This window comes from Centruroides vittatus, unplaced genomic scaffold (assembly GCF_030686945.1).
Source record: "Centruroides vittatus isolate TY-2023 unplaced genomic scaffold, ASM3068694v2 contig_221, whole genome shotgun sequence".
Lineage (NCBI taxonomy): Eukaryota > Metazoa > Arthropoda > Arachnida > Scorpiones > Buthidae > Centruroides > Centruroides vittatus.
Genome location: NW_027121377.1, coordinates 1,701,115 through 1,838,267, shown reverse-complemented (window position 1 = coordinate 1,838,267; position 137,153 = coordinate 1,701,115). Strand labels below are relative to the sequence as shown.

The 137,153-nt window shown below is 32.1% G+C and overlaps 2 protein-coding genes and 1 long non-coding RNA gene across 3 annotated transcripts; 1 reads left to right on the top strand and 2 right to left on the bottom strand.

Moving 5' to 3' along the window:
- Nucleotides 1–23,432: 23,432 nt before the first annotated feature.
- LOC136970877 (glutamate receptor ionotropic, kainate glr-3-like) lies at nucleotides 23,433–26,036 on the top strand. Its single transcript, XM_067265383.1, has 4 exons — nucleotides 23,433–23,475; nucleotides 23,548–23,645; nucleotides 23,941–24,031; nucleotides 25,751–26,036. Exons 1-4 carry the CDS (start codon nucleotides 23,434–23,436, stop codon nucleotides 25,946–25,948), a joined length of 429 nt encoding a protein of 142 aa, XP_067121484.1. The 5' UTR covers nucleotide 23,433; the 3' UTR covers nucleotides 25,949–26,036.
- A 28,233-nt stretch (nucleotides 26,037–54,269) lies between these two features.
- On the bottom strand, nucleotides 54,270–115,002 carry LOC136970908 (glutamate receptor ionotropic, delta-2-like). Its single transcript, XM_067265413.1, has 8 exons — nucleotides 114,988–115,002; nucleotides 112,756–112,845; nucleotides 112,576–112,673; nucleotides 56,878–56,968; nucleotides 54,884–55,042; nucleotides 54,667–54,814; nucleotides 54,362–54,591; nucleotides 54,270–54,284 (listed from the first exon to the last, which is right to left on the bottom strand). The coding sequence occupies exons 1-8, from the start codon at nucleotides 115,000–115,002 to the stop codon at nucleotides 54,270–54,272; spliced, it is 846 nt and encodes a 281-aa protein (XP_067121514.1).
- A 16,367-nt stretch (nucleotides 115,003–131,369) lies between these two features.
- On the bottom strand, nucleotides 131,370–133,003 carry LOC136970915 (uncharacterized). The gene is made up of 3 exons (XR_010880058.1): nucleotides 132,693–133,003; nucleotides 132,545–132,617; nucleotides 131,370–131,414 (listed from the first exon to the last, which is right to left on the bottom strand). It is a non-coding gene; the product is annotated as an uncharacterized lncRNA (long non-coding RNA).
- Nucleotides 133,004–137,153: the final 4,150 nt, after the last annotated feature.

The window sequence follows — 137,153 nt, the reverse complement described above, 5'->3', positions numbered from 1 at the left end:
TATGGTAGATAATAGTGTGCAATACGTAGTCATATCTTTACGTATTTTCGTGAAATAATATGAGTTGATTTACTTTCCTGGCTGTCGTACATGCATCATCTGTAAACACTTTTAATTAGTTCTTCAATTAAAAAGCTCTTTACTTTGATCACACGATAACATCCGATTTATTTATTAAATCAATTATTTTTAAAGACTGTATATAAATTTATCATTAAAATGATTTAAGTTTTGAGTTATAAAATACAATGAAACAATAGAAAAAATAGTTAATTTAGCTTGGGTTTATAGCTAAGTAGAAACGTATTATTTAGAGATATTCTCAACTATATTATCTTGGTTTGACTGATGATGTATTATCAAGTGGTAGTCTCTTTAATCCGATTAACGGTAGACTGTCTCACAGCTAAATTAGCTGTGAGACAGTCTACCGTTAATCGGATTAAAAAGACTACCACTTGATAACATAAAATACAGCTACTAAAGAAAATTTAATGATGATGTATTGTTTTATGTAAACAATGGTACATCATTGAGACATTTCGTATATAATTGAACAGAGAATTTTTATATTTGAACAAGGGTCACACTTAAAATATTGCAAAATTTATGCGTAAAATTTGTTTAATATTAATTATTGTTGTTTATATCGAAATAAATAAAACTTTATAATTATTGAATTTAAATATTTCCGCTAAATATGATAATTGTATAAAAATTATACATTACAATTATGTTGTGAATATCTTATATACACATTACGTGAAAAGTAATAAAAATAAATTCAGAACAGATTGTTATATACGTTTGAGTTATTTACTCTGCTTACGAATTTTAAGCCTTTATTTGTTATTGTTTACACTTTGCATTTCTTTTGCATTATTGTCACCATTTGCCTCGTTGCTAGGGCATATTATGACGGGTCGTACACTTGGGAGAAAATAATAAATTACTCGGAATTGTTTAAACCATGGCTAAAGGTTTTATGCTTATATAATGAGGGAAAAAATGAAATATACAATGCAAATAATTTTGTTTTAGAAGTGCTGCTAGTATATACATTACATAGGAAATAGTAAAAACTGTTATAACCATCCCCGCTCTCCTTTACTGTTTTATTCATAAATTTAAATTGAAATTTAATAAACAATTTATAATATTTTAGAAGAATCGGCCGGGAATAGAACTTCGAAACTGCAACTCCCTGATTACCACTGTGCAGAAGCGTTGCCAGTTTTGCTACTCGACCATTCCATTCCAGACATATTTAAAAATGATATAACCATCCTCAGTTACGCACTGTGCTGACTGGGAATGTCTTCAGAGCCCTCGTCCTATAAACTAGAATATATTACAGATCACGGGGGACAGATAAACATATTTTTGTGCAGTAAATCACTATCTTCCACTTTTTTAAGACATTTTATTCAATTAATAATGTTTTTTCTTAAGTAAAATGATTTAATTTAAGAAGCTAACTCTGAGCTCTTGTAAGCTTAAAAAATTTAATTTTAAAGATCAGTAGTTGCTTCAATGTTATTGAGAAGGCCGTTACGTAAAGTAATAAGTCATGAAGGAAGTATCTGGTGATTAAAATACGAATATTTGGTATAATATTCAATTTTTTGGTATAATTCAAATTCAATTTAACTGTTCTACTAATACATGCCACGTAACACATTTAATATATTTACAACACAATTACAGTATTTAAGAATGAAAGAACATCAAGACAATAAGAAGCACCTACATACTTTTACTTGTGAAAGTGACGTAGATATTTTATTCAATAGATTACGCGTTGAGAAGTAAAGTGTTGATATCTTTCTATATATTATCAACTATTTTTTATAAAAAAATTGTTAAAGTTTACATGTTACATTTTTTCTTAAGTGGGGTTGTAGAATTATTTGAGTTGTGTGATCTTGCTTCTGATAGAAAAATGATGACTGGAATTTTATACTTTTTATCAGTGTTCTTGAGCAAGGCATCATTCTCTGTAATTGGCTATTCACATGAACAATTTTCTACGTTTAGTCTCAAAACATTTATGTATATTATGATAAAAATTAAAAAAAGCCAAAATGAAAGATTTTATGTAAACAGTGTAGATGTACGATGTTTATTATTGGAAATGATCGAAAATATCAAAATAGTTTAACACTTGTATTTTGAGCAGTACAGTCAAACCTGTTTTTGTGCGGTCTTTTTCTGTGCGATTTTTATTTGTGCGATTTTTTTGTGCGGTATATGAAAATTTCAATCAAATTGGAACATAATTGACTCCTGTAAAATTTTTAAAAACTCTATTGGTTGTTTTCTATGACATCAGCAGGTTTTTTCATTTTTTATTCAGTAAAATTTTTTTCTCATACGTTTATTTCGGTCCCCTCTTATTTTAATAGCATAAAAACCATAAATATTATGTTATATTTGAACAAATGCGGTAAGTTAGCTCCCCTCCAGCTTTAGACTGCAGGTGTGAAATTTCACGCCTTGTTAAATGAAATAACACTTTCTACAGCTATATTTATCAAATGAAATCATTATTTAACGATTATTTTTAACTTTTTAATGTTAGATTCGTATTTAAGTGGAAATAATTAATTAATATAAAAATTAAAATTCTTAGAGGATTTTTTCCCCATTAGGTGTTGCAGAAAAAGGCCCAAGGAGTTAAAAAAGCAATTCCTAGTTATTTCGTACGGTTTCGAGTTATTTTCTACGTGAGACTTTTCTATGCGGTCCCTATTCACCGCATAAAAAATATTTTTTTAATTGTGTTGCGAAAACTATTTTTTATAGCCACTCGTGAAGTTTCGCGCGATATTTTTATGCATTTTCTTTTATGCGGTCCCTATCCCCCGCATAAAAACAGGTTTGACTGTATTATAAGCACCGGATAAAGTATATTTTAAAAAAGCTTTCAGACATAAAGTTATTTATTAATGCAAAAAACGTAGGCAAATGATTAATTATAAGCATACGTAATTCGGTTATAATTATTGACAAATTACTTTATATTTTAGATTTATGGTAACTTTGTTTCCATACAAAGATTTTCTTTAAACAATTTATCAGTTGAATTTAAATTTAATGTGAATTATAAATGAAATATAGTTATGTAATTATAACCTTAACTGACTAATTATAATTTTATAATTCAAGATCAATTATTTCATGAAAAGATTCGGAAAACCCGAAATAGGAATTTCTATTGGCGACTTCGTTCACGTTCGAAAAAATTTTCTGATTCGGGTAAGTCAATGTATGAGTGCTTATCCACTATTCAATAAACAATTGTCTTTGTTTACAGATAGCGAGTGCTTTATACCCAATATTTTCTTCTATGGTGCAAGTAACTTTAGTGATGAGCAAATCGTGTACTTTAACTTCAATGTCCAATAATTTAACATCCAATCTGAGAAAAATCTGTGTTTTAATAGTTTTCAATTTTACACTTTTGTCAGAATATTTGAAGAAAGTAAGTGAATTAAAAAAATTATAAATATATATCAAATTCTGCGACTATTTATTAGTTAACATTAAATTTGCTTGTAGTAAAAGCTTAGCTAATTTACAAGAATTTTTACGATTATACTGACATTATTTAAATTATTAATAACACTATTAAAGTAAATATTTCAAATTGTGTAAAAATATTCCATAATGACTTAGAAGTAAATTAATGTTTATAATAGTTTCATATATATAAAGCAATTAACTGTTTGAATCGAATTTTTATTATAATTTACGTCGCAAATGCATGCTCAGTAGATGCTGGTGTTAAGTGTTAGGCCAGATTAAAGTGAAGGCATAGCTACTAAAACAAGTGGTATATTAAGCTTCTGTGTTCTTCATATATGTGTCAACATCTGGAAACTACCTAATAATTTGACATGTTCAATATTACGGCCTTCTGTAGTGCTATATATTACGATTTGATTTTTCTACACTTTTCTGTAGTGTATGTGGTATATCACTAGTAGAAGAGTGGACAACATGTACTTTAACCATCCTTCACAGCGGCCGTATTTCTTCAGCGAGTGGAAAGGCTACTTGTTGATTTTTTCAGTTTGAACAATTTTTGTTGTTGTTGTTGTTGTTGTTATTATTATTATTATTATTATTAAATAACTGAAATCAATAATTGGTTATAACATAAAAACATCTTTGTTTTGTCATGTATTAAATGTCACAATTGCCTATTTAACTGTAATAATTTAGTAATTTTTAAAAATACACAAGTAATACTTATGCATTATATGAGATTGTCTGTTCGGGATGCATTAAAGTGAACACTCTTAAAAAATACGGTATACATTAAAAATACATTATACCATAATGGTTATTAATTGGTTCAAAGACGGTTCTAAATTTCTCAATAAATTATTAAAGTTATAATTATTAATTTAGATAAGAGATGGCTTCTAACGTCTACGTCTAGTACCAAATTACTCATTAATAATTACACATTTATCGTTTAATTGAGTTAATGATTTTATTAATAAAATATGCTGTAAACTGCACGTTCCTTCTAGTTCGAGCCAGAGAATTTCTTTTGTAATTTCAAATAGAGTTTAATTAATTTTCTGAAGACAAAGTCCTTCCCGGAACATGGGACCACCATTTTTAACAAATATAATTTTAAAATATCGTCGCCAGGGGGTAGCTTTCCTCATCTACATTTTACCAGCGCCTATTTCGTTGTAGATAAAAGCCGAACCAACCCCAAGAAGGCTTGATGGAGAATAGAAGACGTCCGTACTTTACCAGTTCCTGCTTCTTTACAAATGTTAATATTTTTAATTAGATATATGTTTGTGTTTTTAAAGGACTGTTTGGCGGCCAGTAGCCTAAAAGGAAAGGTCAGTTGCCAAAAGTGTAATGTTTGGAACTTAAAAATGGTGGTCCCATGTTCCGGGAAGGACTTTGTCTTCAGAAAATTAATTAAACATAATTATCGCCATCGGACGAAAATTAACAAATTCAAATAGAGTATTTTTTTCATTTATAAGTTACTCTTGCCACATAATAAAAGGCTTTCACTAAGTAAGTTTCAAAATAAAAAGCTATGTCGATGATACGTATAATAAAGTACGAAGATAAATTTATATAGTTTTGAAACGCAAAATTAGAGAAGATATTTGGAGATATTTATTAAAATAAGAATATATCAAGTTTTCTATATTCACATGCACTTTTACGTTATCCAAACTGCAAAGAAAAGCTCGGATTAAACATTTTTATAAATTAATATTAGATGAAGAGAAAAGTAAACCATTGTTACAAACTCTACGAGTTATGTAAAGTAAACCTAAAGTGATAGCAAGAGATAACTAGCTTTATTTAGGAACTTTCTTACGCATATAAACTAAATTATTTTATCTATCTTTATAGAGAATTAAATAAGTATATTTATAAAAAGTTTATTAAACAGTAGACTATTTATTTATTGTTTATTTTATAATAAAATGATTATAAAGCTACAACTATTCATTAGAGTATGCAATTTCAACTGTTACATTACTCTCAATTATAAATAAATAAACAAATAATTTTATTTGCAAAGGAAAAATTTCCCTATAAGGGGGTAGTACAAGTACAAGTGTTACTTAAAGAATTAGTTTACATATTAAAAATACGCATTACATATTTTTGTAACGATTATTAACCAGCATGATTTATTACAAGACACTGTTAATACCTTTAAGATATAATATTATAAAGGATTTGCCTAAACGACCAACAACAAATCATTAGGTGTTACCAAGAATTTTTTCAGTGGTTTTAACAAAGTAGTTATAAATTTTGTAGGCATCCTTTCTGCTGATGGAATTTAGATTTAATTTTAAAGTCGAGAAGTGATCCATCGTTGCATATTCTTATAATGTCATATCGTTCACGCAGTTTGGTTAGTGCTTGGCAATTTTGGAGTAGATGGAGCATAGAAAAGTCATCAGATTGGCATAATTGGCAGTAAGTGTTCGAAAAATTTATATATGTATTATTAACAAAGAGAGAATATTTGTTGAGACGTAGCTGCATTATCAGACGTTTTACGTTTAGATCGGTTGGTTGCCACATATAGGGTTGAAAAGAGGGAATATTGAATATATTAATATACCAAGGATGGTAGTTGCTTTGATTTAGAGAGAGTTGGTCTTTAATAATAGATTGGGATATAGCCGAATTTAGTAGGAGATTATAGGCGAATTTCCAATCTTAGATCGTGTCGGTGAACAGTAGTTCCGATATACCAAAATAGTTGAAAATTCTTCGAAATTTATAATACCAGAGCTGCTTGTTTTTCTCGTTATTGCACTGCTTTACCATTTCTTGATATAAAAATTCTGTATTATCATCACTTTTGTATTTAAGTCTGTAGTAAAATTTTATAATACGTTTTAATAAATGGGGAAAGGTCCAAGTGCGACTTGTCTCGTGACGGATAGCGTATCCAGGTATTGTATTTTCAAGATGGAATAACTTTCGGAGGAAGTAAATATGCAGAATTTCGAGGTTGTATAAATAATCCAGTCCCCATATTGGACTTGAATAGTAAATAATAGGATTTACAATGGTGTTGTAGAGTTTAAAATGGATGTTCAAATTTGATGTTTTCATTGTTGCACATAGAAATAATAGATTATCAATTGCTTGTTTAACTTTAATACTTAATTTTGATATTTGGGTTTTAAAGGTCAAATTCCAATCAAACACGACTCCTAGATATGTGACTTCGTTGACTATTTGCAGTGGAGTATTTTCGTGATAAATTTTTGTGTCTTTATTAGATAGTTTGTTGTTCTTACGAAAAATTACTATATTAGTTTTAGTCGGGTTTATTTCCAAGTAGATTGAATTAAGATAAAGGTTGAGTTGATTAATCTTGCGTTGAAGTGATATTTTATTTGGGGCTAGTATAACTAGATCGTCGGCAAAGAGGATGTAATGAAATGTTCGATTTTTTATTTCAATGCCTTCGGAAGGATTGTTAAAAAGATGGTCGATGCCCAATAAATAGAAATTAAATAGGTAAGGTGACAAGGGGTCACCCTGGAGCACTCCACGAGAAAGAATTAATGAAGGAGAAATCGTATTGCCTTGTTTAATTTTAACGGAATAATTTGAGTAAAGCTTATTTATGGCAGATGTAAATTTAGCACTAGCACCACAGGCTTTTAAGTTATTTATCAGTAATGGAGTATAGACTGAATCGAAGGCTTTTTTTATGTCGATGAATGCAGCATAAACTTTCCTATGTTTTTTTGTAAGATAAAGCTGAATTATCATTAGTAGAATAAGGATGGCTGATTCAGTTCCTTTATTTTTTGAAAAGGCATATTGGAATTTAGCTTCTAAATCGTTGACTTTAGTCCATTGTTGGAATTTGGTTGTTAACATTGAAGTAAAACATTTTCTTATTGTAGACAGCAGTGCTATAGGTCTATAGTTGTTAGGTGAAGACTTGTCACCCCTTTTATATAGCATAGTAAGAATAACTGTATTCCAAGAGTCAGGAAAGGAAGTTGCTTTATACATAATATTAAAAATATTAAGTAGTTTTAATCTGGAACTATTAGGTAGCATTTTTAGAAATTTATTAGGAATGTTATCATGACCTGGGGTTGAATTGATTTTTATTTTTTGAATTGCTTCGTTTAGATCATCAATTGAAAAGTCAGCATCCAGGTGTTCGTTGTATGCCTGTATGTTTAATATTGTTGGTGGATCTAAGTGAATTATTGAAAATCGTTGGTAGAAATTTTTCCAAGTGTCGAAGTCAATAATTGGTGAATTTTCGCTTATGCTAGGTTTAAATCGATATCTTCTTACTGTAGTCCAAAATAATTTGTTGTCTTTGTTATATTTAATTAAGTTTAATTCAAGCTTCTTGAAGTAATTTTTCTTTTTTGTCTTAATTAGGTTGTTATAAGCTCGTTTAGCATCTTTATAGTTGTTAAATTGATGTCGTTAGAGTTTAATCTGAATATTTTTAGTGACATAAACTTAAACACTGGGCGAATTTTTCATCCTTTTTATTCGGTTGGTCCAACCGAATAAAAAGGATGAAAAATTCGCCCAGTGTTTAAGTTTATGTCACTACATTGTGTCTTCGAAAGAAAAGAAAAGAAAATACAAAACACGGTTTCCTCAAGATAGAACTATCTTTATAGTTGTTAAAATTGATGTCGTTAGAGTTTAATCTGAATATTTTTAGTTTAGTCTTTTTTCCATTCTCTTTTTATAACAGTCAGAGTCAAACCAGCCCTTTCTAAATCCATGATTAAGTTTTCTTTTACCATTATTCAAAACAATATAGTCATTCATTATATTAATCATTAACCTGTATAAATCTTCGCTATTGTTTTCTATTACAGTCGGGATGTCGCCAAATCGGTTTTCAATTTCTTTAGAGTACCTGCAAGTTTTGTATTGTACACGTTGTTTTTTGGATGGTAATTTGTCAGAGTTTTTTGTCGAGAATAATAGAAGTTTTACCATTGTGGGGAAATGATCGGAGATATCAAAGTTAATAACATTGAAGTCCATGCAGCAATCTAGTAATAATTCCGAACAAATCATGAAGTCAATCGTTGATTTTCCTGTATGTGTTAAACAAGTAAATTCTGCTGGTATATCAGTTTCAATTCGACCATTGATTATATACATTTTAAGATTCGTTATTATTTCTATTAATTTTTGCCCCAGTCTGTTTAGGTGTTTATCTTTCGAGAAGCGAATATTTTGTATTAATGGATTAGTACCTTTATATTTGGAGTCCATTCTGTTGGCTATTCTTGCATTGAAATCACCCAATATTATGGAGTAAGGAGTCATGTATTGCCAAGTCTCGACGTGTTTAGATATTTCATTCAAAGTTGTTATATCGTCTGGTGGAATATAAGCAAGTATTAAATTTATTAGATTATTTTTGATATTTGCAAGCATAGGTTTATTGATTTGAATAAGAAGCAAAATAAAGTTCTTAGATTTTTTTGTTTGTAGTATTTTACAGACACCTTTTTTTAATAGTAAACAGAGGCCTCCACTTGGACGGCCTGGGCCAATAGGTTTATTTGCCGTTACTGATTCGATTATAAATTTCTCGAAAAATTTTGACTTGTAGACCAATTCTGAGGTTAACCAGGTTTCAGTAATAGCCAAGATGTCTGGTTCATATTTAGATGTAAAAGCATCAATTTGAGGTATTTTATGTTTGAGGCCCTGACTATTCCAATTAATAACAATAAGGCATTGGTTGTTAGAATGTGACTTGCGAACTCGAGACTTGTCTTGTTTGTTAATTTGTCATTTAGTTGTATCTGTTCTTGACGATGGAAGAAAAGTGTCTGCCTGTACCAGTTTTCCAGTGGTTAAATTATAGGTCAGCTTTTCATGGTTGATTAGTAAAACATCATTCCGCAGTTTAACCTGAGGATATTGTTTACGTAGTTCGTAAAAAGTTGGTAGTAAGAATTTCCGTCTAGCTCTTGAATTATTAGTTAAGTCCGGTGATATTTGTAAATTATTCCATTCTTCTAACAAATTTTGTTGTTTTTTCCGTATAATAGTAGTAAAAATACGGTCTCTAATTTGATTATTGCTGAGAGTGATTCTTAATGTTATGTTGGGCGTTTTAGACAATTGAATTACCTCTAGTATATCTTCTTGAGCTATATTTTGTAGATTTAAGAGAGAAGTAATAAAATTATGTATTTCTGCTCTTGAAGTGGTTTTATGGTTTGGATAATTATACATGATAATATTATTATAGCGATGTTCGTTAATTAACGAGTCCATTTTGAATGAATGCAATCATTGTTAGTTTGTAACTTATCTACCTGTTGTTTTAAGTTTGTTATTTGTTTCTCCATTTTCATCTGATGATCCTTCGTTTCACGGATATTTTCATGAATAATTTCTAGATCTTGTTTTATCTTAACCATTTATCTAAAGAGTTTGTAGTTAGCAGAATTAATCAGTTCCGATATTTTGTTCCATAACACTGAAGTAGAGGTGTCTGGAAGGTTGTCCGGTTGGTTAATGTTACCTTAGGATCCAAAATGGCGGAGGTGGGATTTTTTCCCTACTTCGGAGACTACTACGGGGAAAAAAACTTTCCCTGGAGTCGTGACGTCGACGCCGTTGAGAATTTTTCCCCGTTCGGTTTCGACCCTGCGTTCGACGTGGCCGAGTTTCCTCTAACCTCGAAACGGACGGTAGTGTGTATTTGCGACGGTAGAGGGAGCTTTTTCGTAGCGTCGTGCGAGAGTAAAATCGGCGGGAAATACGTAGGGGTGTTACGAACGAATATGCAAATGCATGATCTACGACGTGATTCTGTTCCTTTCCGGGCAATTTTATGCAAATCGACTAGTTTCCAGTTGGAATCGTTTGCTGTAGTGTTGCGACGAATTGCGTATTGGAATAATTGCTGTTTTATTTCGTTACGATATTTCATTCTCGCACAATTTATTATCGGTAAACGTATAGTTTATTTGCAATTGTTCGATAATGAGTAGTTTTGCAGATTTGAGTTGTAACGACGAATTTTGGTCGAAATGCACCACCCGTGATTTCTCCATGTTAATTGAAGACGACTTTTTGGAACCAGGTTTGCCTCCCAGTATCGATAACGCATTGAAATTTACTGTAAAATTAGGCATACAGCCGACCGAGTCCGTTTGCATTCATTGCGATTCTTTATGCAAATTATACTGTCGGAGTAATAGAGAAAGCTGTTTCTTGCGATGTAGTAAGTGCGGAACGAAGACCTCTGCCTTTGATGGAACATTTAAAAGTAAATTTGGCCACATTTCTTGGAGTTGCATTCTGTCGTTTATATGGCACTAACTATGTCTGGAATGTACGGCGACGACCTCGGCGATTGCGGCAGACAAATCCAGAAAAACGGGAGTCGATTGGTCCAATCACATACGGTTGGTATTGCTTATAGCTTTGAGTAATTTGACATCGTTTAAAAAAGGAGTGCCGAATAAAACGGTGGAAATCGACGAAACCGTAATTTGTAAAAGAAAGTACGAAAAAGGGCGTATATTTAAAAATACGTTCGGAAAGGAAAAAAAAAAGATAGGAAGAAGCAGGCAACCACCATCGAAAAGTGAGTAAAAAAATTCTTTATTTTTTTATTGTTTATTTCGGTTAATATCCGCGGAGTGTGCAGAGAATTTCAAGATGGCGGCCGGAAACGCAGCCATCTTGAATCGAGGGAAAATTTTTTTCCCCGTCGCAGTCTCCAACGTAGGAAAAAATTTCCCCCGCCGCCATTTTGGATCCTAGGGTAACATTAACCGTCCGGTTTAGTAGAAGGATAATAGTCAGACTTGGTAGACTCACCTGAAATGTTATTTACACTTATTTGCGATGAATTTAAGTTGGAATTCATTTCGTCGCTAGGCTCTTCATGAAGGTTTTTTTCAGAGTTGAAGATAAAGTCCATTATCGTCCTAGAGTTTGACGGAAGAGGTTGGTTCTTCTTGGTATCCGGTTTGGCACGATTTATTGGAGGTCTTCCCCGCTTAGGTGGAGAGCGTTGCATATTTGTTAATGATGTAATTATTGAAGTATTAATCTTCGTAAGTTACAAATTTACACTTATAACGTTAATAGAAAGTCAAAAACGTTTGTATCTTAGGCTTAGTGTGGATGACCAGGAGAACAAGAAAAAACGCCAGCAGCCTCAATGGATGAACACGCCCCCCATTACTCTCAATTATTATGAAATATAATTTAAATGACTGAAAGTTTTAATTTCAGTTACTATATTTTATTTTAAATTTTAATGTGTGTTTTCAGTCCACAAACAATATTATAACATTTATTCTATTTAATAAATCTGTTATAGTAATGTTTCTGTTATGTTTAATAAGTTACATAATGTTGTCATACAATCTCTCAGACTATTACTTATCTGAGAACCGTGTTTTAATGTAATTTAAACAGAGTTAATCAAAACCACTTTAATGATGCATACTGTAAACATTTTATAATAATTGCTAAATATTAAAGCAATTTATATACTGGATTTTTGCTTTCATCTAACAATATATAGCATTTAAAAGAAATCTCTATTGGTCACCTGATACTGTATTTTGTAATTTCATTAAAACTCTTACTTCAGAAATTTCAACATATTTACACTGAAACACAGTATATGCATCAGTTAGCATTATTTGTATCAAAATATGAATTTATAAATACAATTATAATTATAAAATATGCATTAATTTTATTTGAAGTTTTCTTATTCAATATGTTCAAGAAACCTTGTCTGGCTGTTTTTCCTGGTAAAAGAAAACATCAACTATGAGAGAAAAATAATGTTCTGCAGTTTTTTAAGCAAGTAATGATTTATTATTAAATTAGAAATCTTATACAGCAGAAATTTTATCAATAATTAATAAATATTAATATTTCTTATCACAAATATGTGTTTTTTAAATCTAAAGAAACAATGTTCAGCTATCTGTGCTAATTAAATAGTGGAAAATGCTTAAAGAAATTTTAGAAACTGAGAGAAGAAATTTGGAGTTTTATGAATGAAAATGACCAGAATATTCCTGAATTACGGTATATGATGGACATTGGCTTTCGGATTTATGTTTCCTTACAAATCTCAATGAAATTAAATAAACTTAATTAGCAGCATTAAATAAAAACAACTTGATAACAGACTGTTATCAAAATATAGAAGCATTTATAGCAAAACTCAAACTTTATGATAGTCAGTTAAGTAAAAACTACAGTTCAGCGTTCAAAATTACATAAAACATTTTTCTAAATATTCACAAGAAATTACTAATTTACTAAGAGAATTTTAAGAAATATATTCATATTTAAAAATTTATGAGAATATATTCAATATTTTCTTTTGCCCATTTGGCAATATTGTGGAACAAAGTTCAACAAATTTTCAGATAGATTTGATAGATCTTTAGTTATCTTCTGAATTGAAAACATGTTGAGGCCAATAACAAAGTTCAGTTTTATACAAAATACATCCGTAACGATAAAATTCCATAACCTAAAAAAATGCAATCAGCACTGCAGCTACTATAGGAATCATTTATCTTTGAAAAACTTTTTATCAAAATTAGATTGTTAAATGTAAAGTTGTAACAGATTGACCGATAAAAATTTAAAAATCCAACTATGTTCTACAACATAAAAGTACCTGTTGATATTAAAAATTATTGTAGTGTTTATGAAACCGTGCCGGTGCTTTTTCTGCAACTTAAACACAAACTATATGGTGTATTTTCTCGGACACATTGCCATGTGTCCGAGAAAATACACCATATAGTTTGTGTTCAAGTTGCAAATTAAAAATTATGTAAAAGTATTGAAAAGCAATTTTCACATTACAATACAAAATACTGTAAAACTGTATGTGTTTTGTTGTAAATAAATATGTGTGGCCGCCAGTGTATTTTTACTTTTGGTTTTGGCCCAGTAAACAATTTCAGTTGAACAACACTGCTCTAGATTTTAGGTATAATAAACTCTTGTTATATTTGTTTAAAAACCTGGTTACCTGTCATTACTCGGATTACTCCCCGACCTCTCCACTTGACAACTAGTCCTCCTGTTTTATAGCCATCCAGTGACAGTGAGCGGTTTTCGTCAAACCGTAGCTAGTCAAAGTGGCAAGACGCAAGCATTGCCCACAGTGACTCACATCGTTATGATAATAAAATTAAATTTTTAATTACATCTTTTAAATTACAATAAATTTTACACATCATTTAAATGATGTTTCAAAACGCATTAGATGTATATACTTTTGAGTAAAAACTTTTATAGTTTTGTATCTAATCTTCTCCAATGCCACAAAAACGCCAAAATTTAATACAATAGTAATTTGCCGACAGTCTTTCTAATAACAATAACAGAAAGTATTATTTTTCATTTACATCTGCTTTTGGTAACTACTGTTCACGTGGAATCTATCGATAGAAATACATTTTTAATACATGAATTTTTTTGGGTGTACGTTTTCACCGCTTAGTTGCTGTTTATAGCGAGTTGTATCGATTTTTCGAAACACATTTGCTTTAGAAATGTTAGTAACAATAATGAGAGATTCTTATTTGTATAATATTCGGTATAATTTATGTATTTATTGCAACAAAAGTTTACTAAAACTTTATAAATTTTAACAAAGTGAAATTGTAATAAAAAACATGCATATATTCTAACGACATAAATTAAACACTAATTTGTTAAATTTACATAACTTTTACATTGTCAAAGTTTATAGTTAAGTTCTCTAAGAAAGTTATTCGCATCAACAAATAACACAAATCACTCCGAAAAACGCTTCAATTGTGTTTATATAAATTCATTCATAATTTTTTCCTGTGATTTTCGCTTATTTATTCAAAATTTCTCGTTTCATCGATTGTCAATGAAACAATTTTAATTTCTTTTTTCGTGACAGAAAAGTGTCGTAACGATTTTAAGCTTACTATTTCATATACGAATATAGATAGTAAATTTTAACAAAATTCTTTAGTTATACTGTACCATAATACTCTGATTAACGTTTTTCTTTATACATAATAAAAATTTCTCGATAATAATTTTATACGATTGAAAATTACAATCAATGTAACTGTTGCAATTTTTATCAGAATAGCTGACAACTGTTTACGAAAAAGTATAAAATTCGATGTTTTCTGCTGTTTAATTAGTAAATATCTATAAATGATAAACAATTGAAATTAGAATTAAAAATTTTTACTGCTATTTTGGGAATAATACATCTCATCAGTAATTTCCAAATGTATAATTGATAAGTAATTAACAGCAATACAAACTTATAATTAACTTTACTTTTAGCAATAAATTTATTTTGAACTAAATTAGACGTTTAATGTATGACGTTTAAAATTGTAATATTTAATTTTATTTACTTTATATTCAATTGTTTATGCAACATAATAAAATAATTAAATTGATTAATTGCGAAAATATTTCTCGCAATGTTTCGTTATAGCGTATTTTTTTCATACAAATGACAATTTAAATATTTAATTCGTGAAAAATATATTTGGATTGTACATGAGTAGAGAAATGTAGGTCAAGTACACTTTAGTTTATAGAAACAATACATATCGAAAATATATATATTTTTTAATCTCCTGGGAGTACTCACTTTAGTTTTTCAATAGAACCCATCTCTATTCTCAAAATTATATCTTTTGCTATATTATAATAAATAAAAATGTAGGTAATTTTTAAAACAAAATCTTATAAAAAAATGCCATATCACACATTTTTGGTTATTTATTTTGATTAGTAATGTCAAATATTTTTTAAAACAAAATTTCATAAATGCTGAAATAGTTACATAACACGTTGCTAGATTTTTATTCAAGCGAATAAAAGTATAATATCCTTTTACAATAGTAATATACTGTAATATTGTACTATAATCAATAATAATAATAATAATAATATATAACAGTGAATAGAATGAAAAAACAAATCTTCGAAAGTTTACAATGAGCTTCACTGTTTACACTTGTTACAAATAAAATGCTAAATATTTTCTTGATCGGCATATTTAATATGAGCTCAATCCTTACACGCAGTACACAGTACCAAGACTTCGTAAATGAATTTTTAATCTTGATCTTTCATATAAACAATTAATTGTTTATCCATATCATCATCGAATGTCTTTTCCAATCTAAATGCCCATACTCATAATCTTGTCTACATCGATTGGTCTCATTCGATCTATAGTTTTTTGAAATTTAAATGTCGAAATTCCCTGTTATTAAGTTATACTGTTGACGAGAACTTTATCTATTGCCATTTTTATTCTAGTTTTGGTTCATTCTCTTCATTACATGTTGCATATTCTTCCGTTTTTCTCTAAATTGAGAAGAAATAAACTGAAGCCTTTTCCTTAAAAAATATTTTTTGTCGGTACTAGATAACAGCCAAGTGCTAACATTTTGGAGATTGTCCTTTGTATACAGTTTTATACTGTAAAACTAATACAATTTATCTTAACCTGATATTATATAAACAAAAACACCTTAAAATAAAATTAAATAATTATTCTGAAAGTAGAATTAAATCCGTAAATATAACTTTTGATTCACCAAGTACCAACAAGAACCTTATGTGGCTCGTGATTTCCTCAACCCTAATCAACAAATTAATCCCTTAACTATACGATCGATGTCGATAATATTTTTCTGCTTATTTTGTAAAATGCTGCTACTTAGTGTTTCTGTAAGAGAGTCCAGACTATATGACTTTTCCCTAATACTTTAATCCAAACTTATAATTAAAGACAATGCTACCTTTCTGTCAGAACATATCTATCGCAAAATTTTTACGAAGAATTTCCAATGTAATTTATAAAAAAAGCCAATACACAAAAAACGTTAGAAAATATTCGAAAATACAGTTAAATCAATAAGTCAGATTCGGACTAAGGTTACCATAGATACATCTACTGTACCCGTAAACAACTACATCCTCTTTATACCATTTTTCCAATTGACAAGTTGGTAAGTTAGTTTGAGGTAAGTAGTCGTTTGTCTGTGTATATATCATGAATTTTGAGTTTTTTCCATGGCACTTGAAAACAATAAATATAAAACCGAACTCTTCTCCATTTTTAAAGTAAAAATTTACGAAATGTATTGTTGGAAAATTTTTTTGTGAAGAAAAAAGTACTTTGAAAATACGTACTGTTTCCATAACGACGACGGGTGTATACAACGTATGGAATGTGTAACACTTACACACCAAACGAGAAAATTAGTAGCCGTAAACACTGTGGAAAATGAAATTCCTTTTGTTGTTTTTCTCACTTTTTGAGAGTTTCAACCGCATTTGGTCGAATAAAAGTAAGTACTGTAAATTCTAGTAAATCTGATATACTCGTAAGTTGATAATGTATTCATTTCATATGAGAAGGTAAAAACAAGAATCCCATTTAATTGTTTTTTGAGTGTTGTTTCAATTGCGGCACCTTTATTTTTTTAGTTTCAGATTCTGGCATATTCGATTTTGATGTATAATATTTATTAAATATTCTCTTGATCGGATTTTTTAAATATCGAAAACTAAAAATTCTTATAATTAAAATTGTCTGTGGCATTAGAATTCTTATATTTAGCGTGCAATGTTTTACAAAATATATTTTATCTTGAATTCTTAGAAATTTCACAAAATCCGGTGTCAGAAAAGTATTCAATCAATTTACGTATTTGTAGAGAAATGAACATTAAAAATTTACAGATTCATATGCAGGGAAAGCTTTAAAACAATGGTTAACTGTACGTATGTTAATTTTTCCACATTATCATATAATATTGGGAATTCTATTAGTCAAATGGGTTACTCACATATATCTACTTAACGCATTAATGAAAAAAATGAGGTATCCTTATTGTATTTCTCCCGAGTTATCAAGTTTATAAATTCTTTGAATCTATTGATTCTATTCTTATTTAAAAACTTTCACGTCATAAACTTGTTTCAAGGATTGTGTACACAAATCATTACGTAAATCTTTCGAATTTAGAGAAGCATTTCGAATCCATTAATAATGATTAATGGATTCGAGATGAATATTATATTTTACAAAAGGTATGTGGACTATGTGTGAACTATTTAGAATAACGGCAAGAAAATACACGAGTTCGTACAGGTAATTAACAATAGCAACAACGATAAATTAAAACTTAAACTGGAACAGAAAACTCACGAACAGATATATTTTTTAGATATACACATTTATATGAAAGGATATTGTTTACTATGGGTATCTAAAAAAAATCAACACGTAGTCCACTATACATTCCGGCTAACTCAAACAACCCCTACGGATACAAACACTGCTTTTCTTGCACTCATTAGAAGAGCGTATTCATATTGCTCTTGATTTAGAATCAAGTGAGTTAGTAGAACCAAAGGTTAAATTTTTTAAAAAACATCCGAATTCAGTTACACCTGAAGATAGCCTATTTTTTGGGTTGGTAACGTTAGTGTTTTGTTTAATAAACATTTCTCTGTTACAGCAGATGAATTGGTAGTTTATAAAGTATTTAAAAACTGAATTTGATATTTGGTTGGTGTAGAATATGATGTTATGTGAGCTTTTTTCGATTTGAATTTTAGAAATGATTCACAAGTCTAAAAAGCTGTGTATAAAATTACATCGTTTTTTGCAAGACTTACAGATTTCCAACGGATAGAGGACATAAGTGCACTTACTGTGGAGAAAATTAGAAAAAAAATATATGTATATGATTTTAAATTTCTTCTAATGAGACGACATTCTCAGGAATTCATAGAGAACTTGTTCTGTATTGTTCGCGTTAGAAATGGTAACAATTTCCCCCAAATGTTTTTCTTTTTACGTAGAAGATACGTTCTTGAAAAAGTCGTGCAAAAAGTACAGTACGTTTCTTATAGTAAAATAAGAGATACGTCTCAAGTTATTAGAAAACCTTGTAAAATGAAATTTTCTATGTTCCATGTCAGGTCCCCTAATATTGGCAATTATCTCGGCGCAGGTTGCTCTCGTTTCGGATTTACGTAATGGTTCCTCTGCAGTTTGTGTACTAGTCAACTCTGGGACGTCTTTGAGCTAATATTTTCGTCTTCTGTCGACTCCACGTTTGCCTTCGATTTTACCTTTTAGTGTTGCCAGCAGAATTTGGTATTTTTCCTCTTTAAAATATGCTGAAGGTAGTCAATCTTATGGCATTTAGTTGTCACTTATGAGTAGTGATGGCTATCTGTAGTACTGAATTGTCGATTTTTTTCTGTCCAAGAGATATGTAACATTTCAAATGCTTTAAGTCGGTTTGTAGTATTAAATTTAAGGGTTTAAGTTTCTACACCAGATAATAATACACACCAAATGTAACATTTCACCATCCTTACACGTTGCTTAAGGTTTAGATTATCTTTTCAGAAATAGGATTTCATGTAGAACAATGTGGCACCTGTAGTTCTATTCTAGATTTTCCTTCTTTATCGGGATCTACCTCCTTAGTATTGAGGCTTTCAACGTACTTGAACAGCAAGACTGTCCTTTATTTACTGGCCATTCAGGTAAAGAGTTGTGTTTATATGTTTTTGATGGATAAAAATCATATATTTGGTTTTTGCTTTGTTAAAATTTAAGCTTGCTCTGTTTCCAGATTTACTGATGTTGTATAATAGTAGTAGTAGTGGTTTGGGAAGCTTTGATCACAGAATTAATTTTCTAATTACAAATTTAAATTAAATTAATTTTTAAAAATTAATTTAATTTATATTTATAAAAACATTTAATAATTAATACAGAAACTTTGTTTTAAAGTTAAAATAAAATTAATTTAATTCAAATTTGTAATTAGAAAATTAATTTTGTGATCAAAGCTTCCCAAACCACTACTACTAATAGGTACTTAAGTTTTCTAATGTTATTCGCAGTCGACCGCATACCTAATGGTGTTGATGAAAATGCTATTAATCTTGACATTTATTTTTATCCTGTCCAAAGCCATTTTCAAAATGCGAACAGAGTAAAGATCTAATAGGAGAGGTGAGAAGATGCAACACTAGAGTACTCCTCTCTGTATTTCTAATTCTGGTTATACCATTCCTCCAATTTTAACCTGCGCTTTTTGTTGCCAGTACAGATGTTTTTTATCACACTGATATTGTGAGGAACCAGTGGTAATGTTTGACCGGTGAAAACTGCTCACGGGGGCCAGTATATCATGTTCTTCCTTGCGAGATTCCCGCATTTCAGGATTGGCTTGTTAGGGTGAGTAAGAAGGTGAGAGAGGTCGTCAAGAAAGCGTGGGCGATATCAGAGTAATAGACACCATTAACCAACGGAAAAGAGTGAACTTGTAATGCATATCTAAAACAAACGAAAGGCTTACGAATACGGGTACAAAAGGATATTCTAAGTCGCGTATAACGGAAAGAGTTGGATTTGGGTTCGAACTACCCAAATCCTCTGATAACAAACTGCAAATCAAGAGAGGTTTGCGAAACATCCTACCACTTTTTCCTGTTTCGAGATTATGTAGATGCACTGGAGGTCTTCTGTTAATAGTTAATCTGAAGAAGTTACTCCTAAGAAACGATCGCCTTGAAGTGAGAGTGCATCATCCTTATATTCGTTTTTGGCATGGGAAAATGTTCAAGTGATCGAGTGTTGTTGAAGACGAAGGTTGCAGGTGCTGGGTCATGGGTGATCCGAGGAAACAATGAGAAGTTGTCGAAATGGGACGTAGTAGAATATAAGCTTTCGTCTGTGAAATGTAAGTCATCCTGTTTATACGGCAGAATGTTGACATTTTCATCCCTTTAACAATAAATTGTTATACTTTGTTAGGGTTTGTTGATGAGAAGGATGACATTCAATCCTTTTTCTGCCTGGTGTTATCTTAACGATCGCAGTACAGAATTAGGCTTAGGAATTCCCGTAAAACCGAGTGAAGTCAGGTTCTCGATCTCACAATATCTTTACCGTCCATACCAGCCTGTTTGATTGTATATATTAGTTTTCCCTGGTTAACCTTATCAAAGCTTTTTTTATAGTTAATAAAGCATGAAAACGATTAATAGAAGCTACTAATATATATTTTTTAAGCATTCAGCAAAAGACGTGCCGGTATTTCCTACATGCAACCAAAACGGAGGGAACATTTAAATGCAAAATGGTCCCTCTCCAAGATATAAAAAAGTTTCATTAAAACGTTTATACGAGAAATGATTAAATGTATCAAGACAACTACATTTTAAAATTTAGCACATCTGTATCAGTAAAAAGGAGGAGATCAACCAGTGGGCACGACAGTACACATTCTACGATGACAAGTATTTTATAGAAACGAAAAACAACGGCACGGTTCCAGTTTGGCTGAACATGTTCAAGCGTGTGCTCAGTATTTCAAGATTTAGAATTAACGGCATTTTGTAACGTTTCCGGAAAACAGGACAGCATTGCAAAAAAAGTAAACGTGGTGATAGAGTTTCCGTTAAAAATGTTATGCATTTTATAAATACAGTAGAGAGTCTTTTATCCGAACACCGGTTATCCGAACGCTTTCCAGTCAGACTGTGTCGTCCTGAATCGAACTTTTTCGATACTAGATTTATTTCTAAAGTATATTTTTTATGTTTTTATATTTTTCAATATATTTATTTTGTTTGTACAAAATAAAGAAATAATTTTTAAGGATACAATAGCCTCGATTATTATTATTAAAATGTTCGTTAGGCTTAAAATCGACGAAAATCCAACACGAAGCGACACGCAACAAAGAAAAATTTCAACATCGGACAGGTTAATATATTTTTTCGTACATAATCGGTTATACGAAAAATCAGTTAGCCGAACAATCCCAGTCCCCAATTGACTCGGATAAACGACTCTCTACTGTAGTTTTAAATGTTCAGAACCTCACTAATGTACCAAATACACAGGCAGAAAGTACCTTCCTGTAGAATGAAGTGTAAAAAACTGTAAAAAATGTACAATAGTCAATCACAGACAGTACTATTAATTTAAATGTTTCATATTTGTTCTTTAGATGTATTTTCAACACAATGTACAACGTAAGCTTCGGATTTCCAAGGGTCGGTCGACATTTGTTCTACTTGTCTTCACAAGATGAAAAGATAAACCATGTGGGTTCAGAACAAGAAAAGGAAAAGCTTATGTCAGAAAAACGCATCTATAAATTGCGAGAAAAGGCTTATTACATGACACTGACCGTAAAATTCTAACTTTAACTTATGACTGTCGAATGAATTTGCAATTGCCAAAACTACCGGACCAAGACACCTACTATAATAGGCGAATTTATCTGAACAATTTCACTGTGGTAAGTGGAAATTCAAAAGGCAATTGACCCCTGACAATGTAACAGTATATTTGGAATGAAAATGAGTTTTCGACAGGCTTAAACAACATTGCTTCTTGCGTTTTCAACGCGTTAATGACATCAATAATGGAAGGGCCCATGGAGACAGTTCGCTTACTATGTGATGGATGTGGTGGCCAGAACAAAACTTCAATTGTTCTACCCATAGCTTGTTTCTGGCTATCAAGACATGCACCTAGAAACACAAAAAACATGGAGGTTTTCCCCATTTCACAAGGACACAGCTTTTTCTCACCAGACAGAGTGTTTGGAATAACAGAAAAAGCAATAAGAAAGAAAGAAGTCAATTTACCATCCACAGACATTATAAGATACTGTAACATGAAGAAAGTGGATGAAGATGGTCAGATTTTCGATTGGAAAGGACAAAAGGATGCCTTTATGAAGAAACCATCTTAATTTCATTTTCAGCTTGCAGCATGAACAAGAATAATCGTAAAAAACTCAAACCAATAAACTGCTTGTTAAAGGAAAATACATTTACAGATTCTTGCTTTGTTAGGGACTTGTGTCCAAGGAGGACACAAGTCCTAACAAAGCAAAAATGCTAATGTTTAATATGAATCCACTGTTATTCCTAAATCAAACACAATAAAACAAGCAAATAATAATGATCTAAATCATTTATTAAACAAACATTATAGCGATCATTGTGTAGAAAATGAAGATTTGCTTTTCTACACAAATATCATTGATGGGGCTTCTGATGACTATGAAAAAGATAAACCAACTTGTGAACGTATTGATTAAGTAAGTTACGTCAATGTTTGAAATATTCTCTAGGTTTTTCACTATCTGCAATTAATAAAGATTGTATGCAGTTTAATTTTTGGTGTTTATTTCCCTCCATAAATTAATGTTAAAATTCATTTTCGTTGGTTTTTGTTGTTTTCGATTATGTTAACTGTTTTGGTTCATAACTAAAATTCTCCATATAAGTTTGTCGCAAAACTCACATTTAACCGTAATTCGCTGCAAAAGTCACAATGTCAATTTTTTAAAGTTAAATCATAGTTTTCCCTCTTTTACAATGAATTTGAGGCTGTGTGCAAATAGTTTCTATGCCAACAAAGATATCATAAAAAAAATTGATATAATATATGTGTCAACAATAAATAGTTTTTCGAGTTTTTCCGAAAGTCTTAAAAAGTAAAGGGTGTAACTTTTGCATCTATACCCTATAAATTAGTACCTTTGCACTTACAGATATCATAACATGAATATTAATCATATATATTTTAACATCTCTTACAAACGATAATCCAATTACAGTGTTAAAATTTCTTTCTGCTTAAGAACACACAATGAAACGGCTACCCAATGTTGTTATTACCGCTTATTAGACATCTAAATAATTATATAACGATTTATGTAACGCTTCTTAATTGTGTTAGTTGTAACATATGAGAATAAAGCGACAAACTTTAATGCGATTTAACGATTGAATTCTTTTATACTTTAATAACAAACACCTTTAATAGGTATGTCCAGCAAATCCGACGTTTGGAGAGTAGCTGGAATCCAGGTAAAAAAATTTCACTGTAAAAATATATGATAAAACATTATTATATAGTTATTTATTTATCTTTTTTCTCAGCATCCATTATTTATGACTTATGATAAAACAAAAACACAAGTAACAGGTGGAATGCTTTTTCCTCTATTTAAAGTTTTCCAGGATAAACTAAAATTTAGGTAAGTTGCTTTCTAATTACGTTCACAAATAAAGAATATTTCATATGTTCGCAATACTTTAACTATCTATTGGAACGTGTTTTCCACATTTTGTTTTATTTTGTGAAACCGTTTCTAATGTGCAATGTTGCACTTCACTATTAAATCCAAATAAAATTATGTTTTTTTTTTTAAATTATTGCCATATGCTATTACATAGTGTTGTAAGGAATGATCTACATTTTATTTTATATTAAATATATATAAAACGTCTAAAAGCATTTCATATTTTTTTCTATTTATCGAATTCTATTAGATATTTTATAGTGCACCCATTAGATAGTGATACAGGATTTATAAACGAAAACGGAACCTGGATTGGAACAGCAGGAAAACTTGCTTACAATGTGAGTAAACATAATATACGTGTAACTGAAATAAGTTACATCTAACATCTAAAATAGACATTAGACAAACAAGTTGTTGTTTTCTTTACCGAAAAAATAGTAAAATTCATACTTCATATACATGATACAATTCATCAAATTTCAAATGTTCTTAATATTCAAAAGTATAAAGTACTGTAATAGACAATGATATAGTAATAATAAAACCAAACATTTATTGTTAAAGTATTAATTTGATTTACATATTTCGACATACAGACTGCATATAAAACACGAAATTGTACAAAACATTTTTTGGTTAATGTTACCTATCGTTCCAAAATGGCGGATCGTCTCTGATTCCACTGTTTTCTTTCTTCTGTTACCTTGAATCAGAGACGAGCCGCCATTTTGGAACCATAGGTAACATTAACCCATTTTTTTATTACAATCTTATTAATTCAATGAATTCAGCAATATTTGTCGGATAAATAGGTTATTTATCTAACCATCTAAAAGGGGTTTATGGACTAATAAACGAAAATTGTTATGTCCTTCTAATTCAACTGTCACCAGAGTTCAAGAAATTACTCAGTAGCAATTTTAATTTCCAAATGTTTTATTTAAATGCATTTCGGTTCTAACATTTTTGTCAATCCCTCCTCATTCTACAAAGTATAAAGTTTTGTTGTAAATTTTCAATTAAAACATTTTTAAAAATCTTGAATCTTGAAGTTTTAAAGAAGAACTTTATTTCAGCATTGAAGAAAATTTACACACGCACAACATATGAGAATGATAAAACCAATGAAGAAGCAAAGTTAAAGAAGATGTGTTTACTAAATGACTACCTAAAAAGAATAATATAAAAACGAATACAGAGACAACACATATGTATTTTCCTTATATTAAAAATAATTTAGAAAAATTCAAAAACATCTTTTAAAAACAATCCATAGAATTAGCAGCTAGTCTAAACAATTCAAAGAATGCATAATTAATAAACAAAATAAATTGGAAATATCTGGCCTAGTATATAAATTGCCATGCACAGGTTAAAATTGTGTCCATTATATTGGAGAAACAAAAAAATAATAAAAAATAAAAAAACATTACGCATCAATCTCATTGAAAAATATCCAATTATCTTGGTTCCTTCACTGCAACGAAAATAACTGTAAAATTAAAAAAAAACAAATTTAAAATCATATTTAGAGAAACGATATATATTTTAAAAAATTTAAAGAACACATAGCAATTTAAAATAATGACAATTTAATTAATTTAAATAGCGGGGTGATTATTCACAATGAATGGAATTACGTCGGACAAGAAGATAAAAAAATGTTACGCGATGCGGGAGGATTGTTTTGTGTAGAAATTTAGTTATTTTTAGACGGTTGTGAATACTCGTAGTCTTTGTGGTAGACAGTACCTACTGTAAAATATTTATTATGAACATTGTAAGTCATTTATTTATATTTTATTTTTTAAAAATGTTTTAATTGTAAATTTACAACGAAAACATTTTTATTGCTCCAAAAACCCCCTTTAGATGGATAGTAAATAACTTATTAATTTATATTACAATTCCTACAATAATATGAAAATTCAACAGAATACCGATCATAAACTTGCAGAGCACAACTTTGTTACAAGAAACACTACCGTTTGATATATTAAAATTAAAATATAGATTTAAAAAGATTTTCTCTTTGATAATCGAGTTTATAATTATAGAAAGCAGATGTGTTTCTTTCTGGTATGGAAGTTAACTATGAACGCTTCTGTGCGATAGATTTTTCGTCTGTTTATGCATCCATTCCAGAAGTTTTTTTCATCAAAGCCCCAGATAAGGTTTCTGATTGGAATTCTCTAACTAAGCCATTTTCCTTCGAAGTAAGTAACTATAATATATCTCAAATCCTACTTAACTAAAAGTATAACTATATTTTTTATGAAATAGATATGGATCGCTGTATTTCTGACTGTATTAATATTCGGTTTGGCCCTACATACCGTTCTTCAGAAAGAGTTGGTTGGAGCGCAAACTCGAAAATGTTGGACACGTTATCGAATTATTTGGGATTTATTTTGCACTTTTTTCGGGCAAGGTAAAATATACTAATTACAATGAAATGTGAAGTTTAATAATTAAATATATATTTAATGTCATTTAGGATTAAATGTAGACAAGATGAAAATGTTTGCCTCCAGATTTATGATAGGAATATGGTGCTTATCGATTGTTGTTTTGGCATGCGGTTACAGCGGAGCATTAATGTCATTCATGACGTGTCCTTTAACTGAATCCTATCCAAGAGATTTTCAGGAACTTGCCGTTTTTGTCCGTAATGGCAAATACTCATGTGGAACACACGGAGGACATGTTATTTGGAAAGAAATCTTGGTAAGTGTTTTGAATTTCAAGATTCATACTTCATAATTGCTTTGGATATGCTGATGTAATTATTAATTCTAGATGTCGAAGTCTGAAATTATCGAAATTTTAAGACAAAATATCCTAGAAAATAACAATTTAATGTATATGGCGAAAGCCATTCTGAAAATGAATGAAGAGCGATTTGCTTACCTAATCTCTACATTTTTGATTAACCACTTTATCAGTAAAGAAGAAATGCATAAATATGTCATTTCAAAAGACTATTTTCGTACCATAAACGTTGCTATCCCAATTAGAAAAAATTTTCCGTTTAAGAAGGATATATTCAACATGTAAGACGAATTTTTATATTTATTTATATTAATAATATAATTTATATTTCCCTTTACTTAAAAAAAATAAATTTTAATAGAGTGACTCGCTTGTTTGAAGCTGGAATTATGGAAAAATTATTTCCTTCAAGACCTGCGGAATCGTTACCGCCGCCATCGGAAATCCAACCTTTATCAATCGGAGATATTAAAAGTCCATTGTTATACATGGGTGTTGGATATTTATTGTCTTTAATCTGCTTAACGTTTGAAATGATATTTGCAAAAATAATTAACTATATGAATGGAAAAAACTTTATTAATTGTGAAATTTGCTAAATTTGACACGAATAGTTTTAGTTATGATACTCAAAAAATTCGAATGATTTTTTATCATATAATGTATTACATAAACATTTATTTTGCACAATGAGTATTTATTACAAACATTTATCAAAATAAACTTGAATTCGGATATTCAAGTTTATTACGATAGTTTTCTATAGCTTCAAAATATTCAAATGAACTATGAATATAACATAATTAAATATGAATAATTTAATGTAAATAAATATGTTAGCTAATATGATATTAAATTATTAGGAAAATGCTACTTTTCTCTTAATGCAAACAAATTAATATTTACTCAAGAAATATATTACGACTTTCAAAAATTATATAATATCAATATATAATAAGCTATTTATCTCTGTAAAATAAAATATAAAAATTATGAATAATTTATACAAAGTATATAATATATAGTAAATAGTAATACAGTATACTTCATTGGGCTGCAATTTGAAGAAAATGTAGACTTATACATTCTCACTGTCGTCTGTCTGGCATCTGTCGTTTCTTAAGTTCGAGAGAGAAAACAAGTGCATGAAACTCGAAACAAGATGTGGCCATCATTAGGTCCGTAGAGCCGGAATAATTATATAGGAACTTTAGGTTTTCAACGAAAGCCACGTTATATGAATTGAAAATGTTCTTCTGAACGCAGTTAGATAACTGAAAGGCACTACTGCTAGCAAGAAAAGTATTATGCACGGGGGCAACATACTAGTAATTTTAGGTAGAGGGCATATAATATAATGTAAGTAATTAAAATTACAATTAGAAATTGCAGCATGGCATTTATTTAATGTGACATCGTCACATTAAATAAATGTTCGTTCTTCATATTTAATTAGAATGTAATTATTTGCCTAGATGCCGTTGAATTCCTTTGTATTTTTGATGAAGTATAAAGTTTCGGGCCATCTTACATAAAATAGTTAAAGGCTATTGACCGCTGTTCTTGAAAAATTTCAGGCAAATATTCTGTAAATTCCACATTAGTATTTTTATCTGCATTATGTGTTGCCTTAAAAATTGTATAAAATATATACGTTTATGGTAAATATTTTAAAAAATATTTGATAGCAGCAAAATCACTGTATTTTGAATTATCTTCTGTTTCAGACAGTAAAAATTCCTCTATTGGAATGTTACTTTTTTTCTTATTGAAGAAAAATCAATATTTACCTATTCAATGTAATATAAATTAATATATCTTAAGTAATTAAAATATTTACAATATACAAATATGTATTCGGTATTAAATGTAGTAATACAAGTATGTATACCTCATAGAATGTAGATAATAAATAAAATTTCATATTACAGCTTATAACATTTATGATCTCATACTAGAAAATTATTTATTTAATAGAACAACGTATCTGATAATCTGTGAAAATATTATTTAGGATGTTAAGTTTTTAAACTCGTGGAGACTTTGGTTTATTAATTTATATTCTCTTTTAATAGAAAGTGATTAAAAGTTTGTTAAATAATACTTTAACTAAAATCGATTATTCACTGTCGTCTGATATGTTTTAATGAATTAAAATATAAAAGTTGAAAATAGATAATTATTTTTGTATTAATCATGTAAAACAATAGCTATGATTTAAAAATATAAATTACTACCAGATGTGCCCGGCGTTGCTTGAGCAAAAATAACAACAAACATTAAGATTATTAGATTCTTTCCTACTTGTAACCCATCTGCTATATTATTGTATTTGGTTTATTTAACTACGAAAGTTACCCCTAAGAAACTATTCCATTCATAGCCGAATATCAAACGGTCATATCAGAACGAATCAAATTTCGCAAAAAGCAAACCAAATCTTTAAACTCAGCACCCTCGAAAACCACTTAAATATATATTTTGTGCATATTGGTAACCTCGTATTTTAGATTCAACAATTTCAACGCCACCTTACCGTTGGTCTTTTAATATGAAATATAGCAACCATGCATGATATTTTGGTATAAACTTTTATTGTATTAGCTGTATATTATTAGCGATTGTAATATATTTTCTGACAAATAAAAAGTATTGTGACGTCAATATTTTTATTTGTAGAAAATATATTTTTCATCAATAATATAATAACAATAATTGTATTATATTATATTATTATATAAATATACATATATCCTTTATATAGGCCTATGTATATCTACAATTTACATATATATATATATATATATTCCCGACCAAACCCGATTTCAGGCCAAACTAGTTTGTTCTAGGCCGATTTATGTACTATAAATAGGTGCTAGTGTAAAAAAGAAATGATTTTGTGTAATTCGAAATTCCACCACAGTCCACCCTGTAAAAATAAATAAAAGATAAAATATTTTATATGTTACGCTAAGAAGCACAACTAAGTTCATTTTTAATTTTTATTTGACTCTAAAAGTTGTTTTTATTATTTCGTTTGAATTTTTGAAAATATTTTCGAAAGTTAATTACCTTTAATATACTTGAATAATAATTCTAAATCAGTTCGGCCTAGGATAAACTAGTTTGGCCTGACACGCGTAGGATAAATTAGTTTGGCCTGAAATCGGGTTTGCCGGTAACATATATATATATATATACATAAACACACATATATATATATATATATATTATATATATATGTACAGGGTGGATCACCGAAAACGAAACGGCAGAGTGTTCGTGTTCGTCCAAGCAAATCACTCGGACAGGTCAATTTTATTCTCGAGGGAACATCTTTTGCAATAAAGTTTTTGAGATTCTGAATACAACACACAACAAAAAATTTTAAAAACTCATCTATTTTGTATTAACTAGACAAACATTTATTTCGAAAAAAAATGTTTGTTTAGTTAATATTCAGAGTTTTTAAAATTTTTTGTTGTCTGTTGTATTCAGAATCGCAAAAACTTTATTGCATAAATGTCCCCTCGAGAATAAAATCGACCTGTCCGAGCGATTTTCTTGGACCAACACGAACACTGCCGTTTCGTTTTTGTTGGCCCACCCTTATATATATATATACAGTGGCGCCTCATATAACGTACTTAATCCGTTCCAGGTGCACGTCCGTTAAGTGAAACGCATTTTGCCATAGAAATACATGTTAAAACATCTAATTCGTTCCGCAGCATAAAATAACCGTACTGTATCATAAAAAATGAACATGGGGTGTGTTCTTTTATTCCTCCGCGTAACTCTGCGCGAGCGACATCTGTTTAAAAATTTCTGCGGAACGCGTTCCTAAAGTCCAGTGGGAGTGAGCGCGCCATCGAACGGCAAAAACGGCCGCTTGTAGCAGTAGTTTACGGTGGAAAGCAACATGGCGTCCTCCATGGCTCAGATAGTTTCGTTTCCGGGTCCATTATGTGGTTTTATGAGTGAAAATTTAGAAATTGTGAAAGCGCGAGTTAGTGCACGTGATGATGTGTCTTTACGAATTTTTTTTCGAATGGTTGCCGGCATTCTATTTTTTTCGTGGCTATTTTGAATGCTCTTTCAACAAATAATCCATTTTTTGGTTAAATTTTACAATTGGGACCCTTCTTTTGCCTTTAAAAGCTCATATTTTAGAATTATAGATTCCTCAATCACGATACTATCGATAGTGCCAGCGCTGCCATCTTTCTTTCTTTCACCGTCGTTCCTAAATGCCTACAAACAGCAGCGCACTCCTGTAGTAGCGGAGCCGCAGAGCGACCGCTATTAAAGAACGCACCCCATGGAGCAGTCACAATTATGCCGGAAAGTCCGTTGTTCGCAGCCAGTCCATTGCTCGAGTCACGTAACGGCCAAACCGAAAGTCCGTTGTTCGCAGCGTCCGTTATTCGAGGCGTACGTTATACGAGGCACCACTGTATATATATAAAGTATATATTTCAAATATAAAATATAAAATTTAAATATATTTTATATCTGAAATATATCTTATATTTGAGAAAATACAAAATAAAACCATTTTTATTTTTACAAATTTTAAATATTGTATATTTGAAATACACTGGATAGTATCGATATTAATTATTTTATAATATTTTGAAATAAATTATTTATTCTTCCCAATAAATACATTTATAAAAGTATATGTGAGAAGACGGGGTTGAGGTACGAAGCTTCTCCCTTTCGATCGGCGTGAGATCGGTGAGATCTCTCAATCCGCTCACGGGGTCGACGGATTGTTGTCTTCTACATAGAGCGAGTGCAGGGTTAATTGCTAAGTTCACTGAGAGAGAGAGTTTACAATAACAGCATAATACATGTAAACCAATGGTTCCATAACCCGTTTACAAAACGCACCATGATCGGCAATCAGTAGGGGTGGCAAATAGTCCTTTTTCCTTTCGTGTCAGAGTATGTACAGTACGTCTGTAGAACGTCTGTAGTCAGGCTCTCTTGCGAATTCTGCGAAACGCTCGGGGATCATCTTGGCAGAGAGAAGGGAAACGGAAGCGGGCAAGGCGAGGGGAATGACGGACAAGCCATAATCTATGGCTTGTAGGAGAGTGTCCGCTCCGAGGCTCGAGTTTCATCTGCTTTTATCTTACCTTGAGCGTCGGAAAAAAGTCAGGTGACTTTTATTTTATGTTGTGTAAGTTCGAGTTCTGGTTCGGCAGATATCAGCTGTCAGCAAACGGACGATTTGGCCGAATTATGAATACTTTCTAGCCATTATTGTGACTTGTCTTACCTTATATTTTCATCCGTTTGACAGTTTCGTAAAATAAATCCAGACATCGAAAAGATTGTTGATTTGGAGTGATATATGATCTGTTTTCTCTATCAGAGTATTGCAAGTAGGTAAGAGAAAAAAAGGAAAGTGGCGTTTTTTCACTTCGCCATCTTCCCACCACTCGACTTTTCCTATGTCCTCTGCTCTGATAAACGATTATAAATGTTTTATTAATTTAAATAATTAATTTAAAATCCTCGAGAATGCAAATCAATACGAAAATGGAAATGAAAAAAGAAATGGTGTGAACTCTCACATATAAAGTCAGTTTATAATAGTAATTTGGTTCGAATAATATGAATTGTTTTTAAAAGCTTATTTTAAGTATCTAATGCTCTTCATTTCTTGAAATATGCTCATTTCAAAAGAAATAACTTATTCATAAATTTACAGTGATAATTTTTAAATTGAAGTATTGTGAAAGATTTATAAACTTTACAAATGGATATAACAGAATACTAAATTTTAAAAGATTTATTATATATTTATATTATTGCAATTATTAGAATAAGCCTAAACCCAAAAAGACAACAACGCGAAATTTAGAAAAATCCAGCAAAGAATTTCACGGTTTTCTTGACTGTTATTAAATGTTGTTTCAAACAATAACTTTTATGTTAGTAATTAATGATAATAAATAAAAATGTGTGGGGTGCCATCTGTTACGAGAATTTGTATAAAAACGTTTGTATATTACTAAAAAATAGCAAAAAGCGTAATTTTCAGGATAAGGAGAGGTTTTATAAAAGAAAATCTAAATGCCAAAAATAAATAAAATCTTCATTAAGTCCAATCTCTCTCGAGATACAGCAAGTGATACCCCTACTCTGTCGATTTTTATCCACCAAAAGTTAACAGCATCAGTGTCCTTCGTATACAGTAGACCCCCCTATAACACAGTAGATACGTTCCGTGTGATATGAATCCGTGTTGTACGAGTCCCTTAAATACATAAGCCAATCACAGCCCGGCACGCGTGCGGGTTACGGCTGTTTGAAAGGCTTTCTTCCATAAAATTAATCGATTCTACACTAATTTGACTCAACATTTCCAAATCACGTATAATTTTTTGGGAATAATCCATATAAACTATGCTATAAACAAAAAATTATAGGATTACTTACCGAGTGTGCACCATTCGACGACGCCATTGCTTAAGGTTGTTTTCGTCGCGGAGCAGCTCATCGAACGGCGGACGCGTGTTTCCTGATCAGCGAATTCTTCGCAGAAAAATAACTTAACTTTGGAGACATCATTAATAAAAATATAACTTTTATGGCCGTTGAATAATAAATGTTTTTTAGTAGGTCCAGTGCTTGTTTAAACTCGACGGTTTTTACAATATCCGCTATTGGTCCAGTTTCGACCAATCCTGTCGTAACACGATTCGGCTATTACGTTGTACCGTGTTATACCAGTCTTTTTTTGAGTGTTATACGAACTCGATCGCAATTTTTTAGCCGTGTTATCCGAATCCGTGTTATATGAACCCGTGTTATAGGCGGTCTACTGTACTAGCTATTATGCCAAATTTCGTTTTTAAATCTTTAACTTATCCTGAAATATTAAACGAAATAGAAGAGAGCACACACACGTAGGCAATACATATCCATGAATTTTACATTCCCGGATGTTACATAATAATACATAACGAAGCAATGAATTAGAATCGTGTAAAATTTTACCCTTGAAGTTTTTTGAACCTCCCTTTTTATCCTTGTTCTTGAATTGGGCTAACTTACATAAACTTTGTATTAGCTTAGGTACATGTAAATACCAATGTATAATCTGCAGGAAGCCAAAATTCCAAAATTGTTACACCGGCAGCGAATTTTGTAATTTTTTAATTTGTAACAGACTAACAAAACGTAAAACCAAAAAGCACCATATTTAATGTCGTCTTTCATGTCAAATGCTGTAGTAAAAATTGTGTGTTACTCTCGATATATTTCAGTATAAATTAAGTAAAACATCGTAATTTGCATATCTATTAGGAAAATATAAGTAGGAATTTTTACCGAAAATTCAATTGAGGAAAAGCAGCAACGTACAAACTTAAGATACTATGTATGAACAGCATACTTGAATGGACGAGAGAGTACGTGTTTAAAGAGGAATAGTTGATGAGGCAAGGAAGAGAATCCCCTAACAGTGACAATGCGGTGTTCAGGAAATTGGACATGCTATTACATTTCAGTTTCTTCGTCTCACTAGAAAAAAAGAAACGGAGATATGAAAGCAGACATCAGAATGAACGTTCTAAATGTTTATTATTAGCGAGGTTGAGCATGATTCCACAGACATTCCAAACAACATTGTCAAATTTCTAAGCTTACAGGAAAGCGGCGCTGAACGTCAAACGTACACGTTTTCGCGTTTAAATCTTCGGCCCAACCACGCTATTAATACAATTATACAAGGTACCCAATACTTGGCTAACTTGCATCGAAACATACCGGATCGACGTAAATCAACCGAAATTGTTGGAAATCCATTAACACAACTTTTACACTTTGCAAAATTAACTAATGAGTATCTAAAATTATAGTCCAAACACAGTTGTATTTTTTTCAATTTATAATACTTCATATACCGATATACGTTTGAAAAAATTTGGTGAGCAGGATACCGATCTGTCGTACCCCTAATTGTTAAGCAAATAGTCCTGGGTACCGATTCATCGATACCCTGTTACAAATTCATTTATATAAAATTTATCGACAACAGATGTCAGCACTTGACGGCAGCGTCTTGTTTATTGTCTGTTTCACATATTTTTGTCCAAGTGGTGTTTTGTTGACTTAAAAATTTTAATTAATGTATTTCTTTTTTCTAAATTTTTCATTTCCTGATAATGTTTTATTTCATTTTTAGCATTCTAATGCAATAATATTACTATAGTAAGTTCATTCATGCTATAATAAGTTTATTCAGCTATGATACCTCAACGTGTTATAAATATTCAAGTTGTGACCTTCAGTTCTGATATTTTATATATTTTTAAATTTTTAATTTCTATTTTAATCGAAAATATCAGCAAATGTTACATGTATTGCTACTGGTAATCATATGTTTATTACAAAAATATATAATCTCGTTCCACATGAAGTAAATAAAGTATATTAGTTCATTGTATTAATTGATAGCAGAATAAAGTTTTGATTTCAAACAAATGTTTGATAAAATGCGCGATAATTTCACAACGAATAAACGTACATGCGTAAGTGTTATATCGAATTGTACAAAACAATATTCTACATCGTTCTGGCTCAGTGCCGATAAGAATGAAGTAACCGGACGATGTTAATTTTGACGAAAAGTAACAAATTTTCAAGTTTAAAGGTCAGTTATGATATATTATTTTTTTTTCTCATAAACTTCTCTAATAAAATTTATTGAAAAATGTCGTATTTAAAACTAAATATATTGAGAAATAAATTTGATTTTTTCATATGAATAAAATAATAATTTAATTTTTGGTGAATTTTTAAAATAATATTGCCTGATTCACCTATTTTGCCCATGGCTTTTTTACAAAATAAACATAAACAAAGGAACGTGGCAATCGGTAAGCAAAAGGAATAAAAGCATTGACATTGTCTGTTGTAATTTTGTATCAATATAAGTCTGCACAATGTCTTCACTCACGATCAATTCAGTAGACTCAACATCAAACACATTAAAAAAAACCAAAAATCGAATATAAATTCAAATAATAAAAATTCATCTTAAAAAATTCAAAACATCCATTAATATTTTCCAATTTATATATAGCTATGACTTGCTTGTAATGAGAAGTGTCTCTGGTTAAGTACTTTTATGACTTTGTGCGGTGAAAAAACTGATTATAATTACAAGTATTTCGTTTAGTCTTTACAGAATGTATACAGAATTTTATGTGAAATTTTGAATAACCTGTGATTTAATAAAATCACTTGTGTACGTTAATTTATAATTAATAATATGGAAGCCGTCATCTGTGTGTGAATCTATAATTTCTGAAATTTTTTCCAATGCAGATGAAATTTTCATTGCATTCGTTTAATGTACTGACAGAAAGTATAGACGACTTAATTTATAATATGACGAATTTAGCCTCTGTAATCCAAATTATTATTAGTAGAGTAATCTCACAGCAATAGCATTGGCAAATTGATTTTATTTTTTAAAAATTACATCATATATTCACTGAGGAGGGGTTGGAAAACATTAGACCAGCCCGAAATGCATATGATGTAATTTTTAAAAAACAAAATCAATTTGCCAATGATATTGCTGTGAGATTAGTCTACCAATAATAATTTGGATTACAGAGGCTAAATTCGTCATATTATCTACATATACAGCATAACATTTATATATTAACGACTTAATTTCCAAAATTATTAGCTATAGAATAAACATTTGATCGATTTCGGTGTTATATCGGTCATTCCGTGTGACAAAATAAGATACGCAGATATATAAATCAAATATTATAATGTATATTATTACGAATTTAGTCTCTGTAATCCAAAAAACTATTGGTAGACCAATCTCACAGCAATATCATTGGCAAATTGATTTCATTTAGAATTACATCATATCGTATCACTTCACCATTATGATGTAATTCTAAACAAAATCAATTCGCCAATGATATTACTGTGAGGTTGGTCTACCAATAGTTTTGTGGATTACACAGACTAAATTCGTAATAATATCTACTATACAGCAAAACATTTATATTAAATATTATAATATAGTATAATAAAAGTGTTAGATGTACGAAAAAATTTAATAATCATAATCTTTTCTTGTTTTGTTTTTTGACCCATAAACGCAGGGCTCATCTGCTACCTAAATAAAACGATCGTACTTATTTAAAATAGTGTTTTACAGAAAAAACAGATATTATCTGTGAATAGAACAGTCTCATTCCAAAAGAGGAATACTGTAATTCACTACTTATCTTGGCAGAAATCGACATCAAAGTTATCATGGCCTCCAAAAACAACTGTCGCGTCCTGTACCAAAGAATCTCGTGCCTTACGTCACAGATCGTTAATTAATAATTATACAAAGTGAATCTGCTGTATTAAGTAAGTATAGTTTGAAGTACGCAAACAAAATTGTTCGAAAGTAATGCGATTTGTCCTTTTTCTTGGTAGGATCGGTTTTTCCGGAGAATTCCTGTAAAGCACGGACGACGATCCAAAAATGAAGATTGATTCGTTCGGACTCTTAAGAGAGAAAAGAAACTACAGCAAATATTGAAAACAGTTCATGTTTCAGAATATTTAAAATGTCACCAGATATTATCGTGAAACTAATTTCAGAAGTGAGAAGTATAATAAGGTTTACAGTGTTTTAATAAACTTAGTGTAATGTAAATATTCAATCTGAAATTAGTAATAATGTTACGAAAATGAAAACGCTTGGAATATCTAGTCAGGAATTTTAATCTCTATTACTACTGAAAAACTCTGAGTTAAATTTATATAAATTAGTTAAAATTTGAGATCTGAAATTCGTTTTATATCGTAGTTATCAGCTTACACTTAGGATAATTTATTTTCAACACGGAGCGAATTTGCAAGTGTTTTTTCACCTCTACTATCGAAGCAAATAAATGATAATCATACGATAACAAGCAACAAATTCTAAAGTTAGCTGTTAAATTGATTTTCGTTTATTTCAAACTTCTTAACGTGTACATAACTACAAAATTGGATTTTACAATGAACGAAAGTATGTTTTAATAATATGAATCTTATACTATAATCGAGATGAATTGATAATAATGATGATAATAATAATAATAATAAGCGCAGAACCAAAAACGGTTAGCAGATGAAACTTGAAATTCGGTAAGCAGTTACGTCATGAAAATGTACAATTACAAGGGATTTTTCGAAATTCTTCCTGCGGGGGGAGAGGCAGAGTAATAAGGATTAGCCTAAAAATCTCAGCTTTTATTGTACTATTTTAGATGCGGTTTTTTGCGTTTTTGACTTTGTTTTAGTAGAATATGACATGAGGATGCACATTAAGAAAGAAGTTTGGATATTTAACTCTGCGAAGGAAAAAGAGGAGAGAGTTAGGTTTACTTACAAGGGAACTGTCGGAGTGTCATCTAATAGATTTTAATAAAATTTAGTTAATAATTACGTTAAAAGTATACAAACTCTATGACAAATTTCTAGTATTCACTAAACGTGTTAATCAGAGTTATTAGCAATCAAATGCCGTACTATTTTATAGTACTTAAACACAAATATGCAAATTTTTAGAAGTGAAAGGGTCGCGGAGGAAGACGGCGATATTACATTTAGAATAAATTCTGGAATTTTCGAAAATGGGAGAAGAATTAATAAAATTTAGTTTAATTACGTTAAAAGTATACAAACTCTATATTAAATTTGTAATGTTTACTAAAAGTGTTAACACAAATATGCAAATTTTTAGTAGTGAAGAGGTCGCGGAGGAAGACAGCGCTATTACATTTATGAATGAATTCTAGTTTTCGAAAATGGGAGAATTAAATGTAAATATTCAAAACATTATAGCAGAATTTAAACGTTTATATGATAATGTTTGGCCTACAGAAAATATTTGTAGGCCTAATATTTCAGACGTTGATAAACAGGTAGCCAAACTGCTTTTTAATGCATTTAGCGATATTTTAAGTAGTTATGTAAGTAGAGATGACGAAGAGTTTTGTCAGATGGAAAATAATAATTTGATTATAGATAGGCCTATTTCAGATAATAAAATAACACGTCTGCTTCTAGAGAAAGAAACTGATAACGCAGACACTGACTGTGAATCGGGATATTCAGATGATGAAAAATTCGATAAGAATATAATCTCAACAAAACGAAAAGAAGAAATTCTTAACTTGCATAAGAAACACCCAAAATGGAAATTACACACATTACAGCGGAAAGGAGCTAAAGAATTAAAACGTTTTAGTGATTTATATAAATGGGAAAAACAATTTAAATCTCGAAAGCATAGAATTGAAACGTTAAAAATCATTAAAGAACATACTAAACAAATGTTTGACGAAGCTCGAGGCAGCTATAAAATTGTTAAAGGAAATCAATTAAAAATATGGGCATTACAGAAATTTCTTCAACTGAATAGTTCAATTAAGTTTACCGCTAGTGATTCTTGGGTTGCAAAATTTAAAAAAGAATATAGATTAGTATCTCGAAAGATTACAAAACTTGTAAATAAAACAGAAATAGTGAACGAAAAGGATATATTAGTAAAAGCTGCGCAATTTCAAACAACAGTAAAAAATTTATTGCCGTCTTATTCACGTAACTTCATATTCAATACGGATCAGTGTGGTTTTTCATACGAAATGATTTCACCAAGAACACTTTCATATAAAGGAGAAAAAAACACTATTGGATTTGCACATTCTCCAAGTAATAAAGTAACGCATTCCTACACTGTTCAATATTTAATTAATGCTAACGGACAAGTTGTAGGTAATGTATTTATTTGCTTACAAGAGGGTCATGAAACCTTTGGACGTAGAGTTCAAGCGTCGCTGTTCAATGCCCCAAACATAACTGTTACAGCTAGCTCATCTGGCATATTATCTACAGCAATTATTACAAACTATGTAAAAGACGTATTATCTCCAAATATAACAGAAAACTCTTTATTAATAATTGACACGTGGAGTGGACAAACAAATATTAATATTTATAATACAGTATTTCAAACATCTACAAATCAAAATTCATGCGAAATATTAATTATTCCACGAAAGTGTTGTCTATATGCCAACCTTTAGATGTCGGATTTCATAGACAATTAAAACTTTTAGCTAAAGAAATTTTAAATGCTATACAATTATTCTGTAATGATTCTTCGATGAAATTGTTTTGGACAACTAGAAATGGCATTATAAAATTACATTCGATTCTTCATCATCAATTATCTGCGCCAATATTTAATAATTTGATTAAACATGCATGGTTCGCTTCTGGACTCGTAAATGAAAAGTGTCAATTCTTAAATGTAAAACAAGTTTGTTTTTCTTTTTTAAACACTGACAGTTTAAATTGTGTCGAGAGTAATTGCGAAAATCTTCGATTTGTTAAATGTGCACGATGCCAACAGATTCTTTGTTTATTTTGCTTTGTTGAAAAATATCATGTAAATAGTTGTCCATCTAATAATTTGTGAATATAATAACTTTTAAATATATCTATTAAAATGTATTTATTTATTACGTTTCGATTGTTTTCTTTATATTTATTCTATCAATACTTTTATATTAAATTTCATTGTTAAACTAGTATATATATCTAATCTTTTATAATATTTATTTGAGTTATTTCTTCTTCTACTCTGTAAATGTAATACAGTAATACCTCTGTTTTCGTAGTGTTTAATACTAAAAAAATTAAGAAATTAATATAAAATGAGTATAAAAAACTAATACAATGGTCTCCGAAACAGAATCACCATCTAATTGTTTTTGATTGATCGAAATTAATAATAACTGTTCGGCCTCTTCAATTGTTTGCGGTCTCTGTTTCATTAGCACATTAACGCCTTTCGCTACATTAGCCTCCTTTTTGCTTCCTTTTTCGCCACAACGAAACTTATCGTGGATGATGACTTCCCGAAAAGTACAGTACATGCGACCGATTTCAGCAATTTTAATGCCAGTCACGTATTTTTTAATGATTTCCTTCAACTCGATCGTGTTCCTGGCTTTGTTCGAAGGGCTACTGGCTCTGAAAACTTTCTTTGGTCCCACGATGGAACTAAAAAGAATGGAAGCAATGGAATTGTTTGGCTAGACGCGCGGAGTAATGCTCGTACAGCAAAAAACACCGCCACGAGGACTTGTGAGCAGAAAAATGCGTGGGTCGCTCTTTGTTTTCGCAAAATTAGCAACGAGATCATGTGGCACGCCGACGAAATCCGAGGCAAATTTTTTGCAAAAAATCGACGAAAACCAAAGTCAACGAAAATCGAGGTATTACTGTATCTTCCTCCGCGACCCTTTCACTACTAAAAATTTTCATATTTGTGTTAAACTACTATAAAATAGTACGACATTTGATTGCTATTAATCCTGATTAACACTTTTAGTAAACATTACAAATTTAATATAGAGTTTGTATACTTTTAACGTAATTAAACTAAATTTTATTAATTCTTCTCCCATTTTCGAAAATTCCAGAATTTATTCTAAATGTAATATCGCCGTCTTCCTCCGCGACCCTTTCACTTCTAAAAATTTGCATATTTGTGTTTAAGTACTATAAAATAGTACGACATTTGATTGCTAATAACTCTGATTAACACTTTTAGTGAATACTAGAAATTTGTCATAGAGTTTGTATACTTTTAACGTAATTATTAACTAAATTTTATTAAAATCTATTAGATGACACTCCGACAGTTCCCTTGTTAGTATAAAGTGTAAATAATAAATAAGGAAAGCTAATAGTGACACACATAGTACACATTTTGGGAATTATTAAATATTTTGATCATTTTCACTCTTCGGGTATCCAGAAAACAATAAATCCAAAATAAACGAATTCGAACGAATACTTGAATTCGAGATATAACGTTGCAAACAAGTTTTCTAATATATTCAAATTTAAAATTAATCATTTTATTCAAGTAAAGTTATAATAATATTTGCACCGGGTAAAAACAAATAAAATCGGCTATAATCTAATAATCTTAATCTTCATTATTGTTACTTTTTACACAAACAACGTCGGGCACATCTGCTAGTTTTCCATACGTTGAATTATGCTATATGTAATTAACCAATGATTAATTTTACATTTTGATGCAAATGAAAGTGTTTATATAAAAGTTCGCAATATTTTTCACATAAATCAAATTTACACAATATGATACATTATAAAGTTAAAAATTGTAAACTTGATTATTATATATGATTATGGTTTTAATAAAATTACAATGTTCAGAATCACTTAGTATTAATATCGTAATAAATTTGAATTTTCCGTATACAATGCGAAATATTTATAATTTCATTCTAGACAGCATGGGCTGTCTAGAATGAAATTATAAATATTCAATTACTTAAAAAAGACTTTGTTCTATCAAATACAATTAATAGACGAATGACACGAATGAAAAAAATATAAAGTTTTATCTCCTCTGTGTTATAATCATCAGCAGAATGGTTATAATAATTATTATTCATAATGTTATATTAGTAAAGTGAATTACAGGTAACAATTTTAATTATTTTTGGTAATATTATTTCAATGGTTAAGCAGATTAAAGAAACTAGATATCCAATGCCGATAAGTAACACAGGACTTTTAATATCTTCAATTGACAGCGGACGGAATTCTGATGATTCTTGGAATTCTTCAATTTCTTGAGGAAACAATTTCTCAAAAATTCCAGCTTCAAACATGCGAGTTACTCTAAAATAAAATTGTCTGAAATATATAAAAATAAATCTTAATTGCGGTATGCAGTATAAATGAAATTATAAATTTTTTACGTGTGAGTTATATCTTTCTTAAATGGAAAATTTTTTCTGATTGGATAAGCGATGATAAATGTACGAAAAGAATCTTTCGAAATCACATATTTATGCCATTCTACTTTACTGATGTGTTGATTTAACAAACTTCTAAACATTATGTATGCAAATCGTTCATTCTGCATCTTTTTAATGCCTTTTCGGATATCCATGAAGTTATTATTAGACAGAATGTTTTCACTTAGAATTTTAATGTCTTCTGACTTCGATTCCTAGAATTAATAATTATATTAATTTAAAATTTATTTTGTATACTAGTGTGAAAATTCGAACCCACCGGAATTTAGCCGGTAATGATACATCCCTTTCCGCGCGAGTAGAAGGAAAAGGGATATGAGTCAAAAGATAGAAAAAATGAATCAGGAGGAACAAGAGTCGAAAAACGCGGGTTGGCGAACCTGGAACTCGTGACCGAGAGAATAAAAGGGCGACGACGGAGAAAAGGGGGGTCGGTTACGTTCTATCTCTTAGCCTGTGCGCGTGCGGCCAAAAAGTCGAGGGGAACCGCCGGAAATCCACGAAATCGTATCGACTGTGAAGATCGACCCGGATCACGAGGTATGACCCGAAGTTTTGTAAACTCTCCCTCCGCGAATACGAACTCAGGCGACCGACGCTCGCCGTATCTGTAATTGTCAAGTTAGCTTTAATAAATCTTTGTTATTGTTTTATCCGTTGTAATGTCCTTTATTCGAATGTCATCATCCGCCGCTCTACCGTCGAACCCATTCACTTCCTCCACTCGCATCCACTCGCGTAACGCGTAACTCCTCCGAACCGCCATCTTGACGTGGGCAGGTCTCACGGACCTGTTAGCCGACAAAAAGGAGGAACGAGAAATCGGCCACCTCCCGGCACCCACAAATTGGTTTTTCAGGAGTGGGGTTCGACTCCTTCGAAATATCGATAGAGCGGAAAGGATCATATTCGAATAAAAGGGACCATTCCAGTCGAAGTAGGGACCTAAGTCATAGAACTACTTCCGATACTGTTCCTAGTCTGTCTTCCTAAGCTAATTAAACCTATCGCAAAAAAAATGGAGGGCAATCCACAACCCGCGGTAGGGCCAGCTCAAGCGAATCCGAATCCAAACCCCCTCACCCTAGGAGGGTTGGGCGGAATCATTCCACTCCTGCCCGTATTTTCCGGAGAAACGGGAGGTCTCCGAGTTACGGATTTTTTTGACTCGTTAGCGGACGTAACGAAAGTCGCGGCATGGTCAAAGGCCCAAATGCTGGCCGTAGCCAAGCTCAAACTCACCGGGATAGCTCGGGAATTCGTACGGAAGGATAGAAGAATTAAAGAGGTCGACGAATTTGACGAGTTCAAGCGCTTAATGATCGCGCGGTTCGAAAGGGAACCATATTCGTTTAGGCTTAGTAAATTTTATACCTGCGTCCAAAAACGGGACGAGGACGTACAAACGTACGCCGCCCGACTTCAAGCGCTCGCGATGGAAATCGAGATCACGCCGGAGCCCGGAGCCGACGCCGCAGAAGCCGCTATTATTCAGCGCATTCAAAGAAAGGAGTTAGATGAACGGTTAAAGGCGCAATTTCTTAACGGAATAGATATAAAGATCCGTAGACGAGTAATGAGTCGCGAGGCTGAGACCTTCGATGAGGCACTCAAAGCCGCGATCAGTGAGGAGACGATCGAACAGCTCACCTCCCATCCGCGGGGAATATTACGAACAGTCCGGGACAGCGAGCGAGTGACCGACCCCCCCTCACAGGATCAGATAGCTCAATTGACGTCGGCTATGCAAGAACTGCAAGCCAGAGTGGAAGGGTTAACCCGAACCTCCGCGACCGGTAATGTTAGAATCCCTCCAGAGAGGCGAAATAATTGGGGAGATAATCGAGGTAATCGGAATAATCCGCCTTCCCAACGAGGAGGCTACCGCGCCGGTAACACTAGTCGTATGTCCAATCGACCGAATAATCAACCCTATCGGAACCGGAATCCCTCCGATCGCCGAGAGAACAATCCTAGCGATGCTCCTATGCGTACGCGAAGCGACGTCGAGCATGCGGAGGCCCCAAGAAGGCGCGAGAGCGGCGAGAGCTATCGGGGTCGTGCTAGAGAGGAGAAACCCAACAGGTGGAGAGGAAAAGTACGAAGCGTCCAGGGCCAGCGATCCCCGTATAATAACCGGCGACGACCCTCTCGTGCCGAATACACTCCCGAAAAGGACAAAAAGCGAAAACCGCACACCGGGAAACCACAGGCTCAAGCGGTCACTGCTATTACTTATCCCGATATTCGAAGCGAAGCTACCTTTGAATGTTATATAGGAGGAAGCCCGGCCATTGTGCAGATAGACACTGGAGCTAAGGTATCCCTCTTGTCTAAAGCTTTTGCCAAAACAATGAAGGAAAGGATACACATCGATCACCATAAAGAGACCGATTTACGAAGCGCTACCGGTCATATCATTCAAACTTACGGTATTGCGAACCCTACCTTCGAAATCGGCGACCTGCAGTTCCCCTTTGCGTGTTGTCTAGTGGATATAGACGTTACATATCCTTGCGACGGCATTATTGGAAGGGATATGATCGCTGATAAGGGCTTTCTTATCAACTTAAAGAAAGGAGAATTGATTATACCTCCTGTTACGGTAGTAACGTTATTAAACTCCACGATGTCCGGAGACGAGTCGGGGACGGAACTACCCGACGAAACGACAACGCGTAACCGACAGGTCCAGGGAAGTCGGAATAAATCGAGGGAAAAGGCCCAGGTAACTGCGGCTATAAGATCTAAAAAGGGATCACAAGGACAGGTAAACGGAGAAGGAAAGGAGGTAGTCTTAATAGAACCGTGCCGACTTCCCCCCATGACGGATAATATCGTAAGCGCGACCATCCGAGGACGTCGCACAAGTAATAAAATGGGAGTAATTGAGACACTTCCCCTTGCCCAGGAAGGAATATTCGGAGCCGATGTATTGGTCACACCCAACAAAAAGGGACAAGTACCCATCCGTCTCCGCAATTCGACCCACCAAACGATAACGTTAAAGAAAGGAGAAAAAGTAGGCACGTATTTCGAGGCGGTCCAGGAAATAGACCCGGTCGGGACTATCCGAGAAGGAGAAACGGCACAATTATCAGAGGCCGAATTTAACCAATTATTTGATTGGACCGATATCCCGGAAGATGAACACCAAGAGCTTTTAACCTTATTATATAAATATCGACACGTTTTCGCCGTTAATGATTACGATTTGGGGTATTGTGATATTGTGCAACATAAAATTGATACCGGCGATGCGGCGCCCGTTTACTCCCCCCCGTATCGAATTCCATATGCGCAACGGCAGCAATTAAATGAAATAATCGATGGACTTTTAGCGAATAACATCATCGAACATTCTACATCACCCTGGAGTTCAGCAGCGCTTCTCGTTAAGAAAAAACTAGGCGGTTTGAGATTAGTAATAGATTACCGCAAGTTAAACAAAATCACTAAAGTAGATCCATATCCACTGCCCTTAGTGCAGGAATCCCTTAGCTTGATGGGCCAAGCAAAATATTTCTCCACCATGGACACAGTCTCAGGATTTTGGCAATTGAGTGTATGTGATAAGGAGAAAACAGCCTTCTCCACACCTGATGGGCACTATCAATGGAACAGGTGCCCCATGGGGCTCCGTAACTCACCTGCAGCCTTTGAAAGAACCATGGACTTCGTCCTGCATGGTCTGAAGGGAAAGACATGCCTCGTCTACATGGACGACATCTTGACTTTCAGTCCCGACTTCCCTACTCACCTCAAACGCTTGGAACAAATATTCCAACGATTAGGCGAAGCCGGAATTAAGCTAAAACCAAAAAAATGTCATTTCCTGCAGAGGCAAATAAAATTTTTAGGCCATGAAATTTCTGAACAGGGTATAAAACCAGATAGCGATAAGGTAAAGTGCGTCTTAGACTTCCCTAGGCCCGAAAATGAGCGAGAAATTCGATCCTTTTTAGGATTAACTGGTTATTATCGTCGACATGTGGACAAGTATGCAAAAATTGCAAAACCCTTAACGGATTTATTGAAGAAAGATGCCTCTTTCGAATGGGGCCCGGCTCAACAAGAAAGTTTCGAGACGCTAAAGCAAATTCTAACCTCCACTCCATTATTAAAATCACCGGACTTTTCGAAGCCTTTTATCCTTGCTACAGATGCTTCAAATGTTGCCTTAGGAGCCATATTATCCCAAGAGGAAAATGGCACCGAGAAACCGATTGCTTATGCAAGTCGATTACTGAGAAAACCCGAACTTAATTACAGCACGACTGAGAAGGAGTGTTTAGCTACGGTTTGGGCTGTGAGATATTTCAAACCTTACTTATATGGACGAAAATTTACGATACTCACAGATCATCGACCTCTGCGTTGGTTATTAGACTGTAAGGACTCAACTACCAATTCGCGGCTATCACGATGGATTATCTTCCTCCAAGAATTCGATTTTGACGTGGTTCACAAAGCTGGAGAGTCGCATAAAAATGCAGATGCTCTTAGCCGTATCCCTATTCGGCAAATCCAGGAGGTAGAACCTATATTTTCCCTGACGCAAATCGCGAAGGCGCAACAAGGAGATACGCGGTGGAAACCCCTTATCCAACAATTGCAAAGCGGAGCAATCTCAGGAAATTGGAACGGCCTTACCTTAGATGAATTCTATCTCAATGAAGAAGGCGCCCTATGCCACAAAGGCACCAATAAAGGACAGTCCGACTGGTGGGAACAAATTGTTGTCCCAGCCGCTCTTAAGGATTATCTCCTATATACCTTCCATGATAATCCCATCGCTGGACATCTGGGAGAACTTAAGATGCGTTCTAAAATAGCTAAGTCGTTTTATTGGCCAGAAATGACCAAGGAGATACGAAATTATTGTCAAAGCTGTCTAAGCTGCGCGAAACATCGTCGGCGCGGACGCAGAGCCCAAGCCGAATTACAATTATTTGCTCCCCTTTCACACGTCTTTGAACGTACCGCTATGGATATTGTTGGACCACTCCCGCGCACCACTACGGGGAATAAATATATCTTAGTCTTCGTCGATCACTTTACCCGGTATGCTGAGGCTATTCCACTACCGGATGTTAGTAGTAAGACGATCGCGAAAGCCTTCGTTACCAATATTATATTACGTCACTCGACGCCGACGCACTTACTGACGGACCGAGCTCCGAATCTGATTTCGAAAATGTTTACCGAAGTATGCAAGCTTCTGAACATAAACAGGCTCCTCACCACCGCCTATCATCCCGCCAGTAATGGCGTTGTGGAAAGATTTAACAAAACATTAATTGATATTTTAGCACATTATGTAGCCAGAGATCAACACGATTGGGATGAGTGGATACCTTACGCTCTCTTCGCGTACAACACCTCGGTTCACGCTTCTATGAATGAGAGCCCATTCTTCCTTTTGTATGGTAGAGACCCTACCTATCCGTTTGATATAGTTACTAAGCCGGTGGAAGTGCGTTATGATATAGATGACAATTTTGCCTCAGAATTACAACAACGGATGAAATTAGCACATCAAACAGCTCAACAGGTGGCCGAACAGGCCGCCGAAGCTCGACAAGAACGACACCGGCGACAAAATAAACCTCCCTGTTATAAGGTGGGAGACAGGGTTCTATTAAAGGAAGTCGTTACGCCAAGAGGGTTAAAGCAGAAATTAGCACCGCGATGGTCTGGACCCTATCGAATTATCGAAGCTCTCGGTCCGGTAAACTTTAAAATTGAACATTTAGAAACCAAACGTAAGATGCATGTCCACGCGGATCGAATCAAACCAACAACCGCCCGCGAGGAAGTCCACCTGCGGCAAACGCAAAATAATGATCAGCTCACAACCTTGACCGCACCCACTGAGCTTGATCCATCCCCGTATCTCGACCCGTGGGACGAATTTATCTTAACCTCTATCCCTACTCAACCCCCTTCGGGAGAAATAGTAGAAAGGGAAAGTGAAGAGGACACCGAGCACGAGGACTCAGAACGCGAACAATCGGAAACTGAGGAACCAGAGAGTACGCCTCCATACGCGCTACGTAGCCGCGGCCCTGTCCCCGAACAGCCATGGGTGATGCCGCGGCCCAGTCGAAATCGTAGTCGCATCCCTCGGTTCGTTTCACCGACGACTAGTCTACCGTCATCCCCTGAGCGCAGGGAATGAAGGCTAGTCATACCTAAGCGGCGGCTTGCTCCTCCCTCCCCTTCTCCAGATTTGTAATTTCTGTCTCTCCTTCTCTTCGGCAGGAGGGAGTTGTTCTGCGCGGGGGGGATGTCTAACGGGATTTTCTTCCATAGGATGCAAGCTATTCTGAACGATTTCGCTTTCGCGTCTCCTTGGAGGTTCATGTCGTTGACGCGTAGGAGAAGCCTCCCCTTTTTCCCCTCCGGCTTTGGGAGAGCAACTACACGTTCGAACTCAGTTTCTGCCATCAGTCTCCGCCATCAGTAACTTTTTCCCTCTCCTTCCAGGAAAAATGACTTTGACGGAATCAGACCAAGCATACGCTTCCTTCGTGACGTGCCCCATCTGTTATGAGCTCGCGCAGGCGCTGGTGTACCAGTGTACCAATGGCCATCTCGTGTGCGCCAATTGCAGACCCCGAATCACTAACTGCCACACCTGCCGTGAGGCTCTCGGAAATATCCGGAGTCGTGTGGCGAAACAAATAATCGCCGCGATGCTGGTACCCTGTATAAATCAACGGTTCGGATGCCGAGAACTGTTTTCCGAGGCGGACCGGGAAATTCATACGCCACTTTGCACATTTGCGCCATTACCCTGTCCTATTTTCGACTTCAATTGCCCTTGGGAAGGAGCGCAAACGGACATTACAGCCCATCTACGGGACAATCACCCACAAGTCCCTTTCCTCCCCAGATCCTCCCTCCTTATTCTTGGAGTTCATACGGACCAACCCTGTTCTCAGGTGTGGGCTGCTGTATTAGAGTGCCATAACCAAAGGTTCCTTGTAAAGGTCGAAAGAACCTCCCAAGACCCACCTATTTTTAACACCAAACTCTATCTTTTGTCCGACCCCTCAACTTCTAATTTTTTCTATACCATCACCTGCCGAAAGGGCCCACACACTCTTCAATGGACCTCAACCCACATTCCGCGGTACGGCCATGGAGATACCTATGACTTCTATGCTCCCCTGGAACTTTCCGCGGAGTCCTTTAAGGCGTTCGGGGCCTTTAATAATTTCAAATTTAGTATAGACATTAAGGCCGAGTCAGTCTAAATCCTAACTACAACCCTTTTCCAGACATGGACCAAGACGGGGAATGGTGGGAGACACCGATCTCCACCCCGGTCTCGCCTCCCGAAGAGCCAGAGGTCAGCGCTGTCTCACTGCAGGCAGCGCTGAGCTTTAATCGCTCTCAGCGCCGACACCGTCGTGTCCCCGCCACCCTGCTCCTCCCGGTTAACCACCGCTGTCCCCCAGAATTAGAGGCGGCCTTTCGCGACGAAGTAGCCCGGGTGGAGGAGTTTTATCAGGGAGGCAGGGGACGAAGACAGGTGGCCGAGGGCGCCGCTCCAGTACCCGGCCCAGCCGCGCGAGCTCCCCAGTCAGCGGCCCCAGCGGAACCCAACACTGGCTCGTCCTCTTCTCGCCGCCGCCCTACCGACAGAAACCGAAGCCGAACGGCCACTTAAGAAGCACTCCCGTTTGTTTGGATACTTCCGGATCCTACATTGTAGTCAGAAGACATTGTCTCTGTACATTATATTACTTTACATTACTTTGCTTATAGTACATTATTTACATTATATATTATGAGTATTTATCTGTACATATACTGCTCAATAAATTGTGCCTTATATTAATCCACCCCTTCGTTCCGTGTTCGTTATTTATTCGGTTGTATTCGGGGTCGCCCCTAACTGGAATAATTAGTTAAAGGTTTCGTAACCTACTATGATTTGGTTTTCCTGTTCTTTGCAGAAACCAACCTAAAAAGGTATAATGCTGTTCCTGCCACTAGGCCTTCTTATCTTAAGTAGCAGCTATATGGCGCTGCATCCTCCCTCAGACCCAAAGACCTTTACCAAAGGCGTCCTTTTCTTACATCGGGGCAACTTCCTCATCACGGCAAGCCACTGGACCCTAGTCACCGATATCACATTTGAACCGTTGGAGCGACAATTGCAATTTGTCTCCGAATCGGTAGCCTATCTGAAAGCCTGGATTCAACAACAAGAACAGCAAGCACCAAATCAAACCGGAACCGAATGGAAACTTCCCACGCAAGGCCTCGAATTAATACAGGCCTCCTTCCGGAACTATCAACGAGAATATCAAGAACTCCTCGCGTTAATCACACTTCGTCCTGCTCCACAAAAGAAAAGAGGACTCATAGACTTCGGAGGGAAAGCACTTAAATTCCTTTTTGGAACGGCCACCTCCGAGGAGGTCGAAACGTTAAATACAGAAGTCGAGACTATCAAACGGCGGACCGAAGGAATCGTTCACCTAGTACAATCCCAAACTACCTTGATACAAGACACGTTAAACATAAGTAAGCAAAACAGACACCAAATTTACGTTCTGTTTAAACGAGTAGAAAGCTTTGGCGAGTTGATCAACCTATACCGTTTCAATCTCGCCTATGAAATTATCTTAAGAACTATTGAATCATCCCTCCAAGAGTTACATTTCCAGCTGTTAGAACTACGCGAAGCGATAGATGTCCTAGAACAGAAGCGATTGAACACCTATTTTGTTCCTCGCGAAGTTCTCCTACGTACTCTCCGAGATATACAAACGAAGCTCCCCGACGGCTACGCCATGATCGAACCAATAATACCAGATACGCTCTTCAAGTACTACCAATGGATCACTACCATTGCTGTAGCAGTACCGGGGAAACTACGAATTTTCGCCAAAATACCTTTAATCACTCCTAGTGGATATTTCGACATGTACGAAATTGTACCGTTTCCTACTTACATCCCCACGATAAAAACTTTTATTCAATTCCGTACTGCGTACCCCGTCATTGCGTTATCGATGGATCGACAGTCTTACATGCTGCTACAGCGGCATGAGTTAAGCACCTGTACAACTGCCCACTTCGCCATTTGCTCCGTGGATCTTCCCATCCTTAGGGCTCCCCAACAAAGTTGTGAATACGCCCTCTTCAGCGGGATCGAACTACAGGTCAAGGAACTCTGCAAGCGACAAATTATCCATAATTATGCGCCAATTTTTAAGAAATTAGACCAACCCGGAGCGTGGGTCTACTCCACTCCTGAGCCTCTCACTCTAACTATTAGATGCCCTAATAGGTATCAAAAGACCCCTTTTTCCTCTACAACTCAAAAATTAAATAATACTGGAATCATCAGTCTCCCAAATGCTTGCACTGGCTACTTGCCCGGAGTTATCCTTACCTCACATTTCCAAGGCCAATCAACTATATCACTACAGTGGACCCACCAATTGGTCATTCCACCCATCGACCAGATTATCAATCAAACGGAGATGCAACTCCTATTGAACCATTTTAAGAACCCCGCAATGCAGGAAAAACTACCATCCGCGACGGACTATGATATCCAGATGGCTGAACAATCTCTCTCTAACGTCAAATATGATCTCAATCATTTGTTGCGAATGACGGCAACCCCCGAGCCAGCCTCCTACATGCACCCATCCACTATACTTGCTAGTTGCCTTGGTGCTGCCATAATTCTGATTGGCCTCATCTGTATTTTCCGATCGGTTATACGCCGCCGACTACAACCTCCGGCGGACGATAATCTTCGAATGGAATACATAAGCAACCGACAACAATCGCAAGATAATCGACCCGAAGAAATCCGTCTTCAAGAAAGGGAAACTAACCCGCTTCCGGGAAGAGACACACCCTTACAGGAAGCACCCCGGAGCGATCCCACCCGCCTTCACCAACGGGCCATTGTTCAAACCTATTAACACCGCCATTTTTAGATCCTTTGTTCAACTTCTTCTTTCGAAGTTTTGTCCTTATTATAATCCATTATAATATATCACCATATATCGCATCTTAACCTATATTATTACTTACTATTACTCAAATATTATATTACTTATATTTCGTTATATTAATATCGTTCGAATTTTATTTAACCATGTTAACCACCGTTTTGAATTGGACCAACGTGTTAGCTTATCTCATTTAGATTTAAGTTAGAATTTTATTATCCTAGCGACCTGAGGGAGAGTAACCCCATTTATAACTTTTTGTAATGTGTACCTCGATCCGGGAACAAATCATCTTTTCATTTCAAATACTGTTTTTAATTAACTTTTGTGAGTACCAATAGGACGACATCCTCGCCGCAACGGACTAAGACTATGACGACCCTCCACCAAAATTAATCACCGCTCCGAGTTTCATACCCGACGACACCGCCACACTACAACAAAACGATATCAAGACACCACTCACCGGAATCCTCCAGCCCTCAAGTTCCTGTTTAACTTCGACATTTGTGCCAGACATAGAACTATTACCAACACTGCCGGACTACCAGTAAATACACTACTTGTTGCTGTAGCCCGAGGCGAACCCAAAGTTTTCACATAACGTGCGAGAACAACGAACACTCAAGACCTTGAACTTTACTCTCGTGCCCAAGTGACGAAAGAAAACTACGTCTGCACCACGTGCCAGCTAGGAAGCAACCCTACTTCCGGGAACACCGTTGTTATTTACCAACCCACCGTGGTCGGTTTAACATAACAGCTTATTGTAACGCGCGCCCGATTAATCCTTGATTGTCGCGTAATCATTAAATTGTTAATGTCGCCAAGTAAATCGTGGAAAAAATTTTTCGCCATATAAATCATTGTCGCGACTGAGTAACGTCGCCTGCTTCTTGATTCGTCGGTCTTTCCAGACGTCTCCCGTCGAGAAGAGGCAGCCACTTAAATTAGTTCGTGAGCCTCCTATCCGTTTTACTCCGGATATTCTCGCGGATATTCTTGAAAATCGAACCTGCCCTTCAGGGACAGCTTCGATTTTAGAAAGCCCAAGGTGGTGTGAAAATTCGAACCCACCGGAATTTAGCCGGTAATGATACATCCCTTTCCGCGCGAGTAGAAGGAAAAGGGATATGAGTCAAAAGATAGAAAAAATGAATCAGGAGGAACAAGAGTCGAAAAACGCGGGTTGGCGAACCTGGAACTCGTGACTGAGAGAATAAAAGGGCGACGACGGAGAAAAAGGGGGTCGGTTACGTTTATCTCTTAGCCTGTGCGCGTGCGGCCAAAAAGTCGAGGGGAACCGCCGGAAATCCACGAAATCGTATCGACTGTGAAGATCGACCCGGATCACGAGGTATGACCCGAAGTTTTGTAAACTCTCCCTCCGCGAATACGAACTCAGGCGACCGACGCTCGCCGTATCTGTAATTGTCAAGTTAGCTTTAATAAATCTTTGTTATTGTTTTATCCGTTATAATGTCCTTTATTCGAATGTCATCATCCGCCGCTCTACCGTCGAACCCATTCACTTCCTCCACTCGCATCCACTCGCGTAACGCGTAACTCCTCCGAACCGCCATCTTGACGTGGGCAGGTCTCACGGACCTGTTAGCCGACAAAAAGGAGGAACGAGAAATCGGCCGCCTCCCGGCACCCACACTAGTACTTTTTATATATTAACAGGACTTGCTATACTTGAAAATATGGATGCAGATATTTAGTCTTACAGTGAACTAAATAAATAACATTATTTTTGATCTGTAAGACTAAATATCTGCATCCATATTTTCCAGTATAATAAGTCCTGCTAATATATAAAAAGTACTAGTATACAAAATAAATTTTAAATTACGATAAAAAGAACACAAAGGCATAATAATTAATAATTATATTAATATAAAATACAATCGTTATAATAAACAAATCTTGAAATTAAAAAAAAACGTATTAAAAACACTCCACCCATATAAGAAGTATAAAATTTTAAATTCAAAACACTTACCTTGATCTCTTTCCAAATAGCAAATCCCTTGTATGTTCCGCATGAGTACTCACCGTTGCGGACAAAAACAGCAAGTTCCTGAAAATCTCTTGGAAAAGACTCAGTTAAAGGACATGTCATGAAAGACATCAACGCTCCGCTGTAACTGGATACCAAAACAACAATCGATAACCACCAAATTCCTATCATAAATCTGGATGCAAGTCTTTTCACTTGCTCTAGGTTCAATCCTAAATTAAATCAACAAACAATTATTTTTTTACAAAAGTCATAATTTGGATTATATCAGAATTATAGAATTTTACCTTTACCCAGAAATGTACAAACTAAATTCCAAAAAACTGTACGTAGAGTCCACCGTTTCCCTGTTTCTGCATCAATAAATTCCTTCTCCAGCACTTTATATAGCGTTAGTCCAAATATCAATACGATAGAAAATGTAGCGATCCAAACCTGGTTACATAAAATATAACTTAATGTTTGAGTTTTAGTTATAGTTTAAGACTTGTTATTGTTACTTACATTTAAAGTAAAAGGCTTCGTAACAGCATTCCAATCAAAAACCTTATCTGGAGCTCTAATAAGAAAAACTGTAGAATAAAAAGAAAAAACTGACGTAAACTCCATTGCAGAGAAACGTTCGTGGTTGACGACTACAGGTATGAAGGCCACATCTGCTTCCTGAATTAGAAAATTAATTATAAAACTGAAGTCATAATAAATGTAACCTACTTTAAAATGTTGATTGACAAAACATAAAATTAAATTTTAGAGTGTTGTTTGATTAAAATATTTGAGGATTGAGACTAATTTGTTTTCGATTTAATCGATCTGAAACTAAAAACTTTAATTTTGTGAATATTTTGTATTAAATATATTTAATCTCTATGGAGATTTTATCAAAAAAATGTCCAGTTTGCTATGTATTAATAATTATCTTTCTATATTGTTTTATGAAAATATAATATATATATTATATGGAATTTTCTATAACTGTCTCTTAGGACCTATTACCAGATACTTCGGATAACAAGCAATGGAACGATTAAGTAAGAAATAAATGAGAATGATGGATAAATTTGCAGGAGATACAAAAGGAAAAAAGAGTAATTAGACGTTATGCAATATTTAAAGTTCTTGAAAATTGCGTATAAAGATCACTACAAACTGAATGTTTAAATGTCACTGTAAGACTAAGAGAGCAATGTAAAAAAGTTTCAAAAAAGTAGCAGATGGGCCATTACGTGTTGAGTACTTATTACAGTTATAAAAGCACTATTCAAAAGAAAAACCCACTTGTTAAGGATAGAAAGCCATCAGTGTAATACTTTCCAGTTCATGCAGGTGATTTCTATGTGATATCCATCGCAGTCATTATATAATGAGTCTCATCAATTCAGTATATATAATATTTTTCTTTTTAAATTATATACTTTTCTGTATGAAGTATATTTAGTTTACTATTTTATAAATTTTGTACTGCTAGTTGGTGCTACATGTGTATTAAGCAAATACAATGCAAACAAAGATTAATTAACATATTAAAATGTTATAGAATATGTCAGAATTGTATATACGACATTTTTGGTTAGAAATACGTTAACATGTCTGCTTAGAATTACAGCAATTGGTCGAATTGTCTAGAAGTGGATAGTGGACAATAAATAAACGAACATTCTTATTTATCTATTTATATCTATGAAAAATATTATTAAAAAAAAATTAATATACATATATACATTCTGAGACTGTCTGACTGACAGTATATAGGTATACTTGCAGATTTGAAATACTAGGTCATCGACATAAAAGACGTGTAAAATCTTTATTTCCGATCGGTTGGGACTGCGGAAGGTATTCTCTTTGTACCTGACATGTTTTTCTAAAATTTTCATAGAAGATAAAAAGCAAAAGAGATAGCTTTTTCATTGTCTATTCTCTTGACACTCTTAAACTAGTTTGAAGATCGTGCCTTTTTATAGTTTAATTTGAATCAATGAAAACATTTTATATATAACTTTTTAATTTAAAAGATATTGGACTTCTGTCTAAAATATTAACTTTAATGAATACTTTTCCATAATAAATAAATTATTCATGAATTGGTTAATTGTAATTTCTTTTATGTTTAATTTATTTTAGAGTGAATGTTTAGTTTGTGCACGATTCATTTTTTAAATCCATTTAAACTGTGCCTATTATTATTTTAGTAATGTACATCTGTAAAATTTTTTTTCACTTGGAAACCAATACATTCTCATTGAAATACATCTTGTTATCGGTTATATCTATACATTGGTTATTAATCAATAAAATATTAAGCAGCGACTGACATAGCATTTTCGATTCGGATCAATGTACAAATTTTGAAGTGGAATGATAAAATATTTATATTAATGTGCCTAATTTTTTTGGCTGAGAAGAATTATCTATTTATTGTTTTTAGACCTTTTATTGTAAAATTAAGTATTTACACATTAACTTATTTTAAACACTGGAATTTTATGTTTACTTACCTGGTTTGCAACTTGTCTTGTAATTCCGTACCACTTACCACTTTTATCTTTATATCCTATAGCTTTTTCTATTGGATGAACTATAATATAACTATTTAAATGTCACAATTAAATATGTGCAAAATAATTTACCTGAGAAATTTATAATTTCATGTCTCATAATTTATATATAGTTAAAATACTTTTCTAAACTAAAATAAAAATGTTTGAATTTAACATGTAAAAAATAAGAGAATTTTACTATTAGTAGCTTATATCAAACGAATACTTTAGGAAAGGAATATTCATATAGCATTTAAAATAATATTTAAAAATACGCCGAAATATATATATATATATATATATATATATATTTCGGCATTATTAAGAACTACTAATAATTAGCTAAGAACACTTGTTACATTAGTAAAAATATATTTTTACTAATGTAATAAGTGTTCTTGAGGTTACATATTAGAAGCATTTTAAAAATATAGTAACATTAGTATATTTCTCTGCTAAGAACTGAAAGAATAATTAAGGAGATGGCCTTTTGCACATACCACTTACGTTAAATCATTGATAAATGAAAATAAATACAAGGCCAATATCATTGAAATATATATATATATATATTTTTCAATGATATAATTTTGAAAACTGTAGCTTTTGAAAGTGAATTACAAAATGAAAAAATATTATTAAATGTATATTAATTATACAGTTTGGCTGAAACATTCACGAGTTACAAATTTGCTTAATCCTTCGTAGTCACACTGTACAGTACATTTCGATAACTGTAAATAGCTTTTATTTTTGTATAATTTGTTGCTTTCGCATTTTGAGATGAATGTTAATTCGCTGTATTATTGTACTTCTCTTTTTCATAGATTTCACTGTAAGTACTTGCTACATATATCAGCCAAAATACAGTCGTTTGCGAACATTATGTAGCCTCGTATGATACGTATTCTGTATTTATATGTTTTTCTATACATTGACTATTATACGAAATACAGTATACATAAAATCAACAAAAGTCGTATAGATAACCCAACTTTCACTGGAGCATTCTATTACTTTTTAATGCTTTTAATATACGTGCACGATACTCTATACAAGCATTTAATACACTATACGTCATCAATTTCTGACAATTATTTTATTTCACACGTTTTTAACGGTCTGACTAACTAAATTAAAATTTTTTGTGGTATGATTTAAAAAATTATATAAAACTCTCGTATTAATGTTATAGTAACTATATTACTTTTATCTATATGAAAATATGGAAATCATTTTTCTTTGTCTACAATGATGATTTAGTTCGATTTTTCATTTATTATGTTTTCAGCTATAATCTTTCATTTTTTCTTTTCATACGCAAGCATCTGATTCAATAATTTTAGTTCATCCTTCGAATGATTCCATAGCAGATAAATAAATTTATCGGCTTTTTTAATGGCGGTGTTGTTGTTTTGTCACGTTTAATTTCCTTGAAATTTCAAATCAGTTTCAAAAAGGCTTTTATTTTCAATACATATAAACAGATCTGCATAAGTGTATAATTAATATTCTTACATATTGAAGAGACAAATATGTTCAAAAATTAAAAATATATTTTTACTAATGTAACAAGTGTTCTTGAGGTTACATATTAGAAGCATTTTAAAAATATAGTAACATTAGTATATTTCTCTGCTAAGAACTGAAAGAATAATTAAGGAGATGGCCTTTTGCACATACCACTTACATTAAATCATTGATAAATGAGAATAAATGCAAGGCCAAACAACACAGAAATATAAGTTTGTGATAAGAGAAAAATAACACTAATGAATATAAACATAAAACGCTGCAAGCTATTTCATTAGAAAAGTTTATAAAAAAAACAACACATACACAAGCAAGTTGCTTCGAAACAAATGCCAAAATTTATACATGAAAGATGAGTACATTCACAGAATCAAGGAAACTCTAAACCAGGGGTGGGCAAGCAAGAGTTCAGTGGGAGCCAAAATGTAGGTTTTGCAAAATGCATGAAAGCCGCAGTTCTGTACTGTTGTGGCGGATAGTATGATAAGGCGTGCGATTTCATTATATAATATAAATATAATATAAAACAAATATTGAAATTTTTTAATAAACATATTTTCACAAAGATCAACAACTGCCGAATTATCGGGCTAGCAAATGGCTATAGTAATATTAATAATTAAAGTTAATTTGCTACTAGAGTTAGGCGTTAGGCGCCATCTCTTGCTAAATTTTAATAATTAGAATTTTAATTAAATAATTTAAATAAATTTAGGCTTAACTGGAAGAGAAGAATCGGCCCGAAGCAGGATCCGAACCCGCAACTATAGCCATTTGCTAGCCCGATAATTCGGCAGTTGTTGATCTTTATACGTAACGGGTTAGTTGTTGTTTATTTATATTTTCACAAAATTACAAAAATAAAATTGTAAAAATAATAATAAAAAACAGAAATTAACAGTTTTAACAAGATCCGCATGTAACTCAAAAAGAGACACATGCGGCTATCGGAGCCGCATTTGCCCATGTCTGCTCTAAACTGTTCACTTAATAATACAAAGATTTTTGAAATGCCTTATCCTTCGTTCCAGCAGCTTTACTTATTTTGTCGTTGAAACAACAATGTTATTTAGTCGTTGAGACTCACGAAATACCTAAATTAAAGATATCAAAATTTAATTATTTTTATGAATAATGGTTGTATTTTGGAAAGAGTAATTTAAAAGCTATTGCTTTCTTCATTCTAAGAATATCTCCTGAAACACAGCAATCTTCCTCATATCACGATATTCGACATATTTGAAGAGTAGATAACAATAACAACTAAGATTACAATATTATTTTCCTGTAATAAAATGATTCTTCATTGATATTAGATTTTTTATACAAAAATCTACTAAAGAAAGATATTTGTGTTTTGATTTTCCAGATATTATGTATAGCATACATATCATAACCTAGATCGCAGTAAAATCGTACCTAATCTGTCCCGCAGAGTTTTTTGTTTCCATGTTTTCAGACAGCCTGAATCCAAAAAGTAAAAAGCAGAGAAAAAATTCCGTGGATATGTACTGTATGTATGTTTAAATGTTTGTGTGTACTTCTGTGTGTTTGCGTCTATATTCGCTTAATATAACAGAATGGGGTAAAGATTGAGCAAAGAAATTTAGCATGGTAGCTTGTACAAGGGGCATTGATGCTTTTAAATTCTATTAGGATTGATTAGGGTTGGGCTTAGTAAAGATTTTACTTGTTAATATTTAGGGTTTTTTTATGAAATTTATCTTTACCTTAAAAATTGAGAGTTTTGCTATCTATAACAATTAAAAATATAAACAATCCATTTTATCCTTACTGTTTCTACAAGTAGACCTTAGGTGACCATATTAATAAATTAACATTAATTGTTTTATTTTTTCGTATTTTACACAGAATTTTTTCCCTTTCAGTACTAATTGAAACAAAGAAAGGAAGTACTAATTTAGTACTTCCTTTCTTTGTTTATTGTTCTGATGATCTATATATTGTTTTGCAGTTTTCTAATATCAATGTTCTTTCGTTCTTTTTCTTATAAACCATTACACATGTAGTACATTTTTTATCAAAATTTTATGTTTTTTATTTGTATTTCGCTTTTGTTGTATTAACTTTTATGATCACTATATTCACGACTTCTTTGTAGACGTGTCTAATTTGATTGTTTTTGCAAATTTCTTTTAGTTGGGTAAAGTTTTCTCATTTACGTGTATGGCTTGAGTAACCATTTATTCTTATACATTGATTAATTTTTTTATTATTTTTAATCTATCTTGCGTTCTTGATAAAGTACTGTTCTTCATGTTCAGCATCACTATTTCCTCAGATGTTAGATAAACAAAGAGTGGAACATCAATTCTTCCTGCAGAGTAAGTTGGAGAAAACATTCTTATCACTTTGAATATTTGTAAAAAATTGATCAATTGATTTAACTGACTACACAAAGTATGAAAATTATTGCCTTGGTTAATTTCCTATTAATTTTCTACATTTAGTTATGTTCAAATTTGATTGTTCTAAATGATTTCTTTCGATCACAAACCTTATGCGCTTAAGTGCTAAAGTATTGTATCATAGATTAGCTGTTGTGTCTCATATTCAAAATGAAATCAGAACGATTAATAACATTTATAGTAGAAATGTGCGTTATTATTATTAACAATTTATATAAATTATATACCATTTTTTTTATTTTCTAAATTATTCTAAACTACATTAAAACAATATTTTCAATGATTAAAAGTAATATTAAAAAGTCTAAAAACCGGACTCAATGTAATATTAAAAAGTTCTATGATTAAATGTAATATACTTTGCTTGAGATTGACATGAGGAAGCCACTTACCTAAATTTTAGTTTCTCTTGGATAACTTTAAAAAGTGGAAATAACTTTCCACCCGTTATTTGTTTCTTAGTTTCATCATATGTCATAAATAATGGTACCTGAGAAACAAGGGTAGAAGATCATTCGTAGGCCATTTAATTATTATTATTTTCTTATACAGTAAGAAAATTTTTTACCCCGACTCCAGCAACTCTCCAAACATATGAATTGTTGAACACTCCTATTGAAAATACTTATTATTACAAAACAATATTACTGTTAAATGCTGTTGAATTTTATTATGATTTAGTTCTTATTCTCTAACTATTTTAATATTTAATGTTATATTTCAATTTCAGGCTATGGTTTATAAAATATTGTTTAATTTTTCGTATAAAAATAAAAAAGAAGCACATCAAAAGTTGTAGATGTAAGAAAATATTTCCATTGTTAATTTCTTTGGGAGTGTAAGTTTATGATAAGGAAGCAGTGTGAAGTAATGCGTTAGCTGTTGGACCACTGCTTCATTTGGAAAAAATCTTCACAATAATACTGAGACCTAATTTTTTTATGTCAATGTCTAATATATCGCATGGAATGCCGGAAAATTGATAGTAATGACTACTTTTACACAAATCGTAACTTAATTTTTAAGGGTTTTGTCCAAATCATGTATAATTATTTGTAGTAGTGAAAGGACAGTGTTTATGAAAAATGAATAACTTACTAATCTAAAAAGACAACTTATAACGTTAAGCAAGGATCTTTATTTTTATATTCTATGGGCATCATTGTGTTAAATATTTGCAAATGTTGACATTAGCATCGATGTAAATTACATAATTAGTAATTTTCTGTGTAAAAAGGTTTACCATGATAAAAAAACCAAAGTTAGTAATACAAAAGTTTCTTGAATGATTCGGTTAAAATTTGGTGAATATCAAATTTTGTTATTTTGTAAGTAGTACGCTTCTATGAAATACAAGAATCTTTGTATTACATGATTGTATAAAAAATGGCTTTCAAGTTTTTGCTGTTGTTAATAAAAAAAAACCTTGAAATTAGGTAGGCAAAACTAAGGCACATTGCATCTTCCATCCGTGGGCACGGTGCAACAGTACGGTCGTTTAGGTGCTAAAATATATCTTTAAACTAGGCAAATGAACAACGATATTTTATATGTTAACTTGAAAATTCATTACATAAATTGTATTTGTATTATTATTTGTAAAACAAGTGCATAATTTTTGATACACCACGATTTGCTATATCAATTGCATTTTGATATATTCGTAAAAAATTATTTATTCGAATAAAATCAAAGAGGTACGAATTCTTTGACACCAACAAATACAAAGAAGAGGATAAATTAAAATTATTAGAAAATATATAAAATGAAATACTCGTAGATTGTCCTTACGCTTAGAATCGTCTTTTATAGTAAACATCATTATCTATTAGAAATGTAAGACTAACGATTTTAAATAAAATAGATTGTTTCAAAATTATACAGGCATCTAATACTTTACGTCTTTGTTATATATAACAGATGGAGAGTGTAGCAATCAGTAAAAGAAAAAAAAGACTCTTTCGCGGATTTTACATTTTTAGACTTAGGTGAAGTTAGAACGTCGAAAAATGCGAAAAACTCTGGCATTTTTTCTGGATATATGGTGAGTGTGTGTGTGTGTGTGTGATGTGTGGATGTGTGTGTGTGTGTGTGTGTGAACGGGTTTGCGATTTCGTTTGTCCTCTCTTCTTTGAAGCTTAATAACTACTGTGCATCAGGTCAAAAATTTCTCAAATATTGGCAAGGAAATTTGTGTATTAGGAAATTGGTACCATTGAATTTTGGTGGTTAGAAGTTGGTGATGAAGGGAGTAGACCGAGGGGGGACTGCTGTCATATCCCAAGTATGATTGAACTTAATAGCAAATTTACTCGTTATTATTATTTACAATGTTAAAGAAACCAAATCTGATCCTTAAAATTACGTTATTGCTATTTTATAATAATTGAAAATATAGAAAGTTATAAGTTATAATATATAATAAAAGAGGTTAATGTTACCCTAGGTTCCGAGATCGCGGCGGGGGAAATTTTTCCCTACGTTGGAGACTGCGACGGGGAAAAATTTTTCCCTCGATTCAAGATGGCCGCGTTTCCGGCCGCCATCTTGAATTTCTCTGTAGACTCCGAGGACGTTAACCGAAATATCCGAATGAAAAAAAAAAAAAGATTTTTTTACTCACTTTTCGATGGTGGTTGCCTACTTTTTCCTACTTTTTTCCCCTTTCCGATCCATTCTTTTTCTGGTTTTGCCAGCTTGAATACTTTCCTTTTCTCTTGTTGCTGCTCTTTTCTTCCCTGTTCTTTTCGATTCGGCTGCTCTTTTATTGGTCGATTGGCGTTTCCCTGTGTTCGATTTATTACTACTTGGCCATATAAACGACAGAATGCAACCCCAAGAAATGTGACCTAATTTACTTTTAAACGTTCCTTCAAAGGCAGAAGTCTTCGTTCCGCACTTACTACATCGCAAGAAACAGCTTTCTCTGTTACTCCGATGATATAATTTGCATTTACAATCGCACGGAATGCAAACGGACTCGGTCGGCTGTATGCCTACTTTTACAGCAAATTTCGGAAATTTCAATGCGTTATCGATACGGGGAGGCGAACGTAGCTCCAAAAAGTCGTCTTCCATTGACTTGTAGAAATCACGGGAGGTGCAACTCGACTGAAATTCGTCGTTGAAACTCAGATCGGCAAAACTACTCATTATCGAATAATAGGCAATAAACTAAACGCGGGGAGGTGGTGAGGAAAAAAAATGAAATAACGTAACCAAAAAAAAAACCACAGCAATTATTCCAATACGCAATTCGTCGCAACACTGCAGTAACCGATTCCAACTGGAAACTAGTCGATTTGCATAAAATTGCATTGAAATGAACAGATATCACGTCACAGATCGAGCATTTGCATATTCGTTCGTAACACCACTACGAATTTCCCGCCGATATTACTCTCGCACGACGTCACGACAACGCTCCCTCTACCGTCGCAAATTTACACACGCCCGTCGCCGTTTCGAGGTTAGAGGATACTCGGCAACGTCGTACTCGGGGTTGAAACCGAACGGGGAAAAATTCTCAACGGCGTCGACGTCACGACTGTAGGGAAAAAATTTTTCCCCGCCGCAGGGGCCGAGATAGGGAAAAATTTTCCCGCCGCCATCTCGGAACCTAAGGTAACATTAACCGAAAAACATTACTAGTTTTTATTTATAAGGTTAATGATCCCTTTTTTAAAATGTGTTTTTCAGATTGCAAAAAGATTTTCTAAATTTTATTTTGTATATATACATAAATAAATTTTTAAAAAATTATTTATTAATTTATTTATGCCAAAAGTCATCAGCTATTTTATTTTTATAAGTTTTTATTATGTGCACTGATGCACCAAGAGGGGCAATTTTGGTCTCCCTCTGGGTGCACCATTGCACACAACAACACATCCCCCCAAAAAAGAAAAATTCATTAGGAAATTTTTTAATAATCTGTTTCCAGTCAAAATGAATTTTTTGGATTTATTAATAAAAGAGAAAAATTAACACTATTGAATCGAATCGCATACGTTCAAAAATGTTTCACTTCTTCAGTTTCTAAGAGTACCAAAATTCTGTGACCTCACAGCATTTAATATATTGTTTTTATATTCTTTCCTTGTAACATTTGAAAACTACGGTATAAAAATGAACACCGAGTAAAGTTTTTTATTAATAATTATTTACTTTCAATATAATCATAATAGGTAATTTTAAATAATATGTATATATTTCAAACACTAATTAAAGCTAATGGCAATATCCATCATTGATAATATCGATATATTTCTTATTCTACTATATATTTACTTCAATAGGATTATAGGATTTTAACAGGGAATTAAAATATTTCTGATATTTAATTTAAAACATTCATTTGAATGTAAAATACAAAATGTCAACGTATAAATTAACTTACCACTGCTAAGGATGCAATTTTTGCGCATTGATAACAGAATTAACATGCAGATGAATCTAGAATCCATTCATGCAATTTTCTCAAAAACGAACAATGATAATTTGTGATCTCTATGTTAGTTGAATTTGCTAAAGTTTACTACTTGAAGCTGCGATATAAACTATGACCTGCAGACATAGACTCTGGGATATTGAACGTCAAATATTCATAACAAAAATAAATCAATATACAGAACTTCTGTTCCGTGACAAACTTCGTAATCAATGCGACCCCAAAATGAGTTTATTCGCATTATGGAATTAACAATACAATTCTTCTTTATTTTAAAAATTTAAAAGTAACTTTTATTCTTGTAATTTTTTTGTCTGAACAAAAGTAAACTGAAAAGTCGACTTAAACAACAGAATTTTATATTTCAACTTAAATGTAAATAATAATTTTCAGTCAGATCGATATCATCGCTTAATAATGCTTTCTATAAATTAAAGGATATCTGTTACAATTACCATTTTTATTAGCTTTGATCACAATTGAAATTTAAATAAAATAAAAAAACTACACATACAAAGGCAGATAGAGATTATACTTTTGCTTAATTTATATTTAGATTTTCAATCTTCTCTATAATTACAGAAGTGGAAGTTACGTGAAAACACAAGCTGTCTCCATTGTCATAGGAAACGTTTTACCCTCATGACCGGTTTATGAAATAAACCACAAATAGGCTGACGCTATAAAAGTTGTATTTTGTGTTTTATTTTCCTAAAGCTTTGAGACATTTTCGCACGCAAACGGTAGTGCTGTACATTATATTCATATTTAGTTTATTTATTACATAAATTTTCATCTGCACATTTACTAATATTAAGCAGAACAAAGTATTGTATTAACAGATGAATAGTTTTTTTCACAATCCCCATATTAATTGCATGATAAAATTTAAATAATTATCTTCATTATATAATTCGTTTATAACACTTTTTCTTCGATAGCGAAAATAGCATCAATTATTAGTTTGTTTGAGAACCAAAATATAAACAATGAGAAACTATAATGTCCTTTTCTGCCTTTGTGTGCTTCTTCTTATTTATATTCCGTTCATGGACAAAGTTAATATAAATATTTTAAAGTGGTAACGGCAACATATAATTCAAAATTTACACAAAAGACTATTGGCTGACGACTGACAATAAGTTGGCTGCAATTTTTCGTTTACACTAAAGTTAAATATCAATTTTTCTTTTCTGAGTTCACTTTGAGTTTTCTTTCTTTCAGTTATAATAATTACGAGAATAAAAATATTATATAGCTTTGTATAGTAAATAGATGTATTGTGGAATATTCCATGAATCAAACGGTTACGTTAGGTTTGGATTGATTATATGGTTTGTCGAGAGAATATATTTTTCATATTGATTTAATTGTAAATCAACCCATAGATTTTAAATTAGCAGCAACTTGTAAATTTCATCAATTTTAAAATAAATCGAAACAGTATTTTTTTACTATTTTTACGGTGTTGAATCGGGTTATAAATATATTTTAAATTTATTCAGTTATTAATTGTGTAAACAATGCGAGTTATTTGACAAGCATAGGTTTATCCACAAGTGTATCTTGTTACAATGTGAGTTAACAGCGCCCTTGACAATGACAACTTAAAGTATGTTAAATGTGTAATTATATCACTTCCAATTTTTGTAATTAGTGAAAATAAATTCTGGGTTTATACAGAGTCAGAGATATGATTTATATTTTTAAAACTGATATTTCTGTCAAGACTTGAATAAAAAGAGCAGTTGTAGCGTTTTGATGAGCTGGTCACGAATCTCAACTGGTAACTTAGCAGCGGCAACAAAATTTTCACTAAACAAATTCGGTACCCATCTCTTGGAGAAATAATATTTAACTTCCGGAAAATACTCCATCAACTGAGTTTTTAGCTCACGCAAATGCATCTCCATACAATCCAAACTGTGGTGAATAATAGTGTCTTGCTCATTCAAATTTTTCTCAATATAATTTTAAGTGAGTGGGAACATATCCAGATTTTTGCTTTGAAGGCAAATAATTCACATATCAAGCTTCTTAATGAACGCATGAACTTTGTATGTCACCAATAAAATGTTTTTATCACGTTCTTGTAAATTCACATTCAATTCGTTTAAATGTGAAAATACATCAGCTAAGTAAGCCAACAACAACATACACTCATCATTCTGTAAAAACAATTAAAATGACGTTTGTTTATGCTGGAAAAATATTATTAATTCATCTCGCAATTCCAATACCCGGGTTAACAGTTTCCCTAGCGATAACCATCTAACTTCTGTGTGGAAAAGAAGAGATTTTTTTTTTTTTTTTCGCCCATTTCCTCGCATAGTTTAGCAAACAACCTGTTCTGTGACAGTCGGCTTTTAATAAAATTAGCCAACTTTACAGCTTCACAAAGAATTTGATTAAAATTTTCCGGCATATTTCTTGTGACAAGAGCAGGTCTATGAAGGAAGCAGTGCGTCCATTCCGCCCTTCGTATAGAGAGGTTTCATGTCGACATCACGAGTGACGTCATGAGCATGCTCAATTGTCCAGCGCCATCTTTGTGACTCTTTGTGACTTGTTTACGTTTTGTGTGTGTTCACGTGCGCTTTAACTGGAGTTCTTGTGTTGTTTTTTTCGTCGCGAATATCACTATGGTGATTTGTTGTGTAATTGGGTGTAATGCTAGTTCACTCAAGAACAAAGGAACATCATTTTTTAAAATTCCCGGCATTATTTGTCATCAAGGATCCCAAACTGAGGAGCTTTCACGACGAAGGCAAACTGCATGGCTCTCGAGAATTAACCGGAAAAATTTCGTTACGAATAAAGTGAATATCAATACAAGAGTTTGTCAGAAACATTTCATTTCAATATTTACGTTAATAAACACTAAGTTATACTTTAAAATCTAAAAGAGTTTACTGATTTGCTTATAGTAATTTAGTTAGGTATAGTGCATTTATAAACGAATAACTAATGTAATTTCAGGCTTTAGCTAGTGCAAACTTATAAACATTACACATTAAAACTAAAAACAAAAAGGCTTATTATATGCTAGTTTCAACTAGAAAATAAAGGTACTGAACAATTTAAATTAAAAAATTTCCACAGCTGTTTTTAATTGGACTTTAACTTTCAGACAAAAATTCTTAGTTAAGAAATACGTAAAAACACGAAAAGAAAACATATCTTTCCAAGCAATATTACTTCGCTGTTATTCATCACTTTTACTTTTATATCAGGAGAAACCCAGCCACTTGTTAAATAGTTATGGGCTTCTAAAGATTTATAAGCTTTCATTTGTGACAGGGTGTAGAAATTTGTTGTCAAAAGCAAATAGTTTATAATATCACCAAATTCTACTTTCGGCCACAACTCTTGATCTACGACGAAGTCTGATAAACTGGCTTCGTATGGATCGCCTTGACATAACGAAATTTTCTCTTCGTACAGAGCTGCATCTCGTCCTGTTAGACTGCTAGAATAGCCCGCAAGAAAAGAATGTTTTTTAACTTAATCCATGATAAAAGAACTGCAGTATTTTTGTACGTTTAAACTAAAAAAAAGACGTCGAATAACAGACCACGTGCAAGCTAAGCGAGCGAAAACTACCACAAAAATGGCGAATGGGCGGAGCAAACGTGTGTTTTATCACGTGACATGCGACCTTGAAACCTCTCTATAAGACGATCTATTAATATTTTCTTTAATGCACTGTTTTTCCTATTATTGCCTTTGCACCATGACTACATACTGCAATACATTTTGTCCAATCTGTGTTAGTATAATTTCTCGTAGCATCATAAAAAACATCAAAAAGACATTGTTCTGTTGCATGACCCGGTACTGTTTTGCAAATCAACACATTTTCTTTGATTGATGTGTCCCTATCGCATTCATACCTCACAAAATATATGAACTGAGACATGTTTGCTACATCTGTGGATTCATCAAATTGAATACAAAAAATTCACTCGAACTCACTTGCTGAATTATATCTGATCGCGATCATCGGCAGCCATGTCATCGATTCGCCTTGATATTGTGTCGTTAGAATGAGGAATGTTTTTAAATTTTTTTTGCTTCTTCCACACCTATTATAACATTGTTTGGGGTTGGACATCTTTGCTACTCTTAATGCTACGAGATAAGATGCTTCGACTACACTTTTCAATCAACTAGAAGAAGTTTGTTGATTTCTCAAGATATGCAATTTTCATTCGATAAATTACAAGGGTTTGTTTTTATTAGCCGGATGTTTAGTTTTCAAGTGTCGAACTAAATTTGATGGCTTCGTGCTTTCATCTGAGAGAACTTGAGGGCAAACAACGCACTGTGGCTCTCCATCCAATGAGGAGAAACCATAATTTAAATAACAGTCATTGTACAACCTTGTCTTTTTACCAACCAATTCACTAGATGTAGATGGCTCACTTCATTTTTCCACAAATTTATTCATTTCGCATTAGAAATTTAAAAAAAATCAGTTTCTCGGTTGACCGCACATTAAAATAAAAGCACCAGATGCACGCTTTGCATTCGAAACTTAACTGAAGTGGTGCAATCGCCAGCGTCTGTTTTTTACTAGTGACAACAGAACTTGTTGAAACGTATCCATATGCATGTTCAAACATGCTTCCGCAGCGAGTATTATAGAAGATCAAGTTACAAAGAGCACGTACACATCAAGTTGGAACTTGTAAATTGCTCATGTATGTACACGTCATACATGCGTGTTCATACCCGTCGCTATAAACACAGCGACATAAAATAATAGGATTAGTTGTATTACATTTTTTTACTGTCGGTATTTTCTTAATGTGTAAAATTAGTGCAATGTGAATATATAATATTTAAAAATATTTAGTGTTATAATTACAGTCAAAATTGAAGTAGTAATAGTAAGGCTTACTATTATTATTCTTTTGATTGGGGGGGCGCAAAATATTAATTTTATTTATATTTACTATTTGGGGGACACGGAACTAAGAAGGTTGAGAATCGCTGATGTAGATAATGGCAAAAAATTTTGCGGGAAGCTAAATAATGCTTTCTATTACGCATCACACACAGTTTTCAACTCTAATACAATACGTAGAAGTGTAAACAAACATATTTGTAATAAAAATTTTACTTACTTTTCTACATTAACTAAATCTCCGAACCACAATTTTATTCTGCAGTTATAATAATAGTGAATTTGTATCTTCACACTCGTTTTTTTATGTCAAGTTGACTTTTACCGTAGCAATAAAAATCTAGCTGAAAGATTTCCGTCTGTGCAACGAATAATCTCATTTAATTTGTTTGGCTTAATATCTTCCAAACTATTTTAAAATTGTTTGCATAATTAAATTATCAATTGATATAGTAACATGAGATAAAAAGTATATTTCATTGTGTGTTTAAATCTACCATTTCTCTATAATTTTCTCCAATAGAGGCTAAATTAAACGACAAATTGCAAGAAATTTTTACTAAAATTATAGTAATATTATTATTATATATTTTTATATATTGCATTTAAATTAAAGTAATGTCTCTCCAAGATACACTCACTCCATAAAGATTTCTCTAATTCTGTCTTTTGTAAAACAAATTTAATATTTTTATATTTATTCTAAACGTACAATAGTATTTTCATTCTGAAGATCAGTAATAACAAGTAAGTATTAAATTCTGTTTAGAATTAATGCAAAATTTGTAAGATCCGTTCATCAAATAAATCATTAAAATACATTCTGTAAATATTTTCTATAAGATAATTGTAATTGAAATAAAGCATAAGAATTTATTGTATTTTCATATATTGGCCTAAAGTTCACAATTTATGCTAATATCTGAAAATATGTCGTATGGGATTTTTGGCATTGCAAGTAATAGTATGAAGGAAATTAAAGGGAGACTGGTACTTTGAGTTACTCTCTAAACTTCATACGTCGACTTCTGTTTTAAAGCAGCAAAGAGCATTCTCCAGCAAATAAGTCTCAGTACTACAGTAAAGCTTTTTATATAATATTTTACATAGTATTTTGCCATGTTTCCAATCTTTTTTACCACATCACTTCGCATGTTTTTTTGCTCAAATTTCAGTCGAGTTGTAGTACCACATAAAATGTAAGCTTCAGCCTTTATATTTGATCCACAGGGCAGGTGTGATATTTGATGAATATAATTTACATTTTTTTTATCCCTTTCAGTGCAACAATGTTGTGTGAGACATGGAGACAAAAGAATTCTTTTAAGGTTTAAAATTTCCTGTATATTACACAGTTGCTAGCAGAAAACTGCAAATTTGATAAAATTTGGTGATCATTTACAAACATCATTACGCTTGCTATGTGAAAGTGTTATTTAATTGCAACGTGTAACACTGATGCAATTTCTCTGGTTTCGAAAATTATAAAAAAATGGTTCTGACATTTAGAATATCTTGTTCTGTCATGTTATTTATTGATACACAAAATTGTAAACTCCCGTCATATTTTTTAAAGCTAAACGATGTTATTACAATGAACAGATATGGTTGTAATGAAGGTAAATTTTTACAATGTGAATTTTATAATACAGTTATTTATATTTATAAATGCTCTGCATTTTCGCAAAACCGATATTTTGTGACTTTTGATGAATCTAAAAATATTTCATTTCAATATATCATAACAAAAGGATTTCATTTCCCAGTTTTCAAAGCTCTTTAAGAAAAACTCATGCGAGGTCTGTAAATAAAGTTATGAGACTGGTTTCATAGCGAACGATCTGGCAACACTGTAAGGTTCTTTTCACCAGTGGTTTAAGGCAATGTGCCTTATAGCTTAAGGCAGGTGGAAACCTTTTCACCTTAAATAAACAGATATATTAATAGAAAAATTTCTATAGGTTTCACATTGAAATTCCATTTGCAAACTCAGTTACTACAAATTATATTAATGTATACAGCTAATTGTAATTTTAGATTTATGCAAAGCAATCTATACAATAAAACAGTAGCAGGAGAAAAAGTTATTATTTACACTAAAGTTGAAATATAAAATTATTTTTGTCACAGTCAGCTTTTGAGTTTACAATTATTCAGTTAGAATAATTATAAAAATAAAAATTTCTTTTATATTTTTAAACGTAGAGATATATTATACTGTTAGATGCGTAATGCGAATAAACTTATATGTTTGGTTCGGATTAATTACGAAGTTTGTGACGGAACAGATAAGCTATATATTGATTTATTCTTTTTATTAGTATTTGACGTTCAATAGCCTGGAGTCTATGTCTGCATGTTTATGATGCAACCGGAAGTTGTAAACTTTAACAAACTCGCCTAACTTAGTGATTACAAATTATTATTGTTTGCATTATAGTGTTTGCATAAATGGATTCTAGACACTTCTGCATATTTATGCTGTTAACAATGCATACAGATTGCATCTTTGGCAGTGGTAAGTTACTTTATATCCTGACATTTTGTATTTTCCATTCAGATGAGCTTCTTAAATCAAATATCTAAAATATTTTAATAGTCAGTTATAATTTTATAATATATTGTATCAAATATATAGTAGTGTGAAAGATATATCGGCTTTGTCGATTATCGAACTTGGAGTAAGTAAAAATAAGGGTTTAAAGTATATTCGTATTTACTGAAAATTATCCACTTCCATTATATATAAAATGAATAAATAATTATAAATGACACTAATCGTTATGCAATCGGTAATATTTCCCGATTGCATGGCGAATTCCTCGGTTTATTTTCCTTAGTTTTCAATGTTTTGGAAACACGAAGCTTTTAATGTTTCGGCCTTTGAAGTCTCCAGTATACAAAATTTTACGTAATGACGTATGCTATAACAAATGATTATAAGCATATTTGGCAGTTTGTTTCATATCTTAACCAACTCTCTTTTTCTCGGCTCAGTATATATTGTTTATAATTTTATTCTCAAAATAATTTAAAATATTAAACCCACCAGTTACTTCAAATTTTGGTATGAAACAAACATAATTCGTTTAGTATTAAAAAAATATACACGTTAATTTTTTGACTTTTAATAAATGCCATTTTTAAAAATGAGTTAAATAAAAATATATATATCTAAAACGTTATTGTGACTTTGTAAGGAAATTATCGTAGGTGTAACGAAACTTCCGTTGGGTTTATTGGTGCATTAGATAAATAAAACTAAACAGAGAAAGTATATTTGCTAGAAGAAGGAGAGAAATAAAAAAATAAAATAAAACATATATGGCTGTTTAAGTGATTAGAAAAATAAATAGATTGAGTTTAGCTTCACAAAATTTAATAATATTCAATTAAAAAGTTTATTCGTGTCGATAGTTAAAAAAAAAAATAATAATAAATTCACTTATTCTTACTCTAAACGTTGACATAGATTTTTAATTTTGAAAAATTCACTTAGTGAATAAGATGTGAAGGTAGAAAAAATTGTTTACAGCAAATCGGACGTGTCTATTGGAAATGAGATTAAATAATTCAGAATAAAAATCTGTTTACTAGACGAAACGTCGTTAATAATTAAATTCTGTTTTTAACTATACTTAGCTAATTAAATGAATTTATACATAAATAATAGCTTAATTTATATACTGTACTTAATATATTACCCTAATTGAAAATATAACTAAACAATACGTATTAAGGTTATAGCTGTGTTGAATTCATTAACTGTGAAATCAATAAATTCGAAACATTTTATTATGAAAAACTAAATTAATTAATCAACGATCGATTTAGCAAACATTCTGAATTAATTATTTTACAAAACTTATAGTTAAGAAGACTATTAATTTTTAAATGCATTCAAACGCTATATGTAAAAGTAAATGTACAGAAATCACATGAGGTGTTTATTAAATATGATAAACACTAGTCTGAAAAACGTAGACAGTCAAGTTGTTATCAATGTTTCTAGCTTTAGTGAATTCTTACATGTTATACTTACAAATATAACACGCTTGTAAGTATCATTGATGGAGATATATCAGGAAAAATTGGATTTATTTGCATGAAGTGTATAAACTGGATTCGAATGCGACTTACCGATACTCTTTAAGTAATAGTACTTAAAAATAAAAAAATGGAAATAAGTGTATCAAAAACGTTGTAGTAGGCTTTATAAAAAATTTATCGCTATTGTCACGATACTTTCGTTAGCTTTATTGCAGAATTAGATAAATGTATCCATGCAGTAAATCTATATTTGCTAGAAGAAAGGGAATATTTAAAAGAATAAATGTAAGGGATTTGCTCATGTGATTAGAAAAAAGTGTTAATTAGATGACTGTATAATACTGCAACAATGAGTATTTAAGAAGAAACTCATAACATCAGCACAGATAGTGCTGTCAACCTACCCTATTGCTAGAGACATTCTTTCTGCTGCCTTTGTGTCTTCTAATCAGATTGAGTAGGTAGTAGTTGAGGCAAACAAAATTTGGAAATGGTCAATTATAAAAGTTTCACATAATATAGATTTTGATATTTTAAAAATCAAAAGCATATATTCTTACTTTAAACGTTGACATAGATTAAAAAAAAAAAAAAAAACTTAATCAAACACCTTAATGTTCGCTGAGAGATTTTTAATGTAACGAACGAACGTTTTCGGTCTATTCAATAGACCATCATCAGGTTAGAACATACGAAAATGGAATACATTATAAATGGAACATCACGTATAAAATTCAAAAATACCAAAAAACCGTTAACATCCGAACCAATCAGAATAAAAATTAAAACGTAAATGGTACATAAGTGTAAAAATAAAATAACATACTACATTGGCTAAACATTAATTAATAACCAATAACATTAATAAAATAATTGATACATTATAAAAGAAACAACAAGTGTAAAATAAGAACTTATTACTCGTACTCATGTACTAATATTACCTATCCTAACCGGAAATAATTCAATTTAAAATATACTAAAGTTTAAGCGCCTCTTATAAGTTTTTGACGGCATATTTCCAAGCCGAAGGAAGACCCTCCGCGTCTCATGCGTTAATGCATTTTTCATTTAGCTTGCTTCTGTAAATTTCTATCTTTTCAGCTGTTCCTGCCAAAGTTGGGGAATGTACCTGTTTTATGATTTTCGCCTCATTCCTTCGTACCAAGGATCCTTCAGCTTGCCCCATCTGGGCTAGTACTGTTGTATTGGACCCTTTTCTAATATCATACTTATGTTCCTTCATCCTTATTCCTAGGTTTCTAGTAGTAACCCCCACGTACTCTTTATAAATACCTAACAGCTGGTTCTCGTAGGGAATCTTATACACACCTGCCCTATCCTCTTTTTTAACTAACCCTTTATCGTTTCTAAGTATTTTATACAAATTCGGAGCCCTTTTTAAGATCACCCTTGCATCCTTCATGCTTGCTATTTCTTTCATAATTCCTCCTAGATATTTATTGTATGTAAATTTCGTGTACCTATAACGGATGTTAACGGTTTTTTGGTATTTTTGAATTTTATACGTGATGTTCCATTTATAATATATTCCATTTTCGTATGTTCTAACCTGATGATGGTCTATTGAATAGACCGAAAACGTTCGTTCGTTACATTAAAAATCTCTCAGCGAACATTAAGGTGTTTGATTAAGTTTTTTATTTAATTCTGCTGAGTAAGGGTATGTTAAAATTAAAAATCTATGTTGACATAGATTTTTAATTTTGACAAATTCACTGAGTGAATAAGATGTTGTGAACGTATAAAAAATTGTTTACAGCAAATCCGACGTGTCTCTTTGAAATGCTATTAAATAATTCAGAATAAAAACATGTTTACCCGAAGGGACGTCATTAGTAATTAAATACTGTTTTTAACTGTACATATCTAATTAAATTAATTTATACATAAACAATAGCATTATTTATATACTGTACTTAATATATTACCTAATTAAAAATATAACTAAAGAATACCTGTATAAAATAAGGGTATCACTTTGTTGAATTAATTAATTAATTATTTAAAGTAAAAAACATTTATAATCGTCTATAAAAGTAGAGTACAACGGAATGGTCAAGCGGCGAAAAGATAACAAAGTCGAAAAACTCCACTTTCCTTGTATTTCTCACCCGCTCACAATACTCTGATAAATAAAACCGATCAAATATCCCTCCGAATCAACAATCATTTCGATGTTTGAATTTATTTTACAACCTTAGTCAAAACATTTAGTTATTTGTGATAGAAAACTGTCAAACAGACGGAATTAAGAAGTAAGACGACACGATAATAGCTAGAAGGCATTCATCATTCTGCCAAATCGTTTGGTTTCCGAAAGCTCGTATCCACCGAACCAGAGCTCGGCTCGAACTTAAACCACGTTAAATCAAAGTCACTTGAATTTTCTCCCACATTCAAGAGAAGATAAAAGCAGATCGAACTCGAGCTTCGGGGCGGACACTCTCCTAGTAGCCATAGACTGGCACGGGTAGGTTATACCTGATCTCAGGGTTGTCGGATGGCTTAGAAGGGCAAGTAGTGGAGTGGGGAGATCGCGAGTAAGTCGGTAGGTATCTCGGTTACCGATGAATATACAGATAGACAGGTTTAAATGTAACAAACAAGCGTTTATTATATATCTAAAATCTACAACTAAATACAAAGCGTGTAATATATATATTTCGAGCTAGTTACACGAAAGCTACAAATTTGCACGACGAATTATTATGCGTATCGCGTCATGTCACGAGTCGCGTTTCTGGAGAGAAAGCTTATAATCGTTCATACAAAAATACCCCAGAAAAAGACGCAGTTCTCGATTTTTGTAGAGGTTGAGCCGGGGTCGAATTCTTCTGATAAGATGACTCAAGCCGATGTCTTCTATGGAACAATCTGCTTTATGCTTTAACGGAATGTGTCGAGATGGAAATCTCTTGCGTCGTCGAGTCCGTCTTGTAATCGCCGTCCTAGAAGATCAGTTGGGAACAGAATCGCTGGAGGTATTCGTCAGTTCATAGCACCAGATGAAGTCCAGCTCGATTTGATTTCTCGATTCACTTTTATCACTTTATTTTGGGAAAAATAGTCAGGTAATCGACTGTTTAGTATGACGAATCTGCAGATGTGAGGTGAAGGGATACCGTTGCAAACGTTATGACGTCTGCAGCTGTCATCTCCATATTTGTTTCGAGACTTGTACGCTTCCGTTTATTTAGACGTCGACAATCGACTATCTCCTCTTTTAACTCTGTGTTGTTTATCATTTAGAATCAGATGATATTTTTCTCAGCCAATTGTTGATAGTACGGGTGATATTCAATCCGTTTCCTGTGCGATGTTTTCCTTCGCAACGGGAAAATTTTTCTTAATTTTCCGTAAAATTTTGCTCGAATCCTCACAATAGTTTCAAGTATGAGTAAAAAATTGTGCGAAAAGATTCCAATTTGCTCGTCTTTTTGGAAGGTTTGCTTTTTTCAGATAAGATCAGTTCATCGCGTGGCAAATAAGCATGATTGGCAGGAGTCCCAACAGGACTGGTCCTCAAGGTACGCTATATCTCCAACTTCAGATTGGACAATCGTTAGGCCTGGAAAATCCCTGTAAAAAATGGACGACGATCGAAACGTGGATTGTTTCGTACGGACCCTAAACAGAGAAAAGAAAGTAGAGCAAATATTCAAAGCAGTTCTTGGTTTAAAATTTTTAAAATGAATCGCAATATTATCATAAAACTGATTTCAGAAGAGACAAACACAGTAAGGTTTACAGTATTGAAGAAATTTAGTGTAATGTAAATCTTCCAATATAAAACTAGTAAAAATGTTAACAAAATGAAAACGTTTAAAATATCTGGTCAGAAGTCTCAATCTCTTTTACTACTGAGAAATTTTGAGTTAATTATACATAATTTAGTTGAAATTTAAAATGATCTAAAATTTGTTTTATATCGTGATTTTCCGCTTATAATTTGTATAATCTATTTTTAACACGGAGCGAATAAGCAAGTGTTCTCTCACCTCTATTATATGATTAAAAATAACAATTACTCAAGTGTGCTATAAAATTAATTTTCGTTTATATCTTAGTTTTCATAAAGTGTACATAATTACAAAATTCTTTCACAATGAACTGAAGTATGTTTGAATATACGTGGATTTTTGATATATGCAATTAACGAAGGATTAATTTTACACGAAAAGTTAGTTGTTATTTACGTTACGTGAAGTATATAAATATTTCAATATAGTGATTTAATCAACAACAGATGTTTCCAAATCCCTAGTAATTTGGAGAAAAATTTTATGCAAATGAAAGTGCTTGTATGAAATTGCCGCGATATTTTTCACATAAATCAAATTTACATAATATGATACAATATAAAGTTGGAAATTGTAAAGTTGATTTTATGTAAGTAGTAGTCAAATGAGTGGCACTAATCACAAAATTCCCATAGGATAACATGTATGAGTGGCACTAATCACAAAAATTTTAAATCTCGTACGATAACATGTATGAGTGGCACTAATCACAAAATTTTCTCGTACGATAACATGTATGAGTGGCACTAATCACAAAATTTTCTCGTACGATAACACAAAATTTTTTGAGTAAATACAATTATAAGTTAGTTGATAATAATTTTTCGACGTCGATATAATTTTTAGATCGCTTACCGTTCGATAAAATTTCTGCGCGCGTTCTAATAACAAATACCTTTTGACATACTTACTATAAAATGTGATTGGTTGATTGTCGACATATATAAATTTTTAACATACGTTAGAATTTATTTTAATGCCAGGATCGAACATGGAAGCATACGGCTTTATTTTTACCTACGACAGCGACAGAAATTATTCTGTTTCTCCTCGGTTGTACAAGTCTCTGGACGCCTGTATAGCTGCGGTAAATAATTTTTCACTCGATATTCCCGATAATTTTCCCGTTGTTTTGCGTTATTTTAAAGTTAACGGAGATATATGGAAGGAAGATGGAAAGTTCGGTTTTGTAATTGTTGATGAAGACGGAAGAATTAACGACGTTAGTAATAAATTATATTATTCGTTCGAAGATTGTTCGGATGTTATGAGAGAAGTTTACGTTGAAAAGAATAAAAAGAATATATTAATATTTAGAGAGATAAATTGCGGATTGAAACATTATAAATTTGCTAAAGTCAGTAAAATCGATTGACATGTATTTTAAGCACCCGAGTAACTGCATAATCGCCGGACCGTCGCAATGTGGAAAGACTACGTTAGTAAGAAAAATTATTCGTTGTAAAATTTATGAAAAACAGTTAAAGAAAGTTTTATGGTGTTATTCTGTATACTTACCGTTTTTTCGAGATGAAAAAGGTATTACATTTATGTACGGCCTACCTGAATCTGTGCAAGGATGGGATTTAGTAGTAATCGATGATTTGATGCACGAACTCAGTTCAAAAACTGCGTTTCTGTTCACAACAGAGTCTCACCATTATAATGTAAGCGTGATCCTGATAATGCAAAATCTGTTTCCGAAAAATAGAATTATGAGAGATATTACTTTAAATACGCATTATTTGATTTTGTTTAAAAATAATCGAGACGAAAGTCAAGTAAGCTGTTTGGGACGTCAAGCTTTCGCAGGAAAATGTAATTTTTTTATGGACGCATATAAAAAAGCGACAGAAAAGGATTTTGGTTATTTGCTGCTGGATTTTCATCCTAAAACAGACAAGAAACTTTCGGTGCGGGATTCGTGTTTTCCGGACGAACAAGGTATTTATTGGGTATACTTACCGATAAAATGAAGAACGTAAAGAAAAATTATCACATGTTGGCGCATTTAGCCAAAACTACTCCCTCTCAACGAAGAGCGATATTGAAAGAGGCTACTTCCGACCAAGTTAAAGTTTTGTGCGAAATATGCGATAATTTTCTGAGAGGAAATATACCTGCTGACGTTCATAAATTACGAAAATATAAAAAAGTAATCAGGAAATTAAGTGAAAAACGTGTTCCTTTAAATATCAAGAAAAAAATTTTGATTAATCAATCGGGTGGATTCCTTCCTCTTCTACTGGCGCCGTTATTGTCTATGGCAGGAGGATTAATCGGTAAAGTAATAGGAAAAAGAATCTAATGGCGAAGCAAATGGCTCTGGTCCCTCCCGAGTTGCTGGCAGGATATCAAATTAAACCCGAAATAAGAATTGGAAGTAATATCGAAGAATTACTCGAGAGTACCGATTTATCCGACGATAGTAAAGTTAAATTATTAAGTCAGTTGATTTCGAGATATCAGAGAACCGTCCATAAGCCGAAAGAGCCTGTCAGAGTATCCGTTGTGCCCGATGAAAAACCGCCGGAGCTACCCGAAGAAAAACCACCTACCTCCGATAACGGTGAGGATGCGTTTATTAAACAAATAACTATATCTGTACCCCAGCTATATCAAAAATACATTCCTCATTTAATCGATAAACTGAGACAAAACGACTACGGATGGAATACAAAAGGTGAATTAACAGTTAGCGGCACTCCAGTACCACGAAGCCACATAATTGATCTGTTATCTCATTTGTTTCGCAATCGAAAAACATCTATTGCGCCTATCGGTTTTAACGTGTTTTGGGAAGCTGTAAGAAAATTAAATTTTCCTAGAGAGTGGATAGGAAATAAAAGTTTGTCGACTCTACCCGAAATCGGCGAAAAGCCGCGATATCAACCGATACAAGTCGAAAGTCCCGAAGAAATTTTTTCTACAATTTCTCCGAGAGTATTTTACCAGTGGAAAAAGTCGTCGAAAAAGAGGAAGAAGAGTCCGGAATGGAGAAACTACTGAGACGGTTATATTATAACCCCAAATCTTCGGCATCGTTTGGAGGAGTGAGTAAACTAGTTAAAGCTTCTAAATTTCCGAGATCTACTGTCGAAAAATGGCTGTCTTCTCAACCTGTTTATTCGTTGCATAAACCTGTAAGGGTTAAATATTCGCGAAGAAAAACTAAAGCTTTTTATCCTAACGACCTATGGCAAGCCGATTTAATTGTGTTAAAGCAATTTTCTAGATATAATAACGGTATAAAATATTTATTAACAGTAATTGATGTATTTAGTAAATATTGTTACGTTGTGCCAATAAAGGATAAAAAACCTAAGTCTGTTGCCGAAGCGTTTCAAATTATTTTTAAACGCAATGTTCCTAAAAATATGCAAACCGATAAGGGAACCGAATTTTATAATAGATTAGTAAAAAATTTGTTTAAAAAATATAAAATTAATCACTATTCGACCCATTCGGATACTAAGGCTTCGGTGGTCGAGAGATTAAATAAAACTTTACGAAATAAAATATATAGATTAATTACTTATCGTAATTCTTATCAATATATCGATAAATTAAACGATATTGTAAAAGGATATAATAATAGTTTTCATAGAAGTATCGGGATGGCTCCATCTGAAGTTAGTCTTTTGCATTACGGTTCGATTTTTGATAGGCTGTACGGTATAAAAAGGAAAAGTAAATTTAAATTTAATATTGGTGATTTAGTTCGAATTTCGAAAATACGTAAAACATTTAGTCGCGGATATCTGCCGGGCTGGACGAAGGAAATATTTGTTATTCACGACCGATTTCTATCACATCCTCCGACTTACGTATTAAAAGATGCGAATAACGAGATTCTAGAAGGAAGGTTTTATACCGAAGAATTACAAAAGGTAACAAAATGATGCAATCAGATTTTTTCGTGACGCTGATAAGTAATGCAAGTATGGACCTGTTTCCGGGGAATACGCAGTCGCATTTCACGGTGAAAATGAGTCCTCCTATTAATTTACACGGAAATTGGACCGTCGGTCTTGCCGAAGCTATTATTCCGAGAAACTGGTTTAATATATCTAATCATAATAATCAGTATATTGTGACGATCGAAGAAAGCGTGAAAGAAGAAGACGAGCCTTTGCCGGATAAATCATATTTGATTCCATTAATTTCTATTAAAGGCGATAAAACTGAATTGTTTGATATAATAAATTCGAACATAGTTAGTCTAACAAATTCTAATTTGGCAGAATTTATTTTCGATAAAAATAATCAAACTGTGGATATAAATATAAAAGACGAGCACGAGTTATTTATCACCGTAAAGGATTCGTCGAAATTACTTTATATGCTAAACTTACCTAACGAAGATACTGTATTAAGGGGTAATTCGACTCATAATTTTCGACTGTCGACTCAGGACTACTCTAACGAATATTTTAATTTAGTGGAGAAAAATAGAAAGAGAGAAGTAATTAAGAAAGTTTATAAAGACGAAAAAATCTTTATTCCTATCGGATTATACTCGTCTCCCGAAAAATTTCTTAGCATTTTTAAGTATATAAAACTGGCATTGCTGCCTAATAATAAAATTATTTTAAAAGTTCCGTGGAATATTTCTGTAGAATTTGGAGATGAATTGAAAGATTTTCTCGGATTTACGGCTACAAAATTTCCACCCGGCGAATATATAAGTCGCTATCCCATCGAAATGTCGGCGGGAATTTCGGAAATTTTTATTTACTCGAATATTATTTCTTCTCATCACGTAGGAGATATAACAGCGCCGTTATTAAGAGTTATACCCGTTATGGGCACGAAAGAAGATCAGATAGTCAAAGTTTATTCCAAACCTTTGTATTTTCCTATTAGGAAAAATTTTATCGAAACAATCGAAATCGAACTGAGATCTGCGAGCGGAAAAGAGATAGTCTTTTTCGGAGGAAAAACAATATTAATTTTATCTTTTAAACAGTTATAAATACCTGTTAGTTTAATATCTAGCATTAGTTTGTCTTTAAGAAGTGCAAAATGAAGCTCGATCCAAAAGCTTGTATAAATTACTACTGTAATCAAGCAGGAGGTACGTTATGGACTCCCGATTTATATTTGAGGCAACATTTGACGGGACGAGGTTATTTTGCGGGGCCTCAAATTCAGCGAGGGTATGGATTCTTCGCCGATCTTTTTAGAAAATCAGTACCGATTCTGGGCCGAATCGGATCGTATCTGGGGCGCAAAGCATTAAATTTTGCGTCGGGTGTTGGATCGGACGTAATTGCGGGGAAATCATTTAAAGAATCGGCAAAATCGCATCTAAAGGATATTGGCTCTGAAATTAAAGATGATGTAGTTAAAAAAGTGCAAGGCGGATCGGGTATAAAACGAAAGCGACCGAAGAGACTGAAGCAGACGCAGAATAAAAGACGGAAAGTACACGATATATTTTCGGAATAAGAAAAATGGACCCGAATTCCTGCCCCTGCACCAAAAGCGAGCTCGACTTATTTAGCACCGTTTCGACGCAACTGGCCATCGACAATACTACAGAAGTTATTGTTCATCCCGTAGCAACAATATCGGATAGCCGTGCCCCGATAGAATTTTACATATCCGGTTCTGGCGAAAATTATATCGACTTGCATTCGATTTATCTCCACGTTCAAGCAAAAATTATTAAAAACGACGGAACGGACGTTTCTGCCGAAGAAAAGGTCGCACCTGTTAATTATTTTTTAAATAGTTTATTTTCTCAATGCAGCGTGTTTTTAAATGATAAACAAATAATTTCGCAGACTAATTACTGCTACCGATCTATTTTAGAAGCATTATTATTTTATTCAAAAGATGCGCAGGAAACTTTTTTAACGAGCGCATTATTTTATAAAGATACTGCGCAATATATGGACTCGTTAGACGATAATAATGAAGGATTGGCTAAAAGATTTAATATTGCTAAACAAAGTAAATTAATAGATTTAATCGGAAGGCTTCATATCGATTTGTCTAATCAACCTAAATTGTTAATTAATAACGTTGATTTAAGAATTAAATTAGAAAGATCTAAAGACGATTTTGCTCTAATGTCTACCAGCAATAATTATAAAATAATTATAAAAAACGCGTCTTTAAAAATTAATAAAGTAGACGTTAGTTCGTCTGTTCAAATTGGAATAGAAAAAGCGCTGCAAACAGGCATCATAAAAATGCCGTTTCGAAGAACGGATGTAAAAGTTTTTACCCTAAGTAGCGGAATACAATCTACTAATATCTCAAACGCCGTAATCGGCCAGCTGCCTTACAGAATGACTATCGGACTAGTTTCTAATACTGCATTTAATGGAAATGTAAAATATAATCCTTTCAATTTTAAAAATTACAATTTAAATTATATATGTTTATTAAAAGACAACCAAATGTTTCCGCCTCAACCATATTCTCCGAATTATGGAGGCAGACGCCTATGGAAGGAATTTTATATCATTATTCGAAGATATAGGATGTATTAATCACCATAAATATACTAACATATCTTACAAAGAGTATAAAGACGGATATACTCTCTACAGTTTCGACTTAACACAGGATCGAGCCGCCTCCGAATCACATAAGAGTATAAATCAAATAGGAAACATCTCAATCGAATTTAAGTTCGCAACGGCATTACTAGAAACTGTAAACGTTATTTGTTTACTCGAATACAATAATACTCTAGAAATCGATGCTTCGAGGACTGTTTTTGTCGATTACTAATGAACACCGTCACGCTGTGGAGGCTCGCATCCAGCGATCCGAAAATAAGAGAAACTTTTGGAGGAGTTTTTGCATCGGATGATTTACCTGTTTGCATCGCTAAGTATAAATCGTATATAATTAACTTAGACGAAAGAAATAAACCCGGAACTCACTGGATATCGGTATTCTTTGACGGAAAAATCTGTTTTTACTACGATAGTTATGGGATTAAGCCATCGAAACAGAATATAATAAATTTTATAACACGCAATTCTAAAACTTGTTGCTGGAATAATAACGTTCATCAGAGTTTATATTCGACGAATTGCGGCTATTTTTGTTTGTATTTTCTATATAAAATGAATAGAAACCAATGTTTAAACGAATTAAGTAAAACGGATAAAGTCTATAACGACGAATTTGTACAAAACTTTGTTAAACACCGTTTGTATTTAGCGCGCTCACTTACTGTAACGTATAACCAATGCTGTAATTCAATGAAAAATAATAAAAGCATTTAAAGTGTAAAAAAATTGCTTTATTTTTTCAAAAATAAATTACAGGTGGGGGTATTGCCATATATCTGTAAATAAAAAAACCCGAAATTAAAAAATAAATATAATATTATTTACCGATTTTTATATAAGAATAAAATATATTTACTGTGTTTAAACATGTATGTCTTATACGAAAAAACATCGCACAGAGGACAGTGGGCGATAAAACGGGTATGGTCCGTACAGATGTTTAATAGTGAGGCACCATCCTGCGGCCGACGACATTCATGCGGATAACCCATCCTGTGAATACTACACACCGTTTCCTTCGTCCGTTTTTTGGGAGGAGGGCAGTTGTGAGGGTATTTTTTTAGGTGGTTTGGGCATGGAACCCTTATGTCGGAAGATTTCGGCACGCCGAAATCTTCTAGATCGAAGTATGGTATATACACGTTATAAATTTCACTCGTTAAATCTAAAAAATTTTTTTCAATTTTCCCTCCCTTATAATAAAAAATTTTATATTTTAAAAATAAATCATATAAAATTCGACAAACATTTTCACTTTTCTCCCACTCACCAAAAGGCCCTTCTTCGTATGCTAAATAAAGACCGTGTAAATGGTTGCCGAATCTTACATTTTTTTGATTAGAAAAATTTAACCAGTCGAAAATAATATTTTCATTATAAAAATTAATTATATCGAATTCGTTCCAATTGCAAGCCACATACCCAACCTGACGACATAATGTATCGAACGCAAGACCCATATCCTTGATTGTAAATGCCTCAAAATCTATAATTACTCCTATATTACATTTCTCCTCCTCCCTCGTATATAAACGGTGTGGATGCATAGTCATCCACGCAGGATGTGAATCTATCCAGTCGTAATCTAATTTATATAAATATATATTATATAAAGAATAAAGAAAACCTTGTTTTTATTTTAGTACTCACATTTAAAATCGCAAGATCCATCGCGGACTGCAGGTATAGCAGAATTTACATTATCTAAAATATTTCTTTTTTTAAAAAAATATATTAATTAAATGTAGATATATATATAAAAATATACTTACAAGCCATCTTCTAGCTGGATGTTTCGAGTTTGATAGAAACTTCTGAGTTCCGAGCGGTATTTATACAAAATTCGAGGGTATAAAAAACTTTCTAGCAACCGAGATCGTTTTCCTTAAACTTTCTCTTAAACTTTCTAGAGACGTCGAAAATAAATTAGAGGTTTATAATCTGTGCCGACGGGTTGCTGAAGGGGTTATGAATGGCACAGTTAGATTATTTTCGCTGTCGACACGACGCAGTTTCCCGGTCAAAAATAAATTACGAAATTAGTTTGTCACTTTTTCCGCGTCAGAAATTAGATTTTTCTGGGACAAAAATTCGCCAAAAGCCTTACGAAATTAGTTTGTCGACACTTTTCCCGATCAAAAATAAATTTTTCTAAAACAAAAATTCGCCAAAAGCCTTACGAAATTAGTTTGTCGACACAGTTTCACTTTTTCCGGGGCTAAAGGGTTTACTAAATTAGATTTTTTTAGGACAAAAGCCTTACGAAATTAGTTCTGCGACACAGTTTCCTGATAGACAGCCATCGACTTTCCAGTTCTAACCGGTACAATCCGGTTAGATTAACTGCTATATATACTAGGACCAAGAGACCGTCCGACACATCTTGTCTACTACAAGTATCTCCAATACAACTAAGAAAACATGTCGTCAGATGCTGGTAAGAATTTATTATTTTTTATTATTTTAAAAATATTTTTATTAAATAGTATGTAATTTTAAATTTAGAAAATGAATTTGATTTTACCGTGAAACAGAGCGTCGGTAAAAAGAGGGGTCCGAAACCTAAAATTACCGAAGAACAGGAGTCGAAAAAGCAAAAATTTGACTTAGATCTAAGCGTGCATAATAGTAAAACTTTGAAAATTCGGCCATTTAAAATTAAAATATGTGAAAATCAAGTAATGGAGGTTACAGAATTTCAGTCTACTGCATATGTTTCTCTGACAAGAACGAAAGGAAACTATCCGTCTAACAAATACAATATTAATGTTAAGGATTTTAAATTATATAAGAAGGCTTTCGATGCAATGGGCGAACATTTAGACGAAAATGTTTAATTTTATATTAAGAAAGAAAGCTTTTAGAGGATATGCGAAAACATACAGAGCGTTTATTGCAGAAAATGTTGATCCCGCAGTCTTTTTTGAAAAAATAACGCCGACTGTTTATAATATTTTAGCTAGCGATAATTTTGTGTGTAGAAGAAAATTTTTGATAAATTTAAAAACTAAATTTTTAAAATATTTAGAAGATGATATTGCAGAATATCAAGATGTATATTTTTCCAGCCGTGTTGAGCATATTTTATCCTCGTATATGATTAACGATAAATTAACTAATGCTTTCGATACGATTCTAAATTATATCGACGAATTTATTAAGTATGGATCGGGATGGATACTAAATGAAATTATATTCATAGATATTAATATTGGCATATATAAAAATGAAAGCGGGGGCTGCGGAAATATTATTCTTCCTAAATCTTTAGTTAATAAGCGTTGTGTATTAAATATAAAATGTTCGGACAATCAATGTTTTCTATATTGTATAATTGCACATTTGTATCCCGCAACCGGTAGAAACAGAAATTCTGTATATTTATATAGAAAATATTTAAAATATTTAAATACAAATCGTTTAAAATTTCCTGTAATCGTGAAAAATATTCCTATATTTGAAAAAAATAATTGTCTGACTATTAATGTTTATGGCTACGAAAAGAAATTAATTTATCCTATCTATATAAGCAAATTTCAATTTGAAAAAGAGATAAATTTATTGCTATATAAGTCGCACTATTTTTTGATTAGGAACTTCAATAGATTAATGTCCGATAAATTTTTAGCTAGAAAATACTGTAAAAAATGTCTAAACGGATTCGAAAGAGAGTGTACTTTAAATGATCACGTTAAATTTTGTTCTAATCATAAATATCAAAAAGTATCAACCCCAAAAGGTGAGAATGCGATCGTAAAATTCCGGGCGATAGAAAAGGAATTATTCTTTACCGTGCGTGCTATTTTTTTTTATATATATATTTTTTTTTTTTTTGTAAAAGTTGGCAGTTGAGGAGACACTCTCTTTCCGCTCAAAGAGCACTAAGAGAGTTACAAGAGTGTATATTTGGTTTCAAGAATGATTCACCAATGCACAGGGAAGCTGCCCAATCGGTTTCGGTAGTCTGTGGGACAACAGCATGTAATATACCGAGAAGAGATAGAGATGTAGAAGTATCACCAAGCCTCTGAGCATTCCATGAATTGTACATAAAGCTTATTATACTAATCAAAATAAAAATAGAGGGCTAAATCTAAACTTATATACAAGAATAAATACTAAATTAAGACTTAAGTAACATATAGTTGTAGTCACCAACACCCAAACGTAATATACATATAAAGACAAGAAAAAAAAAAAAAAAAAAACCAATTATACTGTTTTGTGTTTCTTTTTTTTTTAATATTTATTTATTTATTTATTTATTTTTAAATTTTATTTATTTATTTATTTTTAAATTGTATTTATTTATTTATTTTTATTTATTTATTTATTTTTTATATCTTATTATTATCATTATTACCATCGTTTTCATTATTATCATTATTATTATTTTTTTTAAATTTATTTTATTTTTATTTTTTTATTATTATTATTTTTTTTAAATATAAATTTATACATACATACAAGTAACACAAACAAATACAAAACATAACAAATTATGAATAGATGAAAACAGTAGTCAGTAGTGGGTAGGTGCAGTTCAACAAACAGAGTACAGTAAAGTATACAAAGTACAGTAATGATAGGAAAACGTTATTTGTCTAGTTTGGTCCATATTTGTTGAAGCTTTCTATGATGCAACGTTTGAAGATTTTAAGATCGTCTTCGTTCTGTGTGAGTTCACTTAGTGCCACGGGCCAGGTAATTAATTTGTTTGTGAAGTGTGTAATGAGTTGCCTCCGCCAAGGGTCGAAAAGAACACAATTATATATTATGTGTTCTACAGTGTCGGGTACATTATCTCCACAGTTGCAGTTCGGTTGATTTATAATTTTGAATCTAGTTAGATAATTATTAAATTTGCCATGTTCTGTAAGTATTTGTGTTAGCCGAAAATCATGGGTTATAATTTTGCAGTTGTGTCTAGTTTCTAATTTCGGGAAGAACTTGTGTGTAATCTGTCCTTTATTATCTTCATGCCAACGAGTTTGCCATGTCCTGATTGACCAATGCTGGAGATGTAAACGAGCGAATACCACAGGTACGTCACTGTATTTAATTGTGTCATTTAGATAAGCGGTTGTGGCAAGCAAGTCGGCAAGCTCATTGCCGCCACAACCTGAATGGCTTTTTATCCAAGAGATTTGCGTGTTGTGTTTGGTGTAACTTGCTTTGAAGAGTAGGTAAGTGTTGTAGTATAGTTTGCTGCTAATTTTAGGTGTGCTCAAAATTTTAACTGATACGTTTGAGTCTGTACATATGAGTGTGTCATTATATTTATATTTTAAAATGTATCTTAGTGCGTGATTGATGGCTAATATTTCTGCCTGTGTTATTGTGCAGTGATTTTCTAGCTTAAATGTTGAACATTGAAGTACTTTATCATCCTTGATGTGACAGAAACCTGCACCCACACCATTTTTTGATTTGGAGCCATCAGTATATATGATGGAGCGTTTGTTAGGAGTGTATTTGACTACTGCTTGTGCATGTGTATATGACGGGTGAGGGAGGGCGCGAAAATCGGCTGGAGAGTCTATTTCATAATGTTTTGTATTTATGATTAATCTATTTGTTTTTATTGTGTTGTGTAATTCCATTTTACTTTTTATGAGTATGTCTATAGGAATTTTATTGGCTATTACCAACGTTGACTCTCTTGAGAGTGTTCTGTATCCTTTTATCATTTTAATGCAGATTTTTCGTTGAAATTTTAATAACTTTTCACAAAGATATTTGCGATTTAGCGCATGACCCCACACCTGGCAGGCGTATGTTAGTTGTGGGAGGAGGACACCTTCATAGATAGTATCTAATGTGTTTGAATTTAAACCCCAACGTAAGGTAGCAACTCTGTGTAGCATTAGCAGCATTCGCTCAGCTTTTTGTATTTTTGTATCTATATGTTCTTTCCACGTGAGTTTTGAGTCGAGAGTGCAACCCAAGTATTTAATATCTTCATGATATTTTAAATATTTACCTTGTAGTCTTAACGTAGGTTTTTTGTGCTTACCTGCTTTGTGTATTAGCATTAACTTAGTTTTATCCGTATTAAATGTAATTTTGCACTCTTCCCCCCAGTTTTCAATTTTACGAAGGATTGATTTTGCTTTGTTTTCTAGTGCTTTAATGTTATCAGCAACAACTGTTACGAGAGAGTCGTCAGCAAAGCAAAACAGTTCGCAATGTGCTGGTAGTTTGATATCAAATATTGTGTTCATTAGGATGTTCCAAAAGCCTGGCCCACAGGCAGAGCCCTGGGGGCAGCCCAGGGAGACATTCCTGGTATAAGTGTTATTGTTGTGTATTAGTGTTGTGCATCTGTTTTTAAAGTAACTAACTGTTAGATCATATAAATTTTTTGGGCAGTTATATCTACGTAATGTGTAAAGTATCTTAGGGATCCAGGCACGATCAAACGCCGCGGAGATATCAAGGGATATTAGTAAACAGTAATCTTTGTTATCTTGACTATTTTTAATTATTTTGGTGACTGCAGATAGGGCGTCTACAGTACTACTTTGTGGGGTAAAACCAAATTGTTTTCTATTAAGTATGTTATTTTTGTGAAGGTGATAATTAATTCTGTTTATTAGTAATTTTTCCAAAATTTTTCCCATAACTGGTAGGAGACTGATCGGCCTGTAGTTTTTGGGTTCACTGAGAATTTGGGTGCCAGGCTTTGGAATTAATTTGCATATTGCCATCTTCCAGGTATTTGGAAAGGTAGCTTGTTTTAGACAGCTATTGTAGATATTGTGTAAGATATCGGGAGTTATCTGGAATATATGTCTTACTATCTCTGGAAGGATCCCGTCGTGCCCGGGTGCTTTTTTATTTTGAAGTGCTTTTATTACATTTTGGACCTCATGTATCTGAAACAGGGAGTCATTTTCCTTGAGATATGGTTCATTAATGCAGAGACGAATTGAGCTATGATTGCTATTGTCTGTGTTTTGCTCATCCTTAGGATAAAAGTAGTCAAGTATTGTTTTTGCTTCATCCTCGCTAGTCATACATTTATTTCCATTTTTATCCTTTAATAATACAGTTTGTTGGTTGGTGTTGCTTTGGTTTTTTAGAAATTTATATACTTTGCCCCATGGGTTTTGATTTCCTACATCAGTACAGAATTCCTTCCAAGAGTGTGCTTTGGATTGTTTGATTAATTTTTGGTAATTGTTTCTTAGCTGGGTATATGTTTGTCTTAGTGTGTCTCGTTGGGATTGTTGCTTACAGCGTTGGTACTTTCGCCTCGCGTTATTTAATAGTCTCCTCTGTAGGGTTAGTTCGCTAGACCACCAGGGAACTGATTGTTTATGTTTGGAGTATGTAGGGATATTTTTATCACAGCAATGTATGATTTTCTTCGTGTATTCCTCGACTATTTCGTTAATGGGTAGGTCTAATTGTAAATTATGTCTAATGCTTTGTGCTTCATTATTGTAGTCCAAGTTAAAGTTATCCCAATTTGCCTTGTGTATATTATATTTTTTAGTTATTGCTGTGTTTCTTTGATGTTGATTTCCTATGAAAAGGCTAAATGTAATATATCTATGTCCTGATAGTGTTTCTGTTAGCAGTGTTGACCAGTCTGTAATATGCTGGCCTATGTTCCCAGTGGTTAGTGTGAGGTCTATATGGCTAGAACCCTGGTGGTTATAGAAAGTAGGCGGGCCTTTAGTGTTTTGTAGTGTGATTTTGTTGTTCAGTATGAATTCGAGAAGTGCAACGCCACGGCCATTTCCAACCCTGTTCCACCATGCTGTAGATCTGCAGTTTGAGTCTATTCCTATTAGCAATGGGTACTTTGCTTTTGTTAAAAGGTATTTTATGTTTGGAATCTGCTCGTTAACATTGCCACTTGGTCGGAAATAGGTGGAGTTTATTAGTAATTTCAAATTATTAACTTCCAAATAAACTGTGGTCATTATCTCATTGCTGAGCTCTTCTATTAAAGTAACCCGTAGTTCAGGGTTGCAAACAACAATGGCTGTGTATTGATTCTTTGTGTGTACTTTGAATCGCTGGGGAAAGCCCTTGATCTGATCTGTATGGTATGGTTCTTGAATTATTGCTATATCTGTACTGTTTTCTGTGATATATTTTACCAGGTGGTCCGTAGCACTAGAACCTCTATCCAAGTTAATTTGTATGAAGTTAATTGAGTTTTTCTTTAATATTCGCATACCCTTGCTTTAGCTACCTCACACTGATATTTAAAGACAGGACAGTTGCGATTTCTGGCTCCATGATTGGTATTAACCTTATCTTGCTCTCTTCGGCATGATTTGTTATATTTCTCACAGTTGATGCATTTTAACTCATGTAACTCACACTCGCATTCACGTGAAGTATGACCTGCTTTTGAGCAGTCAGGGCAGTGAATCCCGGCATTACATTCATTCCCAAGATGTCCATATTGAAAGCACTTATTACAGCGCTTGAAGTTATAAAAGTCTCTTATCTTTGAGCTGTTCCAGCCTATTGAGATTATGTCTCCATTGTCCTTTAATTTCCTGCGACAAGATGGCATTAGTTCTAACACCCAAGCACACAATTCCGTATGCTCGTTCTTGTTGATGGGAAAGAGTGGTTTGAAGTTATCTTCTTGCAGTTCTGTGTTATATATCATCAAGTTTTTTTTTACGTCTGTGTTTTTCCAGCTCAAAGGTATTTTGTTTATTGTAATTTTTGGGTTTTGTTTTCTGGGAGCCTTTGCCTCGAATTTGTTAGAATTGTTTATTTCAGATTTTAGTCTCTCTGCTCCCTCCTTGGAGCTGCATCTCAGTATAACTCCATTTCTTATTTGTCTCATATCCTTGACGCCTACTTTTATTTCTTTAATGTCAATTGTCTTCTTTAGTTCTTCATCCATCTCGGTTGGTTTTATTTGTGATTCCTTTGGAAACACCATTATGTCTGTTTCTGTCGTCTTATGTATTGGTTTTTTCAAGATCTCTGCATATAATTTTTTCTTAGGTTCAGGTTGAATAGTCATGCTTTTAAGTGTTTTCAATTCTTCTTCAAGCTTAAGGGTTCTATCCCTTTCCTCATGGTAGAGTAACAATAAGTCTTCAAACAGTTCAGACACACAATCGACGTGTGTTAGGGCACTCTTTTTTAAAACTTTATTGATGTTTTTGCTTTGATTAATGCATCTCTGTATTTCTTTTATGCTGTTTCTGTATTCTTTTACTTTGTCACCTTCGTCTTCTTCTACTTCCTGGATATCTTTTGTTTCATCTGCAGACATTTTGAGCAGCGAGTCGTACAAAAACGGCTCAAAAGATTTGCATAAACACAGTAATAAACTACTCCTTAACTAAATTCCCTATTCAATAATATAAGACAAACGGGAAATCAAGATGAGAAATTTTTACAAATTGGTAACTAGACAAAGAAGTAGTTTTACTGAAAGTGAATTAAAAATAAAACTACTGAACTGATTTCAAAAATACAATCGGCGCGTTAATCTACGTAACGAGCCAGGTACGACGATATTTTACTATTGATAACCCGCATAAAACTAAAAAGTTACAAAACACGTGTCTAACAACTAGACCCGTAAGCCTAACTAGGCTTAGCTGCCTTTGTTTAAAGGTAAAAACTTTAAACTCTAGTAGCTTCGCAAATAATTAACAGAAATTAATGAAATAACCAGTGAAATGCTCAGAGTAACTTAATGAACAAAATCGTGTATAAGAAACACTCACCAAACAGCGATAAACCACTAAAAGTCCAAAAAAAACGAGAAGCGCACAAAAGTGTGACCTCTCACTACCGAGACCAACTGCCAACCCCGCTGTGCAGTTCGTAGCGTGATATTGTCGACTTTGAGTCAATTTTGGAAGAGGTTTCTTCCGATGAAATAGATCCGAGTGTTAGTTTTACTAAAAATATCCAAATTCATAAACCTATATGTTATTCTATTATAATTATCGAAAACGAAGATAAGATAATATATAGCAATTTTTATTTGGGTGATAACGCCGTTAATAATTTTCTAATCGATATCCAAAACCAGCTAAGTAATTTATTAGATATAATAAATCGCAACGTCGAAATTAATTTAAATAGTATTTCTAATATTTCGAAACATATATGCCATATTTGTAAGGAAAAATTTAATGATGATGATCTGCGCGTATTGGATCACAATCACCAGACAGGTGATATCCGCGGATACGCCCATAATCGATGCAATTTGAATTATCGATTAAAAACATTTATCCCGATTATACTTCATAATTTTTCGGGTTATGATTCGCATTTAATTTTTAAAAATATTCCTTCCAAATTATTTTCGAAAATTAAAATTATCCCCATAAATTCCGAAAAATTTACATTTTCATTAGATTATTATAAATTCATTGACAGTTTCCAGTTTTTAAATTCTAGCCTCGCCGTTTTAACCGAGAACTTAAAAAATGCGAATTATAATTTCCCAATTTTTAATCGTTTTTTTCGTCGCTGTACATATAGAGAATTATTATTAAGAAAGGGAATTTTTCCATATTCCTATTTTAAAAATAAGCGAATATTAGACGAAAAACAATTGCCTCCTAAAAAATGTTTTTATAACGAGTTATCGCAAGAAAATATTAGCGACGAAGATTACGATCACGCCCAATTAGTTTGGGAAAAATTTAACTGTAAAACTTTTAAAGACTATTTAAAATTATACCAATATGTCGATACTATATTATTGGCGGATATATTCCAGAATTTCAGAAAATTAAGTTTAACGTATTATAATTTAGATCCCGTATATTTTATAACTGCACCTGATTTAACATGGAATTGCGGTTTAAAAATGACAAAAATCCAATTAGAATTATTCAGTGACATCGAAAAGTATCAATTTATCGAACAAGCCATGCGAGGAGGAATTAGTTTGGCAGGGAAAAGATTTGCGCGAGCTAATAATCCGCTAATACCGCAAACATACGATAAAAATCTGCCTCATAATTATATTCTGTCGATAGACGCAAATAATCTTTACGGGTTTGTGATGAGCGCATACTTACCCGTAAATAATTTTAGATGGCTACACAAAGACGAAATAGACGCTTTAGACATACCTAATATATCAGATAAAAGTAGCATAGGATATATCTTAGAAGTCGATTTAAAATATCCCGAAACTCTTCATGATAGACACGATGACTTACCGCTTGCCCCAGAGCATATTTCGATCCCGTACGATTTATTATCTAATTATCAAAAAACAGTATTAAAAAAATTAAATTTAAAGTATGTCAATACTAATAAAAAATTAACTCCTACTCTTTTCGATAAAACAAACTATGTAGTTCATTATAGAAATTTAAAATTTTATCTAGAAGAGGGATTGATAATAACTAAAATTCATAGAGTATTAGCGTTTTGTCAAAGTCCATGGCTTAGAAAATATATTCATTTTAATAATAAAAAAAGACAAGAATCAACTAATGATTTCGACAAATCATTTTTTAAATTAATGAATAATAGTTTTTTCGGAAAAACCTGTCAAAATGTAAGAAAGCGTATTAATTTAAAAGCGGCTACAACATTAAATCAATATCGTAGATATCTGTCTAAGCCGTCCGTAGAAAAGTTTCAAATTATAAATGACAATCTCACAATTTTTAAATTGAAAAAACTTAATTTAATTTTGGATAAACCAATTTATATAGGTTTTTGCGTATTAGAGTTGAGTAAATTGCATATTTACCAAACATTTTATAAAATATTTAAAAATAGATATGGCGAAAACGTACGCTTATTATATACAGACACAGATTCCCTGACACTTCAAATTTTTACAAACGACGTATACGAAGATTTCAAATCATTTCCCGATATTTTTGATTTCAGTAATTATCCTAAAACTCACAAATTATATAACGAAACGAACAAAAACAAACTGGGTTATTTTAAAGACGAAACTCAATCGAAACCAATAATCGAATTTTGCTCGCTAAAACCGAAAATGTATTCTTATATTTTCGATAAACAAAATAAAAAAACTGCTAAAGGTATTAAAAAATCTGTTATAAAAACATTTAATCACGATAAATATAAAGAAGTATTATTTAATACAGAACTATTAAGACACAGACAATACGGAATTAAAAGCAAAAATCATGAGGTAACAACATATCTCCAAAATAAAATTTCCCTTTCTCCCTTTTACGATAAAAAATTTATTTTAGATAATGGAATAGACGTGTTATCGTTTGGTCACTATAGTTTCTACTTTTAATTTGCAGATCTACCATCACCGCAATATGGGTTCTTAATAATATATAAAAGAAAATATACTTATGTAATACACCGCTTTAGTAGTAAAACTTATTCCTGTTTAAAACAGGCGTGTATTAAAGCGGCCTCGTTGAAAATGTTAAATAATAAATCATATAGATGTAAATTTTTTGTAATAGACGATAAGATAACTTTACCTGTTTTCGATAAATATTTTATAAAATGCGAATGTATGGAATGTAATATTAAATAAATATTTTATTTTTCTAGAAATTATATATTTTAAAAAACTAAACAAAAATGTAAAACTTCCAAAACGGATGTCTAGCGGAGCAGCAGGATATGATATTTTCTGTGCTGATGGGTTTGAAATAAATCCAAATGAACAAAAATTAGTTTTTATCGATCTAGCTGTTGAAATGCCACAAAACTGTTATGGCCGCATTGCTCCAAAATCTTCTTTGTCTTTGAAGAAAATTATAGTAAACGGTGGAGTTATCGATTCCGACTATCGAGGAAATATCGGAGTTCTGTTATATAATTTCGGATCAGAAATTATTGTGTTTGAACCTGGAGCAGCTATTGCACAATTAATTTTTGAAAGAATCTTGCATCCTATGTTTTTAGAAACAAATTCATTGAACGGTACTGACAGAGATGAAAAAGGCTTTGGAGAATGCACCGATATTGTTTTTTCTCAAAGTTTTGAAGATTGTGACGATATTGTTTTTTCTCAAAGATTGTAATCGGGTTAAATCATGTACTCTATATTAATGTACTCTATATTAATGTACTCAAGTAATGTAATTAAATAAACAATGTTTATTTATTTCTTTGTAGTTAATGAACCATCCCCCATCGACTGGGAAGCTTTCTCATCATCGCCTATCGATGAGAAAACGATAACACAATTTCAAAATTTCGTACACTGGGGAACAATCAGCAAACGACGCGATCTATCTCATAAGTTTATTTCGGATTATGCGGATAGATTAAATTGGGAACACATATGGAAAAATTACAAATTTCCTACCACGTTTATTATGTCGCATCTTGATTATGCAAAATGGGATTTAATTTGTGAATATCAGCAATTAGACGACGTTTTCCTTACAAATTTTTCAAATCATCTTGATTGGAATAAAGTCGCCGAATTCCAATCTCTTTCAAAAGAATTTATTATCGCCTTCGTACATAAATTTGATATTAAAAAAATTTTAAAACACCAAAAATTAAGTACATCGACTTTACGTCAAATACAAGACCATCTCAATTGGATTTTTGTTTCTCGCTATCAAACCCTCGACGAAGAATTTATTAACGAATTCCAAACTAAACTTTCTTGGTGTCATCTTATTAAATATCAAAATTTACGCAAGGAATACATTGTTAGCAATCGAGAAAATTTATTCTTGTACTTAATGTCAGAAATGTGTCTTTGTTTAGACAAACTGAAAGAAAAATTGTAAACGTTTTGTAAAAATAAAAATCTTTCAAAATAATTCCAGTGTTATATTATTTCAAATCACACTCACTTCGTGATATAACGCGCGCAGAAATTTTATCGAACGGTAAGCGATCTAAAAATTATATCGACGTCGAAAAATTATTATCAACTAACTCAAAAATTTTGTGATTAGTGCCACTCATACATGTTATCGTACGGGAATTAAAATTTTTGTGATTAGTGCCACTCATACATGTTATCCTATGGGAATTTTGTGATTAGTGCCACTCATTTGACTACTACTTATGTAATTTATTAAAACAATAATTATATATAATATTCAAAATCAGTTAGTATCAATATCGTAATAAATTTTATATTCCGTACGTAATATGAAACACAATTTTTCTCTGTCCAGAATAAAATAGAAATATTTATTTACTTAAACAATGCTCTGTTCTATCGAGTATAATTAACAGACAGAATAAAAAAATTTCAAGTCATCTTCCATATGTTAAAATGATCAGCAAAATGATTATAATATTTATTTTTTATAATTTTCTATTAGTAACGTGGATTACAGGTAACAATTTTAATTACTTTTGTTAGTATTATTTCAATGAGTAAGCAGATTATAGACACAAGATATCCAATGCCCATAACTAACAAAGGACTTTTAATATCTTCCATTGACAAAGGTTGGAATTCTAATGTTTCTTGGAATTCTTCATTTTCATCAGGATACAGTTTCTCAATAATTCCAGCTTCAAACATGCGAGTTACTCTAGAATAAGATTGTTTTAAATATATAAAAATAAATCTCAATTGTGGTATGCAGTATAAGTGAATTTATAAATTTCTTACGTGTTAGTTAAATTCTTTTTAAACGGAAAATTCTTTCTCATTGGATAAGCGATCATATAAGTACGAAAAGAATCTTTCGAAATCACATACTTATGCCTTTCTACTTTACTGATGTACAGATTTAACAAACGTGCAATAATTATGTATGCAAATCGTTCGTTTTGCACCTTTTTCAAACCATTTGGCATGTCCATAAAGTTGTTATTGGACAAAATGTTTTCACTTAAAATTTTAATATCTTTTGACTTCGATTCCTGGAATTAATAGTTATATTAATATAAAATACAATCGTTATAATAAACAAATCTTGAAATTAAAAAAAACACTTATTAAAAAACACTACTCCCATATAAGAAGTATAAAATTTTAAATTCAAAACACTTACCATGATCTCTTTCCAAGTAGCAAATCCCTTGTATGTTCCGCATGAGTACTCACCGTTGCGGACAAAAACAGCAAGTTCCTGAAAATCTCTTGGAAAAGATTCAGTTAAAGGACATGTCATGAAAGACATCAAAGCTCCGCTGTAACTGGATACCAAAACAACAATCGATAACCACCAAATTCCTATCATAAATCTGGATGCAAGTCTTTTCACTTGCTCTAGGTTCAATCCTAAATTAAATCAACAAACAATTATTTTTTTACAAAAGTCATAATTTGGATTATACCAGAATTATAGAATTTTACCTTTACCCAGAAATGTACAAACTAAATTCCAAAAAACTGTACGTAGAGTCCACCGTTTCCCTGTTTCTGCATCAATAAATTCCTTCTCCAGCACTTTATATAGCGTTAGTCCAAATATCAATACGATAGAAAATGTAGCGATCCAAACCTGGTTACATAAAATATAACTTAATGTTTGAGTTTTAATTATAGTTTAAGACTTGTTACTTACATTTAAAGTAAAAGGCTTCGTAACAGCATTCCAATCAAAAAACTTATCTGGAGTTCTAATAACAAAAACTGTAGGATAAAAAGAAAAAACTGACGTAAACTCCATTGCAGAGAAACGTTCGTGGTTGACGGCTACAGGTATGAAAACCACATCTGCTTCCTAAATTAGAAAATTAATTATAAAACTGAAGTTATGATAAACATACTTTAAAATGTTCATTAACAAAACATCAAATTAAATTGTTGTGCTGTTTAAATTGCTATACATTTTGCATTGGCATTTAAGGGTGTCGTGTGATTAAGATATCTGAAGATTGACACTAATTTTTTTTCGATTTAATCGAACTGAAAGTAAAAAATTTAATTTTATGAATATTTTGTGTCAAATATATTTATATATCCTTATGGAGTTTTTAGCAGGAAAAAATGTCCAGTTCGCTATGTATTAATAATTATCTTTCTATATTATTCCGTGAAAATATAATATATAAATTGTATGGATTGTATGGAGACAATTATAGTCTCTTGGGACCTGTTACTAGATACTTCAAATAACACGCAATGGAACGATTATGTAAGAAATAAATGAAAATTATGGATAAATTTATAGGAGATATAAGACAAAAAGTACTTACAATTTGTGCAACATTTAAAGCGGTTGAAAATTCCGTATAAATATTACTATAAATCAAATGTTTAAATGTCACAGTAAGACTAAGAAAGCAACAGAGAAGTTTGAGAAAAGAAACAGGTGAGGTATTACGTAATTTTGAAGGGCATGTCCAAAGGAATTTTCCAATGTTTTATTAGATTATATCAAATTAATATACTTCGTGTTTTTTCTCTGAACTTCCAAAACTTAATCAGTAAAAAATAAAGTGGTGAGTTCGCAAAAAGGGGAGGAAAAATCAAATACAGAAGATAAAAGTGATGAGGAGAGAAACGTAATTGTGGAAAAATACTGAGGCATATCATTTTTACAGTTGAACACGTTTACATAGAAAAAGAATCGGAATTTTCTCTGAATTAACGATTCCGATTAGTCCCTATTTCCTGTCGTTGCTCTGCAATCGATTTCTTTTGTAGATCAGTTCCAGGAAAAAAAGAAAGAAAGAAAGAAAAAACAGTTTTCGGTATTCATCGACTGAAATGTAAAGTGAAAGTTTTATTACCTGGTTTGACATTCGTAAACATTACAAATCGTGTGTTTTTCGATTCTACTCATAACCTGAAAGTCGCTGATGGCGATAATGCGATGTATCACTCTTAATTATGCCATGTAAAATAATTATTTTCATTCTATTTCAAAACATCGTCAGATTGCTTCTAATATTTTAACCCTTACATTACAAGGCTTCTCTCGAAATCATGCTCAGAAAATGTATAGCTTGTGGTTATTTATGAAAATTATTAAAAATTTTAAAAAGTTTGTATATTTATATTTTAAATATGTCGAAAATAGTCCCTGAATGGCATCTTTCCCACTGGATAAACAACTTTATAGAGCAGCGTTTCTTAACCTGGGTGTCACGGTGATATTAAAGGGGTCGTGAAACAATAATAAAATCAATTTATGAGAAAAAAAACATTTATTATAAACTTATAAACATTTTCTTGCAATAAGTACACATGCAAAAAAAAAGAAATTAATATGATGGTTGGATTTGTTTTTCATTTCATAATTTTTCCATTCGTGGAACTACGTTAGAAACATATAAAAGCAAATTGTTTTCGAATGATAAAAGACGATTCCTGTATTTAGGTTTTTGGCGAACCATAGACAAAAAACCCTTTTCACAGAGATAAGACACGGTAAAAGAAATTAATATTTTCAATGCTTCTGTGACTAAATTTCCATATTCATGTCGACAAGCAAGCCAAAACGTATTTAAATATCCGCATGTAAATTGCAGTTGTCGCGTTTCGATGAGCTTGTCATGAATCTCAACTGGTAACTTAGCATCGGCAACAAAATTTTCACTAAACAAATTTGGTACCCATCTCTTGGAGAAATCATTTTTATCTTCCGGGAAATACTCCATCAACTGAGTTTTTAGCTCACCAAATGCATCTTCATGCAATCCAAACTGTGGTGAATAATAGTGTCTTGCTCATTCAAATTTTTCTCAATATAATCCGAAGTGAGTGGGAACATATCGAAATTTTTGCTTTGAAGGCAAATAATCCAGATATCAAGCTTCTTAATGAACGCATAAACTTTGTATGTCACCAATAAAACGTTTTTATCACGTCGTTGTAAATTTACATTCAACTCGTTTAAATGCGAAAATACATCAGCTAAGTAAGCCAACAACAACATAGACTCATCATTCTGTAAAAACAATTAGAATGACGTTTGTTTATGCTGGAAAAATATTAATTTATCTCGCAATTCCAATACCCGGGTTAACACTTTCCCTCGCGATAACCATCTAACTTCTGTATAAAAAAAGAGATTTTTTTTTATTTTTTCGCACATTTCCTCGCATAGTTTAGCAAACAGCCTGTTCTGTAACAGTCGGCTTTTAATAAAATTAGCCAACTTTACAGCTTCACAAAGAATTCGATTAAAATTTTCCGGCATATTTCTTGTGACAAGAGCAAGTCTACGAAGGAAGTAGTGCGTCCATTCCGCCCTTCGTATAAGACGATCTCTTAATATTTTCTTTAATGCACTGTTTTTCCTGTTATTGCCTTTGCATCATGACTACATACTGCAATACATTTTGTCCAATCTGTGTTAGTATAGTTTCTCGTAGCATCATAAAAAACATCAAAAAGACATTGTCCTGTTGCATCACCCGGTACTGTTTTGTAAAACAACACATTTTCTTTGATTGATGTGTCCCTATCGCATTCATACCTCACAAAATATAAGAACTGAGACATGTTTGATACATCTGTGGATTCATCAAATTGAATACAAAAAAATAACTCAAACTCACTTGATGAATTCTTGAATCGCGAACATCGGCAGCCATGTCATCGATTCGCCTTGATGTTGTGTCGTTAGAATGCGAAATGTTTTTAAATTTTTTTGCTTCTTCCACACCTATTAAAACACTGACCATATCAATTGCAGCAGGCAATGTGAGGTTTTCGGCGATTGTTTGGGGTTGGACATCTTAGCTACTTATAATGCTACAAGATAAAATGCTTTGACTACACTTTTCAATCAACTAGAAGTTTGATTTCTCAAGATATGCAATTTTCATTCAATAAATTACAAAAGATTGTTTTCATGAGCCAGATGTTTAGTTTTCAAGTGTCGGACTAAATTTGATGGCTTCGTGCTTTCATTGGAGAGAACTTGAGAGCAAACGACGCACTGTGGCTTTCCATCCAATGAGGCAAAACTATAATTAAAATAACAGTCATTGTGCAACCTTGTCTTTTTACCAACTGATTCACTGGATTCACCGACTCGCTTCGTTTTTCCGCGAGTTTATCCATTTCGCATTAGTGGTTAAAATTTTAAAAAATTCAGTTTCACGGTTGACTGCGCACTTAAATAAAAGCACCAGATGCACGCTTTGCATTCGAAACTTAACTGAAGTGGTGCAATCGCCAGTACCTCTTTTATACTAGTGACAGAACGACTTGTTCAACTGCATCCGTATGCATGTTTGGATGTGTCGGAACGCAAACATGCTTTCACAGCAAGTATTATAGAAGGAGATGTAATTATAAAAAAGGGGTTAAGATAAACGACGTTTAATTAAACGTAAACAGTTCTAAAAAAACTGATTCTTAAATGTTAAGGACAACATTCTGTTCAATACAATTAAACAATAAACACATCTGACAGGGAAAGAAGGTTTTGTTTACAGAGTAATAAGACACTTAGTATTAACAGTGGTGAGTGGGTGGAAGCCATCTACCTAAAAATAGATCTAAAAATTATTTACTAGACAATTTTTTGATTAGAACGTGTCATACATTATATCGAATGGAAATTTAAAGGTAGATCTAAAAATTATTTACTAGACAATTTTTTGATTAGAACGTGTCATACATTATATCGAATGGAAATTTAAAAATAGATTTAAAAATTATTTACTAGACAATTTTTTGATTAGAACGTGTCATACATTATATCGAATGGAAATTTAAAGGTAGATCTAAAAATTATTTACTAGACAATTTTTTGATTAGAACGTGTCATACATTATATCGAATGGAAATTTAAAGGTAGATCTAAAAATTATTTACTAGACAATTTTTTGATTAGAACGTGTCATACATTATATCGAATGGAAATTTAAAAATAGATCTAAAAATTATTTACTAGACAATTTTTTGATTAGAACGTGTCATACATTATATCGAATGGAAATTTAAAGGTAGATCTAAAAATTATTTACTAGACAATTTTTTGATTAGAACGTGTCATACATTATATCGAATGGAAATTTAAAGGTAGATCTAAAAATTATTTACTAGACAATTTTTTGATTAGAACGTGTCATACATTATATCGAATGGAAATTTAAAAATAGATCTAAAAATTATTTACTAGACAATTTTTTGATTAGAACGTGTCATACATTATATCGAATGGAAATTTAAAAATAGATCTAAAAATTATTTACTAGACAATTTTTTGATTAGAACGTGTCATACATTATATCGAATGGAAATTTAAAAATAGATCTAAAAATTATTTACTAGACAATTTTTTGATTAGAACGTGTCATACATTATATCGAATGGAAATTTAAAAATAGATCTAAAAATTATTTACTAGACAATTTTTTGATTAGAACGTGTCATACATTATATCGAATGGAAATTTAAAGGTAGATCTAAAAATTATTTACTAGACAATTTTTTGATTAGAACGTGTCATACATTATATCGAATGGAAATTTAAAGGTAGATCTAAAAATTATTTACTAGACAATTTTTTGATTAGAATGTGTCATGCATGTTATCCGATGGAAATTGCAATCTTTGTGATTAGAATGTGTCATACATGTTATCCTATGAGAATTATGTGATTCGTATGTTTCATTTGACTACTTCTTACATTTTTCGTAAAGCCTCATTACAGTAATATAGGCCTAAATTATTTTATCAAGTATCATCTGAAACAACCTACCGATCGACACCGTTTAATACGAAAATTTATAATAGAAAAATAAATTGTCAAAATCGTAAATGGTTAACATTTTGTGAAGAAAATAACAAGTTTTACTGTTCGATCTGCTTAGCATATGGACGACAATATATTTTTTAAAGGTTTTAGCAATTGGCATTATGTTCATCAGTATGTCGAAAGCTGTGAGAAAAGAAAATTTTCTGACGAAAATGCTCTTCGCTATTTCATGCGCACGAAAAAACTGTTCAAGCATTACACAATTGAAATCTATAGGAAATGAAAAAATACTTTTTAATCGTAATTTTGTTAAACGAATAATTGGTATTATCAAATTGATTGGCAAAAGACGGTGAAGTTATAGAAGCAAACGAAATAAAGGTTTTTATACATTGGTCCATGATAACATAGATCGCACAAACTTTTTAGAAATGATATTACTTTTGGACAAACATGATGATATTTTGAAGAAGTTAAAAAGTTGGAAAATTGTATTAAGGAAAGTAAAAAAAAAAATTTCCAGTCAAATTTAGATAAGAGAATACAAGAACGTGGAAACTTGTTACATTCTTATTAAAATCTGCTGTAAACTACACACTTAATGCAACATCGAAACTAACTAAAAACATAGTTTCGAAAAAAATAAATAATGCTGGAATGTATAGTATTTAGATTGACACCCCATAAGATATAAGTGTTCAAGATCAATGCGCAATCTTAGTGAGATACGTAAATAAATAAATAAATGAAAAACTTTTAGTCATTGTCACTACGGAATCATCAACAGGCGAAGCTTTTTAAAAAATTATAACAGAAATACTAGGAAAAAATAATTTTGATATTACCAGATGTATCGGAGATTCTACTGATGGTGCTAGTTATATGCAGGGGAAATATCGTGGATTTTCTGCACACATGATAGAAGCTATCCCGGAGCATGTTCATGTATGGTGCTATGCCCACGTTTTGAATTTCGTTATTTCTGACATTACTCAGTCATCAATTACTGTAACTACATTATTTAGTCTATTAAATTTAATAGCAATTTTCATTCGAAATTGTACATTCGAATGAATGTTTGGATTTGTTTTAATAAAGATACTAAACGTAAAAAATTAAATACGATAAGAGAAACGCGATGGTAGATCAAAGATGTAGTCTTGAAGAAAGTGTTTGGTAATTTTGCTAATCTTAAATATGGCTTATGTGTTGAATTAATATTAACATTACAGTATTTTGCTACATCAATAAACATTCAACCAAGCATATGAATAAAAGCAAAACTTTTTTTAGATTGCTTAATAAAATAGGAAACAATTTTAACAGCTGAACTTTTCTTACAAATATTTGATATTACAACACCGATTTCAAATTATTTTCAAGAAAGAAGCATAGATTTCATCAAAGCTCATCGTATTGTTATGAATGCGATCAAATTATTAAAGGATATATCGCAAAAATTTAACGTTGTAAAGAACTCTGCTTATGTGTTTGTTAATTACGTAAATAATAAACTGGATGAAATGCAATATGATGTCAAAGTTGAACATACATTTCCGGATATTACAATAAGCAAAAGAGAGCAAATGGACAGTGGAGAAACTACGGACGAACTGGAAAGAAATTCATTCAAGAAGTATGAAGTAATTACAATTACATACTAGATACTGCAATTCAAAGCATGAAAAATTGTTTTACAAAAAACCAATTACTTTATAACGACTTCGCATGTTTAGATCCAAAAAAGTTTTCTAAAAATATTCCTGAAAATGCATTTCAAAAATTAGGCAGTACTTTAATACAGTTTAATTCAGAACAAACTCAACACAATATTATTTCAGAATTGTAACATTTTAAATTGTCATGGAATATTTTAAAGGAAATTGTTAGTAAAACTTTTATAAAATTAAACGAAAATGAACATAATCAAGTACTGATGATCAAGTAGAAAACGATAAAGATTCGATTTCATCCTCTTACTGCAAAGCTTGCAAAAATCGCCCTATTTTTTGTTATAATATAGTATTCAGATATAACATGTTAAGTGGTTCTTATTTTATACTTGGTCAAGCATACAAATATTTACTATCTATGTCTATAACACAAGTGTCCTGTGAACGGAGGTTTTCTACGTTAAAATTCATTAAAATCAGAAAAACATCAAGTATCTCCTGACTCGATGACATCCTGAATGAAGACATCCGAAAGATCATGAGAGTGGCCCCTATATCTGAAAAGATGCAAGAAGCAAGACTCACATGGTATGGCCATGTCATGCGTAGTGATGAACACTCAGTAGCAAAGACAGCATTACAACTCAGCCCACCTGGACGGCGACCCCGAGGGCGTTCCAAAATGAGGTGGATGAATCGACTACAAGATGACATGAGGAGGGTAAACGTCACTCCGTAAGACGCATTGGACCGTAACAAATGGAGAAGGGCATGCAAGAAAGCGGACCTTGCATAGGACTTCAATGCTAGGAAGAAGAAGAACATAGTCAATGATTGATTTCCACTGCCTAGTATGTCGAGTCCAAGTATATTTATGAATATCTTTATGTTTAAAATAACCATTATTTACTTTAAAGTGATTCGTATTACAAAAGTCTATTCATCTTTTTTCACTGTCATTCGTTACATTTTCTCCGAATTGTCCAATAATTTTATTTTCCAATGATCCTGTTTTTGCGTTGAAATCACCAAATACATTATTTCTCTTGTCTCTCCGATTTCAATTATCACCTCATAAAACTTGTTGTAGAACGAATCCTTACATTCGTGGGTTTCATCCTCTTTCGGTACATAAATTCCAATGATAGTGATTTATCTTCCAAAAATATTTAGATTAACTTTTATTATTCTTTAATCTATTGTTTCAAAGTTGGTTATATTTCTCTTAAATTTCTTTTTTATTATCATGGATACACTGTATTTTTCTTCTTTTTTTGGCACGCCAAGTAAATACCTCGTATATACACAATCTTCCAGTTTTTACATTCTCGACTCTTTCTTTTTTATTTCTGTTAAGATCACGAAGTCAATTTTCATTTTTTTTTTTATTTCTTTACCTATCACTTCTACTGTTGATCTGTTCCCTTTGATGGTTCATGCAAAATTCATTGTCCGTTTACTTTGCCTAATTTGTTTATATGTAATTCATCCGGTTTCATTTACCTGGAGCTTTCTGTCGCAGTGTGATTTTTTAAAAAAGAGATAGGGTGCAGGCCTATCGCCTATATGAAAAAACTGTTTCTTATTCTAACATTTAGTATTCGAACTTGATACCATACTGTTCTTGCTGTACGAAATTTGTTCGTATAGCAAGAGAAGTAAGGTTTATTTATCATAATGTGCCCAATTTTCATGGCTTAGAGAAATTATCTATTTATTATTTTTAGACCTTTGATTAAAAAATTAGCTTTTTAAAAGTTAACTTATTTTAAACACTAATTTTATGTTTACTTACCTGGTTTGCAACTTGTCCTATAATTCCGTACCAGTTACCACTTTTATTTTTATATCCTACGGCTCTTTCCAACGGATGAACTATCAAATAACTATTTAAATATCACAATTTATGATTTCATGCCCCTTATAATTTATATTTAGTTAAAATAATTTTAAAAATTAATATAAAGATGTTTACGTAATGTAAAAAATAAAAATTTTAGTATTAGTAAATCAAACCAATACTTTTAGAACAGGAGTATACATATATCCATTCAAAAGAGTATTTAAAAATATGCCGAAATAAATATATATTTAAATGACATAATTGTGAAAAATGCAGCTTTTGTAGTTAAATTCTGACATGCAGGATAATGAAATGTATATTAATTATACAATTTGACTAAAATATTCACGAGTATCAAATTTGCTTAATTTCTCGTAGTCACATTGTATTTTTCAACAGCTTTAAGTAGCTTTAATTTCTGTATAATTTGTTGTTTTTTCATTTAGAGATGCATGTCTATTCTCTCTTCTATTGCACTTCTCTTTTTGTGTAGATTCCACTGTAAGAAATCTCTACAAATAACAGCCAACATAGTGTCATTTGCAAACATCATGTAGTTCCATATGATACGTATTCCGTATTTATATGTTTTTATACATTAATTATTCTATGAAATATATATGAAATCAACTTAAATCGTTCAGATGACAGTACTTTCGCTGGAGCATTTTATTACTTTTCAATGTTTTTAATGTAAGACCATAATACTTTATATAAGCATACGTTATATGCACTATATGTAAACATTTTCTAATGCTCATTTTAATTCACTCATTTTTAAAATGTACTGACGTAAACTAAACATTTTTTGTTGTATCATTGAAAGAATCATGTACAAATCCTGTGTAAATTTTAAAATAACTTTTTTATGTTTGTCTCTAGAAAAATATGGAGAACATTTTACTTCGTCAACAATGATGATTCAATTCTGTTTTTCTTTAATTTCAATTTTCAATTTTCTTTAATTTCAGCTATAATTTTCTTTTTTACTTTTTCTTTTTATACATATCTAACACAATAATTTTAGTTTAAATTTCTGCATTAAAATATCAGAATTTAACTATTTTAACAACAATAGTTGTATTTTGTAAAAAGTATATTTGTGCTATTGCTTTTCTCAGTCTTAGATTATCTTCTGAAATACAGCAATCTTCCTCATATCACGATACTCGACATATGAGAAGAGTGAATAACGATAACAACTAGCATTACAATATTATTTTCCTGTAGTAAAACGATTTTCCATTGCTGTTAGATTTGTCATTCAACAGATTTTTAAAGATAGATACTTTTATTTTGCTTTCCAGCTTTCATGTATAGCCTACACATCAAGAGATTGTAGTAGAAGCTTGCTGAATTTGACCAAGAGTCTTTGCAAATCTACATGTTTTCAGACTGCCTGAATCTAAAAAACAGGGAAAAAAAGTCCGTTGATAGGTATGTATGTTTGAATGTCTGTGTGTGCTATGTGTGTTTGCTCCTATTTCGTTTAATATAACAGGACGTGTAAAGATTGAGCAAAGAAATTTAGCACGATAGCTTGAACAGAGGGGATTGATACTATTACGTTTTGTTAATATTGATTAGGGTTGCGCTCAGTGAAGATTTTACTGGTTAGTATTTAGGGTTTTTTCTGAATCCTATCTATACCTACAAAATTAAGGGTTTTGGTATTTATAACAATTGAAAATATAAAAAATTTTATGACAAAGTATCATAACAGACGATGTCATTCGCAGTATTAATTATTTAATATGATTAATATTATAAAAGTGATTTTTAATAAAATTTCATAACTGCAATAAAAGTTATGCACTTCTTTGCTAGATTTTTAAAGTTTAGTCTTATTTGCTACTTTTGTATGTGTTACACCGTAAATTGCTTGGAAGAGTGTTAACTTGGAATAATGAATTTTATTGCTAATTATAATTATCATTATACGTGGATTGTTCAAAAGTTCCCGAACTTTTTTAATAGCGCACTCCAGTTAAATATTTTTTAATTCGCTGAAAGGCGTGTCCGCGAAAACCTCCCGAGTAACCTCCTTCAATACGTTTCTTGATATTTTGTTTTGGTGATACGTTACGGCCGTTTATGTGAAGGAACGTTTATGTGGAGTGTTACGGCGAAAAATCAGATCTACAGAAATGAGCTCTATGAGAGAGCAGCATTGTAGTGTGAAATTTAGTGTGAAACTCAGGAAATCCTTCACAGAAACTACCCACGGGTGTGTGAAACATCCCCAGTCCCAAAAGCGCTCGATAAATTTCCTCAAATATTACGGTGATGTTAATTGTTTTTTCGATGCAAAAAGGGTTGTGCATCACAAATATCTACCCACAGGCCAGACAGTTAACACGGAGGACTACCTGGAAGTTACGAAACGCCTAAAAAAGAGAATCAGGAGAAAACGGCTCGACCATCAGATGAGTACCGAGTGGTTTTTTCATCACAACAACGCGCCGGCCCATTTTTCCCTCAGAACTCGTGAGTTTTTTGCCAAAAACAAGACCTCTGTGCTTCCCCACCCACCATACTTACCTGACCTGGCACCTTGCGACGTTTTCTCTTCCCCAAACTAAAAAACACGCTCAAAGAAATGATTTTCCATCATTCTAAAGATAAGGAAAAAACACCGGAGGAGCTTACGAGCATTCTGGAAAAAGCGTTTTAGAACTGTTGCAAAAAGTAGAAACACCATTGGGATAAGTGTATACGTTGGGAAGAAGACTACTTTGAAGGGAACCTTGACAAATAAATTGTATGTAAAATATTTTTTTCTTTTTTTGCAATAAATAAAGTTCGGGAACTTTTTGTACAACCCCCGTAATATAAAATCTAGGAATAACAACTTTAAAACATTTTTTCAACTTTTTAATGTAATTTTACTCTATGAGCCAGATTCGCTTTATTACTAATATTTCTAAATTTATCTTGTTTATTGTCATTATTTTTATTAGAAGACACTGTGATTCCGTACGTTGTTTTGCAGTTCTGTAATATCAATGGTCTGTTGTTTTTTTAATGAACCAATGCAATACGTTTTTTTTTTTTCTGTTTACAAAAATTTAATATTTTGTATTTGTATATCGCTTCCGTTGTATTAATTTTTATGGTCACTCTATTCTTGACTTCATTGTACAACAGATATGTGTGGTTTCATTGTTATTGCAAATTTCTTATAGTTGGGTAAATTATTCTTATTTAAGTAAACTGCTCGATTTAGCCATATACACGCATTAATTTTTTATTGTTTTTTTATCCATCTTGCCTAAGGTTTTTTGATCAACTAATGTTCCTCATGTTAACCATTACTGTTTCCCCGGATGTGAGATACGCATAGAGTGGAATTGTAATTTTTCCTGTAGAATGGGTTATAGGAAACATTCTTGTCTCTCTGAATAGTTGTCAAAAACTGATGAATTTATTTAACTGACTATACAAACAAAAGTATGAACTTTTATTGCATTTATTAATTTTCTAATAGTTTTTTCATTAAGTAATGTTGGCATTTAAATGCTCTAAGTAATTTTTTTTGGTAACATCCCTTATGTGCTTAAGTGTTAAAGTATTCTATCATTGATTAGTTGTTGTTTCTGATGTTTAAAGCAAAATCAGAACGATGAATAACATTTATAATAAAAATCTGCGTTATTATAATTCATTAACAATTTATATAAATTATATAACAATTTTTAATGTTTTTAATTATTTTAAAACTACATGAATACAATATTTTCTACGATTAAAAGTAACAGTAAAATATATGAAAAGGCGAGTCTATGTACTATTAAAGTTCTATGAGTAAATGAAATATACTTTCCGGAGACTGATATGAAAATGCCACTTACCTAAATTTTAGTTTTTCTTGAATAACTTTAAAAAGTGGAAATAACTTTCCACCTGTTATTTGATTTTTAGTTTCATCGTATGTCATAAATAGTGAATCCTGAGAAATAAGAGCATAAGGTTATTTATAAGCTATTTTATTACTTTTATGTTTTACTTATACAGTAACAAAATTTCTTTACCACGGTTCCAGCAACTCTCCACACATATGAATCGTTGGACACTTCTAATTTAAAATACTTATTATTACGAATCAATATTATTGTTAAATGCTGTTAAATTTGATCATATTTTTAGTTTTATTCTTTAGTTATTTTAATATTTAATTTTACATTTTAGATTTTAGGGTATTGTTTATAAAATATCATTTCAGTTTTTCGTATATAAAATAAAAAATCTAGAAGCATATCAAAAGTTGTAGATGTAAGGAAATATTTTGATTGTTAATTTCTTTATGAGTGTAAGGTGAATGTTTATGGTAAGGAAGATGCTTAAGTTCATCCTGATGTTCATTAAACCATTTGCAAACATTTCTGACAGATGCTTACAGCAATGCAACCTTACAATCATCGAAGCGTACAAATTCTATTTGAATCTAGCAAAACTTTCAACTATTTTGACAAATGTTTTACCGATTCTGAAAAAGTATCCAACATGTGGACCTGAAAATAATATTCCAAAAATGCATTTTAAATACAAATGTAAAAACTAATAAAATACATTTTTCGAAAACTTTTCCTGTCTTGTTTTATTTAATAATAAAAATTATTGATTGTAAATAATATTTTAAGTTCATTAACCTAAAACGTGTTTATCAGCGAAGAAACAAAAAAAGCAGTTGTGTCATAAATAAATTATATAAAGTCGGTTACATCATATAACATTATATTAATCAGATACCTAATCTTTATTTTTTTAAATATAATTAATAAATTTATACACTTATGTTTTTTGTATAATATCAATTAATAAACCATAAAAAGTTATTTATAAATTGATGTAAATGTTCTTTTCTTATTTCAATAAAAGAGAAGTTGTTGTCATTTATTTAAACAAAACATACACTGTGTACATATAGTGTAAAAAAATAGATACATTGTGAAATAACGAGTAGCACATTTCGATTCGTGACAGATGTCTATCAGTACTGATTACTTGTTATTTCTTTTAAAATCTAAATAATAATTTTTCGACAGATCACACTGATCAGAAAATAAACGTTTGTTTTTATGATTAAATTTAAAGTTCTCAGCATTAAGGTGTGTTTGTTTTACGATTTAAAAGAGTCTGAATGGGAATAGAAGAGTTATATAAATATTAGTTCTCTTATATAAATATTAAAATATAAAATTTAAATATATGTTAGTTTTTAATATATATATATATATATTAACTGAGAAACTCTTGTTGATATCACGTGGAAAAATATATCCGAAGGGGCATCAAAAAAGGGTGTAGTTTTGAGGTGCATGCGAGATTCTGGAATACAAAATATCCTACAAACGGTCGATTGAAATTAGAGTTATGCCAGAATCCATCGCATTTTGCCTCTACTGGATGTCTTTCCTTCAACAAAGTGACAGACTATGGAATAAAAGTTATAAACTGTTAAACTTTTGCAAAATTATCCCAGAGGCTGTCTATACTACTTCTGTTATATCCATTTTGACAGTTCATGAAGTTTTCACAATACTTAAATTTGAAATTTATCATTATTAATTTATGAATAAGTTATTCGTTTGGAAATAAGCATATTTGAAGAAATGAAAAGTATTAACACACATAAAATAAACTTTTTATAACAATTGATATTATTGTAATCAAATTAGTATTATAAACTAACTTCAATTTAGTTTGTGTAAGTTCAGACCTATTTTTTCATTTCCATTTTCGTTTTGGTTGGCATCCCAGCAGATTTTTATTTAATTATTTAAATCAATAAAACCCTTATAATTGTCTCTCAGAGCAGAGGACAACGGAAAAGTCAAATGATGGAAAGATGATGAAGTAAAAAATTCCACCTCTTTTTTTCTCTTACCCACTTGCAATACTCTGATAGAGAAAACCGATCAAATATCCCTCCTAATTAACAATCATATTGATGTTCGGATTCATTTTACAACCTTAGTCAGAAGATTTGATTATTAATGATAGGAAGCTGTCAAATAAATGGAATTATGAGGTAAGACAAGTCACAATTACGGCTAGAAAGTATCCATAATTCTGCCAAATTGTCTGGTTCCTGACAGCACGTATCTGCCTAACCAGGACAGAGCTTGCAGTTAGAGCACGTTAAATGAGTCACCTGACTTTTTTCCTTGCCAAAGGAAAGTTAAGAGTGGCTTGATCTTTAGCCTTGGGGAAGATACTCTCCTATAAGCCATAGACCATGGCTAATCTGTCAACCCTCTCACCTTGCCCACTCTCATCATTAGTCTCTCTGCCAAGATGATCCCAAAGCATTTTGCAGATTTCACAAGAAAAACTCACTACAGACATCACTCCATACTCTGACACATAAAGGAAGGGTGACTATTCACCACCTGTACTGACACTGATCCTGGTACATTTTTTGCCAGCAAGATCTGGAACCATTGGTCTACATGCAGTATTATGCAATTATTATAAACTTCGAAATTAGGTTAGATTTTGCCTATAAGGAAATACTTACTTGCGAGAACTATCTGTTTTGTTACTGGTAAACGAAACTCATGTTAATTTAATGTTATGTAGCCTTGCTATGTAAATTTGTTACGTTTGTGTCTGTAATCTCTAATCTGTATTTTCTTATTTGTTGTTTATAAATTGTGTTAACTTTATCAGAATGCCTGTATATTTATTGGGAAGAATAAATTTTTTAACACAAAATATTATAACATAATACCGACTCAATCCAGTATATTTCAAATATAAAATATTTGAAATTTGTGAAAATAAAAATGACATTTGGTTTTTTTCAAATATATTTCAAATATAAAATATATTTTGATTTTAAATTTTATTCGTATTTGAAATATATACTTTATTTATATAGGGTAACGTTGCCCAAGTCATACCCTTAAAACCCCTTCTCAGATATCACAGAATATATAAGTAAACACATGCTTATGTGTATCATTGGAAACCTTTGTAAAGCCTGCTTTTATCTATTGCAAAAAAATTAAATAGTCTGCACACATTTTCTTCAAACTCATAAAATTAAAAAAATTAAAATCTGTTTGACTGAGGAAACCAGTACGTTAAGTCATACTATCTACTACCTAAGTCGTACCTCAAACTAAAATTAAATGAATATATGGTTTAAATAACATGAAGCGACTATCGTCAGGGCCATGCGTTTACCATTAGCAATGAACGAAGATAAACTTCAAATACATATAAAAGTAAATTAAAGTATGGTTATATTAAATGCCAGGAATGCGAATGGACTGGCTTTCGCGTGGAGATTCTACTAAAAATAAAAATAAAAATATAAAAATTCTTAGTTTGCACCTGCTCTTATAGTTAGATGCATTTTTCGTGTATTTTTTAATTTTTATTTAAATTTATTTATTTTATTACATTATTTATGTTGTTATTGTTCTAGTTTACTTATATATTATATTTTATTTTCTTATTACTTATTTGCTAAGGTATCTAAAATTTTCGTTTTAAATTTACATGTAAAATGCTCGAACATTCTGTTTTTAAAATGTTTCAATTGTCTGTTTTCAACCTGACGATGGCCTGTGGAATAGGTCGAAAACGTTTGTTTTCAATAAACTTTCTTGGCTAAGATAAAGGTGTTTGTTTATTGTTTAAAATGTTAAATTTTTTAGAATACGTTTGAATTCAGTTACATTTGAAGATGGTCTATTGTATTAACTTTTTGTTTAATAATTATTTTTCTGTAACAGTGTGTTTATTGGAGTTCATTAACTATTTAAAAAGCTCAGTTCGATATTTGATTGATGATGAATGTGACGTTTTGTAAGCTTCTTTCGATTTGAATTTCAGAGATGATTCACAAACCTTAAAAACTGTGAATGAAATTACATCGCTTTTTGCGAGATTTACATGTTTTCAACAGCTAGAAGATGTATGTGCAGATATTGTGAAGAGAAGTAGAAAAAATATGATTTTAAATTTTCCCTAATAAAACGACATTCTCAGGACTTTATAGAGAACTTGTTCTGTATTGCTCGAGTCATAACAATTCGTAGTAACAATTATACTCAAGTGTTTTTCTTTTTACACGTAAGATACGTTCCAGAAAAAATCGTGCAAAAAATACGTTTCTTATAGTATAATGAGAGATATGTCTCTTATTAAAAAACCTTGTAAAATGAAATCTTTTTCTTTTATGTCGCATGTCCGATCTCCTGACGTTGGCAAACATCTCGTGGCAGATTGCCCTCGTTTCAGCCTTACGAAATAGTTCCTCTGCAGTTTATGTACTATTCAAGTCCAGGATGTCTTTGAGCCAAGATTTTCGTCTTCTGCCAACTCCGCGTTTGCTTTCGACTTTATTTTTTAGTATTGTCTGCAGAATTTGTTATTCGTTCTCGTGAAAACGCGCTGAAGATAGGCAATCTTAGAGCATTTAATTGTCGTCACTAATTCCGTAGTAGTGCTGGCTATCTGTAGGATTGAATTGTTGATTTTTTCTCTATCCAAAAGATTTGTAAGATTGTTTTAAGTGTCCATCTTTCAAATGCTGCAAGTCGGTTTAAAGTATTAAATTTGGACTCTTAAATTTAATACTAGAAATCAACTTGCAGCATTTAAGTTTCCAAATTTAAGGATGGTGAAATGTCACCAAATGTAACATCATACCATCCTTACACGTTGCTTAAGGTTTAGATTACCTTTTCAGAAATAGGATTACATATTGGTAAATATGGCACGAGCAGTTTCTATTTTGCATTTTACTTCTTTATTGAGATCTACCTCCTCAGTGATAAGGCTTCCAAAATATTTGAACAGCGACACTGTCCCTATTTACTGGCCATTCACGTAATGAGTTGTGTTTACATGTTTTTTCTGGCTAAAAATAATAAATTTGGTTTCTGGTATGTTAGTAGTTAAACTTGCTCTGTTCCCAGATTTACTGATATTGTATAATAAGGGTTGAAGTTTTCTAGTGTCGTCCGCAGTAATGACAGTGTCGTCCACATACCTGATGGTGTTAATAAAAATGCTATTAATCTTGATATTTAATTCTAACCCCGTCCGTACCTGTTTTCGAAAATACAATAAGAATAAAGATCAAATAGGAGAAGCGAGATGATGCAACACTGGCGTACTCCTCTCTGTATTTCTAATTCTGATTATACCATCCCTCCAATTGTAACCTGCGTTTTTTGCTGCCAGTACAGATTTCTTATCTGTCTGACATTTTTTACCGTCTTTTCCAAACTGTTTTATCATGTGTATTAGTTTGCCATAGTTAACCTTGTTGAAAGCATTTTTATAGTCAATAAAGCATCTTTCATTTTTGATGTATGAATTTTTGTAGTATAACATCAATCCCGAAGAGTGCTTCTTGTGTTCCAAGTTCTTTTCAGAAGCCAAACTGTGTGGTATGCATGTGTTATACCACATTATTACATTACATTACTTATGTTGTTATTGTTCTAGTTTACGTATATATTTTATTATATTTTCTTACTATTTATTTGCTAAGGTATCTAAAATTTTCGTTTTAAATTTACATGTAAAATGCTCGAACATTCTGTTTTTAAAATGTTTCAATTGTCTGTTTTCAACCTGACGATGGCCTATGGAATAGGTCGAAAGAGTTTGTTTTCAATAAACTTTTTTGGCTGAGATAAAGGTATTTGTTTATTGTTTAAAATGTTAAATTTTTTAGTAACATAGGAAGGTTTTCAGTATATGGCTCATGATACTAATTAAGCGAAATTCATTGCACTTTTTCGAATGATGTTGATAGGAAGTGCTACAAAAGTTGACTTTAACCAGTCTTCTGGGATTTCGCCTATATAAATCTTGTTGAACAGGTTTATCTGAAAATCTATGTTGTGTTCATTGATAGATGTCCATTTTTACATGTGTTCTGGTATCATTAAATAGGCCGGCGTTTCTCAAAGTGGGCGATAATGCCCCCTTGTGGGCGGTGAGTAAATCTAGGGGGCGCTGGAGGCAGGGTACTGAACGGTGATCAAAGGTAAAAGTTCCCTTACCTCTGTCAAACAGATAAGAGGAAACATTGCATTTAATGGTTTCCAGATGTCGAGAACAATGTACGGCAAGGGCACAAAGTGTAAGATTCATAGAAAAGTTTTCCTAAGAATTTTTCCAATCCTTTCTCACACGGGGGTCGTTAAGTATAACTTTATGGAACAAAGGGAGCCGTGGATCGAAAAAGTTTGAGAATCACTGAAATAGGCCAATGACTCCTGGTTCTCATGTATTGGTTATTTCTTTTTCATCTAATAAACTTTCGTTGATATCGTTGAGTGATATCATGGGAATTTTTGTATAGTGTCTAACCACTTGTTTGAGTTTTCTGTGCGTATTAAAATCGTCGTGTTGTGGTAATTAGGTTTTTCGTTTCTTCACAACTCTTCAGCTATCCATTTCAATTTAGCTGTCTTGATTTATTTTCTTATTGTGTTTTGTATTTTCCTAAACTTTTGTTTTTGTTTTTGAAGAGTCTTCATTGTTCAATCAGATCTAGTATATCTCCAGCGCTTCTATATTATGCATTTTTTGGATTTAAATATTCTAAACACGTCGTTTGTATGATATCTTTTAGATTATAACGTACAGATATGTTTGTAACACTAATCTTTGAGACGGAATTAACTTTATTATTGGGTCTTTAGAGATACATGCTTATATAGTTTTAAGTTGTAATTCTGCAATATCTAAGTGCCTAGTGAGTGTTTTTTTTATTGATGGTTTTCAGCCTTAATTTTATGTCAGCTAACAATCAGTTATGGTCAGAAGTTATGTCCACATCAGAATATGTTGTCACATATTTATACTGTTCTTGAAGCGTAGATTTATTAATAAGTAGTCAATCGGATTTCTTTTCTGTTCTGTGTCATTTGGTGTATCTACAGGTGACTTCCATATGTGTAAAAATCTGTTTGGCAGCTTAAACCAGACGTTAGAAATTACTATTTTAATATCCTGACAGAGTTCATATAATGTGTCACATCTTTTCGTTATTTTGCCGGGGCCAAATTCTTCCACCAAGTCAGCCTGTCGACATTGTCCGATATTTACATTTAACTACAAAGTCCTCTGCTTGGCCATACAAGACAAAACTGTGCTGCAGTATCCTTTATTAATATCATACTTATGCTCTAATTGTAAATGCTAAATATCTTCTTGTGACCCCAATATAGACATTTTCCTTTCCTAATTGTTGATGTTTAAATAGAATTGAATATACGCTGGCTTTATTTTTTTTAACCATTTCTTTATTATTCCTCAGTATACTATATAAAATAGGAGTGCTTTTCAAACTTATATTGGAGTTTTATTTGTTCTACATTTGTTTCACGGTGTTCTTGATGTTTTTTTTAATAAGTGAACTTGTCGATTTTAAATCGATTCGTTTGGGTTTTTTGCCTCCTTCATTTCTTTTAATTAATCTTTCTGTTGTACTTTTTTATATCACAAGATTAAAGCTGATTGTTTGATTCTACTAATTTACTTGATTATATCTAGTACATTAGAGCAGCGATTCCCTACCCGTGTTACGCGTACTCTTGGGGTAAGCGATAGGTTGTTTAGGACTACAGAAAAAAGTTAGTTATTATGGCAGAGAAAATTGATGTATTATGTATAACGAATTAACAGTATTAAAAAATTATTAAGTAATAATTGTTCACAAACTGTATTATACATGTCAAAATGCAAAAATAGAAATAAAAACATGCTGCCGATTGTACAATGCAACAGCTGAATAAATGTTGCACAATCGGTCAATGGTAGTGGGGACACAATTATGCGTGATTAGTGATTATGCTACGGACGTTTGATGGTAGGGTATGTTACCGTATAATTATTATTATCTTTCATTAATATCCTTACGTGTTGTTTGAAAAAGTGCTTTTTTGTTTATAAAAAGTATTTTTTATTGTTAGCAAAGTAAAGGACAGTTAGTTTCTCTAGATTTTCTGTATAAGCGGTAATTTTTTTCCATTATTTATTCAGCCGTTTTATTAATTTTTTATTGAAGAGACATAGTCTCTTCAATAAAAAATTATATGTCTCGTTTATAAAATCGTACTGCCTGCTGTGTTACCAGGTTAGAGGTATGAAGGAGTACATGTCAGAAGTTGCAATTTGGCACAGAGTATTAGGTGCCCAAATCATGCGCGCATAAAAAAAACCACACTTGTACATACTCAGGGGACCGAGAACCGAGTCAAAATAAAATTCAAAATAGCGACACTCTCTACAAATAGGCAATGCGAGATTTGCGCATGCGTTGCTCGTTGAGAGGTTGGAAATCACATGGGGATACGCTAATGAAAAAAGGTTGGGAACCGCTGCATTAGAGCAATACGAATACGCTTTTCAAATGAGTGCCAGAAAACTACACAGTATCCGTAGGGATCGTTTGAGTTAGTTGAAATGTATCGTGAACTAAGTGTTGGTTTTTTGTAGATACCCGTTGTACACAATATCCTTTCAATTGAATGTCTAAATCAAGAACATATATCTGTTCGTGACTTTTTCGTTTCAGTATAAGTTTTAATTTATCATTGATGCGATTGTTAATTACCTGTACAAACTGTATTTTCTTGCTGGTTTTTCAAATAATTCATGCATCGTCCAAATGTCTTTTGTAAAAAATACAATATCCATCTCGAATCTATTAATAATGTGCTTCTTTAAGATGCGTAGGATTAAGTAATGATTTGCGTTGACAATCGTTGAGAAAGTTTATGATGTGAAATACAGTCAAACCTGTTTTTATGCGGGGGATAGGGACCGCATTAAAAAAAACGCATTAAAAAAATCTCACGAAACTTCACGAATGGCTGTAAATAATAGTTTTCGCAACACAATTAAAAATATAATTTTTTTATGCGGTCAACAGGGACCGCATAAAAAAAGTCTTACAGAAAATAACTCAAAACCGTACGAAATAGAATTTATTGACAACAGATGTCAGCACTTGACTGCATCGTCTGGTCTATCGTCTGTTTTACATATTTTTGTCCAGGTGGTGTTTTGTTGACTTAAAAAGTAAATTATTTCATATTTCGCATATTCATGCAATAATATTACTATAATAAGTGCATTTATGCTATAATAAGTTTATTTAGCTATAATAAGTCAACGTAAGACATGACGAATCGCAAGAGACTAGTCGCCAACTATACCGCACAAATTAAAAATTCGCATTAAAAAAATCGCACAAATAAAAATCGCACATAAAAAGAGCGCATAAAAACAGGTTTGACTGTATTTGAAACAAAAAAAAAATAAAAAGATTCAAAAATTATATAAACTTGATTACTCGAGAGAAATACAACTAGGATTCCACATTCTTTTTCATTAATGCATTATGTAGATATTTGTGCGTAACTTATTAATATAATAAAGTTTCCATATCATACGATAACATGGTAAACAAACTTTCGTTAATTACACAAAAATATATAATACGTAAATTGATTGAATACTTTTCAGGCACCAGATTTTTAGAAATATTTTTTGGAAAATTTCTAAGAATTCAAGATGATATATATTTTTTAAAACATTGCATACTAAATATAAGAACTCTGATGCCATAGGCATTTTTAATTATAAGAATTTATAGTTTTTGATATTTAAAAAATTGTAATTTATAATATCTAATAAATATTATACAAATATGCCAGAATCTGAAACTAAAGTAAATAAAGGTATCACGATTGAAACAACTCTCAGATAACAATTTATGACTTTTTTCAGTAAATATTTACTCAATAAAAAATTAAATATGTATTAATTTTACACATTTATTGATTATTTTGTACTTCTAATTTGATCCCCAGAATATCGTCATTGAGTTGTACTGTACTTTTTATTTAATATCCATAACTTTTACTATTTATTTTCGTTTTTTAAAAAGTATAATTTAACAAAATGAACTTTCTGAAAATTTCGAAATTTGAGTTTTTATTCGAAACCTTTAAACACGCGAAAATGAAATCTTATATGTTTCTTAGCATTTAGATATATAAGACATATTTTGAAAATAAGTTTTACAAAATATTCATTTCCAAACACATAAAAACGAATTGAATTGCGTATAATTTTTTAAATTAAATATATTGCCTTTACCTTATCCTATAAAATCAATATATTAACAATTTATATCAGATTTAATAGAATTTTCAGTACTTACTTTCATTGGAAGAGATGCAGTTGAAACTCATAAAAAATGAGAAAAACAAGAGAATAAATTTCATTTCTGAGTGTTTATAGCTAATTATATTTCTGTTGGGAACCACTGCATTAGAGCAATGGTATGTAAGTGTTAAACATTTCGTACGTTGTTTACTTTGTCGTTACGGAAACAGTACGTATGTTCAAAGTACTTTTCTCTCACAATAAAATTTGTCCAAACATACATGTCTCTACGGTAACATTATTCCGAATCTGGCTTATTGATTAAAGTGTATTTTCAAATATTATCTAACGTTTTTTTCTGTATCGGTTTGTTTTATAAGTTACATTGGAAAATCTTCGTAAAAATTTTGCGATAGATATATTCTGACAAAAAGGTTGCATTGTCTTTAATTATAAATTTGGTTTAAAATATTAATTAGTAAATATTTATAAATGATAAACGATTGCTAATTTTAAAATGTTACTGCTATTTCGTAAATAATACATCTTATCAGTAATTTCCAAATATATAATTGAAAAGTAATAAACCGCATTAAAAACTTATAATTAAATTTAGTTTCAGCAAAAATTTTTTTTCAACTAAATAAGACTTTCAATTTATGAAGTTTAAATTTGATAAATTTAGTTTTGTTTATTTCACATTGAATTTTTATGCAACACAATTAATAAAATAATTGAATTGATTAATTGAAAAAACATTTCATGCAATGTTTCATTAAAGTATTTTTTTCATGGAAATCACAATTCAAATTTTTAATTCGTGAAAAATATATTTAGATTGTATGAGAGTATCAAACACAAGGTCGTGTTATTAATCAATCACGTGGCTTTTTTCCATTTTTATTTAATTGACGGAAAAGAAGCCAGGTGATTGATTAATAACACGTCCTTGTGTTCAATACTCTCAAAAATTTAATACAACACAGTTTCAAAATAACAAATATTTAGATTGTACGTGCATAGCAAAATGTAGGTCAAGTACACTTTAGTTTATAGATACAATACACAATAGATACACACACAATAGATACAATACACAATAGATACAATACACAGCAAAAATATTTTCGTTGTGTATTGTATCTATTGTGTATTTTCTCTGTGTATTGTTATTTCCGTATATTAAAGGTATTTATGAAAAATACAATAAGTTTTTTAGTCAAGCATTAATTAGTTTGGCTTCATCCCAAAACAACAGGTTATCAAATTTGATGATTATAAGAAGCACCAAAAAGGATTTATCAGAGAAAGCAGGTGTCGTTTATCGGAAAACTAGGGTTGTTACATGTGTATTTTACACTTGTAACAACCCTAGTTTTCCGATCAATACTAATAAATTAAAAATTATCTTTAGGGAAAAAAACAATGTAAAACGGAGGGTGAAAGAACATTTCGCTATAGTAATGCAGAACAACAACGTAAATCTAAATACAGGAATGTTAACAGCGGAATACTGGGAATTTTTTGTAAACTAAATAAGTGGTTCTTCGTAATATGTTATTGTCAGAGCATGAACTGTGTACGATTAGCCCCACTGAAGAGGCCTTTCATAGGCGAAATGCATTTGGGGAGAATAAGCTCCCCAAATGCATTTCGCCTATGAAAGGCCTCTTAATTAATTAATCTTATTAATTAATCTCTTATTAATTAATGCCTCTTATTAATGTAAGTAAAAAGTCTTTTCTCTGCAAATTGATTTCCTCTTTTTTACCTCTTACCTTTAATCTTTTTTATTCATTATTGATATAATGTTTTAGAAACTTTTCGAAGTTATAGAACATCCATAAGTCAGAAGTGAAAGAAAATTATAATTTTATCGTGTATTTTACATTTATGTAAGAAGAATAGAAATAAGTCTGAGTCCATCGTTTTTTTACAATTATTTTGGAAAATATTTTCCTTTCTAATTTTTTGGGAGTGCTCATTTTTAAGTTTAGTAAAACTAGGCAAACGAATTATCATATTCTATATGATGACTTGTAAATTCATGATATAAATTCTATTTGTGTTATTATATAAAAACAAATGTATAATTTTCAATACTTTACGATATCTACTTTATTTTGATATATTTGTTATAAGTTGTTTGTTCCAATGAAATGAAAGAAGGTCGAATTCTTTGATTGCAAAGAATACAAAGTAAATCAGATATTCGAATTACAAAAAAAAAAAAATTAAATGAAATACATTGCTAATTACGCTCACAATTGTCTTTTATAGCATACGTCATTATTTATTAATATTGTAAGACTGACAATTTTAAAGAAATTAAACTACTTTAAAATTATTCTGGCATCTGTTACTTTCCCGGCTCTGTTATATAACAGAGAGAGAATGTGGCTATTAGTCAAAAAATGATCCTTACCTGATTTTACATCTTTAGATTTGGGGAAACTCAGAACGTCGAAAAGTGTAAAAAATTCTGGTATTTTCTCTGTAAATATAAATGTTTGTGTGTGTGTAAGGTTGGCAATTTTGTTCATTCTCTTCTCTTTAAAGCTTAAATATAATAGTTTACATACTTTGCAGAGTGATAATGAAAACAAATTGACAAAACTTCATATTAAAGAGATTACGTTTGCCAGGTGTGTAAGCTAATTTGGAGCTAATTTGAAAAATGGATACTTGAAGACCAATACCAATACCGATATTTGTATCGATAATTTATGGTATCGGAATTCCCTACACATAGTTCGATGCTTATTCAAACTTAATCATTTCCATAATTTTGTCACTTCTACCGTTTCTGAAAATTGCACGTGGCTATTCGCATTTATTCGCGGTGTTACGATTACGCTTTTGTGGAGTGTACATTTGTTTTTCTTGTTCTTTCATATCTGAATGAAGTGCATTTTATATTAACACTTCTGCTTGCAGGTAGATGGAAAACAATAATGCCGTTACAGCAGTTCATACGATTGAATAATAATTTTTTAATGAAGTGATTAAGTCATCGGCAGTCTGCTTGACATGTACTGTACCTGTCCTGAAATACATTGTTTTCTAAAAGCCACATTTACCTTTTTATCAATAACTTACAGTTCCTTTATTTCTGACTCTATAGGCATAGTTTCTAATATCACTATTACTTGAAATGTATTAATGATATTACAAACTATGCGATATAAATGAAAATATACAAATTATTTGCCAGATTATTTCGATTTTTATTTTTATTTACAGAGAAATAATTTAATTCTTTTATAGAGCCATAAAAGTAATCAGTGTAAACGCAAACAAAAAAAAAAAAAATCAATTTAAGACTAAAGTACAAACTTTCATTTCTATGCCAGTGTATGAAATTGCTGTTTTTAATATGTTATAAAGTCTGATAACGTGTATTTTTCGTATTTATTTTTTCAATTTTATACACTTTCAGAAATGAATTAAGCACGCCGTAACATACAGAATTGATTAATGAAATAAAAAAATCCATGATATTAAAGACAAAATAATATTAGATAAAGCAAAAAAATAATAAAAAAGTGTATCAATTACATGACAATAAAAATCATATTAGTATGCATATAAAATAGTTAACTGATTTTAAATATTATTCTAAATCTCAACAAAGCTATTATGATTAGTACATAAAATTTAGATAAATTTATTATACTTAAAGATATCATTGATTTATATTGGTCAAAGTATTTTCTGCATAACGGAAATCTGAAATGAAATGGGTATAAAGTAATATTACATTGTACTTCAAATTTGATATTAAACACAATATTGTTTGTAATTTTCGTAATTTAAAGAAACAATTAATCACCTATACAAATAATTGATAAATAAAATCTGAATAGTTATTTGTACCGTGTATTAATATACTTCTGTGTATAAATTGAAGAAACTCTGTATAAATAATTTTGTTAATTATGTTAATACGTTATAGTGTAATCAATAAGAAACAAACAAATAATAACAGAATGTGAAAAGCTTAAAGTCGTTTCATAAATTGTTTTACCAAATTAATAAAAAACGAAATTAGCTTTTACTTGCGTATTTCTTATAACTTTGGTTATAAGAGAACCAAAATTTAATCAGAATTTTGGTAAAATTAATTTCGATTATTTCTTTGATACAAAATTCTGTGACAAAAAATTTGAAACATTTCTACTTAAATAAAAATATCCGCAAAGAAATTACAATTGATTTCTCTGCAATATTTTATTAAATAAGGCTTAGAAATGATATTCACATTGAAAACGCAATTTCGCTTTCAGAAATAAAAAAATGTTTTCGAACAACGAAATATAATCAAATACTGAATCTCAAATAACAATTTTATTAATATGGTTTTTTCATTATGCCTGATTATATTTATATCATCTCAACACATTTTAACATCTCTTGTGTTTGTTGTCTAAAATTTCATTACAGGGAGGTTTCATTATTAAGAGGAAAATATACTACTAAATTTTGAAGATAATTGATTCAAGGTAGAGAGATAGTGGGTCATGTGTATATGCGGTATGGTTAATCTTAATGATGATCTTAGTGATGAATTTCGGGGGCGCTTGCGGCGTTCGTCAGTGTTGGTGAATTTTTGAGTGAGCTGTCAATAATAGATAACGCTTTGGATATGATTTTTTTTACAAATTGTGTGCTTCTTTACTTCAGTTTTACTGAATTTTTTGATATATATTTATTACTATGTGCTTTATTATTAATTGGAGGCATTGAGCATAACCCTGGCCCGATGTCTCGCACTCCTCCTTTCTCCCCTCCTTTAAAGTCGTCCATATCGTCTGTTGGTAAACGACAAAGATCTCCTAGTGAACGAACTCTAAAATCTCAACGACTCGAATTTTTTTTTTCTCCTCTAGATTCGTCTTGGTAGACGAAACTAATGTACTTCAAAATTCATTTTCTTTTTTGGAGGAGAAATTTGATACGATTTTGACTAAACTATAAGATTTAGCTACTAAATTCGAATAGCTGGCAAATTTGTATAAAGACCTTAAACAGGGTCTTCTTAATGTGGAGAAGAAGGTAGAAGAATTTTCTAACTTTTGTCTCTCCTACTGCTCCGACTTCCTATTTTTTATATCTCTTAGATTCATCGTCTAATGAACGTCATAGAAAAAATAATATTGTTATCGCCAGTTAGAGGGAAATTCGCCTGAAGTTCTGCCTTTGGCTTCCGATATTCTGTCATCTGTTAAAAGTCCCAATGACGACTCTATTTTGATCAAAGATCTTAAAATAGTTTCAAAAATTAATTTGTTGTGGCTGAACTCGACGTTGTCTCCGATAAAAAAAAAATTATTTATAGAAATGTACATAACATCCGAATGAGGGAAAAGTGTTTTCGGGTAAAGTTTTTTGACAACTTACATTGGAGATCAAGAATTAGATGAAGAAATCGTGTTTCTTTTTATCGAGAGGCTAAAGCTTAGTTCACACTGAGCGCGATTCGCTGGCGAAAGCGAAAAACAGAGCGAATAACACGTCAGACATGACGTCGTTTCCGACGTATTTTACCGATCGCTTCGAGTTCAAAATTGTCGAACTTTTTCGCTAGCGAAAAAATTCCGTCACCAATCAGATTCCCTGTAGTTGTCACGTGGTTCTTGTTGTGTTCAAGATTGTAACGGACACTTGGTACATGTGCTTCTTCGAGTGGCTAGTAGCGCAAAGCTATTTTTCGTGGGATTATGACTAAACACCCCTAAGGCAGAAGACCCCTAACCGCGGCAACGGAAGTCGTTGTGATAGTAATCCTGCGCGGTAGAAGAGGAACCGTAAGTTCAGACACTTTGTGAGTTAGTCCCTGGTTTTAGGACGTTGATGAGTGCGGGGCAAGAACAAACATATGCCCCAGAATAGATTCGAACCTTGGGGTACGGACTCTCGAGTATCGACAACCCTGAACTTGTGCTTGGCTAAGATTCCCGTTAGCCGTAACAAATTGGAGCCACCAGTGAGGACAGAGGTTCATCAAATCTAAAGAAAAAGAAAAGAAACCACAAAGAAACGATAGCAAAGTTCAACTTAAAAGAAAGATAAAACGGTAAGTTCATTGTTTCTTTGTCTCATACATAAGGTCTGGCGATAATTGAGTTTTGCGACCAGGGATTATTGTATATAATCATAAAATAAGTTACATTTTGGGTAACTTAATATTAAATTGTAACGGGAATTATTGTACCTAACCAAAATGCCGAAAAAGTTGGCCATGAAAGACAAAATTAATATTTTAGAGAAGAGAATTATTTCTAAAGATAACGAAATTATGCAAATAAAATCAGTTATTCGTGAATTACAAGAGAAAATTAAAAATTTTGAGAAAAAAGAAAAAAATAGATCCAGGAACATCGAAAACTCGGGAATGGAACGAGAACCTTCTCCTACTGTTCTAGAGGATGATAGGAAGTCGGACGTTTCGTCTGTTTCACCTATTAACATGATGATTAACTTAATAAACCAAATTAGAGAGGAATTCGAAACTAGATTTAATAAACTTGAGAATACGTTTGTAAATGCGAAATGTGCTGACTCAAATCCTTCGATCAGTCCTACACTTCCAAAAGGTCTTACCATTCCACAAAAGTTAATATCTTGGCTTGCTTTTGATCCACAAAATATAAATATTTGGCAGGAAAAGCTGCAAGGAATAAAAGAATGTTTCGAATTAGACGATACAACATTTATCTCAACACTAAAGCTACAATCAGATATATATTTGGTAAAAAGAATTAGGCTAGAAGAGGCAAAAGGGTATGAATTGACCTGGACTAGGTTGAAGGCACAAATAAAGAAATGGTATGAAACAGATTCCACTGTAAAGAAGACAATTAAAATGTATGATAGAGTTCTAGGAAAATTAGATCAGCATTTTCTTATTTTTTAGATAAATTAGAATTAATTAATTTTTTAAATCATGAATATTCGGAAATAGAAAAAATCGAACTATTAAACAATGGTCTGCAAAAGGAAAAAAGAATGTCTATTGCAAATAAAACATTCCATACCTTAGATGATTATACCAATGCCATTATGGAATTAGACTCGATAACAAAGAGAAAGCGTGAAAAATACTACAAAAGTTTCAGTGTAGGCGAATGTTCAAATAGTCCTAATGGGATTTCAAGGTCGCCTAAAGCCCGCCACACACGTTCAGGAAATCCTTTGAGGAATAACTGTGCAGGCCTGGCCTTGAGGAAATTCAGAATTTCCTGTCACCCACATACGAGGAGGATAATCTCTCAGTTAAATTGTTTTATTGCCCTGTAAACAAAAGCTTTCTCCCCGATTTTAAAAGTCGGTGTTGTCATTTTATTGCATTTAGAAGTGTTCGATTCGTGGAAACAGTGCACGTGTTCAAATCAAACTGCCACTTTGTATTCTTTCAATTTGTCGTTCGACATCCGTTTGGTTTCTCCTGTATAAATCTTTTTTACATTATCGCAAGTACAATTTAATCTCTCAGTTCGTCAGTCGGCCATGGCATCTGATGACGACGTACTGGCTATTCTTGGGTGCTTATTGGCAACGAATTCTATTAAAACTCGCAAGAAAAAACATGTGCGTAGGAGTCTATGGTGTAAAGAGTGGCTTAAAAAAAGAGGATCGTATTCTCATGTGAACCTGATCTCAGAATTGAAGTTAGTACCTAAAGATTGGCACAACTATTTAAGAATGGACGAAGAAACGTATTTAAATCTATTATCATTGGTTACACCAATTATAAAAAAACAAGATACTGTAATGCGAGCAGCAATTTCACCACACGAGAGGCTCACGGCGACCTTAAGATATTTGGCAACTGGCAGAAGTTTTGAAGATCTCAAATTTTCAACAGTAATATCACCTCAAGCTCTTGGCTACATCATACCTGAAACATGTGAAGCTATTTACAAAGTCCTTCATAAAGATTATTTAAAGGTAAGAACAAACTTTTCTTTTTAATAGATATTTATTATCATAACGTACAAAAATGCCAAATTACACATTAACATATACAAATTACATATATTAATTATTAATTAAGGTTATCATGATGAATTTGGACGGAAGTGCTGGAAGGGGGACGACTAGTAATACCGAAACCGGTAGAAATTGGTGGATGATAACGAAAAAATTGATGTGGCAAGTGTTGCTGTTCATACACCAATTTATGCGATAAACTTAAAGTTCCCAACTCCGCTTGAAATAAAGTTTCGTTTATTAACTTTTCGGCAATCAGCATTTGTTGCTTTGGGAGTTCACGCAATTTGATTGCAACATTCTTGCCGAAAATATCGAAACGATCATCTTGAACGTGTGGTTTGTTAAAATGATCTTTCACGGTTAATAAAACTTCGTTCGTCAACGATTCTTGGTCTACTCGACTTCGTTTAGGGGGACGGCTGCGTCGCGTCTGTACTGGTGTACTATCCGAAAGTTCTATTAAATCCTGTGTTGCGATTATTGATGGAGTAATAATATCGTCGCTGCTATGATTCTCCTCCGTTGTATTATCCATAGCGTTATCCTAAAATAACAATTTTATTAATGTAGTAAAGGAAATTGATTATCTTTTAACACGGTTCGTCACACAAAATTAAAAACAGTCAGATATTTATTTATTTATTTATATTTTTTTGCTTTTTAGTTTCCACGAACAGAAAGAGAATGGATGGATATAGCGAAACTTTTTGAAGAAAAATGGAATTTCCCGCATTGCCTTGGAGCAATGGATGGAAAGCATATCAACATTATTCCTCCAAGTGGAAGTGGATCAGAATTTTATAATTACAAAGGAAGACACAGCATGGTTTTATTGGCTATTGTGGATGCGAAATATCAATTCATCATGTGTGATTTTGGTACCAATGGTAGAGTTTCAGACGGAGGTGTTCTAAAAAACACCAAGCTTTTTGAAAAACTTGAAAACAATAAGTTAAATATTCCTGTTGAAAGTAAAGTCAGAAACAGTAGTAGAAGTATGCCCTACGTATTTGTAGTTGACGATGCCTTTCCTTTGAGGGTAGATATGATGAAACCGTTTAGACAAGGAAATCTAATTTCCAAAGATAGAAAAATATATAATTATCGCGTATCACGAGCAAGACGCATTGTCGAGAATGCGTTTGGTATCTTGGCATCGAGGTTTCGAATATTTCATACGGCAATTAATTTACAACCTCGTAAAATCGAATCAATTGTGATGGCTACTTGTGTTTTGCACAACTTTTTAATGAAATCGGTGCCAAGTTTTTATTCTCCTCCAGAATGTTTTGATCACGAAAATACTGATGTCGGAACTACTATTTTAGGTTATAACACAGACGACTCAAAAATGACGCAACTGGCTCGAAAAAATCCAGGAAACACAAGTTTTTTAGCAAAAAAAGTGAGAGAAGACTTTATGGATTACTTTGTAAATGAAGGCCAAATTCCGTGGCAATTGAACTTCATTTAAACATTATCAACGTTGTAATTGTAACCAAATATTGTATTGCCATTAAAATAATAAAAATTTTGTACTTTTAACTCAGCATATATACTTAAATGAACAATGACATATTAATTTATTTAACAATATTTATATTTCAATTTTTTTCTTATGACACAAAAGACACAAATATAAGTATTATATTAAAAAAACAAATTTTACAATACCCCAATGTCGATATCATCGTCACTATCTATGTTGGAGCGACTGCTTCGAGGCGTATCTTGGTCATCTAAAAACCTAATTTAAAATACAAACAACTAAATAAATTGCTTAATTTTTCGTCGTATTTTATTGTTAAAAATTTAAGCTTACCTTAATAATTCGAAGTACCACAACTTTGGTTTGTATATATCTTCAGTTCCTGCTCCTGATTTAATTGACGCTTTAATTTTTTTTAATTTCTTTTCTGTATGCGCTTCTGATGTTGTTTATTTTTTTTACAACGCTTTCTTTATTAGCGTTTGGCTCTATTTCTTTTAGTTTTTCAATTAAACGTAAATAAGCAGCTTCTTTCTTGCTTCTATCGTGGTACTCTTTATTTTTTACATGCCAAAGGCATGGTTCGCTCTCGTAAATTTTTAAAAATTCCTCCAAAAATTCACGGGACATTGTTCTCACTACTCAGCGGCCTCACAACTGAACGACACGACTCCACACACGTTCCGGTCGGCCTGCGCAGTCCAAAACTGTGCAGGAAAATCAAATGGTTTTTCGTTTCTACTTCGGTGGACTGTACAGGCCGCCGAAACTGTACAGTTTTCCCCCACACACATTCAGGAATTCCTCAAGGTCAGGCCTGCACAGACAGGAGAAACCAAACGGATGTCGAACGACAAATTGAAAGAATACAAAGTGGCAGTTTGATTTGAACACGTGCACTGTTTCCACGAATCGAACACTTCTAAATGCAATAAAATGACAACACCGACTTTTAAAATCGGGGAGAAAGCTTTTGTTTACAGGGCAATAAAACAATTTAACTGAGAGATTATCCTCCTCGTATGTGGGTGACAGGAAATTCTGAATTTCCTCAAGGCCAGGCCTGCACAGTTATTCCTCAAAGGATTTCCTGAACGTGTGTGGCGCCTTAAGCCTTACAGCCATTTTTACAAAGAACAATCGAATCGTGAAAATCGTGAATTAATGGACCGTGAAAGAAAAACCGTATACAATAAGCGTTCTAAAACCTTTAGGAGAACTAACAATAGAAACAATGGCGTACAACCAGAACAGGCTATTATTCGAAATCAGACAGTCTCAGAAGAAAGTTCCCACGATATTATTTGTTGGAATAGAGGTCATTATAAGAAAATATATAAATATCCAAAATTTTATGCGTTCGAAAAAATGCGCCAACTCATGGATAAACTCGAAAATTAAAACGAGGAACAAAAAAACTAATGGGTCGGGCTTCCGAGGGAGACCATATTCTCAAGCGGCTAGAATCCCTCCTTATCTTTTAGAGTGTCTCGCAATTTCGAAATCTAAATAACGCACTATTTATTTGAAAATCGAAGGCTCTCCGTTTAGTGCCGTCATTGATACGGCCTAAGAGAAATCATTGATTAGCGGAAAGCTATGTATAGAATTAAGACTAAAAATACGTCCTGAACCTATTAAACTCATCGTAGCAGATAATAGAAAGATAGAGTGTGAAGGTACTTGTATGTGTAGACTACAAATAATGGGAAATAGTATTGAATTTGTGTTTGTAGTATTGGAAAATTTCCCACATGATTTATTACTAGGTAGTGATTTTTGTGAACAAATGAAAGCAACCATCAGCTTCAGAGACAACTTATTTATAGTGCCAATGGGAGAGAATTGTATTAATCAAATTCAAACGCCCCTCTTACATCATACCAACGCAAAATTCCTTACCACCGAAGAAACACTTGTAAATGCTTTCACTATGCGTACCGTAAAAGTTCGCTGTCCAATTAAGCAGGGTACAGTAGAAATAAAGCACGAAATGGGCGAAAATGGTATCAATGTTTTATCAGGTATTTGTGTGGTGAGAAATAATGAATGTATAATTCTAGTATTAAATAGCATTCCAACTTCTGCTTTACTCTCAGCGGAATCTACTGTTGCCAAAGGAAAACCATGTGAAGAATATTCCTTTATAAATTTGTCTTTATCATCACAATTAGACAGTAATGCAACAGATTCAAATACTATAAAGTCAAACGCTAACCCTTTGGAGGAAAGAAATGCTAGCTTATTCGTTCATTCTTATCGAAGACTAAACATAAAGTCATTTACTTTTAATAACGGAAATGATTTATCTGAAGATTCTTTAAAACAAATAGAGGAGATATTGAGAGAGAACCTAGACGTATTTGCCAAAAGCAGTTTCGATCTTGGAGTATGCACTCTAGGATCTCATGAAAGAGTAACGAAGCCGGATGTTAAGCCAATTAAGCAAAACGCTTATAGAATGTCTCCAAATCAACGAGAAATTATCAGAGATTTAGTAGAGCAAATACTTCAAGCTGGTATGATTAGGCTGTCAAAGAGTCCCTGCGCCTCACATATAGTGCTAGTACCAAAGAAAGATGGGAAACATCGGTTATCTGTGGATTATCCTCGTCTGAATAGCCTCACTGTCTCAGATACTTATCCTCTACCTCGTATAGATGATGCCTTAAGGCGACCACACACGTTCAGGAAATCCTTTGAAGAATAACTGTGCAGGCCTGGCCTTGAGGAAAAATTCAGAATTTCCTGTCGCCCACACACGAGGAGGAAAACCTTTCAGTTAGCCAGTCGGCCATGGCATCTGATGACGACGTACTGGCTGTTCTTAGATATTTATTGGCAACAAATTGTATTAAAACACGCGGGAAAAAAACATGTGCGTAAAAAGTCCGTGTAAAGAGTAGTAGTAATGCTTTGGGTAGCACTGATCACAAAATTAATTTTTCATACGAATAATTTTAAATGGCATTATTTCAGATCACAAAATTAATTTTTCAATAGAAATCTTAGGTTATAGATTCTGTTAAAAAGCATCAATTACCAGCGAAAGATCAATGGCAAGTCGATTTTACTACCAAAAAAATTCATAGGTTAAATTTTATAGACGAAAATCCATCGGATATAACTGACTGGATCGAACATAGTAATTTACAAAACTTATTAAATTATTTCTCAACGTATAAAGAATTATTTTTGTTTAAAGGTGGATAGATAGGGGGAAAAAGTCTTTTTTAAAACTGGAGCTACAGTTATTTAAACATCGAACTTCTTGGGTGACAAAGATCAGATAATATTAAAAAGAATTGTTATTACCACATATATTTTAAAAGACATTGTTCTTGTTGCAAAATTCTATCTGACGAACAATTCTTAATTGAACAAAAAATAGATATTTTCAAAATCAATGCGTTGTATAGATATTTAATAAATAAGTAACAAATATAATTTAAATAATTATTATATTAAACTATTTCCCTAATTTACTTTGTCTTATTGTCAAATATTATTTCAAATTGTCGTGTTTTAATTTATTCCGATATTAGAACAAAAAAAAAAAAAAAGCAAATATAAATAATTCTCAACCACATCCAATATTAGTACAAATTTTAAAAATTATTATCGCAAATTAATTTTATAATTTAATAATTAAAAATAATTTATTAAACTTTATCTTATTGTTAAAATATTATTTTAAGTTGTCATGTTTTAATACAACATTAAAACAGGTATTAAACAGGTATAGGTATTAAAACAATAATTGTTTTTAAATGTAAAAGAAAATGATATTAAAGAGTATCAAGATGTTTTATGAAAACTAAAAAAGTGAACTGAAAAGTTTTCTAAATATAAAAACTGAGAAAATAAATTGAGAAGTTGTCTAAATATTAAAATTATTTATAATTTTAATTTACTCGAGAAATTTATGATCTGAAAATAATTTTAACTTTTAACTTTTTAACCTTTATTATTTATAACCTGAAAAATTAATTTTTCAGGTTATAAATAATAAAAGTTAAAAAGGTTATAAAAAATAATTTTTCCAAACATTCACGAGACATTGTTCTCACTACTCAGTGGCCTCACAACTGAACGACATGACTGCACACACGTTCAGTTGGCTTGCGCAGTCCAAAACTGAGCAGGAAAATCAAATGGTTTTTCGTTTCTACTCCGGTGGACTGTACAGGCCGCCGAAACTGTACAGTTTTCCCCCACACACGTTCAGGAATTCCTCAAGGTCAGGCCTGCACAGTTATTCCTCAAAGGATTTCCTCAACGTGTGTGGCGGCCTTTAGAAATCTTGGGAGGAAACAAACTCTATTCGGTAATAGATTTAGCATCTGGATTTTGGCAGATACCCATGGTACCCAATGATATATGTAAGTCCGCATTTATAATCCCAGATGGCATATATGAGTTTTTGAAGATGCCATTTGGTTTAAAAGGTGCCCCAGCAACATGTCAGAGTATGGTTGACCAAGTTTTAGGCGATCTAAAGTGAAAGGAAGCACTTACACATATCAACGATACTATAGCATTTTCCAAAGACCTCCCAGCACATTTGAAATTACTAAAGGAATTGTTCGAAAGATTTAGAAATGCTCAATTGAAAGCTAAACCTGAAAAATGCATATTTGCCGCTAATCATATAAGCAAGTTTCTTGGATACATCGTTGAAGATGTAGGTTGTAAAACCGACCCAGAGAAAGTAAAGGCAATTACTGAAATGAAAGTACCCACTACGGTGAAAGAACTTCGATCCTTCTTAGGAATGTGTGGATATTTTAGAAG

Coding starts and splice junctions, on each gene's coding strand:
- LOC136970877 (XM_067265383.1), top strand. CDS start 23,434: ATGTCCAGCAAATCCGACGTTTGGAGAGTAGCTGGAATCCAG. Junction 23,476..23,547: donor GGAGAGTAGCTGGAATCCAG/GTAAAAAAATTT, acceptor CTTTTTTCTCAG/CATCCATTATTTATGACTTA. Junction 24,032..25,750: donor CAGGAAAACTTGCTTACAAT/GTGAGTAAACAT, acceptor TTATAATTATAG/AAAGCAGATGTGTTTCTTTC.
- LOC136970908 (XM_067265413.1), bottom strand. Junction 112,674..112,755: donor GGAGAGTTGCTGGAACCGTG/GTAAAGAAATTT, acceptor CTTATTTCTCAG/GATTCACTATTTATGACATA. Junction 54,592..54,666: donor TTGTACATTTCTGGGTAAAG/GTAAAATTCTAT, acceptor GATTTAATTTAG/GATTGAACCTAGAGCAAGTG.